Genomic DNA, 113,897 nt, shown 5'->3' on the forward strand with positions numbered 1-113,897 from the left:
CAGCATGTTACTGTATAGCCACTACGCTCCAACCTAGGCGCTTATTAGTGCCCAAATCTGCAATTTTCAACCATATACGGATACTAGTGTAAAAGGCTACACCTCAAATAACCTACAAGTTTTACATTTATTGCATTGCAGGAAAGTTATTTTGCAACCGGGTGGACAAATTAAGATCCTACATCTGTAGGTCTCCACTTTCCATGGCACATAATCTTGCATCACCAGCATATCTTTTGACCAGTTGGTCAAGAAATCCCCTTCCTTACGTCACTCTGTAATTATGTTCAACATTCAGAATGTAGAGTGAATGTCGTCATCTCACAATGTTTATACCCTATTCTAATCATTATCAGATGAGATGGTGTTCTCTGAGGTTTCTGGTGCAGGCTGAGCAATGAGATACTGGGTCATCCCCTGAGAGTCAAAGAGGAACCATGTGTGGTTTGTAAAGGCCAATTTGACCACATGCTCTTCTGAGACACTTTCATTTATGTAAACCTGCTAAAACCCGGAATCTGTGGAACTGTAATTTGTGATAAGAGTGCCAGACAGTAGACAGAGATAATGTTGGTGGTTCTGTCACTAAAGATCAACCTGTCTGTGTCAGCCTTACTGTCAAACAAAATGTAAACTTGGTCTGGTGTGTTCTAGCAGTCTAAGCCAATGCCTCTGTAGCACATGTACAATGTACCATTTTCAGCTTGGGTTCATATCAGATCCACTGCTCTTTCAGCATTCTCTCTCCTACCTCTATCTATCCACTAAACATAGAAAATACTTTAAAATATATTTAAAAACAAAACCAAATAAAGCCATGCAACACCACCTATCATTTCCTCACTGATCAGCCTGTTCTGAGAACAGAGTTACCAACCACCTGAGATACTGAAGGGTAACCTCGGACACCTGAGACACTAAAGGGTAACCTCGGACACCTGAGATACTAAAGGGTAACCTCGGACACCTGAGATACTGAAGGGTAACCTCGGACACCTTAGATACTGAAGGGTAACCTCGGACACCTGAGATACTGAAGGGTAACCTCGGACACCTGAGATACTGAAGGGTAACCTCGGACACCTGAGATACTGAAGGGTAACCTCGGACACCTGAGATACTGAAGGGTAACCTCGGACACCTGAGATACTGAAGGGTAACCTCGGACACCTGAGATACTAAAGGGTAACCTCGGACACCTGAGATACTGAAGGGTAACCTCGGACACCTGAGATACTGAAGGGTAACCTCGGACACCTGAGATACTGAAGGGTAACCTCGGACACCTGAGATACTAAAGGGTAACCTCGGACACCTGAGATACTAAAGGGTAACCTCAGACACCTGAGACACTAAAGGGTAACCTCGGACACCTTAAATACTGAAGGGTAACCTCGGACAACTGAGATACTGAAGGGTAACCTCGGACACCTTAGATACTGAAGGGTAACCTTGGACAACTGAGATACTGAAGGGTAACCTCGGACACCTTAGATACTGAAGGGTAACCTCGGACACCTGAGATAGAGAGACAGCTATTCAGGTGCAGCTGCTCAGGTACAGTAGAGACACAACCAACAGTATGTTACCATGGGAAACAACCAACAGACTGCTACCATGGGAAACAACCAAGAGCCACATTCACAAAGCCTGCCACACACCGGCTGTGTGTGTGTGTGTGTGTGTGTGTGTGTGTGTGTGTGTGTGTGTGTGTGTGTGTGTGTGTGTGTGTGTGTGTGAGAGAGAGAGACAAAAACAGGGAAGGGGGGAAGACAAACTTTCTACCAATACCCACAGATGCCAGGTGGTTGCAAGGCTGTGGTTGGTATGGAGAGATGAGGGTAATACATGGAAGGAGGTAGAGACAGGGTACTGTTGTGGTTCATCTTCCCCATCTGTAGTTGTGCTATTAGCTAAGAGTATAGTGAGATCTCACACAACACCAATGCAGATGCACCATGCTGCCGTGCCTATACAGTGCTGTTAAAGTATACTGGCAGGTCTTTAGGACAGAATGAGCTGTCCTTCTGAGTAGTTTAAAACTTCCCCAGGGGAACTCCACACAGCTTATAATGCAATTCTGAAGTTGGTTTTTGGTATTCTATCAAAACCCCCAAAGTATTTTCAGTACATAATTCACAACACAACATGTATTCAACATTTTCTATTTTTTATTTGGCCTTTTGGACTTTTGTAATGCAATTTTTTTCTAAGAAAGATTGTGAGGTTACATTTTGTTCAAACTGAGTCAATACATTGTATATTATTTTCACCCACTGACTAAATAAGTTTCCTAATTATAGAGATATAAGAGAAAAACTATACCTCACCCCGACCATCAAACCACTGGCATATGAATGTACTTATCATCTACTCATCCACAAAACCAGATCATTGGGAGTTTTCAACGCGTCATCTAACATCTATTAATTTAAGTACATAAATTCACCATGTCACCAAATTGATATTGTGCAACATGTACTATTCTGCATACATGCAACACACTTCAATAAAACACATCAACAATTAAGGACAACATATCAATGTATCAACGCTTGCATCCATACTCTAAATCACACACCAGTTCATTTACTCCTGTTCAATTTCAGCAATGAAACTTATGACATAGAAAACACAAACAATGTATACATTTATCAAACTTTTATGGCACACAGGGCCCATAGACTAAAGGCCTCTCTGGGGGTGTGGCCCATGTGAAATATATTATTGTGTGTATAACATGATATAATGGGTATATGATCGTGAGTTTTGACATATAGTGTGGAATGCAGTGAAAAGTGGTGAACTTCCAGTCGTATAAAAAAGCATGTGTTGGCTCACACTCACAAAATGTTGTGTAGGAGGTGCTGACTAATGGTGAGTAAACTGTAGGCTATAAAAATAAAGAGTCACACACTATATACAAGCTCCCAGTAATGTATTGGGTATACCACCAACGTTACGGCATCACTCTTCCAGTCTTAACATAAGCAATACCAAATTCTTTATAACTGACAGAGAGCAGCAGAGAGGGTGTTATTGGAACTCTACTATAATGTCCCACAAGAGAGTCAAACTCTCTGCTATAATGTCCCACAAGAGAGTCAAACTCTCTGCTATAATGTCCCACAAGAGAGTCAAACTCTCTGCTATAATGTCCCACAGGAGAGTCAAACTCTCTGCTATAATGTCCCACAAGAGAGTCAAACTCTCTGCTATAATGTCCCACAGGAGAGTCAAACTCTCTGCTATAATGTCCCACAAGAGAGTCAAACTCTCTGCTATAATGTCCCACAATCCACAGAGGACTAAGTTATAAAAACACACTGTGTGAAACATACAGAGGAAAAGGAATGACACTCAAAATGGGCGAGTAGTAGTGTTAGAACAACTCTGTCCCCCTTTACCATAAAAACTCCATTGTATTCAAAAAGAAACAGGACCAATTAACATATTCCAGACAAAACACGAGGTGAATCAGGGATGCTCCTGTACACATTACTGGCATTGTTAGTAGCTAGAGACCTTCCACACACCGGCTTTGCTCTAGTAAAAGCTGCTCTGATATCTCTGAATGGAGGCTAGGGGAACTGCTCACTAATGGTTCTGGGATCTGAAAAGGCGCTTACAACTCCACAGAGGAGCAACACCAGTATTAGTGTTTTCTAACCAATAGAATTGGCAGAACGAAGCAGAAACACAGTGGAGTTGCAGACATGATCTTTTATTATTTACTCCAGTTTCATGGAGCTGAGGGCACTTTATCTCAAGTGAAGACCGAGGGTGTCGGAGTATCATAATGAAGTTACCTCAACCTTCCACATACTCTCTGCATCACAACTGTAACGGCAGTCCAAGGAAACGGCAACAAATAAGACATCCTTTGAGAAATCAGACAAATGTCGCTCTCGATTACTTGGGATCAAAATGTACTGTCAGGTTTCATTAGTCCTCTCATCAGTAGTCTTTGATAGCTGTGTGGCTCTTCCTCTACCTGTCTGGTGGTACTTCTCATTTTCTCTGGTCTCACTTACTAATAAACAGTCTCTCACTTCCATTGAATCGCTCTGTCCTGCAGCAGACTGTCCTGGCATGGCCACAGATCTGTTGGTGCCGTCTTACCAACACCTGCCAGTCATCGTCATTCCATGCAGGAGTTGGCAAGACAGCACAAACAGATCTGGAACCAGGCTAAGACTGTCCTGCTGGAATTGCTGTTATCTTACTCCGCACAGGACACTCAATGTCTTGTGTATTACACCTCTCTAGTTCCATTTTAAAATGCACTTTCTCCTGCCCTCTCTACTCAAGTTCACCGACACATGCATCTATCGGACTTACTTAATCCTCACTTACATAAAGCTTGGCTTTGTTTCTCCTTATTCTGAGACGATACTGAACGTTTCAATGAGATAGCAGAGTCAGATAAATTGAATTCAGAGTAAAAACAACAACACATCTCTCTGCTGAGAGCTTCAGACTTCCTGGATCATGCAGGAAACTGTGTGCTCTTATCTAAAGACAGAAGAAACTATTTTTAAGATACCAAATAAAACTCAAGCCTCAGAATACTGAGGATTCCTCAAGGCGTAGGTAAGATAGAGAGAAGCAGAGCTACAGGGCTGTGTGCAGCAGAGCCACTGCAATGCAGTGCTGCTCCTGTCTGCTCCTAAAGAGGAGTACGGCTGAGACATAGAGAATTAACTCATCATGAGGAAGACAGACAGTTACACAGTAGAACAAGACACCTTGAATGATAGGCAGAGTGGCTAACTGGAAATTAATGCTTTGTCAATAGAAGTGTGAGTGCACACATTTAGACAGATTAATTTCATCTGTGAGAGGAATTAATTACAGTGGGCTTACCATAAAGACTTCTTACAATGAATACAATAAATTACTGCATGGGACAGAACTGATGGTTAATCATTGAAGCACAGCATCTCAATAGTCAGCTGTAGAAGACACCAAGGGAGGCTGCAGTTGTGGACAGGTAAAAAGGATGACTTAATACCACATTCTGCTGGATTTACACAGACACAGACAGAGACTTGACAGACTCCATTGTTGGTCAGTTGGAAGGTTCTTTGTCTTCCAGTGAGTCCTGGAGTCTTGTCGCCCTCTGCTGTTGAGATCAACAGCTGGAAGTAAGTTACCCAGGCTAGAGGGAGCTCTTTTGGGCTCTGCTCTTCTTTGCTAAGAACCAGGCCTGTGGTAGGCCTTGCTGAAGCCTCAGACTCGAGTGAGGAAGTCTAGGCTTAGGTTGGCAGGGATGTGCAGGGTCTCCAGGCTGAGGGCGGAAGGGGTGTAGGGGAACAGGACAGGGAAGGTGTGCTTGGTGTCCACCAGGAGCATTGGGACATCGTTCGTATCCTGCAGACGATTCTGAGGACAACAAGATAGACAACATTTGGTTCAAAAATATATATAAAAGAAAAAATATAAAAATTGACCGAAAATAACTGATTAAATAGATGAAGTATTGTTACCTGGATGTTTCGGATAAAGGACACAGTGACTCTTTCCTCAAACTCGTTGAGTGGGGTGTAGAGGTTGAGAATTTTTACGATCTGTACGACAAACAAGACACTGGTTAATACTCTTCCTGTGAACTTTGAGACAGAGTTGTTAGTAGAGCTCTGTGTGCCGGATGCAGTAGGATTGGTGATGTGATGATGAGAGTGGAGCTCTGTGTGCTGGATGCAGTAAGATTGGTGATGTGATGATGAGAGTGGAGCTCTGTGTGCTGGATGCAGTAAGATTGGTGATGTGATGATGAGAGTGGAGCTCTGTGTGCTGGATGCAGTAAGATTGGTGATGTGATGATGAGAGTGGAGCTCTGTGTGCTGGATGCAGTAAGATTGGTGATGTGATGATGAGAGTGGAGCTCTGTGTGCTAGATGCAGTAAGATTGGTGATGTGATGATGAGAGTGGAGCTCTGTGTGCCGGATGCAGTAGGATTGGTGATGTGATGATGAGAGTGGAGCTCTGTGTGCTGGATGCAGTAAGATTGGTGATGTGATGATGAGAGTGGAGCTCTGTGTGCTGGATGCAGTAAGATTGGTGATGTGATGATGAGAGTGGAGCTCTGTGTGCTGGATGCAGTAAGATTGGTGATGTGATGATGAGAGTGGAGCTCTGTGTGCTGGATGCAGTAGGATTGGTGATGTGATGATGAGAGTGGAGCTCTGTGTGCTGGATACAGTAAGATTGGTGATGTGATGATGAGAGTGGAGCTCTGTGTGCTGGATGCAGTAAGATTGGTGATGTGATGATGAGAGTGGAGCTCTGTGTGCTAGATGCAGTAAGATTGGTGATGTGATGATGAGAGTGGAGCTCTGTGTGCTGGATGCAGTAAGATTGGTGATGTGATGATGAGAGTGGAGCTCTGTGTGCTGGATGCAGTAAGATTGGTGATGTGATGATGAGAGTGGAGCTCTGTGTGCTGGATGCAGTAAGATTGGTGATGTGATGATGAGAGTGGAGCTCTGTGTGCTGGATGCAGTAGGATTGGTGATGTGATGATGAGAGTGGAGCTCTGTGTGCTGGATGCAGTAAGATTGGTGATGTGATGATGAGAGTGGAGCTCTGTGTGCTGGATGCAGTAAGATTGGTGATGTGATGATGAGAGTGGAGCTCTGTGTGCTGGATGCAGTAAGATTGGTGATGTGCAACAGATTTGTAACAGGTTTGTGTAATAGGTGTTTAAGTGTACCTGCTGCATGGTGAGAGAGGTGCACAGGGAGCAGATCGCCTCGGCATCCTGGGACGTCTTCTTCTTGACCTGCAGCAGCTGGGCGGCCTGGATAACGGGCTCTATGTTAACCACCGCCCCGCTCTGGTGAAGGTTCTTCCCCCTCAGCCACTCCTCCATCTGACTGATGTTGTACCTGACCAATCACAGTGAAACACACTTAGTACAGAGCCACCTGTTAAGTGAATAGCCTTCATCAAACCCATTATGCTACTGTAATGAGCTACAGTTCTTCTCCCTCTCTGTAACAGTACTGTGTGCTCCTGTCCTCTCAGCAATACAGTATGTACCGTTAAAGGGAAACTCCACCCAAAAATTATATGTATATATTTTGTTTCATTAGTCCACTGTTCATATCACATCTAATTGTATTTGTCACATGTGCCGAATACAACAGGTTCCCCAACATCCCTTCCGCCCTCAGCCTGGAGACCCTGCACATCCCTGCCAACCTAAGCTTAGACTTCCTCACTCGAGTCTGAGGCTTCAGCAAAAAAACATACCTAAAAAGAAGTAAGAGATAAAAATAACAAATAATTGAAGACATACAGTCCCATTTTGCATCATCATGTTGATGTGGCCGGTGACACTTTACATCATGAAAGTCCAATATCTTGAAAACTTGATTGCTGACATGCAAAACATGTTGGGACTATATCAACAGTGGAATAATGAAACAAATTCAAAAACATAGTTTTTGGGTAGAGTTTCCCTTTAAGAACCTGGAGTTCTTCATGGTCAGCTCTTATTAAAAAAAACAAGCCCTAGTAATATAGAACATCCCCAGCAAGGTTCTGTATATATGTAAACATACCTGAGCTGCATGCCAGTGCTCCAGGAACAGACGTCTTTCCTGAGCAGCAGGTTGTTGAGGGTGACAGCGTTGATGCTGTAGAACAGCTGCCGGACTACCTGGCCTGCTATCTCTGGGTCCAGGCCGTGCTCGCCCATCACACTGTGGAACTGGCCCAGCTGTCTGATCAGGGCCTCTAGGGTGTAGCTTCCCGGGCCCTCCCCGTCCATACTGGAGGAGCGGTTCCTGTAACCCATGGGCTTTACTCCCGCCAGGCTGGGGATGCTCTCACTCTCCAACATGGCCGACACTGTCCGGGGGAAGGAAGGAGATAGTCGTTCATGCAACTGATTCATTAATTAATTAATACATTTCTATAGGTTTGATTGTTTATTCATCTAATTTTAGGAAACATAAGTACTGAACTATAAGTACTGAACTGTGTAAACGTAGATCAGTAATAGAAGGGAATAAACATACAGTATAAAAGCCAAATATCATGTAAGTAAATATATCAATGTGAAAACAGCGGTAAAATCAACCCAGAATTAAGAAAAAGTTAGTCCCTTTCCAATTCCATTGTCCCTAATCTTTGGACCATACAGCTCTTGGCCCCTAGCTCCCCCAGCTCCTCACCGATCATGGGCTGCATCATGTGCTCTGCCACCTTGATGAGCTGCTGGTAGATCTGAATGGAGAGATCACTCAGCACCTGGCGGTACTCTGCCAGGTCAAAGTTCTTCAGGCAGTGCTCATTCTGTTTGGCTGTGTTCTGAGTCATAAACGCCTGGGTACACACAACAAGACAGGGATGACAGTTGTAGAGAGTTACAATTTGTAGAGTTTACAACAAGTGTATTTATGTTGTATTTACAAAAGTCTGTACATCTTTAAAATGCATTGTGTATGGAGAGAGATCAAGGAGTAATCCGACTGCATAAAATGTCTGACAATCTACCTCTTATTTCAATGAGCTCAGGTACTGAACATCTAGCATCTCTTCACAGTTTTTAATGAGCAGAATGATCTCTGAGACATCAAAGTCTCACCTCATCTCCACTGTACTGCTTGAGACAGTGCAGCAGACGACTCGTGTTGGCCAGCCAGAAGGAGGTCATCTCAAAGTCATTATTGTTTTTCTGCATTGGAATTGCAAAATGAAAGTGTGTTAAATACCAGAATCGCTGTACTTTATTTCTGACCAATCTTTTCTTGCAACTGACTTCCAAAGATCCATCGCAAACAGACATTAAAATATGTATGAAATCTCAATCCATATGTGTGAGTAGAACTCTGTATCTGTACCTTGAGGACCTTCTTAATGGCGTTGATGGTGGAGGTGAGCAGAGAGTGGACCTTCTGATCATCGTTGATGTAGTCTGCATGGCGGATGCACATGAAGAGGATGTAGGCAGGTAGGCAGGGCACTGTTGCTGATACAGCATTGGGCTTCATGTCTGGAACACCAAACAGAACATAATAACACATCCACAATTTCAGTGATCATTGTAGTAATCGTGTGGATTTGAGAATATAATGTTACGTCCTGGACTGGACAGGTGTTGTACTTGTGATGCGGTCATATCGTAGCTGATTTGAGCTGCAATGTCGTACCAGTGATGAGTGTTTTGACCAGCAGAGCCTCGTCCTCCTTGTAGTACTCCAGCATGCCCTCAAAGTCCTTCTCTCTGCGCTGGACAGTCACCTGACGGGTCAACTGTGGTTTGGCCTTGGTGGGCTGGGATGATGCTGCAGTCAAAGACACTGGAAAGGGCAGAAGACAAAGTGGTCACTTATATTGCCATAATCATCATAGTAATACATATTAACCATCATACTGTAGGTCCATCACTAGGCCTTCATTACAGCTCAGTGAGACCAATACAGACAGTATTCACTGGGCCTGTATTACAGCTCAGTGAGACCAATACAGACAGTATTCACTAGGCCTGTATTACAGCTCAGTGAGACCAATACAGACAGTATTCACTAGGCCTGTATTACAGCTCAGTGAGACCAATATAGACAGTATTCACTGGGCCTGTATTACAGCTCAGTGAGACCAATACAGACAGTATTCACTGGGCCTGTATTACAGCTCAGTGAGACCAATACAGACAGTATTCACTGGGCCTTCATTACAGCTCAGTGAGACCAATACAGACAGTATTCACTGGGCCTGTATTACAGCTCAGTGAGACCAATACAGACAGTATTCACTAGGCCTGTATTACAGCTCAGTGAGACCAATACAGACAGTATTCACTGGGCCTTCATTACAGCTCAGTGAGACCAATACAGACAGTATTCACTAGGCCTTCATTACAGCTCAGTGAGACCAATACAGACAGTATTCACTGGGCCTGTATTACAGCTCAGTGAGACCAATACAGACAGTATTCACTGGGCCTTCATTACAGCTCAGTGAGACCAATACAGACAGTATTCACTGGGCCTTCATTACAGCTCAGTGAGACCAATACAGACAGTATTCACTGGGCCTGTATTACAGCTCAGTGAGACCAATAGAGACAGTATTCACTAGGCCTGTATTACAGCTCAGTGAGACCAATACAGACAGTATTCACTAGGCCTGTATTACAGCTCAGTGAGACCAATACAGACAGTATTCACTAGGCCTGTATTACAGCTCAGTGAGACCAATACAGACAGTATTCACTAGGCCTGTATTACAGCTCAGTGAGACCAATACAGACAGTATTCACTAGGCCTGTATTACAGCTCAGTGAGACCAATACAGACAGTATTCACTAGGCCTGTATTACAGCTCAGTGAGACCAATACAGACAGTATTCACTAGGCCTGTATTACAGCTCAGTGAGACCAATAGAGACAGTATTCACTAGGCCTTCATTACAGCTCAGTGAGACCAATACAGACAGTATTCACTGGGCCTGTATTACAGCTCAGTGAGACCAATACAGACAGTATTCACTAGGCCTTCATTACAGCTCAGTGAGACCAATACAGACAGTATTCACTGGACTTGTATTACAGCTCAGTGAGACCAATAGAGACAGTATTCACTAGGCCTGTATTACAGCTCAGTGAGACCAATACAGACAGTATTCACTAGGCCTGTATTACAGCTCAGTGAGACCAATACAGACAGTATTCACTAGGCCTATATTACAGCTCAGTGAGACCAATACAGACAGTATTCACTGGGCCTGTATTACAGCTTAGTGAGACCAATACAGACAGTATTCACTGGGCCTGTATTACAGCTTAGTGAGACCAATACAGACAGTATTCATTAGGCCTGTATTACAGCTTAGTGAGACCAATACAGACAGTATTCACTGGGCCTATATTACAGCTTAGTGAGACCAATACAGACAGTATTCACTGGGCCTGTATTACAGCTTAGTGAGACCAATACAGACAGTATTCATTAGGCCTGTATTACAGCTTAGTGAGACCAATGCAGACAGTATTCACTGGGCCTGTATTACAGCTTAGTGAGACCAATACAGACAGTATTCACTGGGCCTGTATTACAGCTTAGTGAGACCAATACAGACAGTATTCACTGGGCCTGTATTACAGCTTACTGAGACCAATACAGACAGCATTCATTAGGACTTCAAGCTCTCTCACCTTCCATATCTGGAACTTTCTTCATGTAGATCCTCAGCTGCTTCTTCAGCTTCCTCTCGTTCTTCTCCAGTTTCTCCACAAGCTCTTTTAAGTCCTGTAGTAGCAGAAACATTCAAGAAGGTCGACACAACACTATAACTTTCAGAGCTCTGGGCTGTTCCATTCCAATAGGTGTCCTTGGGTCCGTATTCACAAAGAGTCTCAAAGGAGGAGTGCTGATATAGGATTAGTTTAGCCTTCTGGCTCATAATGAATAATATGATTATATGGATGATTGTGTAGGGGGTAGGAGGTTGCAGTGTTCTCACCAGGTTGTCGTTGGTCAGGCGGGTGATCTCCTGCTGGACGCTGTACTCCACCTGGGCCTCAGGGGACAGAGACATAGTGTGGTTCAGCATCTCCTGTTTCTTCTCTATGTCGTCCTTCAGCAGCTCAATCTGGGTGTTGAATGCTGCCAGCTCATCCTCGTGCTTCCTGGCCTGAGACTGAAGCTGGGCCTCCAGCAGCCTGGGAGAGAGGGGTTGAGGGGGAGACAGGGAGAAGAAGAAAAAGGAGAGAGGGGTTGAGGGAGACAGGGAGAAGAAGAAGGAGAGGGGGGGTGGTTACAATAAGCCTAAAGCTGACCAAACCTTCAAACTTCTACCATGTAGAATTCCTGTACCATAGTGTGGAGACTATTAAATATGGCTTCATATGTCATTAACATCATAACCGCCACAGTTTGAGATTATTTTTGTCCCATTAAATGTTCTATTTTACCACAGACATAGGAAGAGGGTAGGAGATTAAGCAGGAAGGCAGTAAGTAGAGAAGGCAGTAAGCAGGAAGACAGTAAGTGGAGCAGGAAAGCAGAAGACGACAACCTGGCCACTTGCTTTAGACCCTGGTATGCCAGGCCCAGCTCGCCATCTTCATTCAAATAACCCCAGTCTGAAGCTTTGCTGCCGCCGGCAAGGCAGGAGAGAGAGACAGACAGAGACAGAGAGAGACAAAGAAAGGAAGAAAGAGGAGGAGGAAGTGAAAGAAAATGGACAGATGAAAACAGAACACAGCAAGAGGAGTTAGCACCACAGAGAGTTAGAGCAGAAACCTCAAGAGGAACCAGAGATTTTGCAGTTAAAATCTTATAACTGACTTAGAAAAAAGCCCTCACACACACACACACACACACACACACACACACACACACACACACACACAAAAGAGGTACAGACAGACAGAGACAGACAGACACAGACTATCATCTCCTCTAAAGCACAGTGAAGGACCTCCAAGCAAAAGCTTCTATATGCACCTACACTCACAGGGATGTTTACCCTTTTAAAACCAGACCATTCCTGCAGGGTGAGAGGGTGTCATTATATGGCCACCTGCCTCTCATTACTGCCATCTATCTGCTGGGTCATGTTGCCATAACGATGATGTCTAACACTTCCCTCTAGGTTAAAAGGTTCTGCTCTCCAGATACAGAGGTGCTAAATAACCCCGATGTCTAGGCTAGATTCCTCCAGCCGGGCTAGGACGCAGAATGAAAGATAAATATAAAAAGGACAGGAATAGATGAAGAGGGAATGGAAGATTGGTCTGGGTCGAGATGAATCTGTGTGCTTCGAGGGGTTCATCATGAGTAACAAAAATGTCTTCCCTCCCTGGTAATCTGAGAGCCATCTACAATACCACTGTGTCAACCACAATGGGGTGGAATCAAAAGCAGTGTGCAGTTTGCCATCAGAACATCAGAATGATGGGGACAGTTTTGATCAGAAAGATGACCTGATGTTACTCTGAGAGGAAAATGCCAACCGACTATGTGATAATTCAGAACGGTCTCTCGGGTCTAGCCTAGTTAAAATGTTAATTTGGGAAAAGCTGCACTGAAATAGCTTTTTGGTTTATCTGTCTGTCTGTCAGGTACTGACGCACCTCAAACATCCCTTTCAGCAGGAGATTTTAGATACTCCCCTCGGGAAAATGTTACAGGTCACTAGAGGAATAGAGTCAAACGATTCTTTGTCCCAGGGGCAGTAAGGTTCCTGAACGTCTAAAACCACCAGTAGGACCAGCGGACTGGCCTACAACTAACATTGCAGTTGACAGAATGTTCTATCGTGTATAGTGTATATACTGTAGAGTACAGATGATCATTAATCGCTCATGAACTGCACTTTATATTGTCTGTGTGTGTCTTCTGTCTATCTCGGATTGTATTTTTAATGTACAGTGCCTTGCGAAAGTATTCACCCCCCTTAGCATTTTTCCTATTTTGTTGCCTTACAACCTGGAATAAAATAGATGTTTTGGGGGTTTGTATCATTTGATTTACACAACATGCCTACCACTGACGATGCAAAATATTTTTTCTTGTGAAACAAACAAGAAATAAGACAAAAAACTGAAAACTTGAGCGTGCATAACTATTCACCCTCCCATAGTCAATACTTTGTAGAGCCACCTTTTGCAGCAATTACAGCTGCAAGTCTCTTGGGGTTTGTCTCAATAAGCTTAACACATCTAGCCACTGGGATTTTTGCCCATTCTTCAAGGCAAAACTGCTCCAGCTCCTTCAAGTGTGATGGGTTCCGCTGGTGTACAGCAATCTTTAAGTCATACCACAGATTCTCAATTGGATTGAGGTCTGGGCTTTGACTAGGCCATTCCAAGACATTTAAATGTTTCCCCTTAAACCACTCGAGTGTTGCTTTAGCAGTATGCTTAGGGTCATTGTCCTGCTGGAAGGTGAACCTCCGTCCCAGTCTCAAATGTCTGGAAGACTGAAACAGGTTTCCCTCAAGAATTTCCCTGTATTTAGCGCCATCTAGCATTCTTTTAATTCTGACCAGTTTCCCAGTCCCTGCCGATGAAAACATTCCCACAGCATGATGCTGCCACCACCATGCTTCACTGTGGGGATGATGTTCTCGGGGTGATGGGAGGTGTTGGGTTTGCGCCAGACATAGCGTTTTCCATGATGGCCAAAAAAATCAATTTTAGTCTCATCTGATCAGAGTACCTTCCTCCATATGTTTAGGGAGTCTCCCACATGCCTTTTGGTGAACACCAAACGTGTTTGCTTATTTTTTTCTGGCCAATCTTCTGTAAAGCCCAGCTCTGTGGAGTGTACGGCTTAAAGTGGTCCTATGGGCAGATACTCCAATCTCCGCTGTGGAGCTTTGTAGCTACCTCAGGGTATCTTTGGTCTCTTTGTTGCCTCTCTGATAAATGCCCTCCTTGCCTGGTCCGGGAGTTTTGGTGGGCGGCCCTCTCTTGGCAGGTTTGTTGAGGTGACATATTCTTTCCATTTTTTAAATAATGGATTTCAGTGGTGCTTCGTGGGATGTTCCAAGTTTCTAATATTTTTGTTAGAACCCAACCCTGATCTGTACTTCTCCACAATTTTGTCCCAGACCTGTTTGGAGAGCTCCTTGGTCTTCATGGTGCCGCTTGCTTGGTGGTGACCCTTGCTTAGCGGTGTTGCAGACACGGGGACCTTTCAGAACAGGTGTATATATACTGAGATCATGTGACTGATCATGTGACACTTAAATAAAGTCCACCTGTGTGCAATCTAACTAATTATGTGACTTCTGAAGGTAATTGGTTGGCTATGAAGTCTTATCTAGGGACTTCATAGCAAAGGGGGTGAATACATACCACTTTTCTGGGTTTTTTCTCATTTCACTTAATCAATTTGGACTATTTTGTGTATGTCCATTACATGAAATCCAAATAAAAATCTATTTAAATTACAGGTTGTAATGCAACAAAATAGAAAAAACGGCAAGGGGGATGACTACCTTTTCAAGGCACTGTACGCACAGAGCCGCAACCACAATACCTAGGTGTCTGGCTAGACTGTAAACTCTCTGTAGACTCTCCTTCCAGACTCACATTAAGCATCTCCAATCCAAAATTAACTCTAGAATTGGCTTCCTTTATTCGCAACAAAGCATCCTTCACTCATGCTGCTAAACATACCCTCGTAAAACTGACCATCCTACCAATCCTCGACTTCGGCGATGTCATTTACAAAATAGCCTCCAACACTCTACTCAACAAATTGGATGCAGTCTATCACAGTGCCATCCGTTTTGTCACCAAAGCCCGAAATACTACCCACCACTGCGACCTGTACGCTCTCGTTGGCTGGCCCTCGCTTCATACTCATCGCCAAACCCACTGGCTCCAGGTCATCTACAAGTCTCAGCTCACTGGTCACCATAGCAGCACCCACCAATAGCACACACTCCAGCAAGTATATCTCACTAGTCACCCCCAAAGCCAATCCCTCCTTTAGCCACCTTTCCTTCCAGTTCTCTGCTGCCAATGACTGGAACAAACTGCAAAAATCACTGAAGCTGGAGACTCATATCTCCCTCGCTAGCTTTAAGCACCAGCTGTCAGAACAGCTCACAGATCCCTGCACCAGTACATAGCCCATCTGTAAATAGCCCATCCAACTACCTCATCCCCATACTGTATTTATTTATTTATCTATCTTGCACCTTTGCACCCCAGTATCTCTACTTGCACATTCATCTTCTGCACATCTACCATTCCAGTGTTTAATTGGTATATTGTAATTACTTCTCCACCATGGCCTATTTATTGCCTTAACTCCCTTATCTTACCTCATTTGTACACACTGTATATAGACTTTTTCTGCTGTATTATTGACTGTATGTGTGTTTACTCCATGAGTAACTCTGTGTTGTTGTATGTTTCAAACTGCTTTGCTTTATCTTGGCCAGGTCACAGTTGTAAATGAGAACTTGTTCTCAACTAGCATACCTGGTTAAATAAAGGTGAAATAAATAAAAAATGTCCCCATGGGGATAATAAAGTCATTCTCTTCTCTTGAACATTCTGTAGCTAAACTGGGTCTGTTGGACTACAACTGACTGATGTTGGTAGTAGAACTGAAAGCTGGGCATAGAGGTACAGTAGTGAACGTCTCTAGGCAATCTCCAGTTGGACAAAACTACAGTAGGCAACACTTATGTAATTGTCTGCAGTCACATAGAAAGAAAGCTGAACCACCAGTGTGACAAATTTTCAATCCAATCCATAAGTAACCATGTGATATTTACATTTAAAAACATTGCTGCCCATTCTGTGCACCAGTGGGTATGAGAGAAAAAACAGAAACATCCATATTCATCACAGGCCTGTTTGTTTTCCATTACTGCACTCACAATAGTAGGTACAGAAAGACAAACTTACTTCTTAGACTCACAGAGTCCATGGTAGGCCCTCACAGCCTCCTCCTTGTCTATGGGCTTCTTGCTGTTGGTCCATTCAGGCACGTTATTGGTTTCCTATGGAGAGGAGAGGGAGATAAATTTACGATACCATCAGACCCGTAGTAAAGACATTGGGAGAGAGTTGGTGGATACAACTGCTTTATAAGGTAATGAATAATGCAGACATTGATCGATTAATCTATTTCCCTCTTTAGATCAAACCCAATCAGTGTTTAATACTCACTCATAAACCTCAGTCATACAGTATGAGGGGTTCGGTTAAATGTGGAAGACACATTTCAGTTGTACAACTGACTAGGTATCCCCCTTTCCTTTCCCATTTATTGTAGTAAAACTGTCCTCAACGCACTTTCATACTACAGGCCAGCGCCTGTCTAAGTCTGCATCTGAACCAATCAGTTGGGGAAGGAATAATCAGAGAGACAGGCCATCATCTCTGAGGGTGAGACAGGCCATCATCTCTGAGGGCAAGACATGTCAATCATAATCACAAATAGCCTCCAACACTCTACTCAGCAAATTGGATGCAGTCTATCACAGTGCCATCCGTTTTGTCACCAAAGCCCCATATACCACCCACCACTGCGACCTGTATGCTCTCGTCGGCTGGCCCTCGCTACATATTCGTCACCAGACCCACTGGCTCCAGGTCATCTATAAGTCTTTGCTAGGTAAAGCTCCGCTTGATCTCAGCTCACTGGTCACGATAACAACACCCACCCGTAGCACACGCTCCAGCAGGCATTTCTCACGGGTCATCCCCAAAGCCAACACCTCCTTTGGCCGCCTTTCCTTCCAGTTCTCTGCTGCCAATGACTGGAATGAATTGTAAAAATCGCTGATGTTGGAGACTTATATCTCCCTGACTAACTTTAAACATCAGCTATCTGAGCAGCTTACCGATCACTGCAGCTGTACACAGCCCATCTGTAAATAGCCCATCCAATCTACCTACCTCATCCCCATATTGTTTTTATTTACTTTTTTGCTCTTTTGCACACCAGTATTTCTACTTGCACATCATCATCTGCACATCTATCACTCCAGTGTTAATTTGCTTTTGTTCTCAACTGGCCTACCTGGTTAAATAAAGGTGAAATTATTATTATTTTTTTAAATTAAAAATCCTTCTAAGGAGTATGACACGCCAAGCATATCCTCGACTAACCTAGAAGGTGGGACTGGGAGAGAGCCGCTCAGTAGTCTGATATATTAACTAGACAGCCACATAAAGAGAGTCATGATACTGACAGTGATCTCTTCCTCTTTCTGCCACATCTCTCTCTCTCTGTTAGGGAAACGTCTTTGTGAGGCATGAGGAGGAGTGAGAATTGGAGAGATACGCCTCGGTGATTAAAGACTGTTTGTTCTGCTGCCTTCCACACCATCATCCTTTCTGCTCTCCTGTCCTTGAGTCGGCTTAACAGCATGGGGAGATCGCATTAACAATGCTCTTCATCGGGACATAAGTTCAGGTTAATACACTGTAGGAACATTACCATGTTAGGAATGATCTGCCATCGACTCCCAGTCTTTTACACTCCTAGTCCCATCTCTGTTGGAGGCCAGTCTCTGTCATAAGTCTCATAATGACTCTAGTTACATACTAGTCTATACATGCTAATGATCTGTGGGGCTCAGTTGGTAGAGCATGGAGCTTGTAACACCAGGGTTGTGGGTTCGATTCCCACAGGGGAGCAGTAAATAAAAGTATGAAAATGTATGCACTCACTACAGTAAGTAGCTCTGTATAAGAGTGTCTGCTATATAACTAAAATATATATATTTTTAAATGTAGTGTGGCTGTACCGTTGTCTGAACCCAACTAGAATGTAACATTTGATCAAATGTTTCTTATTCCATTTTTTTGTTTTGTGTAAGAAGTTGAAGACTGTCTATCATGTTTTTTATATTTTATATTTCACCTTTATTTAACCATGTAGGCCAGTTGAGAACAAGTTCTCATTTACAACTGCGACCTGGCCAAGATAAAGCAAAGCAGTTCAACACATACAACGACACAGAGTTACACATGGAATGAACAAAACATACAGTCAATAATACAGTAGAAAGATGAGTCTATATACGATGTGAGCAAGTGATCTGTGTATATTAATGTGTATATTAAAGTATATTAATGTGCCTGTACCTTTTGATAAGCAAACAGGGACATATAAAGTGGACAATCAATGCTGCATTTCCCAAGTACAGGCAACCAAAGCCATGTCAATTTAACTCCCAGTTTGTCAACTTACGATCTGATTGGTTGTCTCCTCTTTCTGATGGGCTGCACTGACAATTTGAGTCCTGAGGATGAGGACCTCCTCCTTGCGCACTTCCAGTTCCTCATTGGCTGCTTTGAGCTGGCCAAGCAGCAGGTTGTAGCCATCCTGCAGCTCATTGGAGGAGCTGTTCTGGGAGGCGCGGTCAGCAATGGCCTTCCTCAGTTCGTTCAGGTCGTTCTTCAGCTTTTTGTTCTCAGACTCCAGCTCCTGCCTCTGTGGAAACACACGGCCAAAGTACAAAGAGATTTATTGGCAATCTAAAATTGAGTTTATGTAATCATTGGTTATCAAAGTGATTAAATACCAAGGCTCAATGTTGGAAAGAATGACAGTGATTGATAGCAATAAAAGTAATAAAGTAATATACACTGAGTGTACAAAACATTAAGAACACCTGCTCTTTCCATGACAGACTGACAATGTGAATCCAGGTGAAAGCTATGATCCCTTATTGATATCACTTGTTAAATCCACTTAAATCAGTGTAGATGAAGGGGAGGAGACAGGTTAAAGAAGGATTTTTAAAGCCTCGAGACAACTGAGCGATGGCTTCTGTATGTGTGCCATTCAGAGGGTGAATGGGCAAGACAAAATATTTACCCCTATTTACCCCACTACCATACCCCTTTGAACGGGGTATGGTAGTAGGTGCCATGCACACCTGTTTGTGTCAAGAACTGCAATGCTGCTGAGTTTCATGCTCAAAAGTTTCCCCATGTTTATCAAGAATAGTCCACCACCCAAAGGACATCCAGCCACCTTGACCACTGTGGGAAGCATTGGCGTTAACATGGGCCAGCATCCGTGTGGAATGCTTTCGACACCTTGTAGAATCCACGCCCTGACAAATGGAGGCTGTTCTGAGGACAAAGGGGGGAGGGGTACAACTCAATATTAGGAAGGTGTTCTTAATATTTTGTACACTCAGTGTAGAGCAGAATAATATGTGATTGCTGCCACATTGAGTATGTTTACATGCACGCCAATCATTTGATATTAAACTGATTATGGCAGTAGGCCGAGTATAGAAATAGTTAAACGCCTTACTCTACTCATCTTAAATCGGCATACGGTCATAACCGAAGTAAGCATACGCTGATTAAAACACTGGTTTTCTGAACAATCTTTAAAATGATTAAGACATGTAAACAGCTTAATTAGCGTTCCAGTTGTGTATTTGATGTGCACATGTGCCAGCACTGGTAGCGCAAGCCTCCCTCTTATGCACGGGCGGAGTTCGGAAAAACTGAAAGTATGCATCTTACAAATAATTTTCACATACAGACTTTATAGATCCAAACTCAGAATGAAATTGCCTTCGCAAAAACAACATGGTCACCGTGGTACATTTTTTTTTTTGATTGCTGATTTTCTGCATTTATGAAAGTCCCTTTAGGTAGCCTGACTTGAGATTTGTCCATGTAAACAGGATTATTAGGGAAATCATTCTTCTTGCAAAGCATGTAAACATTTTAGATGATCTATTATAGTAATCTGACTATCCACAATAATCATATTATTGTGTGGATGCAACTGTGCTCATTGTGAGTAGCTTAGTAAGTAAATCCTTGTAGAGACATCAAAACTATTTGTCCTTGATTTTCATTTTAGCTATGGCAAGTAGCTATTTATCTACAGTATGGCAGGGGTAGGCAATTTGATTCAGCCGCAAGCCGATTTTTGTCTGAGCGAATAGTCGGGGGACCGGAAAATAATGATGAGAATTTGTACACTGCAAAGTGACCACAACTAAGCCAATAAAGATATTGTATTTGAAATAACATTTCATACCTTGATTACATTGAGACACAATCACGTCTGTTTTATTTGTGGGAATACTTGGAAACAGATCTCCTAAATTAAACACATTTTCAGCGGAATTCCTAGTGATTCCTGCAAATGCTGGGGGCCCCAAAAAAACGTTATTTTTAACTTGCAGGCCGGTTTTGGCCCGAAGCCTCCTGTTACCAAACTCTGAGCTAAGGAATGTAGGTAAAAGCCAGCCATGGCTTTCAGACTACTGCAGTTGATAAATGGATAGACTGACAAGATTATTCATATTCTAAGATACCGTACCAGTGACTAATTGTGCTCAACTCTCTCTTTGCAGTGAGTCCCTCAGCATAAATAAAGGCACCAATAGTAGTTATAAGGTTCTCTTCTACAGACTTCAAGTTCCAATGGGCAACATTTTGCTCAGCGACAATAGGACCCATGACTCAAACCATGACACACATATTTTTACTGCCAATCAAATCTAAACCCTGTGCTGTGTGGTATTATGGTGCTATTGACCGAGATGCAAAAAGCAAGCCCCCTGTATAGATGGGCCAATTTTGTGGGTGACCAAATTTGTATTTATTTTGTCATTTTTCCATTTGGGGGGTTAAAGTTACAATCTTTAAATGAAAATAATTTCATATATTCAGTTCATATCACATTTTATTTATTATTTTCCATATATCTATCTATGTTGTACATTAAAAAAATATTCTAAAATGTTCAAATTGGATTCTCCTGTACTTTGAACTCTTGTACTTTTGATTTAATTCAAAAGCACCTTGAGATGGACTCCTCTGATAATATTGTAATGCATTAGACTTAATCACACTGGTGATCTCAACTGTGCCATAGAAGTTAATGATTTATCCATGCCAAAAGCAAGAGTGGTTCTCTCTCACCAAGGCACATATGCTGAACATGAGTTATTAAATCAAATAAATGTTTGTGTGTTCTTTCCCTTTACACATTACCTGAACATCAAATCCTGCCCCTGGGGCACCCTCCCATCAGAGCATCCCTGCTGGAACCCTGTCACGCTATTCCCACTAACCTCTCTCTCGGTCTCACCCAAATCAGCCTGTCCCACCGGCATCTCTACCCAACTCTCTCCACAAACCGCTCTATTTTGTCTAAATTCTACTATGTACCCATGCCGAGCATGCCTGCCAATATCTCTCTCTCTCTATCTTACCATGTGCCCATGCCGAGCATGCCTGCCAGTATCTCTCTCTCTATCTTACCATGTGCCCATGCCATGCCTGCCTGCCAGTATCTCGCTTTATCCTACCATGTACCCATGCCGTGCCTGCCTGCCAGTATCTCTCTCTATCCTCTGGAAGTTCCACTCACCCACAGTTTCATAGGCAGGACGGCCAAAGACAGCAGAACAGCCAGAGTGAAGAAGAAATCAAACACCACAAATAGAGACATCCCACTGCAGACTAGTACTGCACACTGTCCGTGTATGTGTGTGTGTATCTGTGTGGTGGTGGATGGATCTGTACCTTGAGACTGTTGTAGGCCAGGTCCTCACTCTCTTGCTCCGACGTAGTCTTTGGCTCAATTCCCTAAGAGAGATTGTAAATCGTAATCATTCCACTTCAGGTTGATAAGGCGGAGGCAGGCCATTATTGTGCAATGTTATTACCCAAGCACCAAGTTTGAGGATCACGATCCTAATCTTAAACTTAAAGGTATTCAAGGCAAAATCTTTTTAAGGTCAAAAGTTCAACCTGCAGTAAAAGCAGAAACTTCTGTGTAGGTATTTTAGAAGTATACAAAAATAAGCAAGAAAAGAACTACACTAGACTGAGACATGGGCCCACCTTGCAGTTAACCTGGTCCTCCATCTTTTCCAGGTTGACTTGCAGTCTCTTCCTCTCCTGTTCCAGCTCTCGAACACGCTTCTGCAGCTTCATGAACACACCGATGTCCATTGCTGCCTTCTCCACTCCCATCTCCTGCAGGGTGACAATATCAGGTCACAACAAAAAACTGGCACAAGTAACTATGAACAGACGGTATAAGGCTGTATAAGACTGGTTCATACTAGTTAAGAGGGTCTTACCTCTACGAGCTGGATTGCATCGTCAGTGTCTCCCAACTCCGAGGTAGAAATGGAAGGATAGTTGGAGTCAGACTCCAGGCTGCTCTGAGTAGAATTGTTTCTCTTGTGACCAGGTTGGAACTGAAGGGTAGGAGGAGACAGGGAACCATTGGACATCTATCTTGGCATAAGACACTTACATACATACACAGGCACACACATACCTTGGCCTCCTGTAGGTTGTCATATCTCTGCTCCAGTCTGGAGAACTCCCTGAGCAGGTTCTGGTAGCGCTGCCTCTCCTCATCCAGCTCTGCCTGGACCCGACCCACACTCTGGGATGCACTGCTCTCCTGGTCTGAAACACAGACACACAGGACATCCACATCAATCATTTTCATTCACTTCCAACTGAGTCTCTTCTTTTACACTGAACAAAAATATAAACGCAACACACAACAATTTCAACAATTTTACTGAGTTACAGTTCAAATAAGGAAATCAGTCAATTTAAATAAATAAATTAGGCCCTAATCTATGGATTTCACAAGACTGGGAATACAGACGTGCATCTGTTGGTCACTATAGACACTATATGACCAAAAGTATGTGGCCACCTGCTCGTCGAACATCTCATTCCAAAATCATGGGCAGTAATTTGGAGTTGGTCCCCCCTTTGCTGCTATAATAGCCTCCACTTGTCTGTGAAGGCTTTCCATTAGATGTTGGAACATTGCTGCGGGGACTTGCTTCCATTCAACCACAAGAGCATTAGTGAGGTCGGCAATGATGTTGGGCAATTAGGCCTGGCTCGCAGTTGACGTTCCAATTATACCAAAGGTGTTCGATGGGGTTGAGGTCAGGGCTCTGTGCAGGCCAGTCAAGTTCTTCCACACCGATCTCGACAAACCATTTCTGTATGGACCTATCTTTGTGCACAGGGGCATTGTTGTGTTGAAACAGGAAAGGGCCTTCCTCAAACTGTTGCCACAAAGTTAGTAGCACAGAATTGTCTAGAATGTCATTGTATGCAGTAGCGTTAAGATTTCCCTTCACTGGAACTAAGGGGCCTAGCCCGAACCATGAAAAACAGCCCCAGACCATTATTCCTCCTCCACCAAACTTTACAGTTAGCACTGTGTATCGGTGAAGGTAGCATTCTCCTGGCATCCGCCAAACCCAGATTCATCCGTCTGACTGTCAAATCATCACTCCAATGGCGGCAAGCTTTACACCAGCCGACGCTTGGCATTGCGCATGGTGATCTTAGGCTTGTGTGCGGCTGCTCAGCCAAGGAAACACATTTAGTGAAGCTCCCGACGAACAGTTCTTGTGCCGACGTTGCTTCCGAAGGCAGTTTGGAACTTGGTATTGAGTGTTGCTGCCAAGGACAGACGATTTTTACACGCTATGCGTTTCAGAACTCGGTGGTCCTGTTCTGTGAGCTTGTGCGGCCTATCACTTCGTGGCTGAGCCGTTGTTGCTCCTAGACGTTTCCACTTCACAATAACAGCACTTACAGTTTACCGGGGCAGCTCTAGCAGGGCAGGAATTTGATGAACTGACTTGTTGGAAAGGTGGCATCCTATGATGGTGCCACACTGAAAGTTACTGAGCTCTTCAGTAAGCCCATTCTACTGTGAATGTTTGTCTATGGAGATTGCATGGCTGTGTGCTCGATTTTATAGACCTGTCAGTAACAGGTCTGGCTGAAATAGCCGGATCCACTAATTTTAAGCGGTGTCCACATACTTTTGTATATATAGTGTAGCTTTAAAAAAAAGGTAGGGGCGTGGATCGGAGAACCAGTCAGTATCTGGTGTGACCACCATTTCCCTCATGTAGCACGACACATCTCCTCCACATAGAGTTGATTAGGCTGGTGATTGTGGCCTGTGGAATGTTGTCCCACTCCTCTTCAATGACTGTGTGAAGTTGCTGGATATATGCGGGAACTGGAACACGCCGTCATACACATCAATCCAGAGTGGAGGTCGACCGATTAATCGGAATGGCCGATTAATTAGGGCTGATTTCAAGTTTTCATAAGAATCGGAAATCAGTATTTTTGGGCACCGATTTGGCCGATTTTTTTGTTTTTGTTTTTTGTTACAGCTTTATTTAATCTTTATTTAACTAGGCAAGTCGGTTAAGAACACATTCTTATTTTCAATGGTGGCCTAGGAACGGTGGGTTAACTGCCTCGTTCAGGGGCAGAACGACAGATTTTCACATTGTCAGCTCGGGGGATCCAATCTTGCAACCTTACAGTTAAGTAGTCCAACGCTATAACGACCTGCCTCTCTCTCGTTGCACTCCACAAGGAGACTGCCTGTTACGCGAATGCAGTAAGCCAAGGTAAACTTGCAGTAAGCTAGCATTAAACTTATCTTATAAAAACAATCAATCATTCTGCCTACTAGATATTATCTATCGTGTCCTAATCTGACTGAGCATACAAGTATCTAGGTATCTAACTGAGCGGTGGTAGGCAGAAGCAGGCGCGTAAACATTCATTCAAACAGCACTTTCTTTGCGTTTTGCCAGCAGCTCTTCGTCAAGCATTGCGCTGTTTTTTATTTCAAGCCTATCAACTCCCGAGATGAGGCTGGTGTAACCGAAGTGAAATGGCTGGCTAGTTAGCACGCTCTATAATAGCGTTTCAAATGTCACTCGCTCTGAGCCTTGGAGTGGTTGTTTCCCTTGCTCTGCATGGGTAACACTGCTTCGAGGGTGGCTGCTGTTGTTGTGTTCCTGGTTCGAGCCCAGGGAGGAGCGAGGAGAGGGACGGAAGCTATACTGTTACACTGGCAATACTAAAGTGCCTATAAGAACATCCAATAGTCAAAGGTTAATGAAATACAAATGGTATAGAGGGAAATAGTCCTATGATTCCTAAAATAACTACAACCTAAAACTTCTTATCTGGGAATATTGAAGTCTCATGTTAAAAGGAACCACCAGCTTTCATCTATTCTTATGTTCTGAGCAAGGAACTTAAACGTAAGCTTTCTTACATGGCACATATTGCACTTTTACTTTCTTCTCCAACACTTTGTTTTTGCATTATTTAAACCAAATTGAACATGTTTCATTATTTATTTGAGGCTAAATTGATTTTATTGATGTATTATGATTTTTCAACACTGATACCGATTATTGGAGGACCAAAAAAGCTGATACCGATTAATCGGACGATTTAAAAAAAAAATTAAAAATCATTTTTTAAATTTGTAATAATGACAATTACAACAATACTGAATGAACACTTCTAATCCAGAGCATCCTGAACATGCTCAATGAGTGACATGTCTGGTGAGTATGCAGGCTATGGAAGAACTGGGACATTTTCAGCATCCAGGAATTGTGTACAGATCCTAGCGACATGGGGCCGTGCATGATCATGCTGAAACATGAGGTGATGGTGGTGGATGAATGGGCCTCAGGATCTTGTCACGGTATCTCTGTGCATTCAAATTGCCATCGATGAAATGGAATTGTGTTTGTTTTCTGCAGCTTATGCCTGCCCATACCATAACCCCACCATGGGGCACTCTGTTTGTTGACATCAGCAAACTGCTCGCCCACACGACGCAATACACCCGGTCTGCCATTTGCGCAGTACAGTTGAAACCGGCATTCATCTGTGAAGAACACACTTCTCTAGCGTGCCGGTGACATTTACCCACTGAAGTCGGTTACAACGCTTTACTGCAGTCAGGTCAAGACCCTGGTGAGGATGACGAACACACAGATGAACTTCCCTGACTGTTTCTGACATTTTCTACCAGACATTCTTCAGTTGTGGAGCTCCTGGGCTGGCATGGTTAGTGTGGTCTGTGGTTGTGAGGCCGGTTGGACGCTGGAGGCAGCTTATGGTTGAGAAATGAACATTACATTCTCTGGTAACAGCTCTGGTGGACATTCCTGCAGTCAGCATGTCAATTGTATAATGATCATGCTGTTTAATAAGCTTCTTGATATGCCACACCAGAGGAAGGCCCCCAAAAATTGTCCAAGACTCCAGTCACCCAAGTCATAGACTGTTCTCTCTGCTAAACACGGCAAGCGGTACCAGGGTGCCAAGTCAAGGTCCAAAAGGCTCCTTAACAGCTTCTACCACCAAGCCATAAGACTGCTGAACGGTTCATCAAATGGCCACACGGACTATTCACATTGACCCCCCTTTCTTTTTACACTGCTGCTACTCGTTGTTTATTATCTATGTATGGTCACTTCACCCCTACCTACATGTACAAATTAACTCAACTAACCTGTACCCCTGCACATTGACTCAGTACCGGTACCCCCTGTATATAGCCTCAATATTGTCATTTTATTGTGTTACTTATAACATTTTTTTTTTTTACTTAAGTTTATTTTGTAAATATTTTCTTAACTATTTCTTGAACTGCATTAAGGGCTTTTTATAATATATTTTTTTTACCTTTATTTAACTAGGCAAGTCAGTTATGAACAAATTCTTATTTTCAATGACGGCCTAGGAACAGTGGGTTAACTGCCTGTTCAGGGGCAGAACAACAGATTTGTACCTTGTCAGCTCGGGGGTTTGAAAGTAAGCATTTCACAGTACGGTCTACACCTGTTGTATTTGGCGCAGGTGGATGGATTATCTTGGCAAAGGAGAAATGTTCACAAACAGGGATGTAAACAAATTTGTGCTTTGTGGGCATAGGGACATTTTTCGGGATATTTTATTTCAGTGTATGAAACATGGGACCAACACTTTACACGTTGCGTTTAGATTTTTTGCAGTGTACTATTGCTCAATTGCTGTCCTTTAGATGAGCCTCCAATTCAGTTAAGGCAGTGACCAGAAAACAAGCCATCGCTAAGTTACAATACGCTCCATTAGAGGTATTGAATATCAACTCACCACCATTTCATGTGTTCATTTTAGGGATAGATGATTGTATTGCCATGATTCCAGATAACTGCTGATGCAGTCTTTTCTATCTGCCCCCCGTCCCCCCACGGCTCAGCTCCATATCACACAGCCTCTCTCTCTCTGAAGATATGGCCGCAATAAAATATGACAGGGGAATTAAACACAGATTGAAGAGGCTCTATTAGTTTCATGATCTGAAACCTACCCTTGCATGCATTATTTGAATATATGTATCATCTTTATATGCTCTGGTGGGCGGTCTGATGACTCTTCATCCCCATATCACACTATGAGGGATTGAATAAAAAGGCAAAATGACTGGGATCATAGTATGTTGCTACTGAACTGATAATGTGAGACATTAATAACAGGGGTTCTCTGGTATGTAACATCCCTAGCTCAATATCTTTACACCAGCCTGGACAACATGCTGCTCTAACTGCTAGTAGAAAAGAAAAAGCACAATAGTGTTAAAGTACACAGTGCTAGCGCTCAACCCAAGGGGACCCCAGAGAACCTATTAGTAACACTGCAGATAAAGAGAGCAGATTAGACCAATAACTCTCTCTGCCTCTGGCTAGCTATTTCAATTTCCACCAGAGAAGACTGTCCTGGTGACATTATTACGAAAAATGATCTCCTTTCATTAACTGCTCTGTGATAAAATCTCCTGGTTGAAGTATTGCACATGGCCTTCAGATAAGAGAGGGCAGTGAAAATGTTCAGAGATGATGATGCTGTAAACCATAAGTAACTTGTTATTGACAAAAAGAAGTCCATTGACAAAGGATTTTAAATGAACTATCAATAGTCTACCTATACTACCTGACTTTAGATTTAGCACATTTACAGATAGATATTTCCAAGCTAACAGGTGACACTTCCCCACGTGCACCCAGTGATAAACAATGGCTGACTCCAGTCTCAGGTTAAACAGTTTATTTTTTAAGTCTCACATTGCTGCTGCGTAACTTGATGCAGTTTCTGCTTCTCTCGTCCTACTTCCAAACAGAAACCCCTCTTGTGTGGGGAAACAAGCCATCCCTCCCTTCAGGGCAGGGTTAGCAGTCTGCAGGGCTAACTGTGAGTCTACCATTTTACCTTCAACCCCTCCTGTACATCAGCTAATCACTGTGGCGCTATTGTTTCCCTTTTAGGGGTTTGAAGAGTGTAGGACATATAAAAAGCACTCACCTTCCGTGCTCTTGGAGTGGTGCAGAATCCTTCGGTTCATCTCCTCCTTTTCACTCTTCAGCATAGAATTCTCCCTGTCCAGTTCCTCCACTCTCTAAGAAATAGACAAAAAAGAACAAGAGCTTGAATAAAATAAAGAAATAGAGACATTAGAAGGAGCTGGTTGGCCAGTTCAAGAGCAATTGATTTTGTTTGACCTATTTTCATTTGCTACTTCAATCCGTGGAGAACCTTGAAACACAATAGATGCTACATACTTTAAAGGTCCTCTACAAGTGACCAAAAAGTATTTTGTTTGTTTCTCTTTAAGTGACTTGAATCTGTAGTTCCTGTGTGTGAGGCTCTCATAGTGATGTCAGACAGAGCTAGAGAGCCAGGGACAGCCCCTGCATTGTGACAAAATGGCCGACTCGAAGAGAAGAGAATCAAAGGGCCAAAGAGGGGCGTCCATTACCACTGGGGCACTGCAAAAGCCCACACCCAATGTACATAACAATGGCTTTCTTAATTCCTGTCAGGGGGCCAAAACAATACAAAAATATATGCATTGTATCACTTTCAGGTCAGTAGGAGAACACTGATACAGTCCAATTAAATCCAATTAAATCCATTGTGAGATTGTTAGAGGAAATCCCTTGAGAATCAGGTGTTTTACATTCAGTAAAAACGCTGCTACAAGCATTTTGTGGAGCTACTCAGGCACTTAACGGCTGTTTTCACCAACGCGTTTCAGACAGGAAGGTTTTGTTCATTCAACAGAAGGTTCAGTAGTCCAATAACTCTGAATGATGTAAATGAACAGAGAAAGATGGCAACCTGTCTGCTAATCAGAAAAAAAGTCTGTCCTAGCTTGAGGTACTGTACAACTGCCATTCATCCTAGTTCATGTGGATGCAGAGGATTGCTCTCTTCAGCACTTTGTTAACAGCATCCCAACTATTTGTATTTATTAGGGATCCCCATTAGCTGCTGCCAAGGCAACATCTACTCTTCCTGGGGTTCAAACACGTTAAAACCCTTACATTACATGTAAAACAAAAGATGAAACAGTGACAGCCTTGTAAAAAGAAAATGTACTTTCGCCCCTTTAGTGATTGATAGCTCACCTGTTCCAGTCCCATCTTCTCGTTGCTGTGCTTCTCCTCCAGCTTCTTCATGTGGGTGTGTGCTTCCTGGAGCTCAGCCCTGAGCTTCTCCAGCTCATCCTGAAGAGAGGTCAGCTGACTGCCGTCACCCTGGCGACTGCGCATCATCTCCAGCTCCTTCTGCAGCTTGTTCACCTCTGAGCCCAGGGAGGCTTTGGCCACCACCAGCTGCTCATTCTGAGTCTTCAGATCGCTGGTCTACACAGTGCGACAGGAGAGAGAGCTCTGGTTACTAATATGGGACATCAATTTCAAATCAATCACTTTTTAACATAATTTACAGACAGTTTAGTCTAGCTAAATGGTTTTAGCTGTGCAAAAATATGACTGCAAATGGAAATGAATATTGTGCCAAAATATTGTCCTTTCATTGAGCCTTCTTTGCATTATAGCACTCATTATGTAGGCTACTAGCCTTATAGAACAGTGTACTTCTACAACGTGGGTAGAACCATGGTTCTTTGACTGTACCTGGTCATCCATCTTCCTCTGCAGCTGGACGATCTTGTTCTCCATGCCCGTGTTGAGCTTCTTCAGATGTTGAGCGGACCTCGCTTCAATCTTCAGCTGTTTCAGCTCCCGCTTGGCTCGCATGAGGCGGTAGGCACACTGGATGGTGATGGCGGCGTTCCGTGCCCGCCTGAACTTCCTCCTGGTGAGCCAGCCTCGGACATGCTTCTGGATGATCATGGCTTTGTGGTGCAGAAGGAACTGGGGAGGTGGAGAAGGGAGGTAGATAGCAGAGACAAGGAACCATTTATTATACTGTACAATCAATGTGATGGGAAATATGTAGGTAACTTCAGAATTCCCAGTCGGAGAAATTCTAGAGATCTCAATCCAAAGGGAATCTAGTGTATCTGAGAAGGCACCATAGAAGGCAGCATTTCTGCAAGGTCCGCCTGATCACATTCCATTTCAAATCGGAGGCACTTCGTCTCCAATTTTCAAGTCACACAAACTGGACAACAAGTCCAACACTGAGTCATCTTCTCAATGAACACTTTACTCCTGATAGATCGCTAATATGTTTCAACAAACCGTCATTCTGTTACCAAACTTTGCATCTGCAATGTTCTTAAAGTGTTTTTGTCCAATTTTCAGTGGATTTATTAAAAGTAGTCCTTGTGAAAAGAGTTGAATGATTTGTTTAACTTTGCAATCATTAGTTTTTGTTTGGTATACAGTTGAAGTCGGAAGTTTACATACACCTTAGCCAAATACATTTAAACTCAGTTTTTCACAATTCCTGGCATTTAATTCCCTGTCTTAGGTCAGTTAGGATCACCACTTTATTTTAAGAATGTGAAATGTCACAACAATTGTAGAGAGATTTATTTATTTCAGCTTTTATTTCTTTCATCACATTCCCAGTGGGTCAGAAGTTTACATACACTCAATTAGTATTTGGTAGCATTGAATTTAAATAGTTTAACTTGGGTCAACCAATTCAGGTAGCCTTCCACAAGCTTCCCACAATAAATTGGGTGAATGTTGGCCCATTCCTCCTGACAGAGCTGGTGTAACTGAGTCAGGTTTGTAGGCCTCCTTGCTCGCACACACTATTTCAGTTCTGCCCCAAAATTTTCAATGGGATTGAGGTCAGGGCTTTGTGATGGCCACTCCAATACCTTGACTTTGTTGTCCTTAAGCCATTTTGCCACGACTTTGGAAGTATGCTTGGGGTCATTTTCCATTTGGAAGACCCATTTGCAACCAAGCTTTAACTCCCTGGCTGATTTGAGATGTTGCTTCTAGTGTATCTGCACATAATTGTCCTGCCTCATGATGCCATCTATTTTGTGAAGTGCACCAATGCACATAATTGTCCTTCCTCATGATGCCATCTATTTTGTGAAGTGCACCAGTCCCTCCTGGAGCAAAGCACCCCCACAACATGATGCTGGCACCTCCGTGCTTCACGGTTGGGATGGTGATCTTCGGCTTGCAAGCCTCCCCCTTTTTCCTCCAAACATAACGATGGTCATTATGGCCAAACAGTTCTATTTTTGTTTCATCAGACCAGAGAACATTTATTCAAAAAGTATGATCTTTGTCCTCATGTGCAGTTGCAAACCATCTGGCTTTTTTGTGGCGGTTTTGGAGCAGTGGCTTCTTCCTTGCAGAGCGACCTTTCCAAGTTATGCCGATATAGGACTCGTTTTATTGTGGATATAGATACTTTTGTACCTGTTTCCTCCAGCATCTTCACAAGGTCCTTTGCTGTTGTTCTGGGATTGATTTGCACTTTTCGCACCAAAGTACGCTAATCTCTAGGAGACAGAACACGTCTCCTTCCTGAGCGATATGACGGCTATGTGGTCCCATGGTGTTTATACTTGTGTACGATTGCTTGTACAGATGAACGTGGTACTTTCAGGCGTTTGGAAATTGCTCCCAAGGATGAACCAGACTTGGAGGTCTACAATTTTCAGATTTCTTTTGATTTTCCCATGATGTCAAGCAAAGAGGCACTGAGTTTGAAGGTAGGCATTGAAATACATCCACAAGTACACCTCCAATTGACTCAAATGATGTCAATTAGCCTATCAGAAGCTTCTAAAGCCATGACATCATTTTCTGGAATTTTCCAAGCTGTTTATAGGCACAGTCAACTTAGTGTATGTAAACTTCTGACCCACTGGAATTATGATACAATTAATTATCAGTGAAATAATCTGTCTGTAAACAATTGTTGGAAAAATTACTTGTGTCATGCAGAAAGTAGATGTCCTAAACCGACTTGCCAAAACTATAGTTTGTTAACAAGAAATTTGTGGAATGGTTGAAAACGAGTTTTAATGACTCCAACCTAAGTGTATGTAAACTTCCGACTTCAACTGTACATTTTAAAGTGAAAAATTGTATCAGCATCATTATTTTACGGTGGAATTGCCCATACAAAACCCAGGAAAAAGAAGGTGAAAAGGTGAGCCAGTGACATGACAGGTAGTGTTGTGGTTGTAGTACCTCCTGGAAGATCCTGCGCGTTAACATGCCCCTGGTAAAGGCCTGGATGGTGACAACAGCCTGTCTCACTCTTAGATAGTCCCTCCGCTCTCTGACCATACGATACTGCTTCTGGAAGATCAGAGCAGCGCGGGTTAGACGCAGCTGCTCCGCATACCTGAGACAGACGGGAGAGAAAGACGGCAAAAAGAGGAGGAAATAAGTTACTGGCACTGATATTGCCATTTGGGATAAGTGATTCATGACGCTTTTTGTGTGATTTATCAAGAAAAATACAATTATTTGCTGCTTTGTTAGTGTAACAGAATGTAGTGTTTCTCCTCTCACCTGCGGGCCATGTATCCACGGCCATATCTCTGCAGGTTGATGGCGGACTTCCGGATCTTCTGGTAGCGGACCCTCTGCAGCCAGCCTCGCACCGTCTTCTGGATCTTGATGCAGGCGGAGCGGAACTTGTCTGCCCTCAGCTTCTCCAGGTAGGCCACTTGGCCTGCTCTGAAGAAGATCTTGGTCTTACCAAACTGAAACTTGTCTGGGTCCTGGTGAGAGAGAAAGACAGCTCCATTTTGTTTCCATGAATTCATTAACTTCAGTTCAATCAACGGAGCATCAAGGCAGTTACATCAGTGGGCATGACCAAACACAAGGTTAATTAGTTTCCACCCAGCTAAGAAATCCATTACATACTGTCCAGAGATTCAACACATTTATTAACCTGAATAAACTCCATATTCTCTTGCTCATGTACTGAGATGGAGAAAAGCAAGAAGCCAAGAGAATACCTCCCAGACTGCGCATACTTAATTCTCCATCATTCCTAAAGAGCACAGCACTATTCCTCCATCAGGACTGAAACTCATGATCTGCCTTTTTACATCTCCATTCCCCAGGTTATACATTCAAAGCTGTTTCCTCCCAACACTGGATAGGTTAACATATACTGTATCAGAACAGACATGCCGTAGGCTCTATAATATAACAATGGACTCCTGAAGGAGTTAGGGAGCTCTGTTGAAAAGAACAACATCCTTCAACCAGGGGAGGAACAAAAGTCATCCAAGAGAGATATCTTCAGACATTCGTACATTTCCTCTCCCATCTTGATTGGGGCTTCTGGGGGCTGAAACAACTCTTTCTTACCTTGACCAGGGTCTCCAGCAGGTTCCTGCACACCAGCTTCTTGTCTCCAACGGTCATATCTGACTTCTTCATGAGGACTCTGTATCTGTTGAAGAAGTCTGGGTACGTCCACCTGGAATCACATAGGACTGGCTGAGAATCAAATATATCAGAAAAATATCTGTTTTAAAATCCTTAGGAGTCAATTGACAATCTAATTAAGATAATAAAAACGTCTCCATCAAAATCAGTCTCTCACTAACACGAGGGTGATTTCCGTTTTGCTCTACAACACCCCACAAGTGTCACGGGCCTCATCTGAAGGTAACCTGGTACCGGCTTTAAAAAATGTATGAAAGTAGTTTTGTACCAACAAAAAAAGGGGTTAAATGTGTGTCCAAAAAAAGTATATATTTCATCAGCTTTCTTATAACTCCTAAGAATAGGACAGATACTTCAAAACCTTATTTATTATGATACATTTTTTCACTGTCTGTTTTGCCATTTATGAACATCTTAGTCAATGCGTAGGCTATAGTAGTAAAATTCTATATTTTATCAAATCATTTTTCAATGTATATTTTTGATACCTATACAATAGGTGTCCTAAAATTCTAAATAAAATATCTAACTGATCCATGGTATGACCATCTTAAAAAATTATATATGCTAGTTTTATAAATCCCAGTGGCGCATTGCTCTCCTCCTGTTCTCCCTCAGGGAAGCACGCATCTCAGGAGAGACGGAATTCAATTTCACCCCTGCTTAGGAGATCGAGAAAGCCCATTACATCACAGAGGAGTACCTTAACAATCACATTCTATTCTATTGTAATATATATATATAATAATAATAATATATGCCATTTAGCAAACACTATTATCTAAAGCGACTTACAGACTTGCGTGCATAATTTCTGGGGGATGGCCCCAGCGGGAATCAAACCCACACCCCTTGGCATTGCAAGAGCCATGCTCTACCAACTGAGCCACAAAGCACTACAACTAATTTCTGTGCTTCGACTATCGCACACAGCAGAGAGCGTAACAGTAGTGCTCTGTGTATGAGAAGCATCTTACCTTGATGGGTACCCAGCAGCACTGATGCGGATGGTCTCCAGGACTCCACATGCTCTCAGTTGCTGCACAGCTCTCCTAGACTCAAACCTGCAACAAAGACAGGGACAAAATAAGTTTTGTTTTCAGTTTAGATTTATTCATTGAACCATTTTAAAAACAAGCACATACATTTAAAAAAATGTAAATGAGTAAAATCATCAAGGATAACACAATAAAGTATTATTTCCATTGTGATCCTCTTGTGACAAGATGGCTCGGCAAGATCAGCAAAACGGTTTTACACGGTATGCAGCGAACACTAACACAAAGAACACTTATACAAAGTTTCTAGATTGTTCCACCATCACAATGAAAACCCACTTGCATTCTGGGAAGAGGGTTAGTTACAATACACAGACAAGTAAAAGCTGTTCCTCTCTTCCTACCTGAGCTTAAACTTCTCTTTCAGCATTGTGCACATCTCCATTAGGTAGAAGACAGAGACATTGAGAGGATGTAAATGTTAGTCGGCTCGGTGCTGCCTTGGCAGACTGACTGTGTTTCCTTACATACAGCCTTCAGTATGTTTGCTACAGTCCAGCTACAGCATGTGACTCACGCAGGCACACCATTCGATTTAGAGACCTTCAATAGGCCCTTGTGCTGAAGAATGCGTCAAGAAGATGCCAACATAATCTGACCTCGGCTTCTTTCTTGTTATTCTGAAGTAAACATTCTGTCTACAATGTGTGCTGTTTAAGACTGATACACTTCCTAAACCGAACATCTCAAATCAAAAGCCTGTGGGTATCTGCATTGACAACATCCCATTTTACATAGGTCATTGCATTTGTTATATTTAGTGTTTTCTCAGGAGTTAGGATATCTAGTGTGCTGGTTTAAATGTCCCATTCTACACTGCTTATCAAGACAACATTGATTATTGAGTCTTTATTTTGAATGAGAGTTTCCAGTAATAGTCAACATGGTTGTGCCAGGGTGAGCAAGAGAAACATGTATGATTAAGATTAAAGGTAGATTCAGCGATATGGCATAGATGCAGAAAGTAAACAGCATAGCGGGCCAATTTCCACAACAACTAAGAGCTTTGAAGCGTGATGCTCAACTTCTCAGCTGTTTTGGGTCCAGTAGCTACCACACTGTGAACAGCATGAAGCGAACCTGTGCACATGTGCAGATACTGTGTGTGACTGTGTGAGAGCAAAGTCTTGCATCTCGCTCATCTCAATATCTGCGGTGCTGCTCGTGGTGATGTCATTTCACAGATTCTACCTTTAAGACGAAGATCACTTCATAAGTCAACTGTACCAAGGTCCAACCAGAATGTAACTCTCGCTTCATCCCAACCCCTCCGAAAGACACACATACATAGGTTTTTTTTTGGGGGGGGGGGGCTGACACACTGGGTGCCCATGGAGCAGTTGTTGTGGGGGGCACAACGACAGGCAATGGCATCTTTGATATCAGATACCCTCTGGTTGCTAGCTCACTTCAACAGGTTTTCCCCGTCGGACCCGAGATTCAATCTGGCAACCCTCTGTTTACTGGCTCACCCCTCTAACTGCTAGGCTACCTGCCACCCCAGAGTTTACACAGTGCTGAAGGGGACTTGAGAGTCACTCAACAAGAGAGAGAGAATCAGTACCTCAGGCTACACTAGGGCGAAGGCAACCAAAGAAAAAACACAGCATGCACACCCAGGTGATGTCGCTCTGTCTCTCCCATACAATACTCTCTCCTGACTGTCTTTCCACCTGACTACATGCATGTTCTTTAGAGTTCTATTATATATGGAAATATTACCTCACCATGACCGTACCACGTTTCTTAAGCTGTGGGAGACCACAGGCTTATAGATCTGATTAGGGAAGGGAGTCAAGGTATGAATATTTACTCACGAGAATGCCTCCTTCTCATCATTAGGCTTGATGCAACGCACATAGTGGGGGGTGGTGGCATTCAGGGTCTCCATGAGAAGCTGCAGGGAGCTACGGAACTACAGTAAACAAACACAGAAGGGGAACGAGTTAAACATCTACGATGGGGAAAGTTCATACTCCCCCCAAAATGTTCAAAATACAGACTTGTTATGTCATTGCTTTCTATTGAAAGGTTCAATACACTCTTTAGAAATGCACTATGACAATGGCACAGACAGACTCCTGCCCAAAGGCACGTTGATTGAACTCAGGCCTCATAGTGTCAGAGGGGATGCTAACCTGGTGGCCCACGGTTTTCCTATGCTCCTTGTTGGGGACTTTGGGTGTTGGTTTGGACGCCCGCACGTTGACCCTGGAGGACTTGCTGGAGGAAGATGTGGAAATGCTGCTGTCTTTATTAGTGTCCTGGAACAGATCTGCCATGAGCTGGAACTGGGAGATGGGGGACAAGTTAATCACATGAATCATTCATATGTTTAGCAGCGAGTTTCATCCAAACAACTTATCATAAAACAGATTATATTATAACCCATTTTACAGCTGGATAACAACCTCAAATCCCCAAACCACGCCAAAAGTGGTGTGAAATTTCTACAAAGGTCTTTTTCATAAGATACAAATCGTGCTATACTGCAGGATCCAGTGAAATAGCAGTGTGTGCTAAAGAGCACTGATGAGACAACAGTAGTGAAGAGCATGAATGGACGGAACGTCAATAAACCAGCGTTCAAGTGTTCAATTAGGACCATTCTGTAATCACATCTCCTCAGCAGAACCAGTGAAGGGGACCAACCAAGCAGCAGCATCACATCTGATCATGACAGATAGAGGTGTACGCAGAGGGAATACTGATAATGGCACATACATATTCCTGTCACAGATACGGCTGGTGTGACAAGACTAATGATACAATCCAGTCCCACCATACATACTGATAACTATTCTCTCATACTCCTCTCTGCCAAACTTGCCAGGAGTGTTTCATTCTGACATGAACATTAACGTTCTTCAGGAAAATGTTTCCTTCATAGCTTTGTAAAAAAAAGAAGCTCTCTGCAAGCTGGATTGTATTTATGGTCCTTCTATGAAGATTCATGGAGATTCCTTGCTCCATCCTTCTCCTCAGGCTTGGGGCTTGAGTTATCAGGGCTGTCAGGCTGTGAGATATTACAGTAAAGGTCCATTGTGGAAAGTATTATCAGCTGGAGGAAGTTTCATGACCCTCACGAGTCCTCTAAGGCTCCACTCTGTTGACAGGTTTCTCTGTCACTGTCATCCTCAGCTAGATACGAGGGTTTAATGAGCAAGGGCCTCAGAGACAACTATGGTGCAAAACTCACACAAGAAAGATAACTGAAATGACAGGTAGAGACAGAAATGCAGTACAGGATATTTTACAATATTGAGACTGCCATCACCAGGGGTGGACCTATTATGTCTTCATCACTGCTTTTGTTTAGCAAACCTTGACTGCATCTGACATGTATTTGTTCTATTCAGTCCTTCTGATACTCCTCCGTGCTGTTCAACAGAGCTTGGTGTCTTTCTGATAGAAAATTGATTTGTTTCCACAGACAATATGCTTTTAGGCAGAACATGAAATCTCTCCTTGCCTCTCAATATTCCCTCTCATTTACATGCTCTTAATGGCTGTTTCATTAGTAATGCTGAGGAGAGGACATTAGGAGAGAGGAAGTCAAGATGGAAGAAAGTGAAAGGGCTGAATACTAACACCAGATGAAGGGAACTAAAAGTTGGTATTTGTCCCAAAGAGAGTGAGTGGCAGTGGGGGTGTGAAAGTTAACTGAAATTAACTGAACTCAAATGAATGAGAAAGCCAATACACACTTGGTTTATATCGCAAAGGTCATGCAGAGAACATATGCTGAAGTTAGGTTCCAATCCAGCAGTTTGAGTTTGGCTTGGAGAGGCAGGAGTCAGGGGACATCAGAAAGAGTGTGTGTATGTGTGTTGTGATTGTGACAGTTCATCTGCAATATAGTAGAATGTTGATATAACTGCTTAATTAACATTCAATGTATTTCAAATTAGAATGTAAAGCAGGATTTAAAACTAGGATTCATGTGAAGTGTTGACAAGTTGTCAGCCTGGCACAACTCTATCTGATAGGACCTATACTTCCCAGAATAGGAACCTGTGAAACGCTTTCAATTTGCTTCTTTCTAAATCATGTAACTTATTTGCGTAGTTACACTCTGTCCCAAAACTGAAGCCTCTTTAAGCAGTAAACTCATTTGGTAAAAGCTTTACAGTGCTGCTTTTCCAAGAAAGAAGTCCATAAATGGAGTAAAAGCCAAAGGGTTGGATGTTACATCAGGTAAAGCTTAAAAATAGACTTCTTTCTCCAGTTAAGTGGGCAGTGTGTTTAGTGTGAGAGGTGTCCACTATATGATATAGGAAATAAGCAGGAGTATTATTATGGCTGTGATATTGTGCTCGTGGCGTAAGGACATTATTCTCTCTCACCTTGCTGGCCTTCAGAATGTTAATCTGTTCCTCGTAGACAGTGTCTCTGTTCTTCTCCAGGAACCCGTCACACTGGTACTCAACCTGCCAGGGGACAGAGGTAGACATAATGGACTGCACTTATAGAAATATACAGTACATCTAAATACAGCGACAATTAAATAAGCAAACCTTTAATCAACTATGGTAATTACAGTGCCTTCAAAAAGTATTCATACCCCTGACTTACTTCACATTTTGTTGTGTTACAGCCTGAATTCAAAATTGATCAAATATTTTTTTTCCATCACCCATCTGCACACAATACCCCATAATGACAAAGTGAAAACTTGTTTTTTAGAAATGTTTGCAAATGTATTAAATTAAATACAGAAATATCTCATTTACATAAGTATTCCCACCCCTGAGTCAATACATGTTAGAATAATCTCTGGCAGTGATTACAGCTGTGAGACTTTCTGGATAACTCTAAGAGCTTTGAACACCTGGATTGTACAATATTTGCACATTATTATTTTTTAAATTCTTCAAGCTCTGTCAAATTGGTTGTTGATAATAGCTGGACAGCCATTTTCAAGTCTTGCCATAGATTTTCAAGTTTTAGGTTATGTTCCTGCTGAAAGGTGAATTTGTCTCTCAGTGTCTGTTGAAAAGCAGACTTAATTAGATTTTCCTCTAGGACTGTGGCTGTGTTTAGCTCTATTCCATTTCTTTTTATCCCCCCCAAAATCCCTAGTCCTTGCCAATGACAAGCATACCCATAACATGATGCAGCCACCACCATACTTGAAAATGTGAAGTGCGGTACTCAGGGATGTGTTGTGTTGGATTTGCCCCAAACAAATTCAGGACATGAAAAGGCCATTTTATTTGTTGCAGTTTTACTTTAGTGCCTCATTGCAAACAGGAGGCATGTTTTGGAATATTTTTATCCTGTACAGGCTTCCTTCTTTCACTCTGTCATTTAGGTTAGTATTGTGGAGTAACTACAATGTTGTTGATCCATCCTCAGTTTTATATCACAGCCATTAAACTCTGTTACTGTTTTAAAGTCACCATTGGCCTCTTATTTTGTGACGTTTGAAGCACATTTTTACTCCTGAACTTATTTATGCTTGACATAACGATTGAACACTTTTTGACTCAAGAAATGTCAGGTTTTAAATTGTCATTCATTTGTAAACATTTCTAAAAACATAATTCCACTTTGACATTATGGAGTATTATATGTAGGCCAGTGACACAAAATCAACATTTAATCCATATTAAATTCAGGCTGTAACACAACAAAATGTGGAAATAGCGAAGGCGTGTGAATACTTTCTGAAAGCACCATTTGTACAATTATGGACTCTGGATGGTTGTTGGGTCAAATCGCAAAAGAGCCACACAATCCTGCTGTTGGGCCCTTCAGCAAGCCATTTACAGGAACTGTAATTGCTTAACTAACTAAACAACCAGCTGTATATCAAATTATTTAATGTATGATGCAGTTTAAACAGAAGCATTTGCTGAGAACAGAAAATTATGAGCCAGATTAGTTTATATTCTGAGTTTATGAAAGTGTTCATTCAGATGTTGAGTAACATGGGGAAATGAGTGCAGGCATTGATTGGAAGGAGATCCCTCTCAGTCAGTCTATTTTTGTTCCCATTTGTCTGTCCATCAGCAGCCCCAGCCTCCAGCCCAGTCCGGTCTAACACTTTACCCTAGCTCTCTCCTCTTTCTCACAGATAGGGTTGCAGGTTGTTCTCATTATACCAGGATGTGAGATAGAAAGAGCAGTGAGTGAAGGTAGGTCCTACACGTTTTCACTTGGAGAGAGAGTTAGAGGAAGAGAAACACCCTAAGGGAATCGGTTTAACGCCAACTTAACAGAGGTGAGCTGGGGACATCCTCTCTACATTAACAGGACTCTCATATACCTTGTTTGTCATGGAAATTACCATGTTAAATAAAGGACAACGCTATGGCTGCCTGCCTTTCATCTATTTACTTGACCCACATTTGGCATCAGATACACAGGCAGCACTTCACTGGGGAAGTCTGTATTTAAAGTGCTAGCTCCTCTAAGTAGGAGCTAGTGTTGCTCTCTGAGTTAATTAGAGCTTGTGTTATAATGAGGAGCGGAGACACTGTAGGGCCACTGAGCTCACTCACACCAACAATATACTTACACTAACACTATACAGTACTCACACCAACACTATATTACACCAACACTATACAGTACTCACACCAACACTATATTAAACCAACACTATACAGTACTCACACCAACATTATATAGTACTCACACCAACAATATACTTACACCAACACTATACAGTACTCACACCAACACTATATTAAACCAACACTACACAGTAGTCACACCAACACTATATTACACCAACACTATACAGTACTCACACCAACACTATATAGTACTCACACCAACACTATACTTACACCAACACTACACAGTAGTCACACCAACACTATATTACACCATCACTACACAGTAGTCACACCAACACTATATTACACCAACACTATACAGTACTCACACCAACACTATATTAAACCAACACTATACAGTAGTCACACCAACATTATATAGTACTCACACCAACACGATATTACACCAACACTACACAGTAGTCACACCAACACTATATTAAACCAACACTACACAGTAGTCACACCAACACTATATTACACCAACACTATACAGTACTCACACCAACACTATATAGTACTCACACCAACACTATATTACACCAACACTATACAGTACTCACACCAACACTATATTAAACCAACACTATACAGTAGTCACACCAACACTACACAGTAGTCACACCAACACTATATTACACCAACACTATACAGTACTCACACCAACACTATATTAAACCAACACTACACAGTAGTCACACCAACACTATATTACACCAACACTACACAGTAGTCACACCATCACTATATTACACCAACACTATACAGTACTCACACCAACACTATATAGTACTCACACCAACACTACACAGTAGTCACACCAACACTATATTACACCATCACTACACAGTAGTCACACCAACACTACACAGTAGTCACACCAACACTATATTACACCATCACTACACAGTAGTCACACCAACACTATATTACACCAACACTATACAGTACTCTCACCAACACTATACTTACACCAACACCACACAGTAGTCACACCAACACTATATTAAACCAATACTATACAGTACTCACACCAAAACTATATTACACCAACACTATACAGTACTCACACCAACACTATACAGTACTCACACCAACACGATATTACACCAATACTATACAGTACCCACACCAACACGCTATTACACCAACACTATACAGTACTCACGCCAACACTATATTACACCAATACTATACAGTACTCACACCAACACTATATTACACCCACACTATACAGTACTCACACCAACACTATATTACACCAACACTATACAGTACTCACACCAACACTATATTACACCCACACTATACAGTACTCACACCAACACTATATTACACCAACACTATACAGTACTCACACCAACACTATATTACACCAATACTATACAGTACTCACACCAACACTATATTACACCCACACTATACAGTAGTCACACCAACACGATATTACACCAACACTATACAGTACTCACGCCAACACTATATTATACCAATACTATACAGTACTCACACCAACACTATATTACACCCACACTATACAGTACTCACACCAACACTATACAGTACTCACACCAACACTATACTTACACCAACACTATATTACACCAACACTATACAGTACTCACACCAACACTATATTACACCAACACTATACAGTACACACACCAACACTATATTACACCAACACTATACAGTACTCACACCAACACTATACTTACACCAACACTACACAGTAGTCTCCAACACTATATTACACCAACACTATACAGTAATCACACCAACACTATATTACACCAACACTATACAGTACTCACACCAACATTATATTACACCAACACTACACAGTACTCACACCAACACTATATTACACCAACACTATACAGTACTCACACCAAAAATACATTAAATGAACACTAAACAGTACTCACACCAACACTATATAGTACTCACACCAACACTATACTTACACCAACACTACACAGTAGTCACACCAACTCTATATTACACCAACACTAAACAGTACTCACACCCACACTTTATTACACAAACACTATACAGTACTCACACCAACACTATACAGTACTCACACCAACACTGTACTTACACCAACACCATACAGTACTCACACCAACACTATACTTACACCAACACTACACAGTAGTCTCCAACACTATATTACACCAACACTATACAGTACTCACACCAACACTACACAGTACTCACACCCACACAGTACTCACACCCACACTATACAGTACTCACACCAACACTATATTACACCAACACTATACAGTATTCACACCCACACTATACAGTACTCACACCCACACTATACAGTACTCACACCTACACTATACTCACACCAACACTGAAGCAGTTTGGTTTAAATACGTTACCTTGCTTAAAGGGTCAATCTGCAGTTGAAACAATAACAATAACAACAATACAACAATACAGTACTCACACCAACACGATATTACACCAACACTATACAGTACTCACGCCAACACTATATTACACCAACACTACACAGTACTCACACCAACACTATACTTACACCAACACTACACAGTAGTCACACCAACACTATATTACATCAACACTATACAGTAATCACACCAACACTATATTACACCAACACTATACAGTACACACACCAACACTATATTACACCAACACTATACAGTACTCACACCAACACTATATTACACCCACACTATACAGTACTCACACCCACACTATACAGTACTCACACCAACACTGAAGCAGTTTGGTTTAAATACGTTACCTTGCTTAAAGGGTCAATCTGCAGTTGAAACAACAATAACAACAATACAGTACTCACACCAACACGATATTACACCAACACTATACAGTACTCACGCCAACACTATATTACACCAACACTACACAGTACTCACACCAACACTATATTACACCAACACTACACAGTACTCACACCAACACTATATTACACCAACACTATACAGTACTCACGCCAACACTATATTACACCAACACTACACAGTACTCACACCAACACTATATTACACCAACACTACACAGTACTCACGCCAACACTATATTACACCAACACTACACAGTACTCACACCAACACTATATTACACCAACACTATACAGTACTCACACCAACACTATATTACACCAACACTACACAGTACTCACTCCAACACTATATTACACCAACACTACACAGTACTCACACCAACACTATATTACACCAACACTATACAATACTCACACCAACACTATATTACACCAACACTATACAGTACTCACACCCACACTACACAGTACTCACACCAACACTATATAGTACTCACACCAACACTATACTTACACCAACACTACACAGTAGTCACACCAACACTATATTACACCAAAACTACACAGTAATCACACCAACACTATATTACATCAACACTAAACAGTACTCACACCCACACTATATTACACAAACACTATACAGTACTCACACCCACACTATACAGTACTCACACCAACACTATACAGTACTCACACCAACACTGTACTTACACCAACACCATACAGTAGTCACACCAACACTATATTACACCAACACTATACAGTATTCACACCCACACTATACAGTACTCACACCCACACTATACAGTACTCACACCTACACTATACTCACACCAACACTGAAGCAGTTTGGTTTAAATATGTTTCCTTGCTTAAAGGGTCAATCTGCAGTTGAAACAATAACAAACCGCCACGCCGCCACTGATTTGGTAAATAACTGAGGGATGGGGCTGGATAAATGTAATCACTCTCAGATTAATAGACAGAGCTATGGATGCAAGGACTGACCATCCATGAGATTGGATGTTCTAGTTTTAACCATGTTTTGACGCAATACAGTGTTAACAATTGCATTGTTTACAAACAAAGGGATAAACAAGCTTCTATTTTGGGTTCTGATGGGGTAAGACAGTTGGACTAAGCTCATGAGGCATGTATAAATTATACTCTTCAAGAATCAATGGGTATATATCATGAATTTAAAAGTAAAAAATGGATTTAGCAATCGCAGATTGACAGTTTAAGGCCAATGATGACCTCAACCAACAACCTTGGGGTCATCAAATGTTCACCTAACTGAAGAGGCATACATACAGGTCTACCCACCTTATCAGCAAAGTGAATGACAATGAAAGATGTGTTGGACATCCGTGGTTTCTGGAAATGGACGCTACTTGATAGGCGATCGTACAGCTTCTGGCACCAGTTCTGATCTGTCCCTTTTGGCACCTGTAGCAGCAGCGGATGGAGGAAAAGAAGGAAAGAGAGAGAGATGATATAAAACCATGGAGGAAACCAAAACGTTCTACCCACGTTACCTGTGCTCAGAATCCTCATTATTTTGAGGTTGTCCCAAATGATCGTCAATAACTTCAAAGGGCTGTGGGATGGGACAGGATGAGTGAAATAAATAAGTAATCTGTTTTGTTCCAAAGGCCTTAAATCATAAAGATCTGGATGCAGGCAGGGGAAACAGAAGCAGGCCACGGTGTGTACATTACAGCAGGATGAATCCCATTAACTGAGGCAAGACGTTTAAAATGCTGGGATCAGCAGTACGCTCTGCTCTGCTCCCCACTTCAACCCCTGAGACTACTCAAGTGCATCCTGCACTATAACTCCTCCCATGGCCAATCGTCCCTATAAACCTCCTCACTAATAAGTTAAGAACTATGTACTCTGGAGCTCTGGAGTAAAGACAGTGTTGATTTAGGACTAAGACAATATATGTAAGACAGGGTGCTCCACCTTGCACTCCTCATCCAGCAGGTCCAGGATTCCCAGCTTGGCCTCTATGACATCGATACAAGGCTGGTTGTCATAGAAGTCGATGAGCGTCCAGGGGATCTGCTCCTTCACGTACTCCTCCTGCTCCAGCTTGAACACATGCTGAGGACACAGAGAGGAGACAACTACACAGTGAGCTACAGCCCAGCAGGTTATCAGTTAGACTAAGTCACTAATTATTTCACTTCAATAAATACATGTTGAGTCATGAGGTTCACAGCGACAAGTTCTTACGTCTCCTCTACAGAACATTGGAAACTAAGGTAAAGGGTAGGTAGACAGAGTCATTAGATCATTTATTTTGGTACTGTAGCTTGTTTTTGGTCACAGGTCCAGGATTGGCTGAAGAACTGCAACATTTATCTGGAGCTAACTCTGCAGATAGCACTACTGGGTGATGAAAAATATATGGCAAATAGAAATCCAATATGGATGGTGTTAAGAGATAGATGGGAGGGGTTGAATGGAGTTGAAGGGTGGGAATAATAACAAGATAACTAATGTAAAATATACGGTGTCCGTAAAATGTAAATGGGTTCAGAACGTTTGTAAAACAGCACAGTTAAAAATATATGGCAAAAAGAAATCAAACTGGGTGGACATCAGAAATAGATGGGAGAGGTTGAGGGTCGAGGAAGAACAGGTCTAAAAACAAACAAAATAGAACTATTGTGAATTAAATTGTCCGTCAAATGTATATAGTATGTATAAGTTGGAAGTAGAAGCCTAAGTGGTGTTGCTAATTAGTTTACTCCAATTAGGGGAGGCGTGGAAGGGTTAGTGGAAAATATATTTTTTTTTAATTGTTTGTTTAAAGACACATACATACATACATACATACAGTGGGGCAAAAAAGTATTTAGTCAGCCACCAATTGTGCAAGTTCTCCCACTTAAAAAGATGAGAGAGGCCTGTAATTTTCATCATAGGTACACTTCAACTATGACAGACAAAATGAGAAAAAAAATCCAGAAAATCACATTGTAGGATTTTTAATGAATCCTAGTAAAAATTCCCTGTTTTAGGTCAGTTAGGATCACCACTTTATTTTAAGAATGTAAAATGTCAGAATAATAGTAGAGAGAATGAATTATTTCAACTTTTATTTCTTTCATCACATTCCCAGTGGGTCAGAAGTTTACATACACTCAATTAGTATTTGGGAGCATTGCCTTTAAATTGTTTAACTTGGGTCAAGTGTTTCGGGTAGCCTTCCACAAGCTTCCCACAATAAGTTGAGTGAATTTTGGCCCATTCCTCCTGACAGAGCTGGTGTCTAAACTTTAGACTGGTACTGTATATGTATTTACAAAAACATATATAAGGGGATTGGAAATGATGCAGACAATTACATTTATGGACGCTACAATATAAAAGCTGATCTACCCCCCCCAAAAAAAATACAAGTAAAAAAGGAAGGTAGCTAGATTACAATCTAGTCTCAAACTCACCTGGTTGAACTGCTGCTGAAGTTTCTCATTGGCGTAGTTGATGCAGAACTGCTCAAAGCTGTTTATTTCAAAGGTCTCAAATCTGTTCAGATGAAGAGAAAACATTCAAGTGTTTAATGAGTCAGAAGTCTCTGGTCTCCTGTCATCCTGTGTTGTGGACAGTGATTCTAAATCATGGGCTGAGAGGAAAACTGCACCAAACAATCAACACTCATTCAAGGCTAGAGTTGTCATTACAATCCAGGACTTCAGGACTGAGATGTTTATTGATCCCACTGATGTAGGGAGGTGAATAATCTGTCAATGTGCCCTTGAGCAAGGCACTTCACCTTAACTGCTCCGATAAGGGCATCTACTAAATGACTAAAATGTAAATGTAAATGTATGCCTGGCGTGATAGCTGAATATACAGAGGCCATGGAAAACTGGTCTTCTGAGTCACTGCTTGTGAAAAGCATGTAAAATAGTGACCAGGCTGCTGTATCTGCTGAATGTCTTATTTGGGGAGAGGTTTCCACTGTAGCTCAGTATCTCTCCCCTCCCTGCCCCAGCAGCCAGCCTTATCAATAATCTAACTCACAGCAGGGAACCAATTAGGCCTTCAGTCAGACAGGGTCAAGCAGAGGAAGAGCACAGCTCCCCCAGTCAATATGGTTCTATACACTTAGAATACTGTAATGAGAAGACACACTTAAAACACAGTGGATGGTGATATTTAGCTGGAGAAACACAGAGCGCTCACACATATGCGTCGACACAGAGGGCACACACACTGAGTAGTTATGAAATCTACTCATCAAATACAAGCTTCTTCGTATTCTAGTACAAAGAACATGGTGTGACAGAACTGTGAGGCAAAATTAAGAATGTGGGATTGAGATGATGTTGTTCTGTGTGCCTGCTGTCACAGTGTATTAATTTACTGCAAGCCTGGGATTATTTTACCATTCACCATGGCTGAGATTTCACTCCTGGCGCTGGCAAGAAAATCAGTTCTCACACAGTCAAGTTCCTCTCACAATTCAAACCGACCCACTGTTGAGCTTTGTTTTTAGAGGTTTTGGGGAGCACAGGTGGACAGCCTTACCCGTAGATGTCCAGAACACCAATGAAAGAGTGTTGTTTGGAGGAGGTGTGCAGGGACTTGTTGACGTACTCCACGATCCAGTCAAACATGTGGGCGTAGATGTGCTTGGCGAGTGCGTCGCGTGCATTAGCTGCCTGTTTGCGAGACATGTTCTTGACGTAGGTCTCTGACGTGGTAACCAGCTTCCTGTGACATAGCCAGTGCTCCATCTGCTCCAGCTCCACCCCCAGCAACTGGCAAAAATGCGCCAAGTGAGGGTCGTTCTTCTACAAACACACACATTGAATCAACAAATTAGGTATGAGGTATAGAGAAGATACATGGTTTGGGGTTGTGATGTGGAACTAGAAACTCAAACAGAATTAAGCTAGATAAGACTGGATAGTGACATACTAATATGTGGCAGGAGTCTCCGTCTCTCTCCGAGCAGATCTCCACATTTCCCAGATGCAGGATGGAAGCTATGATTCTGAATATGCTGCTTTGATTGCTGTCATTAACACCTGTCAAACAACCAGAGTAAGGTGCATGTTAACAGTTGTTCCATCGGGAGATTGAAAAATAACATGTTTCTATTTCTCTTTTGTGTGATTAGAATAAAATCCCAATCAGTCTTTACGCCTATTCTAATGTAGGTGTGTTGCTAGCTTAGAACGTACCCATGCAGTCAGACACTTACCCAGTAACGTAAAGGCTTCTCTCGTCTTCTCAAAGTCCTCAGCATCATTAACCCCCTCAATGAAGATGTTCTCTCCTTGTGATGTGAAGATGAAGTCCTCTGCACTGGCTTCAGAATGAAAGCAGCAGTTAAGTAGAGATATACATTCATGTATAAGACCGGTGTTCTTATTAGGAGGCCCTGACAGGCATGATAGGCATCCATTATTCTCTGAATCCTTTAGTATGAGAAATAATTGCCTCTAGTAAACATGACATAAAGAGAAAAAAATTGCTTATGAAACAGATAGATAGTGGAATATTGTCTTCATCTGTGACACTTACTCAAGGCTAGGTCTTTGAACTCTGGCAAGCTAGCCGAGGCACACAGCTGGTAGAAGATGTGGTAATTCCTCTCATCCTCTGCCTAAAAAGAGGAAATATACTACAGATATTGTATCACTTAAAAGACCAATGCAGCCATTTTTACCTCAATATTAAATCATTTCTGGGTAACAATTAAGTACTTTACTGTGATTGTTTTCAATTAAATTGTTAAAAAGCAATTTCTCAAGCAAAAATGTTGCTACAACTGTCTGGGAGTGGACTGAGCGAGGGTCCTAATTGGAGGAGTCTAATGGGAGAGACATATAACCTAAAGAACTAGCTGTTATTGGTAGAAAGGAGGGCAAAATCACTTTGTTATTGGTCTATTAACTTATTCCGCCTGGTGATGTCACCAGGGAGTCCAAAACATCATCTTTGCAAAACAAGCTGCAATTTCAGTCTTTTCCAACAGCTCTTACAATAAAAGGACATTATCAGAATTTTCACAATTTCACAGTATTATTTCAACCTGTGGAAATATATATAATATACAGGAAAATCATATTTTTGCCTGCACTGCCTCGTTAACTCTTTATCAATAATATATTCTGAGTGAATGAAAGACTTAGGTAGTTTTGTTAGATCAGGAGTTCCCCTGGGCTGCAATTTAATCTTGTAGCTCTATTCATTTTTTAAAATGACTTAGATAAATTCATAATGATATTTGATTGTCTGGAAAAATGTGTCAAGTTAGGGCTTAATCAAATGCTTATTTAAACTAAGGAAAGTAAATGTGAAGGAAGCATGGACTTGCAGTAGTAATACAGAGTGAAACCAATTTCTTCCCAGACTGAACAACATGGAGTTACACGTACCTGAAAGACTACCCTTGACTTCTCCAGCAGATACGTGCGCATGTTGGCTCCTATGATGTGATAACTCCTGTCAAAACCAATCTGGATGTACTTCCCAAAACGACTGCTGTTGTCGTTGCGAGTGGTTTTCGCATTTCCAATAGCCTATAAAGAAAAAGAACGGGGCGGAAAAAGTGGGAGTTTCAAAAGAAAATCTTCACAAGAGATCAAAGGAAAATCATAACCACTGTAAAATATATATTTCTATCCTCTCATATTGTAATTCATACCACACAAAAAAAACTTTAGAGTCTCCTTACTGCTTGTAATATACCTTGACAGTCATAATGCTCCTAATTCTGAGCTGTGACACCTGCCAAGATGGGGCTTGAGCCAGTCGGTCCTTGCATACAGATCAGTCCTGTTTCTGTTTCTTCACTCGGAGTCCATTACCAGCCTCACGTCAGCTAGATCAGACAGAAATGTCTGACCGCCCTTCTCCTGAACTTCCTGAACAACAGACGGATAACTTTCTAGCTAGCAGCCTTTCCTGGTCTTATCGTTCCACACAGGCTGAGGGACTTTGCTGTTAGGAAGGTTTCTGCTGATTCAGAACACGAGAGAGGGTAATGGACTCCTGCTGTGCTTGCTAGGCTTCTTCACATACAGTTTTCATTATGATTCCCCATACAAGTACTTTTCTGTAGCCTGAACTCTCCAAAGTCACAACTGAAGATGTGGAGTTCATTATACTTTTTGTGTGCCGAGAAAGTTAACACGATCACGTTTTAACAAGAACCAACCTAATAGCGTTGCACGCTATACCAAAACTCCTGTACTTTTTCAATACTACAACATGAAAAGTGGTTCGGTACTAGAATTTGTGTTACTTTCGGTACTTCTGTCAAATGCGTCTCACGTTATATACGGATTGAGAGGATCGAGTCTGTCAAGTCATTTTTCTGAATCTTCTCAGGGGGGCCGTAGCTATCCAGGCTAATTGCGCTTGAAGCTGACCCAGCACCAGCCACTTTCGAGAACCAAGTGAGAGGAGAGAGAGAAAATGCAGACAGCACAACTTACTCTAACAAAAACATCATACCTCCACGCCCGCAGCTTGTTGACAAAACTGGCTGCAGAAGCAAACTATGGGAATACTTTGCTTACAGATCAAATGAGGGCCAGCCCACGGAAACAACTAAGCAAAAGGTGCTAGAATGGAGTGCAGTGCAAGGGAGGTTTAGCTCCAAAACAACATAAACAACTATTTTACACATAATACTTGCATTGTAACGTTATTCTACTAGCAACTAAATTTGAATACTTGTTTTGTGATGACATGAACATATATTCAGCATGACATTCATGTGAGCATTATAATAGGATTACAACCCAAAAGTAATGTGAAATGCGCTCATAAAACGTGACGATTTTCAAAGTCAAAATTGGCAATTATCGTAAAAAATCTCGTAAACAAAAATGATTAAAATGTTTTTTTTAAAGAGTTAGGCATAAGGTTAGCAGTGTGGTTAAGGTTAGAGTTAAGTTTAAAATAACATTTTAAGAAGAGAAATTGTAGAAATAGGCTGGGTTTTGACTTTGTGGAAATGGATGTACTTAGACTACTTCCGGTTTGCACTCGATTTCCCTTACTAGTATGCCATATAGCTGGCCTGGGCTGGTTGACAGTATGGGATCATCAGCCCATCCTCACCTCCATGATGGGGCTGGAGGCCAGCACCTTCTCCTCAACATTGGTGTCGTTAGCTGACCCTCCCACAGTGGCGAAGAACCGCATGGCGTACTTAGCAGAGACGGTCTTCCCTGCCCCTGACTCTCCACTTACTATGATGGATTGGTTCCTCTCATCTCTACAGGAAGAAGCGATTGAGATCGACATTGGAGACATTTTGTAAGTTATTTACAGTTAAAAAGGTAACTGACCATCAGACAATATCAGATATTGCAATAAAGCTACAGTAATACAGTGGATCAATCCTATAGTTGCACAATGCTAATCAACTCTGCATGACTGGAGTTGCCAGGACAATATAGCAGTGGGCCTTTACGTAGGCAGCGACTACAACTTAATGTGGACATGGTATTGAGGAGGGTGACAGTTAATGTGGACCTGAGCACTGTTATTATCCACCCACACCTTCCATTGAAGACACCGTCTCTGCCTGGACTGCTTATTTAGACCCTCAGTCCCACACCAACACTATCAAATTACATAGCAAATTGAATTAGGGGTCTAATCAAGTGCTTGATATGCAGCTATGTGTCACACAGTAACAAATCAATTGCCTCCCAAAGCAGACTAATACATAAAATGTGCTTATGAAACTGGCAACTGTACCAGATCTGATACAGTAACAGAATCCCGATCCTGGGTTATAACCAATTAGCTGTACCCAGAGCCTCATACAGCACCTGGCCATCTGCTTGTATGCCTCCTCAGCAACAGCAAAGATGTGTGGGTCCATGTCTCCCATGTTCTGCCCACTGTAGGCATTGATGACCTCCTCTCCATAGATTTGCAGCTGCTCGTAGGGGTTGATGGCCACCAGCACAATGCCTTTGGAGGGAAGATGGAGTGAGGGAAGGGAGGACAGTAGAGCCAGTCAAGTAAAACGTTCAACTCTCTAAAATCACTATATCTCACAGTGATACTGTAACCGGTAGTTACTTGATCCTTTATGGGTGTGTGTATTTGTGTGTCTCCGGGGGTTGGGATAAAGCAAAAAGACTCATCTCTGTTTGTCCTGTGATAAACTAATCTTCTTATTAATCCTATCATACTGTACGTACAGAACAAAATACTATTGTAATTAAAACCACATTGATAACAACCCTTAGTCGTTTTAACTACTACCTTTGGTATGTAAATACTACATGGGGCGGCAGGGTAGCCTAGTGGTTAGGGCATTGGACTAGTAACCGGAAGGTTGCAAGTTCAAACCCCCGAGCTGACAAGGTCATCTGTCGTTCTGCCCCTTAACAGGCAGTTAACCCACTGTTCCTAGGCCGTCATTGAAAATAAGAATTTGTTCTTAACTGACTTGCCTAGTAAAATTTAAAATAAATAAATAAACCATATCACAACATCCAGATGGCCAGAGGAATGTAGAAGGTTTACCCAAGCATGCCCTGGCAGGGTTACTATGGGGACAGATCTCCCTAAAAGATGGTGGTGATATCTATGGCCAGTGTATACTCAACAGATTGTCTTTGCTCATTACCTTTTGTCTGCTTTGTTTAGGATGAATTCCACACATGGCTACAGAGCAAGCATTTGTTGCTTTAGTCAATGTTGATTAGGGATTGGGAGGACAGGTTTGTAAAAGTTGGGACAAGTCAACCAGTAAGGTCAATAAAAGCCTCAATCCTACATGGTGTATAGACCAGCTACACTAGTAAACATGGAGGACTTTGTAGCAAAAGGGCTTTTGGAAGAGAAGCAACACAGGCCACATTGGATAAATCTAATTGATGTTAGTTGGCGCTGTATAAACCAGTGTAATAAATGGCAAGATAAGATTTGAAGACTTCACCCCATCATATGTAGATTCACCCCATCATATGTACACTACCGTTCAAAAGTTTGGGGGTCACTTAGAAATGTTCTTGTTTTCCATGAAAACATACATGAAATTTGTTGCAAAATGAATAGGAAATAATGATTTTTAATTGAAATAGTAATTGTGTAATTGAAATAGTAATCCTTCAAACTTTGCTTTCGTCAAAGAATCCTCCATTTGCAGCAATTACAGCCTTGCAGACCTTTTGTCTGAGGTCATCTGAAGAGATTTCTCCCCATGCTTCCTGAAGCACCTCCCACAAGTTGGATTGGCTTGATGGGCACTTCTTACGTACCATACGGTCAAGCTGCTCCCACAGCTCATTAGGGTTGAGATCCTGTGACTGTGCTGGCCACTCCATTATAGACAGAATACCAGCTGACTGCTTCTTCCCTAAATAGTTCTTGCATAGTTTGGAGCTGTGCTTTGGGTCATTGTCTTGTTGTAGGAGGAAATTGGAAAATGGAGTGGTAGCCTTCCTTTTTTCCAGGAACCCTTTTACCCTGTACAAATCCCCCACTTTATCACCACCAAATCACCCCCAGACTGTCACATTGCCTCCACCATGCTTGACAGATGGCGTCAAGCACTCCTCCAGCATCTTTTTTTTTAAAAATCTGCGTCTCACGAATGTTCTTCTTTGTGATCCGAACACCTCAAACTTTGTCTGTCCATAACACTTTTTTCCAATCTTCCTCTGTCCAGTGTCTGTGTTCTTTTGCCCATCTTAATATTTTATTTTTATTGGCCAGTCTGAGATATGGCTTTTTCTTTGCAACTCTGCCTAGAAGGCCAGCATCCCGGAGTCGCCTCTTCACTGTTGACGTTGAGACTGGTATTTTGCAGGTACTATTTAATAAAGCTGCCAGTTGAGGACTTGTGAGGCGTCAGTTTCTCAAATTAGACACTAATATACTTGTCCTCTTGCTCAGTTGTTCACCGGGGCCTCCCTCTCCTCTTTCTATTCTGGTTAGAGACAGTTTCCGCTGTTCTGCGAAGGGAGTAGTACACAGCGTTGTACGAGATCTTCAGTTTCTTGGCAATTTCTCGCAGGAAATAGCCTTCATTTCTCAGAACAAGAATAGACTGACGAGTTTCAGAAGAAAGTATGCTGATGCTCCAGATACTCAACTAGTCTAAAGAAGGCCAGTTTTATTGCTTCTTTAAATCAGAACAACAGTTTTCAGCTGTGCTAACATAATTGCAGGAGGGCTTTCTAATGATCAATTAGCCTTTTCAAATTATAAACTTAGATTAGCTTACACAACGTGCCATTGGAACATAGGAGTGATGGTTGCTGATAATGGGCCTCCGTAGATATTCCATAAAAAATCTGCCGTTTCCAGCTACAATAGTCATTTACAACATTAACAATGTATACACTGTATTTCTGATCAATTTAATGTTATTTTAAATGGACAAAAAACAAGGACATTTCTCAGTGACCCCAAACTTCTGAACGGTAGTGTAGATTCACCCCATCGTATGTAGATTCACCCCATCGTATGTTGCCTGTTTAGAGAGGTGGTATAGAGACTTACCACAGTATGTGTAGATGTGATTGGACTCGGTGAAGCGCACTTTGAGGTTGTGCAGGACAGCAGGCTCGTGCAGGTAGCTGAGAGCTGTGAGGTCATTCTCCCCCACCAGGATATCAGGGTTCCGGAGGAAGGGAAGAGCATTGTCTTTGGGTCCGATGCGGTACTCCAGCGGCTGGGACAGATGTTCAAGCAAAAATGTCACAAAAACTGATTACAGCCAAGTGTTTGCACGTGTACCTGTTGTAAGGGTAAGACCCTTTTCCCTTTATCAGTTTAAATCATATTGCAGCACCATCCATAAGAATATTACAATCCACACAGCTTATTGAATTATTGAGAAGAGAAATAATCATGTTTTTATGTTAAAGGGTGACGGCATCTAGGTGTGTATGAATCATACCTGACAATCCCACCCTGCGAGGAGTATTAAATAGGAATTGTGATCATGAGTATGTATGTAGGGGAATATACTGCTGCTACATGAGGTGATATGAAAATCTCATCATATGCTTACGTATTCAAATTACTCTTGACACAGTGCACTGTAATTTAATAGCTGTATATTTTACTCTCAAAGTTTGCAGTTTTCCCTTAAAAAACACAATTAATGATTTATGGCACTTAAGTTTATGAATGTGTCTGGGCACACACACACACACACACATTAACTGCTTTAATACAGCATGATGTAAAACGCAAAATGTACAACAGCACAGCAAAATAGACCAAAGCATATTGAGTCTTGAGGCAAAGGCTATATTATCCAAAAAAGGATATGGATTTAATAACTGTGGCCTGATCCAGTGGGTAGTATATTACCGTTTCATCTTCAAGTTTGAGGTACAGGATGGGCTCTCCCTCCGTGTAATCTTTGATGATCTCTGCAGCTCTCCACACATCCTCTGGGTCTGGGATCCACACCCGAGTGTACTGGAAAACAAGAACACATACAAATATAATTAATTTAACTTTTTCAACTCATCAATTACTCTGATTATTGTTTGCACAGTTAGATAACATTCCTCCCCCATTTGCCCAAGTTCATAGACGATGTTGTGTAACTTATTGTCAATAGAAAAAAGTAGTAATTGTTTCAACAAATGCTTAAATTAAGAAATGCAGTGCCAATAGGTTGATGTGGCACAGTGGCAATGTTGAGGTTGCGTTTGTGACACAACCAGCCTTGAGATATCCCAGATAGGTCTATATTGAGGTGAAAATGCTGACAGATCATTTCTTAACTCTTATTTAGGCCTACCTTTTTGATTACATAACTTAGGATCACATCCAAATTTACTTCAAGATTATTTTAGTGTTAACTTTATGGAATTACTATGAGAGAAGTTTGGCCTGATGTTGTAGATAAAGCTTTTATTTTTCTACCTATTATCAGGATGGTGGGAGTAATTACTCCATGTGATGAATTATACACACTATTAGGCTACCACTCTGACATCATGTGTGCAAAGAACAGGGTCAAAGTCAGTGTGCAAAATCCAGACATGAAAGATTGCCGCGAAAGAAACAGTGTTGTAGGTCAAAAACATCAACACACGAGAGAGAAAGTATGTTTCACATGCAATATGTTTTTCTTTATTGGATACATGAATTCTGCTGGACGATTTGCATAGGTAGTTAGATAGCGTTGGCAAGCTAACTCTAGCCAGCTAGTTGGCATTTTTGTTGGGTGTTCCAACTAGGCTAGCTAGTTACCATCTACAGAAAAGACTTGCCATGCAATCTGTTTCGTTTTTTTGGTATTAGCTAGCACGCTAAGTAGCTAGTTTCCTCACGTTGACTAGCTAGCTACCTAAAGCTGGAAAATATGCTATGGTCGTTACTCGCTAGCTATCTAACTACAGTAACGTTCGCTGGGGTGGATGGTCTTATATTCCATGAACCTTGTTCTCAGGGTATCCATACCCCAAGGGTATTAAGTGAGACATACCCAGGATGTTAACGAGCTAGCTGTGTCAACACAATCACTATTATTGTTAGCTGGATAACACAACAACTATCTAGCTATGCTTAGCTAGCTATATGGCTAAACTATAGAAGTCATGATTTATGATAACTAGGGGCAATGTAAAGTGTCTATGCTGAATGGTCATACATTCTTCTTCTATACCATAGATTACCACAACGTCTCAGACTCTAGGATGGGAAATACTTACAAGAAAGAAACAGATGGAGACAGCTGTCGATTTCCATTGTTACTTGTAATGTTAAAAAGGAAAGAAAAAGACAATCCCATGTTTCTAAATTAGCTAGCTTTCTAGAGAAGGGTGCAATTGTGGCCCCCAATTCGGGGAGTTCCTGCATGTGATTAATTATACACACCATTAGGCTACCACTAATTGCATTCTGAAAATACAACTATTAGTTTCAGAAAATTGGAAAAATCGCATGAAATGAGGCATTATCAATTTAATTCAAGATCAGAACAATATTTTTTGTTTACTATTGCACTTCTCAGCACATACGTGTCACTTCACTGACGTTTAGGCCTATTCTGGAGATGCAAATGACTGCACCACAGAACAAAAGAAAAACCGTTTATTTTTCTGTGTCCTTGATGGCAAAAATAAAAGCTGTGGTCTGCTCAACAAATTATCCAAACAGTCCTCCTGACTTCCCATTCCTCAACAGATATGAAGCAGCCTTACTCCCTATTACTTTGTAGCAGTGCATTGAATGTGGGGGAAATAACAGACAAAAGAGAAAAGGAAACTTACTGTTGAGATGTATTAGCTCATCAAAAACATGGCTATATTTTCTCTGAAATCTACGAGACAGGCCAGGCTAAAACTACAGAACATTGAAACATAGTACAGTAGAGTAGGCCGACCTCAGACAGCTAAACTACATAGGGTTCACTGTGGGTGACTGACCACCAAGAAAGATCGATGTGTACATACATAAGTACACCAGATCGCAGGTTGATTCATGTCAATTTGCTGCTAGCAGATGAAGAGTGCCAAAACAAAGCATGAGGTGCTGAGGGTACAGAAGGGCAGAGGGCTGTGAGTCATAAAGCAGCTGACTCGGCACAGGATTTAGGCTAATCAGCAACATCCCTCCAGTGCATAACTGCATCATCTCCTTTATATCACCCCAGAGAAAACACCACGGAGGGGGGAAGGGTGGGAAAAATAACTAAATCCGAAATGTTAATGAATGCTCTGACTCACCATCTTCCCTCCATTGGGCCACATTTGAAAAGGTGAGAGGATGGAATAATGTGTAGGCTATGGTTCACATATCATCAGCAGACTGAATAAAAGCAGTCAGGGGGATGCAGTTTATACAGTGTTATCAGCCCTGTACTCTGCAATGTCCTCTGTGTGTAAGTCAAGTGGATTTTCAACAGCTGAGCTCTGTGTGTCTCAAAATGGAGAACAAAGTATTTTTGTACGACCTTCACAACTTCATAGGAAACTTCTTAACAAGTTGTCTGTGTTTACTGTTACAGGAGGGCCCGGCTATCTCAGATTGGTGTCATCATGAGTCTGTGCTCTTCACACTAGAATCTCAGCCTGATATCAACAGTGAGTTGGCAGAGGACACTCTCCCCAGGAGGTTAAACCTGGCATTTAGACTCAGTCACAGAGGGCCCATTCATGTTTAAACAGCAGTAAGCATAGGCGTCACACCCCCTAACCAAGTGGTGGGCCAACTCCCCTGTAGGAATGCATTATAGATTAGACACCTACTGATGTTAGCCATGCTCTGACTGGGAGGCTGAGAGATTCAACTTTGAGCGCTGGCTGTCTTTCCCCCAGGCAACACAGAGTCACAGCATATCACGGCAGGCGAGCTGACAGCAGTGCTTTTTAATCCACTTTAATAAGGAGGCAGTGGGCGGGCAGATAACTGGGGGGGAGATGTAGCGATATAAAATAACCTTGTGTTGTGCTGCAATCAACTGTGCCATCAGTAATATTACCCACATTTCAGCAAGGGTCACATGGGCTTCGACTCTAGGCACACGTGAAGGTTTGTCTGAAAGTCTGAAACTTTCTCACACAACCCTAGGGAAGATCTTATTCTACTGGGATAACTATTTTGCAGCTTCCAGTAGTAGGAAATATTTTAGCTTATTTGACTTGATCAATACCGTATTTATTACTAAGCTATTAGGCTACATAGATGGTAGCCCAATAAAGACGGCAACCAATAGGGACAGCACTCACTCACCAACAGTCCATTTAGCTGTGTATTGGGACATAAAAATGATTCACACACCTTGACTTTATAGAGATTGATGACATTTCACAAAGGTGCTTTCTTTTGTCTCCTGATTGCAAGCTTACGATACATCTCCTTTCCTCAGAGTTCTTCTTTTCAAGAACAGAGTCCTTGGAAAGAGTATCCAGCAGAGCTGCAACAATCTGTGAAATGTTCCTCCACACAGACTATGACAGAACAACAGAACTCATACAGTACATTATTTACATCCCAGTGCCAGCCTCAGGCCCCAGGTGGACACATCAGAGAAGGAAACAAACTGGCTCACTGCTAAGAAACTAAGACCCATGCTGATGTGCAACTAAACACCGGAAGATACACAAATTTGGCATTTAAATGACAATACTACAGTCCCAGTCTGCTCCAACAAATGTTAATTTGTGAGAAAATATTTCCTCAGTCACATAACATCTCCAGGAGAGGAGTCAATAGAGGAAACATAAGAGGGATGGAGCTAGGGTAGAAGAGCACAAGAAGGATGGGAGAGATAGGGAGGGAGGAAGGGGGAGATGTTTAGTCAATGCAAGATGTTCGTAAGCATTTGTGACACCCTGACACTTGTCCATTGAATCATTATTGGCAGAATGATTGAGGAGATTTTGGGCACCACTGTAGGCATATACTGCAAGAGGAATTCTTACAAGCCTACTCTTTTCATACACTGTTTCTTCATATGAGAGGCTATTACACTAATTGCACATCAAGCAAAGAAAGGATTTGGAAAGGGTAACTGTGCAGTGCCATTCCCTAAGGTTGGGTTTCAAATGTCAGTGTTACTTATTAGCTCAATTGAATGACGTATCAGAGCAGGACTTTAGGCTACTGCATAAGTCCTGTTCTGATACTGTTGAATTAAAAGCTAGATCGCCATTAAGTTATTTCTTTGAAAAAGAACAAAGTACCTAGAGATATAGTCCCATATTTCAAATCCCATGGCAAACTTTCACTAAGTGCTCGTCCTTAGTAGGCCTTTGTTGTCTGAAAGCCTCTTTCCAAAACCCCATCTATTGGAAGTAAGATCATTTTCCATGAAATTAGATATAAACAATATCTAAAACTGACAAATAATTACAAAGCGGAACTGAAGCACCCCATCTCAGTCACTCATTGATGCAAATAACTTACTTCAGCATTACTGTGCATATGAACCTCCTAATCCAAATCACACTTGTCTGTCACTGAAATGCAAGAATCCACCACTACATAGTCTTGAGTGACTACAGTGGCCTACAAAATAGACTAAATAGAATAATTTATAAATAGCACGATGATGCTAAGTGAAAGGATGAACGAAAAGGCTCAGTCCCTCTCTGGATTTTGACAAAGTGCCACTGAACTGGCAATTTGACTATCCTACAGATTCGATGAAGACCTGAACGTTTGGACCATGTGATTATAAAACAGAGCAGACATACAGTCAACAGCGGTTGCTGCAGTTATTCCTGGCTCTGCCTCTGTGGGTTTGGGTTGAGACAGCCGAATGCTCCACTCAGCTCATCACCAGGAGCGTGTGTGAGATTCAGACTGACACAATGAGGACGTGATTCAGAGTTCAGAGCCTCTCTAAGTCCAGTTAAGGATGGTGTAGACTAGAGGATGGATCTGCCCGGAGGAGAGTCATCATCAGGCCCGGAGCTCCAGGTTACAGACCCTTTCAAAGACCACAAGGTATTTCAGGTCATTTCACTTTGATCCTAACAAGAGTCTTTAAACGCTCTGCCTCAGTGGCTTCCTTCAACTACTGTATTATTCTCTGAAATCCCAGACCACATTGGCACATTATGGGATGCAACCAGTCTGTTTGGACTCTAGAGAGACTACTACTGCATCACTGATGACTTCTAAATGTCACATTTTCCTAAGCACAACCCAACCTACTAACGTTACTATTTGATCAATGGTTAGTCTATACTGGGGGGATAAACTTTTAACAATTTACTGTTCAAACCTCAAAGTCAGTTGCGTTTAAGATAGGTTGGTGAATGACGAGCCACAATGGAAGGTTTGGGAGCTATGTCATATATAGAACTCTGTAAATTGTCTTTTGCTTTGAGTCAAGAAACTTGCCATGAGGCCTACGGCAGGACATGAGGCCTACAGGAGGACACAGACTAACAGAGTTCAAGGACACAACTCTGACTCCACAAAACCAATGCTGGGTCCATCCATTTCAGTCTTCACAGCCTCTTGGGAACATAATTACTTTAGAGGGGAGATTTGATTTATCAGGTAACTGCCTAGATGCCTGCTGTGTCATCATGGTTTGATCTTACAGTAATTGTGGGAACACTGACCCTTACTGTAAAATACATTTCTGAAATCACCTCCCTTCCTGAATAAATTAATTTGACTGTGAATGTACAGTATAATCACCCATCACCTAATCTACTCTGCCTTTATCGGTACATCCTTCCACCACTACCAATCCATTAGTCAGCTGTCTGCATGAAATTACGGAAACGCATAATAAAAATGATCAAAACCTCAAACTTGCTGGTGGCCCTTTTCACCTCCCTCGGCCCCTGGCTGCTCGGGCCAATCACACAGCAGCAGTGTCAGACCAGAGTCATGTAATCTGGTTTGATGGCAAACAGTTGTAGCTCTGCAGCAGCCCAGTGAGTCTCTCTAAGTGGTCTTTGCCTTTACCCAGACTGGGCAACATTCTAGGGGCGGACACCATACTGTATGTGACTGTCATGTTTACACTGCTGAGAGAGACTAACTGGGCTGCTGCAGCGCCACAACTGTTTGCCATCAAACCAGATGACGTGACACTGCTGCTGTCCTGTCTTCAGTCAGCTGTCCATTCCACCCCCCCAAAAACTGTTAAGATGGCTATTTTATTTTTATGATGGTTTTCATCCATAATACAATAATTGTGCCAGCCATGACAGCAGCCCCTGTTGTAGCAGTGTAAGCAACAGTAATGCTTAGGAATAACAGCAGTAGCTACCTTTATAAGTAGAGCTCACTGGTGCTGAAGTAAATCAGCTGCATTGATTGAGAATAACTTGATTTGTACTGTAAAACTCCCTTTACCCTCTACTCCTCCTCTTTCTCTCACTCGTTCGTTACATTCCATTTCTGGTACTGGCATTCCGGCATTTTCCTTCCTTCGCTCCGCTTTTTGATTTGTGATTTTCTTCAGGTCGAAAGCATTTAGAGAATAACAACAAACAAGATGAAAGCCCTGTAACATGGCATAAATCATCTTCCACAGAGGCAACAACAGTATGCATGCAGCTTTTGCATCAAACTGGACCATTAGTCTATCTTACCAAACAGTCCATCACAACACTTTATTTCCAAATGCTTATTGTAAGTTTGGACAAACATCATTAATCAAGTAGCCAAAATCCTTTCAGAGAATTACAAGCACATACTGTACCACAGTGAGAATGAATGTTCACAATTATCACAGCATGCCTTAGTTAGATAGGAAGAGAAACAACAATTCCACAGTCTAATTGTGACAATATTCACAATTGCCTCTCAAATGTCATAGATGGAACATCGGACTGAGAAATAGTTTAAGGGTGCAACAGGGTCATCCTAAGTCAACTCCTCCCTGTGCCCATTTGAGTCTATAATTTCTTCTTGCAGGCCTGGACATTTTAAGAAATTTGAAATATACTGAACAAAAATATAAATGCAACTTCAGCTGAAATAAAAGATCCCTAAATATTCCACATGCACAAAAAGCTTATTCTCCTCAAATGTTGTGCACAAATGTGTTTATATCCCTGTCATTGAGCATTTATCTTTTGCCAGGATAATTCATCCACCTGACAGGTGTGGCATATCAAGAAACTGATTAAACAGTATGATTATTACACAGGTGCACCTTGTGCTGGGGGACAATAATTAACCACTCTTAAATAGTGCAGTTCTGTCATACAACACAAGGCCACAGATGTCTCAGTTTGAGGGAGCATACAATTGGCTTGCTGACTGCAGGAATGGCTACCAGAGCTGTTGCCAGAGAATTACAATGTTCATTTCTATACCAACGTTGTTTTTGAGATTTTGGCACTACGTCCAGCCGGTCTCATCACCGCAGACCACATGTAACCAAGCCATCCTAGGACCTCCACATCCGACGACCTGAACAGCTAATGAAACTGTGGATTTCCACAACCAAAAATATTTTGCACAAACTGTTGTTTTGCAGAAACCATGTTGGGGAAGGTCATCTGAGTGCTCGTCATCCTCACCAGGGTCTTGACCTGACTGCAGTTCAGTGTCGTAACCGACTTCATTGAGGACAATGCTTACCTTCGATGACCACTGGCACGCTGGAGAAGTGTGCTCTTTGCATACGAATCCCGGTTTCAACTGCACCGGGCAGATGGCAGACAGCGTATATGGCGTTGTGTGGGCGAGCGGTTTGCTGATATCAAAGTTGTGAACAGAGTGCCTGATGGTGGCGGTGGGGTTATGGTATGGGCAGGCACAAGCTACAGACAACGAACACAAATGCATTTTATCGATAGCACAGAGATACCATAACGAGATCCTGAGGCCCATTGTCGTGCCATTCATTTTCCGACATCACCTCATGTTTCAGCATGATAATGCATGGCCCCACGATGCAAGGATGGGGAACAATTGCCGGAAGCTGAAAATGTCCCAGTTCTTCCATGGCCTGCATACTCACCAGACATGTCACCCATTGCGTTTGGGATGCTCTGGATCGATGGAGTGTTCCAGTTCCTTACAATATTTAGCAACTTCGCACAGCCATTGAAGAGGATTGGGACAACATTCCACAGGCCACAATCAACAGCCTGATCTTTAATTTCTTATCCATATTTTTTTTAACTGCATTGTTGGTTAGGGTCTCATAAGTAAGCATTTCACTGTAAGGTCTACCTGTTGTATTCGGCGCATGTGACTAATACAATTAGATGTGATTTGATTTGGCTGATACACCTCCTGATAAGTACATTTTTTGATTTTGAGGGGGGGGGGGGGGGGGGACTGGCCCCCTGACTGCTCCCGTCTCATTCAATTAGCATCACAATGGACCTCTACATGTCCCACGACCCACGGAATGGCTTAGAAAAAACAACAAAACAAACCAACCAAAACATACAGTACTTATGATATGCTTACTGAGTACTGTAGTAGTACTTTTTTTATTTTAATTTAACTAGGCAAGTCAGTTAAGAACAAATTCTTATTTACAATGACGGCCTAGGAACAGATTTTTACCTTGTCAGCTCAGGGATTCGATCTAGCAACCTTTCGGTTACTGGCCCAACGCTCTAACCACTAGGCTAACTGCCACACTAGTGCTGTAGTGTATGCCTTAATTAAGAAGCCTGGTGCTTAGCCCAGAGCTAAGAAAAATTATGAGTTATGAGCTGACACTCAAATTTGAATTATGAGTTTGTTTCATAAGCTAAGGCATTTAGGGAAATATTGAACATTGGGGATTTTAGAACATATTTATGCAAGTAATCATTTCTTCCCTGACTTATATAAAAGCCTAAGGGGAGCTCACTTGGCGAAAAATCTATTTTGATGCTAGAGCAGTGAGGACACTGAATGGCAGGTGTTCTCTCTGCAGTTGGTTCTCTCCAAATCATGTTTCTCAGATGGTGTGCTGAGGCATTGCAAGTTGTCCTTGCTAGTTCCTGATCAAACCATCTTTAATTATGGACCAACACTGATAGCCCAAACACAGCAGGGGGAAAGCCAAGTTCCTCTGCCAATGTGAACAAAAGACGGCCTACATCAGATCCATTTCCACACTGATTAAACTGGGATTAGTTAGAATCTGTGGTTCTGGTTAAACATGGACATGATTAACCATTCTCCAGATTTCAAACTCTTCAAAAAACGAGTTAAAATGCAAAATGGAGAACTGTATAATTAGTGCCGTGGGTGCAATCTAATGTCGGGCCATCGCCATTTGAAGTGAGGACAAGGAGACCGTGCTAAATGAATGCGGAACCTAGATGGATGGAAAGTTGCAGTGGCTTTGTGACAGATTTGAAGATGTATTTTTGCTTAAGACTTCTGTTCTGATGCCACACCCTGTCCCACCCACCCCCTAAAAACACACCAGTATACAGACAATAGCCTACCCACACGCTTTGCCAAGCAATTCTTCACCTGAGAAACCAACATCAAACCTGAATGCACGAGCATAATTTACCCTGAAGTGACCTCCCATAGACCCATTACGCCACTCCTTTCCTCTGTCTCAACTAGAGGTCGACCGATTATGATTTTTCAACGCCGATACCGATACCGATTAATGGAGGACCAAAAAACCCGCTACCGATTAATGGAGGACCAAAAAACCCGCTACCGATTAATGGAGGACCAAAAAACCCGCTACCGATTAATGGAGGACCAAAAAACCCGCTACCGATTAATGGGGGACCAAAAAACCCGCTACCGATTAATGGAGGACCAAAAAACCCGCTACCGATTAATGGGGGACCAAAAAACCCGCTACCGATTAATGGGGGACCAAAAAACCCGCTACCGATTAATGGAGGACGATTTTTTTGTTTGTTGTTGTAATAATGACAATTACAACAATACTGAATTAACACTTATTTTAACTTAAAATAAAATATAAATAAAATCAGTTTAGCCTCAAATAAATAATCAAACATGTTCAATTTGGTTTAAATAATGCAAAAACAAAGTGTTGGAGAAGAAAGTCATATGTGCCATGTAAAAACGCTTAAGTTCCTTGCTCAGAACACATGAAAGTTGGTGGTTCCTTTTAACATGAGACTTCAATATTCCAAGGTAAGAGGTTTTAGGTTGTAGTTAATATAGTATTTATAGGACTATTTCTCTCTATACGATTTGTATTTCATATACCTTTGACTATTGGATGTTCTTATAGGCACTATAGTTTTGCCAGTGTAACAGTATAGCTTCCGTCCCCCTCCTCGCCCCTACCTGGGCTAAAACCAGGAACACATCGACAACAGCCACACTCGAAGGATTGTTACCCATCGCTCCACAAAAGCCGTGGCCCTTGCAAAGCAAGGGGAATAACTACTCCAAATCTAAAAGCGAGTGACGTTTGAAACAGTATTAGCGCACACCCAGCTAACTAGCTAGCCATTTCACATTGGTTACACCAGCCATTAGGCTGATAGGCTTGAAGTCATAAACAACGCTGTGCTTGCGAAGAGCTGCTGGCAAAACGCACGAAAGTGCTGTGTGAATGAATGATTACGGGCCTGCTGCTGCTCAGTCAGACTGCTCTATCAAATCAGACTTAATTATAACATAATAACACACAGAAATACGAGCCTTTGGTCATTAATATGATCGAATCCGGAAACTATCATTTCGAAAACAAAACGTTTATTATTTCAGTGAAATTCGTAACTGTTCGGTATTTTATCTAACGGGTGGCATCCCTAAGTCTAACTAGTGATTATGATTGATTGTTTTTTATAAGATAAGTTTAATGCTAGCTAGCAATTTACCTTGGCTTCTACTGCGTTCGCGTAACAGGCAGGCTACTCGTGGAGTGCAAAGGTTAGAGCGTTGGACTAGTTAACTGTGCGGTTGCAAGATTGGAATCCCTGAGCTGACAAGGTGAAAATCTGTCGTTCTGCCCCTGAACAAGGCAGTTAACCCACAGTTCCTAGGCAGTCATTGAAAAGAAGAATGTGTTCTTAACTGACTTGCCTAGTTAAATAAAAGGTATAAAAAACAAAAATATATATATATTTTAATAATTGGAAATCGGCGCCCAAAAATATTGATTTCCGATTGTTATGAAAACTTGAAATCGGCCCTAATTAATCGGCCATTCCGATTAATCGGTCGACCTCTAGTCTCAACATATACATCACCCTCCTAAACCAAGCCAATCTATCCTCTCTGCCCTTAGATGTGGTTCACACAGAAGTCATCAGAATCACAATCAACAACAGTTGATGGCCAACTAACCCTTGTTGATAGGATATTGCGGTGGTGTTCAGATAGAATACATTACAGATATGGGCCTATAGGTCTTCTCTAAATTGTATGCTGTCAATGAATGTGACCATATTTGGGGAGAATTTCATTTTGGAGGCAGTTGTTTAAATTTGGTCTGTTCTGCCATGTCAGACGCTACTGTGGTGAAACTTTAGTGAAGACTGATCGTAATGAGCCCCAAGCATGTCTCTGAATGACACGTTTTTAAATTACACTCAGCTGAGTATGTGTACCTCTACAATCCTCTCTTCTAGTTCTTCCTTTTCCACTGTGAAACAAAAAGAAACCCAACTGCATATTGGGCGGAAAGAAGTTTATCCTAGAAATATCGTTCCCAATTTTTATAAAATACATACAACTGGCCTAGGGTCGTCCGAGTTTGGCCGGGGTCGGCCATCATTGTAAATAAGAATTTGTTCTAAACTGACTTGCCTAGTTAAGTAAAAAATGTTTTATTAAAAAATAGGACCATATATGGTAATGAATCTCCCATGACTTGCAGTATGTTTTGCATCACAGACCACATTACTACAGTTCATCAGAATTCAATCACAAAGAAGCAGTTAGCTCAGCAAAAAAGAAGGGATTCTGCACTCAGACATCAGCCTAAATAATAGGAGACATCAACAAAACAAGGACATAGTACCACCATGATTCTTCCTGGTAGAGACACAATAGCTAAAAGCTCATCTTGTCATGACATGAGGAACAGAGAGGGTAGTCAAAGCATTACCTGGAGTGATTGTTGGGCCGGGACGATAGCAGTATTGTAATACTCGTTAGTATCGTGGCAAAGAAACAAAACACAAAGCAGGTGAGTTATTTAGGAAAACAGCCCTAATGTCGCAAACAGACATCATTATGTTGTCATCTAGAATCAAATGTATTTATTTTCCAAGCTATAGCACATAATATTTGACATACAGCAGCTTTTAAAAGAACCAAAGGGGGTCTGCTTCGTTTTTTTATTTTTGCCATGGAACAAAATATTGCAATACTGGTATTTAGCAAACTGACAATGTAGCCCATGGTCATGAAAGAGTGATGCCATTGCTTATTGTTGAGTACAAAACACAGGCTCAATGAGGATAGGATAGAATAAGATTATAACCCTGCATCCATTCACTTAGTAATGGCTTTGACTACTAATTAGCTGAGCCTTACACTCTCTTCCTGCCTCTTTCTCTCCTTCTCCTTCTGATCACTTCATCACACTTCCAGCAGACTTAATGAAATTGCTTTTTTTTTTATTACCATCGGCTGCTGCACTGGGTCGATACAATCAAGCAAGAGATGGTCCTGCTTGCTTTGTAGGTGTCCGAAAACACAGAAGAGATACACAAGGATGTTTATGATCTCTACAAGGAAACATGGATGATCCGTCTTTTAACTTCATTATTCTAATGTGCGTGTGTTTACGCCCTCGCATGACCATGGACTGACAGAATTGTCGTCAGGATGGTACGTTATGCTGTGCTAAATATGCAGAACAGAAGAGACAGAAAAACTAACACACAGCCATAGATCAGAGCTGAACGTCAGACATCTGATTCATAACAGTGAGAATATTCAATAATACACTGGATGTAATAGTAGTAGAGCCGGGATGATAAACCGGAAAACACTGACCCTACCGATCACTTATCGCAGGCATTTTGCTGATAACGTTCAGAACAATAAGAAGCCTATACTAGAGAAATGTGAAGTTTGAAATTAAATACATTTGCTAATATGGGTGATTGTTAATGGGACAATTGATGGCTTCAACAATCAAAATAGTAGTAGTTGAAATTATCATTTTAAACTGGTGCACATTAATGTTACAAACGTATTGTTCTATTTATTGTTATCACATCAATTCAGGCAGCCCTCTCCAATCAATACTGATAATCTAAAGAGAGACATAAAACAACCTTTTAAAACAACAGCCAGATAGGTGGTACGTTTCTGGAAGTAGGCTCCACCTGTATAGGTGGGTGAAGGGAGGGAAATAGGTTGGGAGGAGAAGCAGAGAATAACAGTGAGAAAAAGTTGCACTACCGGTTTCCCTTGTGACCCTGATGAAGTACTATTTTTCGTGTAACGTCTAACGCTGAGTGTTTTAAAATGGATTTGCCTTTTTGATACTACCGGTATCCATGTCAGTCAACCAACCTGGACTTCAACAGCAACACTGACAGTAACACTGATTAAACTCATGAGATTGAGAGGTTATAACACTACTATAACCCTACTAGTGGTAAAATAAATATGTTGGTAAACGCTCATTGCTATTCGCGGTGAGTAAAGTAACACTACCTATACTTTCAATGCATTTTTCTGCAAAAGGTGGGTAAACACTCGCTCAAAATAAAAATAGTGCGTAATTGCCGTTTGTGTGTTTACCCCCCAACACACCAGCGAATATAACACTGGATATTTTGCCATCATATTATTACAAACATGTCACTTATGATTTAATTTTAAAAAATCAGCTAGGCTAACCTTTGGGCTGTCGACAAACATTTGGACTCAAACTTTCATTGCTAAAACAATATTTTTTCATTATGCCTTTTCTGTGAATTCTGAATGTGTTTTGTAACAGTACAGTTGGTGAAAATCATCTTATCTATGGGATAAGTTAGACTAGAGGGTAGACTATAAGTTAGACTAGAGGGTAGTAAATGAGAGAACTGGTAATGAAAATCAGACGTGAGTAGAGAGAGAAGGTTAACCTGAACAGACTACTCTCGGGTTCATTAAAATACACTTTATAACTGGTGAAGTAAACACACACAGGTAAGATGAAAACCCTGTTCCAGTGCTGCTAATATCCCGCCCTGCTATGATGTGTGTCAGCACAATGACTAGTACCTGAGAGGGCCCAAAATCTGTTTTCTCCAGCAGGTGGCGTTTATCCTTATTTAAAAAATAAGGAGTTTTTGTATGGAGGTCAATGAGAGTGTTGAATATGGTCAACGAAAAAATGGAATGGCCACTTATATCAGAGGCGTGCCTGTTCACACGCGTATCTGCCCTTTCATTGGCTAGAATGGTCCCATCTGATCTTGCCTCCTCCCTCTCAGGGGGAGTGGGATATGCAAAAAACAAATTTCCAATTTGTTCATGTGTGAAATAGGAAAAATGTAAGTACCCAACTAATTATTATTTAAGTGTCTGTTTCATTGCAAAATTCTCCACTGCTTTTTTAATGTGGCTCACTGTACATTTATGGTTAACTTCCCTTCAGCTACGATACACATCGGACCAAAACACTGTCTTCTGGTGTCTACAATGAAATGTGTGGGAATATGAAAGAGCCTTTGGAATATACAAGTCTCTAAGTTGGCTCTGGAAGCAAGTGGCTCATTGACAGCCACCCTATTACCAATTATGACAGGAAAGTACTGCTGGCATGTCTAATAAATAATGTATGGAGCAGCATTACAGCATTATCTCATAGCTTTCGACATCTTGCAACTGTAAGCAACTCTGGATAAAAGCATCTGCTAAATGACAAAAAGACAGCAGGGGTTCAAACTGTAGAACCCAGTTCCTACATTTGAATATAAAAATGCATTTTATCAAACACAACTATGCTACATGTTATCTCTGAGACCCTCAGGATGACAAATCAGAACAAGATTACTGAATGTAAGTAAATGATCTACAGTTGAAGTCGGAAGTTTACATACACTTAGGTTGGAGTCATTAAAACTTGTTTTTCAACCACTCCACAAATGTCTTGTTAACAAACTATAGTTTTGGCAAGTCGGTTAGGACATCTACCTTGTGCATGACAAGTATTTTTTCCAACAATTGTTAACGGACAGAATATTCATCTTATAATTCACTGTATCACAATTTCAGTGGGTCAGAAGTTTACATACACTAAGTTGACTGTGCCTTTAGCTTGGAAAATTGGCTTTAGAAGCTTCTGATAGGCTAATTGACATCATTTGAGTCAATTGGAGGTGTACCTGTGGATGTATTTCAAGGCCTACCTTCAAACTCAGTGCCTCTTTGCTTGACATCATGGGAAAATCAGAAGAAATCAGCCAAGACCTCAGGAAAAAAAAATTGTAGACCTCCACAAGTCTGGTTCATCATTGGGAGCAATTTCCAAATGCCTGAAGGTACCACGTTCATCTGTACAAACAATAGTACGCAAGTATGAACACCATGGGACCACTAAGCTGTCATACCACTCAGGAAGGAGACGCGTTCTGTCTCCTAGAGATGTGCAAATCAATCCCAGTGCAAATCAATCCCAGAACAACAAAAAAGGACCTTGTGAAGCTGCTGGAGGAAACAGGTACAAAAGTATCTATATCCACAGTAAAGCGAGTCCGATATCGACAGAACCTGAAAGGCCGCTCAGCACGGAGGAAGCCACTGCTCCAAAACCGCCATAAAAAAAGCCAGACTACGGTTTGCAACTGCACATGGGGACAAAGATTGTCCTTTTTGAGAAATGTCCTCTGGTTTGATGAAAGAAAAATAGAACTGTTTGGCCATAATGACGATCGTTATGTTTGGAGGAAAAATGGGGAGGCTTGCAAGCCGAAGAACACCATCTCAACCGTGAAGCACGGGGATGGCAGCATCATGTTGTGGGGGTGCTTTGCTGCCGAAGGGACTGGTACACTTCTCAAAATAGATGGCTTCATGATGCAGGAAAATTATGTGGATACATTGAAGCAACATCTCAAGACATCAGTCAGGAAGTTAAAGCTTGGTTGCAAATGGGTCTTCCAAATGGACAATAACCCCAAGCATACTTCCAAAGTTGTGGCAAAATGGCTTAAGGACAACAAAGTGCACAAGCAGAGCAACATAGGACAAGCAAGACATAGCATACAGACAGAGCAACATAACACAAAAAGCAACAAGACAAAATCCAAAAAAGCAACAGTGTTTCCACACCTAACAAGCTACAGACAACAGACAACATGGAAAGCGGCAATACACAGCTAGGGATTATGTTCACAAATCTGATTGACCTTTAACCATGTCTTCATGTTTTTTGTGAAAGTGTGATAGGTGGTTCAGTTATGTGTTTCTGATGGCAGTGTATTCCAGACATGGGAAGCTCTCACAGAGAAAGCGGATTTACTAAAGGTGCTTTTCCTTAAGGGAACTATACAGTCACCTCTCATGGCAGACCTTGTGGATCTGCTGCCATGTGTTTGGGTTTTCTGTTTTAAAAAAAATACTGAGTGGAGGGGGAGCCAGGCCATTTAGGATCTTGAATACAAGACATGCGTAGGTGTATTGCACAAGATTTTCCCAACTCAGGAGCTCATGCTTTCTGAGGATGTAACAGTGATGATGGCTACTGGGCTTCCAATCAAGCACTTTGAGAGCCTGTTTGTAGACAGACTGAATGGGATTTAATGTTGTACAGCAAGCTTGGGCCCAACTAGTCAAGCAGTATGTTAAGTGGCGGCGTATCATAGATTTGAAGTACAGTTTTGCTACCTCTGTAGTCAAACAAAATCGGAAATGAGCTAGGTTGAATTTGGTTATTTGAATTACCTTTTTCACCTGCTTTTTAAAAGAGGGGTTGGAATCAAGTATGATGCCAAGGTACTTAAAATCAGATACCACCTGGAGCTTCTCCCCTGACACATAGACATCTGGCTCAGTAGCATCTGTTGCCCTCTTTGTGAAGAACATGCAGACAGTTTTTTTCACATTGAAATGCAAACATGAGTCACTGAGCCACTTTGTAACCTGGACCATTACAGTAGTGAGTTCTTGTGCAGCTTGTTGTTTGCTCCTTGCATGCACATATATCACTGTATAATCTGCATACATTTCAACTTCAGACCCAGTACAGACAGAAGGCAGATCATTACTGTACAGGCTGAACAGGAGGGGCCACAGTATTGACCCTTGGGGCACGCCCACATCATAAATAAGAGTGGGCGACAGCTCATTACTCACTCTGACACACTGAGTTCTGCATTCAAGGTATGATTTCATCCTTCTCATGCACATGGTGCACATTTACTTTGAACACTGAGGCTGTTATGCTTGAAGTTAGTTATAACACAGTGTCCAAGTACTACTGTGGTTATTTGATCATAATGTAGGTCTATCAGAGTGGCTTACCATACAAAACAATGGAGAAAATGCATCCCATAACATTTTTAACATGGAAATAGCTGTTCTATCATTTAGCCTACAGTAGCTGCCAATGTGAGGTGTTCAATGTAGGCCTACAAAAAAAAAAAAAAAAAAAAACACAAAAACATGTACAGTAGGGATTGACATTCACCTGTACACTTGTCCTTCAGAAAAGGTTGTGACTGAAAATGTTGTTGTTTGATGCAAGAAACCACTTTACAAAATAAAATGCATTATTCTTCCCATACCATTATTACAGAGAATCAGACAAATTACGCTACCCTCTGCCTATTTATTGGCTACTTAGTTTATTCAAGCCCGTCTCCAAATACAACACTGTCCCTTTAAGAAATAAAAAAAGCTCTTTACCTGACTTGTTTTTCAAAGATGGCTAGACGCACACATTTTGTGCTCTTGTAGGAAGCAACCACTCCCCCATTGCTAACTAGAAATTTGCTTTAACTCAGCTAATAACTCACTTAATAGCAAAGATTATGAACAAATGTGCACGTGGCTACATGCAGCTCTCACTCATCTCAAAACAAGCGCATCTACTCACGACCACGCCTGCTGTAACACAGTCCAGTTCAAAGTGAATGGCACAGATCCATATGGCAATGGTCTATTTACAGATAGGGACACAGCAGCTCTGACTGGTTATGGTGCACTGGTCTGTGTAGAGTATGGGCCTGAGTCGTGCCTGTCAATGCTATAGAATCTTTCTCCAATGCGCTCTGCCTATAAGAAAATATCTTGCATAGATCGTTTTGTTTTGGTATGTTGCATTGAAAGTGGCTAATATTGCATTGATTCGATCACAATTCCCACAGTAAAGGGAAACGTAGATAGTGTTAACTACTTCCAGTGTCCCAGAGAGGGAACATTGGAAGTAACTACTACATAAGTAGAACAATATTGAGGAATAGGTGTAACCTGCATGTTTAGACAATAGACGTAACTGAAAAAGCCATTTCCTCAACAAGTAAAAAGTTTCTAAAGAGTTCTAAAGAAAACAAAAGCTATTTTTGTAATTTCTGCAGTGGAATGTGGAACTGGATTTTGAGTCATGTAGACTAGAGGATTAGTGACAAATAATGTATGTAACCTGATTCTGTTCTTCTCAATCCAATAACTTCAAAGACATCTCTTTTTCAACAATTTAAATAGGTTTCTTCCTGAAACAAGTCATTCCGGTGATGCTGCACACAAATATCCTAGGTTAATCAATGCAGAGGCCTACACCACAAGGAATTATAATAACAATGGTAACCAAATACAATTTCTTTGCTTAGGCATAATATTCATAATACTTATTTTAAACACATCAATCAAAGTCAAATAGTATGCCGGTAGCATATCTATTGTCTGTACTGTAAACATCACAAATTCCACAAAGGGTATCAGCAGTTTTCAGTCAGCATTTGTCCTAAAGGTTCTATGCTTTTGAGTATATCAACAGGAGATGCTTAATTCAATCTCAATGAAAATCAAGGATAGCCAAAGATGCATGAAATGGGTAAGTACTAGGAGTGAAAAGTGGGAATCTGAAAGGACCACATTTGTGTATTGGTGTCAGCTCAAGTAATTGTTGCATGTTCATTCAACTGCGGGGGTTGTCTAATGTGTTACTGCATACAGTATACTACCTCCAGAAATAGAATATCCACATAATTCATGATTACCACAACCCAATTTCTTCACAAAGCAACTTCAGCAAAAATTGCAATTATCCCAATGTTCAAGACTCACTGTTGCCTGAGAGATCAAATCACAGATTATGAATGGTTTAGCTTGCTCATTTTTCCTTTCATTGAAATAATCAAATGTAGTTATTCTAGCAAAAGACTTGTCAGTATTAAAAAATATTTATTTTACTCTTATAGGACACAACTAGGTCATACAGTAGTCCACAGGGCTAGAAGATAAGCCAGTACAACAGGGGCGTATTCATTACGCCAATTCTGTTGCTAAACGTTTCTTAAACGGGAGCATGCGGAACGAAACAGGGAGAGACCGATCTGCATTTGTCCAATAGAAACGCTTGTTTTAGGTGTAAACCTGTTTGATTAATGACTACAGCCCGATACCAGAACGAAACTTGCTCGTACACCTGTCAATCAAGCTGTAATGACACATCCGAGGAAATACTCACTGGGACTGCGCTCGAGGCTCGATTTCTTATTTAACACTTGTCATTTCACCTGCATTGAAATACATGATATCGCAGCGGGGAATTCGCTACAATGGTGAATTCTACAATTCAATCATATTGTCACTATAGATATGATGGCCCAAAATGTTACAATTATGTATCAATGATGTAACAATAAATCAAACTGTAGCTATAGCAATAGGATAACAAATGTATAGAGAGCCAATGACTGTACAAATCACTCACCTTTGAATATAACTCGTTTACGGACATGGTCCAACAACAAGAGCACTCTCCAACAATATCACCGAAACTACGGGAGCATGGAGAAGCACCGCACTATTTATAAACGATAATATCTCATCATTGTTGATAATCTCAAAGTTTTTTCATATAATTAGAATTGTCATATTCCCGAATTCCAGAGTTGAGCTAAATGCGTTTGCCACTTCTGACCCCTTTCCTGGTGACCGCAGGTGTCTTCCCTTGGATGAGTTGTCGAACAACTCAGTTTTGCTTGATCACCCTCATATTCCTCAAAAATGAAAAACGCCAAAGATTTACGACTTGATAAGGATATGCTACCCAGCCCAATGTAGGCTACAAGTGCAAATACATAAATTATAAATAGTTTAATAATAGCTTGCCTTTAGTTAATCGCCGTTATACCCATGGACTCAGTCATGTTGACTGGCAATTTACAGAGCCGCATGCACGTTCAGAGTCCGCACGAGACCCCATCTGGCTCATCAACGCACTACAATGTATTCGACACTATAAATTAGAAAGACCAGTGGGGGGATAACTGGGACACAGCAGGGGGATAACCGGGGGGTTGTTCCTAATAATGAATCTTAATTAAATGTAACCTTTTTTCCTCCACAAAATCTTAATAAACATGATGTGCCTATAGTTAGTTAGTTGGAGAGGGGTAACTAATAATGAAACATCTTCATATAGCCTTAGTTCATGCCATAATTGTATCTAATTAGATATTTCCTGAACTCAGTGGACAGTAACTTAGTTCAAGGCTAGCATTGTCAAGTCCTAAGTGTTATCTAATTCATTGTAGTACAATATGTGACTTGAACTAGGCTGATTCCTGAAGCCTATGAAAATGTAATGCTTGCACTTTGATATTAGTGACAGTTGAAAGATTACACACATTTGGGGACATTAGACTTTATAAAGCACAGCATAATTGATACCTCCTCTCTCACATTTAGTCCCACTATGATCAACAACATCACAAAATACAACGTGTAATGTAGGTCTAAAGGAGTATGTTACCTGGCAATAAACTTCATAGTCAATCTTCTCCTCTTGTTTTTTCGCTATGGTGTTAGGTTCTTTCTGTTGCCTTTTCATGATGGTGTTATATTCCTTAGATGTGTACTAGAATATTCTGCTACTCTATTCAGAGTTAGCTGTGATTATTCCATGTTCCAGGTCATACTGTTCTCAATACATTCTTGCCAGTAGGCTATCTGGGAGTTGAAGCTTTGCTTGAGCAATATTTCAAGCCTGCCTGAGCAGAAGACAGAACAAAACACTTTGTTCCAATAGCAGGCCATGACTCCTCCACTCCCAAACCACTCCTTCTGCAGGTATGGGGTGTTGACTGGCTTCACCTGGAATTAGACAAAAGACATTCCACCCATCAAAATCATTAAAGAGAACAGATAAGATCACAGATGGTCAAAAGGAAAACGTGTTATTTGTCAATGTGGTTTCCAAAAATTCAATCCAGGTCTTGTATTGGAATACATATTTATTTTTTAAATGTTCTACAATTTGTATGCATTCTACTGAAGTTCATAATGAACTGGTATACATAACTCATACTTATAAGGACAAGGGTTTGTGTTATTATGAAAAAGGCCTAAAACAGTTAGTTACCAAGATGGATAGATATTACTCAGTCAGTACTTGTGAAATGTTTTCCACATCAATCCATTTGGAGAGGTGTGTATACAAAACTCGTTCCACAGCAACAGCAGGTGATCCTAATGTTGGGGCTAACACCATGGGTTGCTTTGGGAAACGTCACTGATAATTAGTATGACTCAATGCTTTGAAAGGGTGTTTCCTGATCATGCCACTAACAGCATGTTCTGATAGGTCAGACTGACCGCTGAAGTCCTATCATCTGCTCAACTGCCTACTGGTATTTCATAAAAGGTATGTGTCACGTGATGAGTCTAAGCATAACAATAGCCTCAATGACAGTATGGCACTAAAATTCAGTCAGTCTAGTTGGGTGATACAATAAGCTTTTAGTCAAATTCTTATTTCTGGCACCACTGTTTCACACCTTAATTAACATGCCAAGTACTGGCACATCAGACCCCTTGAATAAACACACAATACCTCATAAGACATTTTTGCAAATGTATAAAAAAAACGGAAATACTTTATTTACATAAGTATTCAGACCCTTTGCTATGAGACTTGAACTTGAGCTCAGGTTCAGCCTGGCCAAACTGGGGAGAAGGGCATTGGTCAGGGAGGTGACCAAGAACCAGATGGTCACTCTGACAGAGCTCTAGAGTTCCTCTGTGGAGATGGGAGAATCTTCCAGAAGGGCAACCATCTCTGCAGCACTCTACCAATCAGGCCTTTATGGTAGAGTGGCCAGGCAGACGTCACTCCTCAGTGAAAGACACATGACAGCCTGCTTGGAGTTTGCCAAAAGGCACCTAAAGGACTCAGAGGAACAAGATTCTATGGTCTGATGAAACTAAGATTGAACTGTTTGGCCTGAATGGCAAGCGTCACATCTGGAGGAATCCTGGCACCATCCCTACAGTGAAGCATGGTGGTGGCACAATCATGCAGTGGGGTTGTTTTTCAGCTGCATAGACTGGGAGACTAGCCAGGATTGAGGGAAAGATGAATGGAGCAAAGTACAGAGAGATCCTTGATGAAAACTGGGGCGACGGTTACAATTCCAACAGGACAACGACCCTAAGTACACAGTCAAGACAACACAGGAATGGCTTCTGGACAAGTCCCTTAATGTCCTTGAGTGGCTCAGCCAGAGCCCGGACTTGAACCTGATTGAACATATCTGGAGAGACTTGAAAATAACTGTGCAGCAACGCTCCCCATCCAACTTGACAGAGCTTAAGAGGATCTGCAGAGAATAATGGGAGAAACTCCCCAAATACAGGTGTGCCAAGCTTGTAGCGTCATACCCAATAAGACTTGAGGCTATAATCGCTGCCAAAGGTGCTTCAACAAAGTACTGAGTGAAGGGTCTGAATTCTTATGTAAATGTGATATTTCCGTTTTTTTTTATTTTTGATAAATTTGCATTATGGGGTATTGTGTGTAGATTGATGAGGGGGGGGGGACGACGACGACTGTTCAATCCATTTTAGAATAAGGCTGTAACGTAACAAATTGTGGAAAAAGGGAAGGGGTCTGAATACTTTCTGAATGCACTGGATTAGCACATGTTGCATTATCTTAAATATCTCACACACTCTACAAGATTGTCTTTCTTTCTCTGCTTTCACTCGCTGTTGCTATATCCAGAGAATGCAACTTAATTAAACACAAGAGCACTTAAGCTCATGACACAATGTATGTCACACACTTTATCCCTGTATTACCCAACAATGTTTTGCTTGCCATGTTTTGCTTTGCTCATCAAGTGATATTGCATTACAGTACAATGACATCCAGAGACACTCCTTTATTCATGTACACACAGGCAGGCCTCCAACTCCACAGTAATATAACGCCGCACACCAACTCGGTGCCGGTACCCCCTGTATATAGCCTCTTCACTGTTATTTTATTGTGTTACTTTTCTTTACTTTAGTTTATTTAGTAAATATAACTGCATTTTTGGTTAAGGGCTTGTAAGTAAGCGTTTCACGGTAAGGTCTACCTGTTGTATTCGGCGCATGTGACAAATCTAATTTGTATGATTATGCAATTGCAAATTGATTTATCCTTAAATAGGTCCATTTAATATTCCAACAATGTGCTCAAATAGGAGTTTTTTAAATTTAACATTGACATTTTTTATTTACAGCTCTAGTTCCTGGACAAAATATAAACAGCTTAATTCCTGGGCAAATCCTCCATCAATGAATGCAATAGCACTCTGCCAACGAGCAAAATATAACATTTATTTCCTGAACTCATGAGTAAGCATCATGAGCAAACTTATTTTATATCACTATACCATTTTCAGAGAAACATAGACAGCTAATTTGTCTTAAGAGGATTACAGCGTAACGCGTTTGCCAGAGATGTGTTTTTATGAGGTTAGACATCGTTAAACAGGGTTAGGTGTGTGTGCATGTGGGTGTGTGATAGTTAGAAATAAGTGTTTGTGTACTTTAGCTGAGTTACGAATGATGTGTGTGCATGTAATGTGTATCTGAGTATGTGTTCGCTGCCGAGCCAGGCCTTAAATGGGTTTTGGGGCGGCAGGGTAGCCAAGTGGTTAGAGCGTTGAACTAGTAACCGGAAGGTTGCAAGTTGAAATCCCCGAGCTGACAAGGTACGAATCTGTCGTTCTGCCCCTGAACAGGCAGTTAACCCACTGTTCCTAGGCCGTCATTGAAAATAAGAATTTGTTCTTAACTGACTTGCCTAGTTAAATAAAGGAAAAATAAATAAAATACATTTGTTCCAAGTAAGCATGGGGAAGATCTCCTGCATCTTCCTGTTGTACTGCTCCTGGTAGACCAGGCCCTGCCGGTGCTCCTGGTAGACCGGGCCCTGCCGGTGCTCCTGGTAGACCGGGCCCTGCCGGTGCTCCTGGTAGACCAGGCCATGCTGGCGCTCCTGCTCTGTCTGAACCCTTCCCTCATCACTCAATTGCTGCTGGGCCAGCAGGTCTGCTTGGAACCCCTGACAGCCCCGTCTCAGACCGGGAAGAAGTATTGATTGGGAAGACTTTTGCTGTGTATAAAAGAGGGTTGGATATATAGAGGAAAAACAATTTATGTGTATTGCTGTGAGAGGACAACTTTCAGAATATTTTTCTCTTCATCATCTAGCAGTTTGTTCAGCTCTACTCTCTCCCTGGCCAGCTGGGCTTGTTTCTGCATGTTCAGATCCACTAAGGTAAAAGCACAAACACACAAGCACACACACCATGATACCACATTCCAGGGCACATTCTCAGAGCATGCGCAGAACAGCTGGCAGGCATATTCACGATCATTTTCAACCTCTCCTTGTCCCAGTCTGTAATCCCCACATTTTAAGATGACCGCAACCTTCCCTGTCCCCAAGAACTAAGGCTTCATACCACAATGACTACCGCCCTGTAGAGCTTACTTCTGTAATCATGAAGTGATTTGAGAGGCTGGTTATGGCACACATTAACTCCACCATCCCAGACATCCTAGACCCACTCCAATTTGCATATCGCCCCAACAGATCCATAGATGACACAATCTCAATTTCTCTCCACACTGACCTCACCCACCTAGATAAGAGGAATATCTATGTGAGAATGTTGTTGATTGACTGCAGCTCAGCGTTCAACACCATTGCCCCCTCTAAGCTCGTCATCAAGCTTAGGACCCTGGGACTGAACCCCTCCCTCTACAACTGGATCCTGGATTTCCTGATAGGCTGACCCAGGTGGTGAGGGTAGGCAACAACACCTCCACCATGCGTATTCTTAACACAGGGGCCCCGCAAGGGTGTGCGCTTAGTGCCGTCCTGTACTCCCTGTTCACCCATGACTGTGTGGCCACACACGATTCCAACACCATTATGAAGTTTGCTGACAACACAACGGGGGTAGACCTGATCACCGGTGACGATCAGTCAGCCTACAGGGAGGAGGTCAGTGACCTGGCAGTGTGGTGCCAGAGCAACAACCGCTCCCTCAATGTCAGCAAGACCGTGGACTACAAGGGGGTGAGTACGCCCCCATCCACATCGACGGTGAGACAGTGGACCAGATAGACAGCTTCAAGTTTCTCGGTGTCCAAATCACTAAAGACTTAAAATGGTCCAAACACACGCAGTCGTGAAGAAGGCACAACAGTGCTTCTTACTCCTCAGGAGGTTAGAAAAGTTAGGCATGGTCCCTCAAATCCTGGAAAGGTTCTACAGCTGTACCATTGACAGCATATTGACTGGTTGCATCACTGCTTGGTATGGCAATAGCACCGCCCTTGATCGCATGGCGCTACAAAGGATTTTGCTTCTACACCTGCATTGCTTGCTGTTTTAGGCTAGGTTTCTGCACAGCACTTTGAGATATCAGCTGATGTACGAAGGGCTATATAAATACATTTGATTTGATTGATTTGATTTTTGCGGACAGCCCCAGTACATTACTGGGGCCAAGCTCCCTGCCATCCAGGACCTCTATATCAGGCGGTGTGAAAAGAAGTCCCGGAAAATCATCAAAGACCCCAACCACCTACCAACTATAGACTATTTTCTCTGCTGCCGCACGGCAAGAGGTGCCAGTGCATCAAGTCTGACACCAACAGGCTCTTGAACAGCTTCTATTCTCAAGCAATACGACCATTAAATACAATGAATTCTGAAAGTATTCAGAACCCTTCCCTTTTTCTGCATTTTGTTACATTACAACCTAATTCTAAAATGGATTAAAGAAACGTTTTTCCTCATAAATCTACACACCATACCCCATAATGACAAAGCGAAAACAGGTTTTTATACATTTTAGCAAATTTATAAAAATTCAAAAAACAGAAATACCTGATTTACATAAGTATTCAGACCCTTTGCTATGATAATTGAAATTGAACTCTATTCTATTGATCATCCTTGAGATGTTTCTACAACTTGATTGGAGTCCAACTGTGGTAATTTCAATTGATTGGACATGATTTGGAAAGGCACACACCTGTCTATATAAGGTCCCACAGTTGACAGTGCATGTCAGAGCAAAATCCAAGCCATGAGGTCAAAGGAAATGTCCGTAGAGCTCAGTGACAGGATTGTGCCGAGGCATAGATCTGGGGAAGGGTACCAAAACATTTCTGAAGCACTGAGGGTCCCCAAGAACACAGTGGCCTCCATCATTCTTAAATGGAAGAAGTTTGGAACCACCAAGACTCTTCCTAGAGCTGGCCGCCTGACCAAACAGAGCAATCTGGGGAGAAGGGTCTTGGAGAAGGGTCTTGGTCATGGAGGTGACCAAGAACCCAATTGTTACTCTGACAGAGCTCCAAAGTTCCTCTGTGGAGATGGGAGAACCCTTCCAGAAGGACAACCATCTCTGCTGCACTCCACCAATCAGGCCTTTATGGTAGAGTGGTCAGACGGAAGCCACCCCTCAGTAAAAAGCACATGACAGCCCATTTGGAGTTTGCCAAAAGGCACCTGAAGGACTCTCAGACCAAGTCTCTGAATGTCTTTGGTCTGATGAAACCAAGACTGAACTCTTTGACCTGAATGCCAAGTGTTACGTCTGGAGGAAACCTGGCATCATCCCTGCGGTGAAGCATGTGGTGGCAGCATAATGCTGCGGGGATGTTTTTCAGCAGCAGGGACTGGGAGACTAGTCAGTATCGAGGCAAAGATGAATGGAGCAAAGTACAGAGAGATCCTCCCTGCAATTTAATACATTTTAGAATAAGGCTGTAATGTAACAGAATGTGGAAAAAATGAAGGGGTCTGAATACTTTCTGAATGCATTGTAGCTAACAAAATAGTTACACGGTCCGAGTTTAATTTGTATCTTTGTTGACCTACTTGCACTCTCTCTATGCACACTCACAGGGCCTTATTCTTATTTATATTGACCTACTTGCACTCTCTCTATGCACACTCACAGGGCCTTATTCTTATTTATATTGACCTACTTGCACTCTCTCTATGCACACTCACAGGGCCTTATTCTTATTTATATTGACCTACTTGCACTCTCTCTATGCACACTCACAGGGCCTTATTCTTATTTATTTTGTGTTTTGTCAATACAGTGTTATTGACTATTGCATTGTTGGGTTTTGAGTTTGCAAGAAAGGCATTTCATTAAAAGTTGAAAGTTGAACTTGAAAGGGACAGATCTACAGACAGCTCTCCTTTCATCCCTTTCCTTACATTTCTCCTGGATCTGCAGGTGGCCTGTCCATCACGTCCTTCATCAGCCTATCCCTGGCCTACGGACCGAGGTCAGCTTCAACTCTATCAGCTTCTCTGTCTACACCTCCTGTCTCTTCTGCTCCTCAAGCTGATTGGCCAGGTACTGCTGGTACCTACTCTGCTCCACTCGCAGCTCAAGCTGTAAAAACACACACTCAGTCAGATGCTCATGTCAGGGCCAGCTCGTCCTGCTGCTCTCTGGCCAGGAGCTTCATCTCCAGCTTCAGAAAGTGGTTCAGCAGCCTGCGCCGGTTCTCCTGAACCTGGAGCTTCTGATGGTATTCTCTTTGTTCCTCCAAACGCAGCATACAGTGCCTTGCGAAAGTATTCGGCCCCCTTGAACTTTGCGACCTTTTGCCACATTTCAGGCTTCAAACATAAAGATATAAAACTTTATTTTTTTGTGAAGAATCAACAACAAGTGGGACACAATCATGAAGTGGAACGACATTTATTGGATATTTCAAACTTTTTTAACAAATCAAAAACTGAAAAATTGGGCGTGCAAAATTATTCAGCCCCTTTACTTTCAGTGCAGCAAACTCTCTCCAGAAGTTCAGTGAGGATCTCTGAATGATCCAATGTTGACCTAAATGACTAATGATGATAAATACAATCCACCTGTGTGTAATCAAGTCTCCGTATAAATGCACCTGCACTGTGATAGTCTCAGAGGTCCGTCAAAAGCACAGAGAGCATCATGAAGAACAAGGAACACACCAGGCAGGTCCGAGATACTGTTGTGAAGAAGTTTAAAGCCGGATTTGGATACAAAAAGATTTCCCAAGCTTTAAACATCCCAAGGAGCACTGTGCAAGCGATAATATTGAAATGGAAGGAGTATCAGACCACTGCAAATCTACCAAGACCTGGCCGTCCCGCTAAACTTTCAGCTCATACAAGGAGAAGACTGATCAGAGATGCAACCAAGAGGCCCATGATCACTCTGGATGAACTGCAGAGATCTACAGCTGAGGTGGGAGACTCTGTCCATAGGACAACAATCAGTCGTATATTGCACAAATCTGGCCTTTATGGAAGAGTGGCAAGAAGAAAGCCATTTCTTAAAGATATCCATAAAAAGTGTTGTTTAAAGTTTGCCACAAGCCACCTGGGAGACACACCAAACATGTGGAAGAAGGTGCTCTGGTCAGATGAAACCAAAATTGAACTTTTTGGCAACAATGCAAAACGTTATGTTTGGCGTAAAAGCAACACAGCTGAACACACCATCCCCACTGTCAAACATGGTGGTGGCAGCATCATGGTTTGGGCCTGCTTTTCTTCAGCAGGGACAGGGAAGATGGTTAAAATTGATGGGAAGATGGATGGAACCAAATACAGGACCATTCTGGAAGAAAACCTGATGGAGTCTGCAAAAGACCTGAGACTGGGACGGAGATTTGTCTTCCAACAAGACAATGATCCAAAACATAAAGCAAAATCTACAATGGAATGGTTCAAAAATAAACATATCCAGGTGTTAGAATGGCCAAGTCAAAGTCCAGACCTGAATCCAATCGAGAATCTGTGGAAAGAACTGAAAACTGCTGTTCACAGATGCTCTCCATCCAACCTCACTGAACTTGAGCTGTTTTGCAAGGAGGAATGGGAAAAAATGTCAGTCTCTCGATGTGCAAAACTGATAGAAACATACCCCAAGCGACTTACAGCTGTAATCGCAGCAAAAGGTGGTACTACAAAGTATTAACTTAAGGGGGCTGAATAATGTTGCACGCCCAATTTTTCAGTTTTTGATTTGTTAAAAACGTTTGAAATATCCAATAAATGTCGTTCCACTTCATGATTGTGTCCCACTTGTTGTTGATTCTTCACAAAAAAAATACAGTTTTATATCTTTATGTTTGAAGCCTGAAATGTGGCAAAAGGTCGCAAAGTTCAAGGGGGCCGAATACTTTCGCAAGGCACTGTATCTCTCTGCTCCCCCTGGCACACACAAAGAGCAAGATCCAGAGGGCCCAATCGGTGATCACAGAGCAAAATACAGATGGCCCCAATTAGTGATCACAGAGCAAGATACAGTGGGCCCAATTAGTGTGATCACAGAGCAATATACTGAGGGCCCAAATAGTGATCACAGAGCAAGATACAGAAGGCCCAATTGGGGATCACAGAGCAAGATACAGAGGGCCCAATTAGTGATCACAGAGCAAGATACAGAAGGCCCAATTGGGAATCACAGAGCAAGATACAGAGGGCCCAATTAGTGATCACAGAGCAAGTGTCACGCCCTGGTCGAAGTATTTTGTGTTTATTTTCATTTATTTGGTCAGGCCAGGGTGTGGCATGGGTTTTTGTATGTGGTGTGTTGGGTTTGTAGCTTAGTGGGGTGTTCTAGTGAAGTCTATGGCTGTCTGAAGTGGTTCTCAATCAGAGGCAGGTGTTTATCGTTGTCTCTGATTGGGAACCATATTTGGGCAGCCATATTCTTGGGTGTTTCGTGGGTGATTGTCCTTAGTGTCCGTATTCTGTGTTTATGTGCACGAGTATTAGGCTGTTTCGGTTTTCGTTACGTTTATTGTTTTGTAGTGTTTGTATTTAGATTCATGTTGTTTCAGTTTAATAAACATGGATTGCAATAGCTGCATTTTGGTCCGATCCTTGCTACACCTCCTCGTCCGAGGAGGAGATAGAAGAAAGCCGTTACAGCAAGATACAATTAGTGATCACAGAGCAAGATACAGAGAGCCCAATTAGTGATCACAGAGCAAGATACAGAGAGCCCAATTAGTGATCACAGAGCAAGATACAGAGGGCCCAATTAGTGATCACAGAGCAGAAATACACTGATTCAAAGAGAAACATCTCAGCTACCGGCTGAATTAGCCTACGAGTAGCTGGGCCTCCTCCTCTTTGAGCTGCTTGGCTTGTTCTCTCCGCTGCTCAGAGGCCTCCATCTGAACACGCAGGTTGGCCAGCTGCTGCAGGTTACTCTTCCACCTCTTTCTGCTGCTGCGCCTCCTGTCGTAGCTGCACAGCCCACTCTCTACCAACCTTGTCCTGTCTGCGTCGAGTCTGTTCAGTCAGCAGCTCCTCACTCTGCTCTCTGAACATTTTCCATTTAAAATTATAACCTTTCGGTATGGAGGTATTTACCTGGATTTAAAAAAACTGCAAGATTGGCAACTATAAAAACCTTAAGGTGTTCCCTCTACCCGAATAGCTGTTCTAGCTTGTTTTCCACCACTCTCTTACCTTTTACTCTGCCTTCTCTCTTGCAGTAACTTGGCTCTCTCACGCATCTTGGCTTGTCTCTCCAGCACTCTCAGGAGCTCCTTCTCCTCTGCCTCCAACATACACTATATTTACAAAAGTATGTGATCACCCCTTCAAATTAGTGGATTTGGCTATTGGCTGACAGGTGTATAAAATCGAGCACACAGCCATACTATCTCCATAGACAAACATTAACATCGCCCTCTGGAACATGTAGTGAGGTTTAGTAATCATGGTTGTGGGCCAGCTGTTTCTCCTGAACAAGTGACCTGGCCAAGGAATCCTCCAAGCCCTAGTTATTTGCTTTAACTGAAACATCTGGGCTCTCAAGTGGTGCAGCAGCCTAAGGCACTGCATCTCAGTGCAAGAGGGGTCACTGCAGTCCCTGGTTTGAATCCAGGCTGCATCACATCCGGCCGTGATTGGAAGACCCATAGGGCGGCGCACGATTGGTCCAGCGTCGTCCGGGTTTGGCGACGCTGGTAGGCCATCATTGTAAATAAGAATTTGTTCTTAGCTGACTTGCCTAGTCAAATAAATGTTAAATCAAATAAAAAAGTTTTGCAACTGTTTCATATGGACCTTGACGAGAAGTCTCGGTCGGGTTTGTTGATGGAACTAGTAAAATGTTACCATGACAACTACTGCAGGAGTGGATAGGAGAAGATTCTTTGATCTCGAGAGACCTCTACTGGAGGTTTAGTGCTTAGGCATTTGCTCATGCTGTACATTACCTATCAAAACATTTTCTCTGTCATCTAAATATTTCACATAATGGCAACGTATCAAGTAAGCAGAGAGAAGTGCATTTAAATAAATTAAAGTACAGTTGTTTATTCTTTTTGTTTAATAAGCCCATTTTCTTTCAGGGAGCAGTTTTATCATGGCCCAATCAAAATCATGATGTCCTCTTAGGTGTGTTAGTGCTCGTTGGAACAAAAATGTGGATTGACTGTATGTACTAAGTTCATGAATCTGATAGCAAGAAGTGAGTGGAGCTGATGGAAATGAGACTGCCTGGAGAACTGGTTTCTATGTGACACTGAAACCCCTGAAGTATATCTCACAGGGCACATAAGATGTGGCATTGTGTGGTACAGGGTTTGGACAGGAGGGACAGTTAATATACGGCTCATCATATATCACAGGCTGTCCCATATCTAAAACAGTCTGTACTGCTAGGTTGTATGAGGGTTTCTGGATTGCTGTGCCAGAGCTTGGAGAGGATGGAGACCCCGTTGTGTGAGGAGAGGATGTGGTGGAGTGTACTGGAGGGGTTTTGCTTGGTTGCTGGTTGTAGTATACACGAGGAGCTGGGACATCTGAGTATATGCTGGATATGGCACCCTCCTCCATCTAGTTTCCAGCATCATTCTCTGGTGCAGCTTCACCAGACTGCTCTGGGTCACGCACTATATCAATCTCACTGTGATGACAATGATCCACATAGAGGATTTGGTGGCCATGGTCCACCTGGAAAACAGGTAAAGAAAGACAGGGTTGCAAAATTCCGGTAACTTTCCCAAAATTCCCTGGTTTTCCAGGAAATCCTGGTTGGAAGATGACTGGAATTAAGAGGAAATAAGGAAAAAAATCCAAGAATCCTCCAACCAGGATTTTTGGAAAACCAGGGAGAAAAGTTACCGGAATTTTGCAACCCCAATCAGGATATAACTGCAGCAAGAACTGCTTTCTAGTGCAGGGTTCTATACTGAACAAAAATGTAAATGCAACAATTTTTATTTATTTATTTTTATTTCACCTTTATTTAACCAGTTACGCCAGTTGAGAACAAGTTCTCATTTACAACTGCGACCTGGCCAAGATAAAGCAAAACAGTGTGACAAAAACAACACAGAGTTACATATAAAACAAACGTACAGTCAAAAACACAATAGAAAAGAAAAACAGAAAAATCTATGTACAGTGTGTGCAAATGTAGAGGAGGACGGAGGTAGACAATAAATAGGCTATAGAGGTGAAATAATTGCAATTTAGCATTAATACTGGAGTGATAGATGTGCAGATGATGATGTGCAAGTAGAGATACTGGGGTGCAAAAGAGCAAGAGGGTAAGTAATAAAATGGGGATGAGGTAGTTGGGTGTGCTATTTACAGATTGGCTGTGTACAGGTACAGTGCTCTGACAGCTGATACTAAAGTTAGAGGGGGAGATATAAGACAGTGATCTTTTCAATTTGTTCCAGTTATTAGCAGCAGAGAACTGGAAGGAAAGGCGGCCAAAGGAAGTTTTGGCTTTGGGGATGACCAGTGCAATATACCTGCTGGAGCGTGTGCTACGGGTGGGTGTTGCTATGGTGACCAGTGTGCTGAGATAAGTCTTTGCTAGGTAAAGTCCCGTCTTATAGATGACCTGGAGCCAGTGGGTTTGGTGAAGGATATGTAGTGAGGGACAGCCAACGAGAGCATACAGGTCGCAGTGGTGGGTAGTATATGGGGCTTTGGTGACAAAAAGGATGGTACTGTGATAGACTACATCCAGTTTGCTGAGTAGTGTGGGGGCTATTTTGTAAATGACATCGCCAAAGTCAAGGATCGGTAGGATTGTCAGTTTTACGAGGCTATGTTTGGCAGCATGAGCGATGGAGGCTTTGTTGCGATAGGAAGACGATTCTAGATTTAAATTTGTATTGGAAAAGCTTAATGTGAGTCTGCAAGGAGAGTTTACAGTCTAACCAGACACCTAGGTATTTGTAGTTGTCCATATATTCTAGGTCAGAACCGTCCAGAGTAGTGATGCTAGTCGGGCGGGAGGGTGCGGGCAGCAATCAGTTGAAGAGCATGCACTTTTAAAAGCAGTTTGAGGCAACGGGAGGAGTGTTGTATGGCATTGAAGCTCGTTTCGAGGTTTGTTAGCACAGTGTCCAAAGAAGGGCCAGATGTATACAGAATGGTGTCGTCTGCGCAGAGGTGGATCAGAGAATCACCAGCAGCAAGAGCGACATCATTGATATATACAGAGAAAAGAGTTGGCCCGAGAATTGAACAGTGTGACACCCCCATGGAGACTGCTAGAGGTCCGGACAACAGGCCCTCCGATTCGAAACACTGAACTCGATCTGAGAAGTAGAATGTGAACCAGGTGAGACAGTCATTTGAGAAGCCAAGGCTGTTGAGTCTGCCAATAAGAATGTGGTGATTGACAGAGTCAAAAGCCTTGGCCAGGTCGATGAAGACGGCTGCACAGTACTGTCATTTATCGATGGCGGTTATGATATCGTTTAGGACCTTGAGCGTGGCTGAGGTGCACCCATGACCAGCTCGGAAACCAGATTGCATAGTGGAGACGGTAAGGTGGGATTCGAAATGGTCAGTGATCTGTTTGTTCACTTGGCTTTTGAAGATTTTAGAAAGGCAGGGCAGGATGGATATAGGTCTATAACAGTTTGGGTCTAGAGTGTCTCCCCCTTTGAAGAGGGGGATGACCGCGGCAGTTTTCCAATCTTTGGGGATCTCAGCCGATACGAAAGAGAGGTTGAACAGGCTAGTAATGGGGGTTTCGGCGGATAATTTTAGAAAGAGAGGGTCCAGATTGTCTAGCCCAGCTGATTTGTAGGGATCCAGATTTTGCATCTCTTTCAGAACATCAGCTGTCTGTATTTGGGTGATGGAGAAGCGGAGGGAGGGGGGCTTGGGAAAGTTGCTTCAGGGGGTGCTGAGATGTTGGCCGGGGTAGGGGTAGCCAGGTGGAAAACATGGCCAGCCGTAAACAAAATGCTTATTAAAATTAGCGATTATCGTGGATTTATCGGAGGTGACAATATTTCCTATGGTCAGTGCAGTGGACATCTGGGAGGAGGTGCTCTTATTCTCCATGGACTTTACAGTGTCCCTAAACTTTTTGGAATTAGTGCTACGGAAAGAAAATTTCTGTTTGAAAAAGCTAGCCTTAGCTTTCCTAACTGACTGAGTATATTGGTTCCTGACTTCCCTGAAAAGTTGTATATCGCGGGGGCTATTCGATGCTAATGCAGAACGCCACAGTATGTTTTTTGTGCTGGTCAAGGGCAGTCAAGTCTGAGGTGAAGAGCAACCAGGCATTCTCTACTGGGTGAAGAGCAACCAGGCATCCTCTACTGATGGGAGGAGGTCAATATCCTTCCAGGATACTCAGGCCAGGTCGATTAGAAAGGCCTGCTCGCTGAAGTGTTTTAGGGAGCGTTTGACAGTGATGAGGGGTGGCCGTTTGACCGTGGACCCATTATGCACGCAGGCAATGATCACTGAGATTCTGGTTGAAGACAGCAGAGGTGTATTTAGAGGGCAAGTTGGTCAGGATGATATCCAAGAGGGTGCCCATGGTTACAGATTTAGCATTGTACTTGGTAGGTTCCTTGATAATTTGTGTGAGATTGAGGGCATCTAGTTTAGATTGTAAAAATGGCTGGGGTGTTAAACATGTCCCAGTTTAAGTCACCTAACAGTATGAACGCCGAAGATACAGTGCCTTGCGAAAGTATTCGGCCCCCTTGAACTTTGCGACCTTTTGCCACATTTCAGGCTTCAAACATAAAGATATAAAACTGTATTTTTTTGTGAAGAATCAACAACAAGTGGGACACAATCATGAAGTGGAACGACATTTATTGGATATTTCAAACTTTTTTAACAAATCAAAAACTGAAAAATTGGGAGCTGGGTTGGACTCCGTGCCCGGACTGGGCACCGGCGCAGAGGAAGGCTCCGGCCATGGCGCCGGGCTGAACGCCGTGCCTGGACTGGGCATCGGCGCAGAGGAAGGCCCCGGCCTTGGAGTGGGGAGACGCACTGGAGGCCTGGTGCATGGAGCTGGCACAGGTGGCACCGGACTGGTGACACTCACTTCAGGGCGAGTGCGGGGAGCTGGCACAAGACGTACCGGACTGGGGAGGCGCACTGGAGGCCTGGTGCGTGGAGCTGGCACAGGTGGCACTGGACTGGTGACACGCACTTCAGGAAGGGTGCGGAGAGCTGGCACAGGACTCACCAGACTGCTGACAGGCTCTTCAGGTCGGATGCCGTGCAGAACACCTACACAACATTTCTCTCAGCTCTCTCTCCCAACTTCTCCATTGCCTCCCTGACGGTATCTGGCTCTTCAGGGTGAGTACGGGGAGCTGGCACAGATGGCACCGGACTGATGACGACCTCTTCCACTCCGCCAACCTCCCTCATGCCCCCCCCAAAAAGAATCTTGGGGTTTCTGTGGCCGCGGTCCCCGGCGTCGTTGCTATCCTTCCACCTTCCTTGGTGTCTCCTTCCAAGGAAGGGTCTCACAACCTCCCATAATTTCTTCCCAGGTCCAAACTCCTTTACCTCTGTCATATGCTGCTTGGTGGGATATTCTGTCACAATCGTCGTAATGAGTGGACCAAGGCGCAGCGTGTGTAGAGCTCCACTTCTTTATTACTGTGAAACTTTAAACAAAAAACAATAACGAAACGTGAAAGTAGTGGTGCACATGCACAAACAAAACAATATCCCACAAACACAGGTGGGAAAAATGGTTACCTAAATATGATCTCCAATTAGAGGCAACGATTACCAGCTGCCTCTAATTGGGAACCATACAAAACACCAACATAGAAATATTGAGCTAGAACACCCCCTAGTCACGCCCTGACCAACTACACCATAGAGAACCAAGGGCTCTCTATGGTCAGGGCGTGACACAGTATACTTACAAAGAGCGGTAATGTTTTTGGAGCTGGAGATGTGAGGCGTTGCTAGGGGAGGTCTTTCCTGTAAAGCGGTGTTGAAACAGAGGATGTTTTTCCTGGTGAGAAGTTGAAGAAATTATGCAACACATGAAAACAGCCCTGGAAGTCATGGGCCAGACTGCTTAAATTACACATAAAACAAGTTAACTCCCACACACTGGTTTTGGATGATCCAACTCCATACCAAAATCTAAAGTCATTGTTGAAGACACATTGATACAATAAAATACAGTGACATATAAGTGAGTAGATTATGTTTTTATTATCAATGCATCCCTTTAATAAGAATGATTCTAATGGCCTATATAAAATGCCAAAAACATACATGGTTCTGTACAAGGAAAACCACAAATTGGGGGGAGACACAGACTTATATACATCTTCTTGAAAATGTTTTCACTTGAGGAAAAATATAAATAACACTTCTCTTATCTTTGTCTCTCTGTTCCTAAACGGTCCAGGTACAATGAAGGCTTTGTTTTCACATCCCCATACAGTGCTTTATCAGCAAAAGTCCACTTCAAATCATTCAAATGTAGACAAAGTTAAATATTTAAGTTACTACTTCCTGTTGTTTCAAACAATTGCTAGATAACAAATAATTATTGGCTTTTCAGTTTAGCTTTTTGGTCCCCAACAGAAAGTAGTACAATTATGTTCCCAAATAATTGACCTTATTCAATATATATCTGAAAACATCAGTATTATGTTCAAATGTGTCTAACTATGAAATGTACTGTAGACTTGACAAAAAAACAACATTTAACCACTATTTAGAATTTTGCAGTTTGTTGAAAAGGTGAACTGAGGTCTCTTAGAATGCAAACGTGCAAAATAAGGTTATATGAAGGTATAGTTGAGTGGGAATCTGCGATATTAAATATCCACATTTATTTTTCATTTAGAGCAGTGATCCACTATGCACATTGTGGGCTGCAACTATACAATTCTCTGCTCGCAGAGGACCTAACTTTTCAACATTACGCATTTATACAGAAAAATATTTTCTGTAGTAATTGCATACTTAGTTCATGTTGATTGCTAAGTGCAATTGCAGTGCACCCCAATCCTATTTTCACCAGTCCATTTCTCTAACCAATTCATCACTTAACCAATCCTATTTTCACCAGTCCATTTCTCTAACCAATTCATCACTTAACCAAGGCCATTTTCAACAGTAGACCTAAACACTTCCATTTTCATAAGTCATATGTGCATGTTGAAGGATTCAGTGCAGCAAGTACCATCTTCAGTCAAAGTGAATCATGTTGGAAAGGACCACACAATGGTAGCCACCACTTCTTTAAAACAGTAATGAAACAATGAGTCAACAGCTAAACAAAATTCAAACAAAAGCTGAAATATATCAAACCAGTTAATAACCTATACATGTACATTTGGGCTCACAATTAACAGGCATCTTGCATAGCAAAAAAAACCCAGTACAGTGACTGTTTTAAACCGTCATTTTACAAACATGTAGCTAGATTTCGACCCGGAAGTGGCTGAGTTTTCCAATTAAACGAGTGTTCTTATTGGACATGTTCAGGCAGTACCTGAGCTCCACTTCAAAACGTTTACTCCAGTTTCATTATTCCCCAGTTTTACCAGATTAAGAACAAGTAGACAGTGTGTAAGGAACAGCAACTAACACAGGAATTAATGGCAACTGACTGAGAAATGGAAACGGACAGGAATGGCTTCTGACTGTGGAATGGCAACTGACAGAAATGAATGGAAACTGATGGGAATGGCTACTGAATGACTGTGGAATGAAGCAGCAACTCTACATGGCCATCAAATAGTGACTGTTTTCATGAACCATGTTCTGAAGAAATGTATGACAGAAGGGGTAGCAATCATACATGTCTTCCTCCACTTTGATGAGAACCAAATCTCTTGTTTCAACCAACCCAGCACTTATATTTTAGGGTTTCAATTTCTAGGTCGTAAACAAAAATAAAATGCAGCCGTAGTTTCAATCATCAGTTGAGTAACTGACCATTAATAACTCCTCTGTGCTGAAACACACAGACAGATGTTCAATGGCAATGTTTTGGTAGATTTCACTCCTACATGTAGTTGTTCAGTTCTTAATATAAATGCTTAAAAACACAGACAAACAAAGTCCTAAACAAAATAACAAAACAAAATCCAGCAAAGGGCAAGGAGGAACATTTCCTCTTTAGCACATCAACAAATAAGAGAGACAACCACCAAACTGCATCAGTGAATGATGATCATTTGGCTGACCTGTATCTGCCGTCATTAAATAGAGCAATACCAAAAGTATTTATCACTATTCTCCTTCACTGTTCTTTGTTCAGGCGCAATGATTTTCACAATGGCATGGTCCTCTCTCCAGATGCTGAGAGGTTTTAGTGTTATGCAGAAGAACCCTACTCTTTAGTGTTTTAGTCAAAGTCAATGGATCCACTTTGGGAGAAGCCAAGCCAAAAACAACATGCTGTGGTATTTCACACCAGTGGTTGGGATGCAGTCATATATTAAAAATAACTGAGGAAGCCCTCAGGAATGATGGACCGTTTTAAGTCATTTGGATTTGATTGTGATCCAAGCTCAGTTTGTGAAGAATTTCCCAAAAAATGAGCTCTGTTAAAAACACTCATAGCTGGCTGCCATCATTTGATCAGATAAATAAAAAAAACGGAATATTTGTTCATCCTGCGTTATCATCCATCATATGTAAAACTTAGTCAATAGGAAGAACATATCCCAAATCCCAGGAGGACATACAGTGCACTCTGGTATGGAAAGGTAAGGGAGGATGTGACTCAGGCCCTACAGAGCTGTGGTTGGTAGTGACTCAAGCATTTGTGGTTGAGGGGTTAGGGTTGTGGGTTGACTGAAGTTTGAGGGTTACAAAGTCCAAGGTTCAGGGGGGTGTGGGTTGAGGGTTAAATGAAGGTTCCGGGGGTTGAGGTTTGAGGGTTAGCTGAAGGTTCCGGGGGTGGGGGTTGAGGGTTAAATGAAGGTTCCGGGGGTGGGGGTTTGAGGGTAAGCTGAAGGTTCCGGGGGTGGGGTTGACGTTTGAGGGTTAGCTGAAGGTTCCGGGGGTGGGGGTTGAGGGTTAAATGAAGGTTCCAAGGGTTGAGGTTTGAGGGTAAGCTGAAGGTTCCGGGGGTGGGGTGTGATTCAGGCTTTAGGGGTTGTGGTTGACTGGAAGATCAGTAGGGGTGACTCAGGGTTTGACAGGCTGTGAGACAGAAGGGAAGGGCAGTAGGGTTGACTCAGGGCTCAGTGGGAGGGTCGACCGGTCCATTCTTTGGGGGCTTGGAGAGGATGGCCTCTGCCTCTTCGTACATCTGAGGAAGAGACAGAAGTGACTAGAAGAACAGCCAACATGAAATGTTTATTATTTTTGAATGTGTGTGTTGTTTACCGGAATGAATGGCACGTCTTGAAAGAGCTCCTGGATGAAGCGGCGTGCGGACAGACGGAACATGCAGTGGGCAAGCAGGTAAGACACCTCAGAATAGAGACAGATGTCATCGAATGCATATGGGAATTTCTCCTTGATCCTGTCAAGACAACAGACACAGGGATATCAACCTCGGTTTGAGAGTGTGTGTGTGTGTGTGTGTGTGTGTGTGTGTGGGTCTCTTACGTTAGCAGGTTAGTCTCGTGGCCTTTGATCCCCACAGAGGAGCTGAGGTTGACCACGAGACGCAGGACCTCCTTCCTGAGGAGAACCCTGCCGGCTGGAGATTCCTCTGGAATGGACTTCACTCCTGAGGGGGAAGATAGACCGCAGAGAGCCAGTAGGTTTAGTCCATCCATCTTCAACAACAAAAGAAAACCCTTCACTTGGACAAAAGCATGATATGAGAGAAAACAAAAACATGACATTTACCCAAAATCAGTTCAGTGCTGCGGGTGCTTCCTGGGGAGCCCTGAGACACAGCATCACTGCACCCGGACACACCTGACAGTTTGGTTTGGCCCATGACCTCCAGGTGGTTCTGCACAGGCGGACCGCACCATTCTGAGAAAGGTGGTTCCTCTGTCAAGTCTGATGGAGAAACGTGAGTTTAGGTTGTTTATCGGTTTCTGACTGCTAATAATATAAACATACAAGGAAGTACAAGGATGCAAACGGCACGAATTGATAAACAGCATAATGTTCTGTGTTTGTATCTGCCGCTGACCTGGGCTGCTATTGGAAGCGCTGAAGCCGAGCACAGAGAGCCCAGTGCAGTAGAGGCAGTTGTCATCGTTGTGTTCTTGTAGACCAGTCTCCTCTGAGCCCAGCAACTTCTGCTGCTCCGCCCGGCTCACCCCCATCAGCTCTGTGATGCTCAGCTGGGAGCGAAGCACTGCATGCCTGGAGTGAGGGCTGGGGCCTGGGTGAAGGGGCACATATCCACATGATCATGCATTTCCCCCCCTTTTTATTCAAGCCTGTTGGTCCTCAGTGGACCTCCTTTATCAGTAGCAGAGCCATCATTCCTCCTGTGCTAAACTCAGTGTTATACAACTCCTAACTGAAGAAAACAGATTGTGTTGGCCCCGGGCTGTTTCTTACCATCGGAGTCTCCAGAGAAGAATTTGGCAGATCTGTCCTCAGAGGGAGGGCTGGTCCTCTTCAGGAAATATGCTGTTTCTTACCATCGGAGTCTCCAGAGAAGAATTTGGCAGATCTGTCCTCAGAGGGAGGGCTGGTCCTCTTCAGGAAATATGCTGTTTCTTACCATCGGAGTCTCCAGAGAAGAATTTGGCAGATCTGTCCTCAGAGGGAGGGCTGGTCCTCTTCAGGAAATATGCTGTTTCTTACCATCGGAGTCTCCAGAGAAGAATTTGGCAGATCTGTCCTCAGAGGGAGGGCTGGTCCTCTTCAGGAAATATGCTGTTTCTTACCATCGGAGTCTCCAGAGAAGAATTTGGCAGATCTGTCCTCAGAGGGAGGGCTGGTCCTCTTCAGGAAATATGCTGTTTCTTACCATCGGAGTCTCCAGAGAAGAATTTGGCAGATCTGTCCTCAGAGGGAGGGCTGGTCCTCTTCAGGAAATATGCTGTTTCTTACCATCGGAGTCTCCAGAGAAGAATTTGGCAGATCTGTCCTCAGAGGGAGGGCTGGTCCTCTTCAGGAAATATGCTGTTTCTTACCATCGGAGTCTCCAGAGAAGAATTTGGCAGATCTGTCCTCAGAGGGAGGGCTGGTCCTCTTCAGGAAATATGCTGTTTCTTACCATCGGAGTCTCCAGAGAAGAATTTGGCAGATCTGTCCTCAGAGGGAGGGCTGGTCCTCTTCAGGAAATATGCTGTTTCTTACCATCGGAGTCTCCAGAGAAGAATTTGGCAGATCTGTCCTCAGAGGGAGGGCTGGTCCTCTTCAGGAAATATGCTGTTTCTTACCATCGGAGTCTCCAGAGAAGAATTTGGCAGATCTGTCCTCAGAGGGAGGGCTGGTTCTCTTCAGGAAATATGCTGTTTCTTACCATCGGAGTCTCCAGAGAAGAATTTGGCAGATCTGTCCTCAGAGGGAGGGCTGGTCCTCTTCAGGAAATATGCTGTTTCTTACCATCGGAGTCTCCAGAGAAGAATTTGGCAGATCTGTCCTCAGAGGGAGGGCTGGTCCTCTTCAGGAAATATGCTGTTTCTTTTATCTAGGAACAAAACACTCAGCTTTATCCAAATATTAACATGGAGTTATGACACAACTTTAAATAGAGGTCTTAAATAGCTTGGTAAACAAATGACATTTATTGTAAAATATCTAGAATAGAAGTAAAATAAAAGGAGGGATGAGAGGGGAAAGAGGGTTCAGAGAGAGGGGTCATACGATGGTCAGTACCTGGAACATGTTGTTAATGTCCACTGGCAGCGCCAGGCCGATGAAGTCATCAGAGCTGCCGTAGGTGGCGCTGGACACCATGGATCTCACAGAGGAGGACCGCTGCAGAGTGTTCTGGCTGATGGGGCTCAGCAGATCCTCCTTGTCCAGGGAGGCAAAACTCAGAGCCTTCAGGAACCTGGAGATAAAAGAAACATTCAGTGAGTTAGGAGGCAGGAAAGGTCCACCTGCTCGTCTTATACCTCATTCCAAAATCATATTAGTTTGTGGGACAAACCATTCTGACACTACAGACATTTTTTGTGAGAAGACCAATTTTCCTGTGTCTTGTGGTCTGATAATCACCACTGTAGCTCAGCAACCTTCCACCGCTATGCACTAGGCTGACATAGGAAGATGCAGTGGATTGAGACACAGCCCATGCAAAAAAACAAATACACTATACATTCAAACTTATGTGGACACCCCTTCAAATGATTGGATTCAGCTGTTTCAGCCAGACCTGTTGCTGACAGGTGTAATAAATCGAGTACACAGCCATACAATCTTCATAGACAAACATTGGCAGTATAATGGCCCGTACTAAAGAGTTCAGTGACGTTCAATGTGGCACTGTCATTGGTTGCCACTTTCCAACAAGTCAGTTCATCAAATTTCTACCCTGCTAGAGCTGTCCCGGTAAACTGTTAAAGTGCTGTTGAAGTGGAAGCGTTTAGGAGCAACAACGGTTAAACCATGAAGTGGTAGGCCACAAAAGCTCACAGACCGGAACAGCCGAGTGCTGAAGCGCGTAAAAATCGTCTGTCCTCGGTTACAACACTCGCTACCGAGTTCCAAACTGCCTTTGGAAGCAACGTCAGCACAATAACTGTTCGTCGGGAGCTTCATGAAATGGATTTCCATGGCCGAGCAGACGCACACAAGCCTAAGATCACCATGCGCAATGCCAAGTGTTGGCTGGAGTGGTGTAAAGCTCGCCGCCACTGGACTCTGGAGCAGTGGAAACGCCTTCTCTGGAGTGATGAATCACGATTCACCTTCTGGAAGTCCGACGGACCAATCTGGATTTGGCAGATGCCAGGAAAACGCTACCTGCCCCAATGCACAGTGCCAACTGTAAAGTTTGGTGGAGGAGGAATAATAGTCTAGGGCTGTTTTTCATGGTTTGGGCCAGGCCCCTCAGTTCCAGTGGAAAAAAAAGGGAAATCTTAACACTACAGCATACAATGATATTCTATACGATTCTGTGCTTACAAGTTTGTCGCAACAGTTTGGGCAAGACCCTTTCCTGTTTCAGGAAAACAACACTCAATATTTCAGGAGATTACAGAAGGAAAACCTAATTCAAGCCAGAGCAGAGGTCAAACTCAGTTGATCTTGTCATCAAAGAATAAGAAGCCTCTAAAGAGAAAGAGGAGCAACAAGAGGAAGTAAGAGAAAGGGCAACTGAAGATCTGAGAAAGAGGGAGGGGGGAGTATTCAGAGAAGTAGTAGTTAGTACTAGTCATGGGAGATTCTAGGAAAGGAGTTCTTAAGGGAGTGTGTGTGTGTGTGTGTGTGTGTTACCGCCGTGGGGTGAGTCTGGAGTCCAGGCTGCCTGTCTTCATGGTGATGGTATCAGTGAAGAGCACGTCTTTGGCTGGGGAGGCCAGAGCCTCGCTGTGGGACAGGGACGAGTGGATCCTCTGCTGCTGCAGCCTCTTCAGAGTAGCATAGCCCAGCGCATCACGCTGACTGGCGTACGTGTCACAGGAAGTGGCGTACTTCAGCGTGGCGTAGCCCAGCGCATCGCGGGAGTTGGAGTACATGAGGCTGCAGTCCGTCAGGCCGCTCAGGGTGGTCAACGAAGGCGACTTGAGAGACTGGGCGCGGCGGGGGAGGGTGTGGGAGGAGCCGGGGGGCACCAGGGAGGTAGAGCTAGATTTGGACAGGGAGGAGAGGTGGGCGGTGTGGGGCTGGGGGGTGAGGGAGGTCAGGGTTTGGATGGTCTGGGCGCTGATCACACTGTTGAGGCTGACACCGTCCGTGTCGATGGTGGAGGGCAGGGTCTCCCTGGAGGGGCTGGAACTCATAGAGCTGATGCCGCTGGTGGTCGTGTCCGTGTTGAAGCTCTGACTGCGCGATTTAAACTGAGCCCCCCCGCCCCCTCCGGACGGGCCATCCCCGGCCAGGCGTTCCCGGCTAGTCTGCTCTCTCTGGTTCTCCCCCACCCCCACCCCTGACCCTCCTACCCCCACTGACCGGCCTGGCAGCCTCCCCTCCCCATCTCCCTCACCGAAGTTGGGGGTGCTGCCCTGGTTTTCAGGGGTCTTGCTTTCTAGGTTGACAGAGGGGCTTTTGGGCAGGTGGCCGTCATTATAGATTGGGAAGACATCTGAAGATCCAAAGGTGTAGCTGGGTTCAGTAACGGTGCGTTTGCGCCCCTGATCCTCCTCCATCCCTCCTCCGTGGTCCCTGGTGGTGCCCTTGGGGTCGCTGGTGCTGCGCAGCATCTTCCCGGAGAGCGACAGAGAGTGGAGGAGGCGGTTACGGAAGTGGCTGGAAGCCAGGAGGGTGAAGGGGCTGCGGTCCTTGTACTTGGGTCTCATGTACATGGGAGGATCGTCCGACAGGTCACAGTTCTCCAGCCGCTCATCGTCCATGATGTACATACCTGGAAATGACCACTCAAGGTTAACTCTTAGTAGTATGGAGTAAACATTTGGCGATACTGTACAGGTTAAAAACAAATGAATACCAGTACTATGATTACAGACTTACTGGGCTGAGACTTACTGGGCTGTGTGGAGTCACTCTCACTGTTGTGTCTAGAGCTGGTGGAGTCAGAGGCGAGGCTGAGGGTGGAAGGGACAGAGGACAGCAGGCTGGGCGGGTTGGGGGAGGGCTCCATGTCGTCTGGGACAACGGGCCACAGCGTCCGCCGGCTGTGTCTTACAGCGTCCCAGCCGTGCTGCTTCAGCATGTCACAGCCCTGACGTGTCTTTGAGATCAGCCCCAACACGTACAGACATGTCCTACACAGAAACAGCAGACAGACATTATAGAGAGATCCTGGACAGAGATCTAGTACTCTTTTGGGACAGTACAAGCATGCTGCTTCGTTAGAAGCACCTTGAATATTGGAGTTGCAAATATCAATGTGCCTTACCCCCTGATGGAGAGAACCTCACAGTGCTGGGCCAGAACCACTATGTCAGGGATCACCCCCTCCTCCTGTAAGAGGTTCAACCCCCAGTTTGATGACCCTATGTTACCCTGGAAACAAACAGTTTAACAACATTAATACTCATGTTATTATGAAAACTATGTGAGAATCTTATCAATAATTGGCACATATCTGTTGTCATCAGAGTTCCACAGTTATGGTAGTTATTATTCTCCATTATTCGAGCCCTGAATGCAGATTGGCTGACAGCCGTGGTATATGAGAGCGTATAGCATGGGTATGACAAAACATTTGTTTTTATTGCTTTAATTACTTTAGTAACCAGCTTATAATAGCAATAAGGCACCTTAGGGGTTTGTGTTATATGGCCAATATACCATGGCTAATGGCTGTATACAGGCACTCCGCGATGCGTCGTGCATAAGAACAGCCCTTAGCTGTGGTATATTGGCCATATACTACACCCCCTCGGGCCTTATTGCTTAATTATACTGACCAAGGCCCAAAGTGCTGCCTTTAGCTGTTTAATGCCCTCCCACTTGTCCAGCATTGGGGAACGGACAGTGTAGCTTAGGTCAGGAACCACATTCTGAAGAGAAAGACGAAAAGGGTTTATACGCATTATGCTTATAATTGCTCCTCGACTAGTGTAATAGTGAATGGTTCAAGTAGATGAAGTTACCTGGACTTCCAGTAGATGGCAGCCTGTCTTATCATGGACAAGCTGGCCATACAGATGAACAGGAAGATAAACGTTTGGCCTCTGTAACCTTTGGTTGCTTCGGCGTACATAGTTGTCTCCATCGACAGGCTTGCGGTACGTGGTGAGAGCCTCGTTCAGCTGCTCCTCTATCATGTCCACATACTTCAGGTTATAGTCCTGCAAAACACAATGATATAAACATGAGTTTTCTATGCTTTCATGTGACAGCGAAAAGATGCAAATCATCATTTATGGCATTGTTGGTTGAGTATAAATGTACCTTCTGCCATTTCTCTAGCTGCTTGGTGACGTAGCCCCTCTCACTTAGGTAGGAGAAGCCCTTTGGAATGGACAAGAACCTGGAGATAAGAATCACAGCGGTCAGAGACAAAGGGACCTAATACAGAAAAGCAAACAATAGCTCAGTTTTCTCCCAGCAGCTTACCGTAGCAGCAGCAGGACACCCTTGTCCCCCAGGTGTGTGAGAGCTGGCTTCATCTGGATCAGAGCATGGAGGTTTGCCTGGAGGGAAAAAAACACCAGCTAACACACTTCTGGACTCAAAAGCTGCTGGACTAAAGTACAAGACTAAGGTATAACAGTGCCCAGGAAACAGCACATAGCAAGGTACCACAACAGACACTCAGGCCCCTCATCCCTCACCTTGTCCTCACAGGCCTCGTCCAGTATGTCCAACGCCTCCATGGAGATGGTCTTGTTGCGGTCGTGGAGCTGGGTGACCAGCAGCTCGATGCCCCAGTTACTGAAGAACTCCACATTGGCACGAAGCAACACTCGCAGGTGTTTAGTGGCATACAACCTGCAGTTCTGTGGCACACCAACAGAGGGCGGAAGAGGACAGACTGTCATTCAAAAACACTAACATATGCTCCACTGAAAACACAACAAACCAAATTGCTCATAATGTTGCTTTCCAAACACCTGTGCAAGCTACTCCGACCACCTCTAGGAAACCAAGATTTATCAATTAATGTTTGAATTCCATCTGTGTGTTTTCTGTGTTAGTGGTGGGGTTCTTACGTCAGTGGCAGCAGTGAGGATCTTGGACAGGATGACCCTGGACAGCCCGTCACGGCTGTAGTCCAGTATGGAGACAGTGAGTTTCAGCAGGTGGTCCTGATTTTTCAGAGTACAGATGTTCAACAGGCTAGTAGGAGAGCACAGGATACAGAGAATCAATGTACTGCTCCATACACACTCCAACACAATGACTTGAGTGAAGATGAAGTGAGTGTGAAACAGGACAAAGGAAACTCTCTTCAGCAGCTTAAAAAGGCATCTTTAAATGGGACAGTTTCCAAGATATTAGGGATCTCCCAAGAGGTACGATCAGAGTACATGTTTGGAAAAACAGACTAGTGGACGGTGAGAGACTGACCACTGGAAGACACTGCACTTCTCCAGCATCTTGACGCCGTGCGGGTGTGAGGAAAGAGTGCCCAGGAACAGGAAGTAGTGCTGGCTGAGAGTGGTGAGCAACCCGTTGCTCTGGAGACCGCGGTCAGGCTTGAGCCCAGAGGAAGAGGAGAGCCATTGGACTATGTCCTTCACCAGGTCCTCCAGGTATGCCTGCCCATCCTGACACACAGACAGGGGTAATGTTTAGGTAATGTTGGACATTGATAGAGAGGTCACGTAAAGTCATGTAACTCATTTTTTATTATCAATAGAGTTCCAATATAAAATTGTTTAACTTTGTGTACGTATCATTAATAGGTCTGGATAGTGCAATTCTAGTCTGCTGTGGGTAAATATCAGTAGTCTATTCAAATTTTGCCTCATAGTAAACCCTCTCACCTCCTCAGACTCCAGGAGGAACTCGATGAACTGACATCCTACCACAGTGAGCTGCCTGGCCTTACTGTGGTCCAGCTCCAGGCTGGCGTACAGCTTACTGCTGGGCTTATAGAAGAACAGCAGCCTGCGTACAAACCTGCAGAAACAGAACCCGGGGTCAGACAGAGGGGGAACCCGGTGTCAGACAGAGAGAACATTTGGTTTGCTACAGTTACAAACAGGAGGTGAAAGAAGTGGTTATAATGGTACTTACCTGTGCATTTGTTCATCTTTATTGCTCCGCAGGTTAACGTTTGGCCACTACAGATGGGAAAAGGAAACATTTAAAAAAATAACAATTATAAAAGGACAGTATTGTAAAAGATACTAACTGGAATAAGTATTTATTGCAGTTGTAGTCCACTCACCTTCAATATTGTTGCGATGAGAACCCAGTTCCAGTCCAGGTTCTCTTTGTGGTTGAGGATGTGGCTGTCTCTCAGGTTCATCATAAGAGCATCCTCAGTGTCCTTCAATGCAAACAAGGACAGCATTACAAATACCACTCCAAGAAAACCAAGAAGCTTGTGTTACAACACAGGGGCATGGTTTGATATGTACCTTAATGACAAAGATATCTCTCTGTGGTCTAAAGTGCTGGTCTCTACAGTAGTGAGAAGCCTTCGATTTGCAGATGATGTGGTCCAGGTACAGGCTGTTGGGTTTGGGTCCTCTCTTCTTCTTCTCGTGGAAACGTTTCAGGTAGTTGACCGCTGCACTCGCCCGTCTGAAAAATTATGAAAACAGTTGTTGTGTCAGTGTCCGTGTTAATAATATGAAATTCTTGTAGCACATGCATTGGATGTACAAAACATTAGGAACACCTTCCTAATTTGAGTTGCATGGACTCTACAAGGGGTCGAAAGCATTCCACAGGGATGCTGGCCCATGTTGACTACAATGCTTCCCACGGTTGTGTCAAGTTGGCTGGATGTCCTTTGGGTGGTGGACCATTCTTGATACACACAGGAAACTGTTGAGAGTGAAAAACCCAGCAACATTTAAGTTGTTGACACACTCAAAGTCCATTGAAAGGCACTTAAATATTGTGTCTTGCCCAGTCACCCTCTGAATGACACACATACACAATCCATGTCCATGTCTCAAGGCTTAAAAATCCTTCTTTAACTTGTCTGCTCCCCTTCATCTACACTGATTGAAGTGGATTTAACAAGTGACATCAATAAGGGATCATAGCTTTCAGCTGAATTCACCTGGTCAGTCTGTCATGGAAAGAGCAGATGTTCTTAATGTTTTGTACACTCAGTGTATATTGTTAAATGAGGATTAGGTTAGGGAGTTTCATGTAACTAATCATACAGTCTTTTCTCCTGTCTGCGAGAGAGTAAATTCCTCACAATGGTCCCTGTCTATAGTGACCCCAAGAAATGTCCTCAGTACTCTATGGTAGGTAGTTGTCACTCACAGTCTCTTCTCCTGGGCGATGTCGAAGGAGGCAGCCTTGTTGATGAGTGTGGGTAGACAGTGCAGGTGGTGGCTGTGGGAGTGGGGGAGGATGGTGTTGGCCTGGGAGGGAAACAGAAATAAACAGTTACAACAACAATGGGGACCATGCAAAACAAATTCAAAATTGGGACAATGAAAAAAGTGTCAAAAACTCCTAGAGCATATCCTCCTCTGGACCAGCTCGCTGACCTCACAATGTTAACAGCTGAGCAAACAGGGAGTTGAGTTACCATGTGAAGCAGTTCTCCCAGTAGAATGATGGCTCGCACAGAGATGGGGTCATCAGTGCTTGTGATAACCTCAACGAGACCCTGTTGAGAGGTGCACAGGCTTTACACGACAGACAATAGCGGTTTGTGTGTGGGATCTTTAGGTACCAATAGACAGATATGCAAATGCCATTTTTGGTTGAATATACACAAACTTAGCGATCCTGATATTGATGACCATACCTCAAGAAGTCCACTCTTGATGAAGGCAGACAGTACCAACGCCAGGTAATTATCCATTAAGTCAGGCCTAAGGGCAGTAAGAGAACAAATTGATTTTATGCAGACAATGTTTTCCTCAATCATGAGTTAAAGAGTTCAAATAAGTGATGGTTCTTACCTTGATCGAGCTCGATGTGGAAGGATAACTTTAGCTTCAGAAGCCACAAAGCCATCTGATAACCTCCAATTGTCTTGGAACCTGCTAGGGTCTACAGGAGGAATATAGACAAGTATCCTTTGTTACCTAATAATACATGGTACATGAGATATATGATAAGAAAAGAAAGGCTCTTAACTTGAATAAAGACACAAAAAGTGAAAAAAAGTGACATTGTACCCACCCACACTGATAAGTGCTTCAATAAAGTCTGCAGTCGCAACTGGCATGGGGAGCCGGAATATATCATATATCACCTCTAACAAGCCTTTCTGTGGGAGGTCGAGAGGAACCAGATTTACACACATTAATAGAGACTTCATTCATTTCATGACAAGACAGAAAATAATGAGTTTTAGGGGTGTGCCCTACATCATTCTTACATTAAACTGAGTAACATTGTTATCGATGTTATTGAGCACAACCATAAAGTAATCTTGAGGTAAACTGGAGGACACTGCATTCTCTTTCACCTCAGTTGTCAGGTGCTGATAATGTTTATTTGATGCTATACTTACCCTTACTTCCATATTTGGTATACAGAGCAGGCCAATAAGAGACTGGATCCCAGAGTTGCCTGACTTGCACAGGTTAATGATGCCTGGAGTGAGATGTAGAGAGTAGGGTCAGATAGGAACATGTTCATCCTGTTTATACCACACCACTAATATCACATAAGAGCTATCAGGGTATATACACACTCAAACTTAGATATCATTGATGAAGGGGTAAAGTTTACCTGACCAGGAGCGAAAGGAAGCAACTATGGACATTTTACTTGCCAGGAAACGAGCCTCCCTGTCTTCCCTGGGGTGGACATCAAAATGCATGATTAAAATCTCCCAAATTATTGACACTCCATAAAATACACTGCATAGGACATAATTAAATATACTGCACTATCATGCACACTGACTTGAGCTGCCCCTCTGCCGTGTCTGCATTGTGTCTGTAGTGGAAGTCAGTGTAAGGGGCCAGGATTTGCTGGAAGAGAAACAGAAAAAGAACAATCTCATTCAATGAGGAAATAATCCAATTCATCAAATTCCTGTTAATGAATGCTGCTCTTTGTGTGCAAGAGTGTATGTGTGTTGTCAGTACCTCGAGCTCCACATCCGAGTGCACATACTGGCGTGTGTGTGGGTGGTTGAGGAGGTGTAGGATGGTAGTGATGAGTGCCTCGTTGATGCGGCTCAGCTGACAGTCGATCACGTTCTTCAGAATGGTGCTGAGACCACGCCTCTGGGCCACCACCACAGGGTTCTTCACAGCTGCAGAACAAATGAATCACACAGGGTTTAACCATACCACCTATAGTATAGATAAGTGTGTGTGTTTGCTCGTCACCTACCAAGTTCACAGATGATGGCGATACAGGCGCGAACCATGCGGTCTCGCTCCTGTAGCCCATCGTTGCCCACGGCAATGAGGGAGTTGGTGACAGACGAGGGGAAGAGCAGTGCATTCACAGTGATCATCTGTAGAGGGACAGCAGAGAGGGGACAGATGTGTCTCACACTCATCTCACATAGTAGTACTCGGGTGATAGAGGGATGTTTATGTTTACCAGATAGACATCTAACTGGTCACATCTCTACATATTACCGAACGGTACATTACGAATATCAATTTAGTTAGGGAGAGGCTGGGGTGTCTCACCTTTCGCACCAGCCTGAGAGCCTGTGTCCTCTCCACCTCATTGCTTTGCTGGATGTCTATGCACCTGGAGAGAAAAATACACAATTAGTGGTTGAAAGGTTAAGTGGGCTCAACATTGGCATAAGACACACACACAGCATAGATGTAGCACTCACCTGGCGATCAGGTAGTCCACCTGAAGACGGAGGACCTTCTGGAGAATAGTGCTGTCTCTGATCAGGTAGCGTAGAGCCCTCAGCCCTGCAGCTCGCACTTCCTTAGCCTCGTTCAACAGCGCTAACCGGAGACTAGAACAGGGGAAGGACGGAAAGTATAAGTGTGTATATATATATATATATATATATATAAATATAGATAGATAGAATGAGGAACAATGAATCTGCATTTTAAATCATGGTATAGTGGAAACATCCCTAAATCAACCAAGAGAAACAGCTAGTACTGTACATGTAGCACTGGTGAAGATTCATTTCTCAAAAGACTCACCAAATTATGATCTCTTCATGTGTAAACCCAAGCTTCTCTTCTGAGTGGCCGACCTTGCAGAGAAGCTGTGACAGATGGAAAAAAAACTAACTGATAAGAACACATCCAAACACAAACATTACATCCACTTAAAGGGATTATTTGCGATTTTGGGAATGAGGACTCGTGGATACCATTTTTAGGTCTATGTGTCCAGTATGAAGGAAGTTCGAAGTAGTTTCACAAGCCAATAGTAATTAGAGTTAACGCAATGACTGGTTGTCTATGGGCATCTGAATGGCATGCTAGCAGACACCATAGACTTCCAGTCATTTCACTAATGCTAGGTAGAAGTTGAGCTAGCACTCGTTAGTAACTTCCTTCAAACTTCACGTAAACATATAAAAACGGTATCTGTGAGTTCATCTGACTCTGGGGAAGTAGATAAAGGGACTCATTGCCAAAATCCTAAAGTATCCCTTTGCAGTCTTTCCAACACTCGGTCCTTGGGACCCCAAGGTGTGCACGTTTTTGTTTTTGCCCTAGCACTACAAAGCTGATTCAAATAATCAAAGCTTAATGATGAGATGATTATTTGAATCAGCTGTGTAGTACTAGGGCAACAACCAAAACGTGAACACTTGGGGTCCCCAGGACTGAGTTTGGGAAACACTGCTTTAATGGTCTGCTGAGATGTTGCCCCACAAACCTTTATGAAGTTGTTCAGGTGACCGAGTTTGCGCATGTTGGAGACTCCTTGTTGCTTGGCAACATTCTGTAGGATTTCCCGGAGGTTGTCTGAAGGATCTGAAATGATTCATCAAGGTCAATAAGTGGTCAGTAAGTTTATTCACCTGGCTCAACTCTTTTCCAAAACATGACAGTAACAAAACACACAGTGTTCAGGTGAGACCAGCATGAGCATGACAAAGCCTCATTAGTGAATGTGACCAGCAATAAACTGGAAACAGAAAGACATTTGGGATCAGGGCACACCTAAATAAAAAGGTAGCCCCACCGAAAGAAGAGTTTGTAATGACACAATACTGTAAAGTCTGGTGTGAATAAAAGTACCCACAGGTTCTATATACATGGTAGGGTGTTATTTGAAGGTCCCTGTTCAACAAATTGTACCATGTTGTGATGTCAACACTACTTGGGATAAATGCAAAACATGTGTTTGAGGAACAGGGTTTAATCAAATATATTCAACTAAAATTCAGAATGTTAGCACTGTAGTTTGTCTGTTTGAAAACAACCATGCCATGTTTATTATATCCTGGGGTAAACGATTCTTCAGAGTGAGGTTAGCAATAGACAAATTAGAGCTATAAATGATTAAAACATTACAATTCTTCAATGGCCAGAATGTATTATTCTATGCTTCAGACAAGTGACTTCAATTTTGGAGCATGAAGTGAATTAGTGTAAAGTGTCCCCGAGGAAATATAGGCTATCACAGGGACAGTGTATTTCTGTAAAAAGGACAGTTACATTTTCTCCCATGATGTAAAAACATAAACACTGCATAAAGGTCCTTAGCATTTGGATCATGATGATAAGGTAGGACAGTCCTAACTGCTGCTATTAAGCTTCAATACAAGGCATGGGCCTATTCTACAAAAATCAAGGAACGGACTGGGACACATTTCTCAAGTTGAAAACCAGTGGCATTGAATTAGCGTTGAATTGTAGCTATACAAGCCATATTCAGGAAGATAGAAACAATGAATGACATTAGTTAGAATCCTATCTATTTCGCTATCACTGTTAGCTATTACTGCAAATCAGATTCATCCAAACAACAATGTGATGATAATGTTATGAATTACTGCTAGCTATGCTAACTAGCTAAATGTAAATAAAGGGGAAAGAAACCCTGTTAGTAACAAGGATGTTGTATGCAGATACATTAGGATGTTCGGCCATTTATTAGCTAGCTAGCAGTATTTTAATAATAGGATAGCTATCTACGATTCAATAAATGGGATGCTGAATATCCCATTTCTAATCTGATTCACCCACCTCTGGAAAGATCGAGTGGTACATTTTCCTCCCCACTGTCATTCCGACCTGTCAAAGCAAAGCAAGCACAACAACCAATAAAGGTTAGTAGTGAGACCACAACTAACAGGCACAATGAAAGTTCAGCTTTATGTTTTGGAGGATTGCTAATCTCTGGTCCAGATTGAAATATCTCTTGTCTCACCTCGCATCCGAACGCTTCGGCTCGGACGGCCTCGGATGCTGACCGCCATCTTTCCAGAATCATTCAGCACTAACCGGATCGGAATCAACAGGGATTATCGCGAGAAATCCCGCACTCATTGCCTCTTGCCCAACCACAGTTGTCTCATGAAAGAAAAACTATTTTTTGCAGCAAATATATACATGATGTGTTTATGTGTTTTGCATGTGTGCTCTCTGTCTGCACCTTGCAATCCAGACATTTCGTGTATTCATTATTTGAGGACAGTGTGGATTTATGACAGCCGGAATTCGGCAAGTTTTTGTTGTGTTTCTGTCTGGCCCGTAATTCTCTGAAATGTATTGTATGATTTTGGTACCTGGAAATGTGTCTCCTGTCCTACGTACAGCCAAAGACGCAAGTTTACATTTGGAAGTTGTTAGGAGTACTTCCCTACTTCCACAGTGTGATGCGACGTTGCGCCACTGAGGTATATTAACCATAGACTTAGATAGATGTCGCATCATTGTATAGGCCCCATTATGGTGACTGTAAGAGCAGGGCAGCGCAATCTCCATTTTGAAGTAATACATTTTCTTATTCCACTACTTGTATGAGTCTCAAAGGACGTATAACTCCGAAGCATCCATTTAGAACTTCCACTCGCCACCAAATATGGTGATGAGAGGAAGTCCAGTGGCAGGCAGTGTGAGAAGATAGATGAAGCTAGATGAAAATTGAACAAAGTTCTGGAAATGTTTCTGTTCCCAAAACTAAAATATTGTTTTGTTGACCCTTTGCCATTTAAAAAAAAAAGTGCTTATAAGGAATGCAAGGGTGAATTTCTTGACTACATACATGCACTTAACAGAGAAGGCATTCCCTAACGGAAATATGCAAATAATGCTAAAATGCACCAATAGGATCTCACTAGCTTTTGGTTGACTCTGCCCACCTAATTTATTTATTTGTATTTATTTTATTTAACCTTTATTTAAACAGGGAGTGCCATTGAGATTAAAAATCTATTTTACAAGAGAGCCCTCTATACATTACAATAAAAAATATAATTCAGCACACAATAACAAAATAAACATATTTAATAAAAACATTCACATTCAACTACAGAGGTCCATAATCAATCATGAACTCTGCAGATTGTTCTACTTGTAAGTAAGCATTTCATTCGGGACATGTGACAAATACAATTTTATTTTATTTATGATTCTTAACTTTATGAATTAAGTTACATATGAAGGGTGTTTGAATGCTAAGATTGCTTTGTAAATAAATAAAAGAGAATGCAGCTCTCTTTTTACAGACAGATAGTTCCATCCCACATTTTTATACGGACTATAATAATTAGTCCTAAAATTGTCCGCTGTGATAAAACGTCGTTGCTTGTTCTGCCCACTATACTTAATTTTCTCCCATTGGAAACGATGCCAATGAGATATCTTGGGTTAGTTAACAGTATCTTCGCTTAAAATGTGCATTCTGCCACTAGTGTTGCCAACCAGATTTTCAGTGAGAATCAGTGGTGTATTTCGCCTAACAGACTACCCACCTTTGAGGGAAAATATATTGAAAGAATATGAAGCGTTTTTTTCACCGCGACCGGCGATCAGAGTTTAGCGACCAATTGTTTTACCACTATATCACTGATGAGAATTGATACTGTCTTTTTGATTTGTCGCTAGATTACAATTTGCCGTTGCTGGGATGATGTCACCGCACCAATTTTCCTTGCTGCCGCACAGCCCCTTCCTTCCCTTATGCTTCTCTGGCTGTGTGTGCGCATTGCTATGAGTGACTTATTTTGCTAAAACAGCTTCTCAAATCAAAAGCTAATCTAATAATGTTTTATTTGTAACATGCGCCTAATACAACAGGTTTAGACCAGGGTTGGGAATGTTTCCACTTGCCTCTAAATAAATGTATATTTAATGTTCAAGCTCTCTTATTGGTTGGTTCAATTCCGATTACAATAAGGCGTGTTATTGGCCCCGCCTGCAGATAGGGGGAGATCGCGAACGTCTCCCCAGTATGAAAATGTGAGGGATTTTACCATCAACATCATTAAGCCATGCACATCTAACGTGCTGTTTCCTATTTAATCACAGATAATAAATAACGCTCAACTGGTACTACTGGCTGGGGTGATTTCTGTGAACTAAACACAACATGAAATGCTAACAAGCCCTTAACCCTTAACCAACAATGCAGTTTTAAGAAAAAAAAGTGTTAAGAAAGTATTTACTACTTTCGTTTGCTGCAGAATTAAATGCTATACAAATCATAGATAGAAACCCCGTGTCAATACTCCCCAAAGGCAGGAAAAGTAGCTGAATTTGTTGCTAGACTCCAATAAAAGTGTCTGGAGTATGTTGTTTTAACAGGTATAAAGCCATGGTTGGCGATTTATTGCCACCT

General features: G+C 42.6%; 2 protein-coding genes across 5 annotated transcripts; both read right to left on the minus strand.

Annotated features, from left to right (window-relative positions):
• Positions 1–2,153: 2,153 nt before the first annotated feature.
• On the minus strand, positions 2,154–77,967 carry LOC110537143 (unconventional myosin-Vb). Of its 3 annotated transcripts, XM_036937133.1 has the most exons (40): positions 77,727–77,967; positions 56,780–56,890; positions 55,961–56,132; positions 53,272–53,416; positions 52,553–52,709; positions 50,860–51,003; positions 50,003–50,084; positions 49,680–49,787; positions 49,394–49,503; positions 49,001–49,266; positions 47,914–47,995; positions 46,424–46,564; positions 45,782–45,904; positions 39,388–39,471; positions 37,180–37,332; positions 36,859–36,956; positions 34,961–35,047; positions 33,903–34,014; positions 33,090–33,301; positions 32,763–32,919; positions 30,264–30,503; positions 29,754–29,990; positions 28,648–28,741; positions 22,769–22,902; positions 22,566–22,685; positions 22,324–22,458; positions 22,003–22,065; positions 18,686–18,928; positions 16,390–16,484; positions 12,033–12,110; positions 11,478–11,676; positions 11,170–11,263; positions 9,163–9,312; positions 8,854–9,005; positions 8,598–8,687; positions 8,185–8,335; positions 7,570–7,858; positions 6,717–6,891; positions 5,490–5,570; positions 2,154–5,385 (listed from the first exon to the last, which is right to left on the minus strand). In XM_036937133.1, exons 1-40 carry the CDS (start codon positions 77,802–77,804, stop codon positions 5,233–5,235), a joined length of 5,595 nt encoding a protein of 1,864 aa, XP_036793028.1. In that variant the 5' UTR covers positions 77,805–77,967; the 3' UTR covers positions 2,154–5,232. The 3 variants fall into 3 exon arrangements, with proteins under 3 accessions (XP_036793028.1, XP_036793026.1, XP_036793027.1); XM_036937131.1 differs by lacking the exon at positions 12,033–12,110; XM_036937132.1 differs by lacking the exons at positions 12,033–12,110; positions 77,727–77,967 and adding an exon at positions 76,683–77,140.
• A 15,771-nt stretch (positions 77,968–93,738) lies between these two features.
• Positions 93,739–112,244, minus strand: LOC110537144 (rapamycin-insensitive companion of mTOR). 2 transcript variants are annotated; one of them, XM_021622949.2, is made up of 37 exons: positions 111,486–112,244; positions 111,302–111,349; positions 109,986–110,083; positions 109,298–109,362; positions 108,967–109,098; positions 108,812–108,875; positions 108,504–108,630; positions 108,254–108,423; positions 108,069–108,136; positions 107,892–107,959; positions 107,671–107,753; positions 107,337–107,424; positions 107,114–107,204; positions 106,957–107,023; positions 106,735–106,815; positions 106,464–106,564; positions 105,599–105,764; positions 105,406–105,507; positions 105,252–105,298; positions 104,999–105,134; positions 104,580–104,779; positions 104,222–104,348; positions 103,844–104,008; positions 103,626–103,702; positions 103,461–103,539; positions 103,160–103,357; positions 102,974–103,066; positions 102,460–102,566; positions 102,072–102,325; positions 100,878–101,964; positions 99,312–99,489; positions 99,039–99,123; positions 97,666–97,860; positions 97,371–97,529; positions 97,125–97,248; positions 96,900–97,038; positions 93,739–96,822 (listed from the first exon to the last, which is right to left on the minus strand). In XM_021622949.2, exons 1-37 carry the CDS (start codon positions 111,532–111,534, stop codon positions 96,748–96,750), a joined length of 5,193 nt encoding a protein of 1,730 aa, XP_021478624.1. In that variant the 5' UTR covers positions 111,535–112,244; the 3' UTR covers positions 93,739–96,747. The 2 variants fall into 2 exon arrangements, with proteins under 2 accessions (XP_021478624.1, XP_021478625.1); XM_021622950.2 differs by having other exon boundaries at positions 102,087–102,325; positions 111,486–112,243.
• Between the last annotated feature and the right edge of the window lie 1,653 nt (positions 112,245–113,897).

The sequence above is a fragment of the Oncorhynchus mykiss genome, chromosome 12 (genome assembly GCF_013265735.2).
Source record: "Oncorhynchus mykiss isolate Arlee chromosome 12, USDA_OmykA_1.1, whole genome shotgun sequence".
In the NCBI taxonomy this organism is placed as follows: domain Eukaryota; kingdom Metazoa; phylum Chordata; class Actinopteri; order Salmoniformes; family Salmonidae; genus Oncorhynchus; species Oncorhynchus mykiss.

Coding starts and splice junctions, on each gene's coding strand:
- LOC110537143 (XM_036937133.1), bottom strand. CDS start 77,804: ATGAAAAGGCAACAGAAAGAACCTAACACCATAGCGAAAAAACAAGAG. Junction 52,710..53,271: donor GCATACAAGCAGATGGCCAG/GTGCTGTATGAG, acceptor TTCTTCCTGTAG/AGATGAGAGGAACCAATCCA. Junction 37,333..39,387: donor ACATTCTGAAGGCCAGCAAG/GTGAGAGAGAAT, acceptor CCCATCTCCCAG/TTCCAGCTCATGGCAGATCT.
- LOC110537144 (XM_021622949.2), bottom strand. CDS start 111,534: ATGGCGGTCAGCATCCGAGGCCGTCCGAGCCGAAGCGTTCGGATGCGA. Junction 110,084..111,301: donor ACCACTCGATCTTTCCAGAG/GTGGGTGAATCA, acceptor GAATCATTTCAG/ATCCTTCAGACAACCTCCGG. Junction 103,540..103,625: donor GGTGTCCTGCTGCTGCTACG/GTAAGCTGCTGG, acceptor TCTTATCTCCAG/GTTCTTGTCCATTCCAAAGG.